The sequence below is a fragment of the Nyctibius grandis genome, chromosome 13 (assembly GCF_013368605.1).
Source record: "Nyctibius grandis isolate bNycGra1 chromosome 13, bNycGra1.pri, whole genome shotgun sequence".
Lineage (NCBI taxonomy): Eukaryota > Metazoa > Chordata > Aves > Nyctibiiformes > Nyctibiidae > Nyctibius > Nyctibius grandis.
Genome location: NC_090670.1, coordinates 106312 through 235929, shown reverse-complemented (window position 1 = coordinate 235929; position 129618 = coordinate 106312). Strand labels below are relative to the sequence as shown.

General features: G+C 48.0%; 4 protein-coding genes across 5 annotated transcripts; 1 reads left to right on the top strand and 3 right to left on the bottom strand.

Annotated features, from left to right (window-relative positions):
* Positions 1–11824: 11824 nt before the first annotated feature.
* LOC137669698 (rho GTPase-activating protein 20-like) lies at positions 11825–40009 on the top strand. Of its 2 annotated transcripts, XM_068411953.1 has the most exons (16): positions 11827–11908; positions 15112–15209; positions 24282–24364; positions 26468–26638; positions 27224–27373; positions 28907–28948; positions 29695–29779; positions 30668–30745; positions 31233–31299; positions 32857–33045; positions 33504–33679; positions 34213–34374; positions 35545–35654; positions 36587–36776; positions 37400–37517; positions 38100–40009. In XM_068411953.1, the coding sequence occupies exons 3-16, from the start codon at positions 24285–24287 to the stop codon at positions 39836–39838; spliced, it is 3357 nt and encodes a 1118-aa protein (XP_068268054.1). In that variant the 5' UTR covers positions 11827–11908; positions 15112–15209; positions 24282–24284; the 3' UTR covers positions 39839–40009. The 2 variants fall into 2 exon arrangements, with proteins under 2 accessions (XP_068268055.1, XP_068268054.1); XM_068411954.1 differs by lacking the exon at positions 15112–15209 and having other exon boundaries at positions 11825–11908.
* Positions 40010–44836: 4827 nt separating this feature from the next.
* LOC137669726 (adrenodoxin-like) lies at positions 44837–49732 on the bottom strand. Its single transcript, XM_068412001.1, has 4 exons — positions 49519–49732; positions 46339–46463; positions 45764–45893; positions 44837–45515 (listed from the first exon to the last, which is right to left on the bottom strand). Exons 1-4 carry the CDS (start codon positions 49695–49697, stop codon positions 45395–45397), a joined length of 555 nt encoding a protein of 184 aa, XP_068268102.1. The 5' UTR covers positions 49698–49732; the 3' UTR covers positions 44837–45394.
* A 10659-nt stretch (positions 49733–60391) lies between these two features.
* MSN (moesin) lies at positions 60392–100441 on the bottom strand. Its single transcript, XM_068411820.1, has 13 exons — positions 100311–100441; positions 77460–77543; positions 68041–68136; positions 67240–67514; positions 66700–66783; positions 66205–66351; positions 65624–65720; positions 64408–64571; positions 63822–63952; positions 62987–63147; positions 62412–62504; positions 61759–61992; positions 60392–60718 (listed from the first exon to the last, which is right to left on the bottom strand). Exons 1-13 carry the CDS (start codon positions 100320–100322, stop codon positions 60554–60556), a joined length of 1743 nt encoding a protein of 580 aa, XP_068267921.1. The 5' UTR covers positions 100323–100441; the 3' UTR covers positions 60392–60553.
* A 21976-nt stretch (positions 100442–122417) lies between these two features.
* LOC137669756 (voltage-gated potassium channel KCNC1-like) lies at positions 122418–127201 on the bottom strand. The gene is made up of 3 exons (XM_068412047.1): positions 127140–127201; positions 124807–125337; positions 122418–124190 (listed from the first exon to the last, which is right to left on the bottom strand). The coding sequence occupies exons 2-3, from the start codon at positions 125296–125298 to the stop codon at positions 123387–123389; spliced, it is 1296 nt and encodes a 431-aa protein (XP_068268148.1). The 5' UTR covers positions 125299–125337; positions 127140–127201; the 3' UTR covers positions 122418–123386.
* Positions 127202–129618: the final 2417 nt, after the last annotated feature.

The window sequence follows — 129618 nt, the reverse complement described above, 5'->3', positions numbered from 1 at the left end:
AGTGCTGTGATCTGCAAATGAAAAGTGCTATTTAATTTGGAAAATCAAATACTATTTGCATGTATGTAAATAAAATGCAAAAATGCTGTTTCTGGGAAAATAATTTTAAGATTTAAAACACCACTAGGGAAGTCTGTTGCCTTTTGTTCCCTCACCAAACACGGTGGGAACAGTGAAGGGGATTATTCAGTTCCACTCAGGGCTGCTGCTGCTGTGCCTGGTGACGGGTGCTAAAATACCGTACGGTGAAGTAGATGAATCTGCCTGATGTGGGCAGTTTTTACATCTTCTGAGAATAAATTTGATCTTCTCCCAAATTCTTCATGTCTGGCATCCCCTTCCATGGGCAGTTTGCAGGAAGGAGCAAACGGGAGTAGAGCAGGAGTCCTGGGACTGGGGTTCAGGGCAGCCCTGGCACCCAAATGTTCGGTGCGTGAGAAGGGACAAACAAGCCCAAGGCTGCAGCCAAGAACATGCACATTGAGCCTGTTTAACACTTTCTGTGCCCTCCTTCCTGATTTGTTTAGTCTAATACATCTTTATTTGAGTACAGGAGAATCTGAGGCTTCCCCAGTAGGATCCATGTCACTTCAGTAGAAGCTTATAAACATTTTGACAGTTCTCATACAATTAAGGTCGGTTTAATATTCATATAGTGAACCACACTTGTATGGACTTTCAAGTGCTAAAGATTTATTTATTCTCCTTTGCACAGTAATGCAGTAGCAAGTCCTATTCCGGCCAGGTTGCTTTTTTTTATTTTTTAATAGCTTCATTTCAACCTAAGGTTAATTTGGAAAAAAAAATAGAAACACGCAATAGGTTTGTTTGTTTTTAACTGTAAACAAACCAGAAGAAAAAGAAGTTTGGTTTGGTTTGGTTTGGTGTTATTTCGTTTTGTTTCATTTCTGAAATGATTTGGCCTTGGTGCAAAAAAGTAAGAAAACAGAAACAAATATGTTATTGTTTTTGTAAATCTGTCATGGGAGCCACAAAAATCCGTTGCTGAGATTGTTCTGTTCCTAACTAATGTCTGTTAACTCTACAGTGTCCCACAATGATCCCATAAAATCCTTGGTGATACGGGCAGCAGAAGAGCTGCTCCTTCTGTCCAAAAGCCGGTGCGATGAGGAGGGGTGTCAGCACGACCGTCCTGTGCAAACGCGTCAGCCCTGACGCTCTTACCTGTCTGACGGGCGCGCTCTGTGCCTCACGGCGCCCCGGGACTTGCACAGGGACGGACTTTCATTTCCTAATGGTGCAATGGGCCTCGCTGGTCAAGGAGGGATGATGGCAATCTTTCATACGTGGTCATTAAACCTGAGCTCCTTTGCAGAAATCTTCTGGGGATTTCTGGCTTCCTGGAGAGCTCCCGAAGCTGCTCCACCTTTGGAAGCGCACAGGAGGGTGAGATTGAAATCTGGGAACTCTTCCCTGCTCTGTTACAGAGTGAGTGAGGTCGCAGGCAAATCAGCAGGTTGGTGGAAGGAGATCAGGACTGTTTCTAAGCATCTATCATTTTCCCACGAGGAGTTTTTACCACCCCAATAAGCGACTGTCCAAGGCAGGAGCCTGTTGAGGGAAACACTTTGATCACACTTTGGCCGATCCAGTCCCCAGTGATGCTTCTCAGGGTTAGACAGCTTTGCAAACCTCCTCCACCCAGCTCAAAGCACTGTGAGTAACTCTCCTGCACAGAGCCCATTTCCTCCGAGCAGCAATCACAGGCTGCAGGCAGCAGACCAACCTCCGACAGGAGACCGCTCATGCCTGAGTGATGTCCTCCACACAACCGGTTCAGTGCAGCATGGCAGAGGGAGCGTTAACATGGGTGTGATACCGTGCCGAGGAATTCCAGTGTCACTGAGTAATTATTTGTAATAACTCAGAGTAACTATTTCCATATGTAGGACCCAAAAACAAGAAGTACAAGTCGGGAGATGCCTTCTCCAGCTTGTTAGATGACAGCAGGATTTCCATCTCCTCTAAAATAAGATCTATCCTGTTTTCTATTCTGGTCTCCATCACCCCACCAGAATAAAATCAGCTGAAGACAGATACGTCAGTGAGCAGAGCTGGCATTTTTGCTAGAGGTTTGGCGTGGGGAGAGGTTGGCATGGACTGAACTCTCAACACCACGACCATGTTTTACTGATCAAGGAGCCTGAAGAGATGCACCTTTCACTTCCAGTTTGGATGAAAACCTTGGCTGTCACCTCCAGGATGGCGAGTTTCACTTGGTGAGACTGGGAAGACCCTGGGACGAGCCTCCCGTATCGTTTCAGAGTGTGGAAATTCAGAAGCAGAGTGAAATGGGGGGGCGGACACCCGCTAAGCAAGTGGGACTGAGGGCTCACTGAGAGCTTCCATCCAAAGCAGTCTGTGTGCTGCCCTGCGCGCAGGAACGGGCCCTTCCCTTGCCTGGCCCTCAGAGAGCTCCTTTGTCCAGCTGGGCAGAAAAAGCCAGGAAGGCAAGGGTTAATGCCAGCGAGGTTATTGAGCTGAATGGTGCCTTTTTTCCTCCTCCATCCCCCATTTCCACACACACACAGTCTCACGCACACACACATCCTGAAGCAAGAGGGAAGGAATTCCCTGCGCAGCCGGGCCAGGACATGGGCCAGGCCCTGCAGTGGCACCACTGCTGTGTCCTCCCACCGTGCCCCACGCCAGCAGCACCTCCAGCCCTCCCCAGCCACTCCAGCCAGGTCACTGGGACCAGGGACACCAGGGCTGGGTCACTGGGACCAGAGATGCTCACAGATGTTCTCCTGTTCCTCGGCCCACAGCATCATCCTGGCTGCGGCGGGCACAAACCCCTTGGCTCCCAGACACGCCAAGGGGGGTTTTCCCCCTCTCTCTGCCAAAGCAAATTGACTCCTGACACCTTCGCGTAACGAATGTCTTCTAGTCCAAAATGGTCATGTAGGCTGCACCTTACCATAATATAGAAACGCTCTGTGCCTCCAAATTTCCTTTTCAAAGGAAGAGATGGTTTATATTGGCAGTGTCTTGCTTATGATCTTATTTCTGACTTTTTTGTCATCTAGGCCCCCCAAAGATTTGCTTTTTGGGGTCAGTTCCTTGGCTTGCACAAGCTGGCGTTACTTCTTTTTCTGCCTGTGACCCGTGTAAGATAAGCTGGTGGTCTCAGATGGTCTCCCCCACCACTGGTCCTCTCCAGCCCTTTTGCCATCACCCTCAACATGGACATCAAGTGCTTTGCCACCCATGATGACTCTCCCACATGGGTCATTGTTGACGCTGCCTGTGCCAGATTTGTCCCGGCAAAGAAGAGAGGGCCTTTGCAGTCCTTGAGCAGCAAAGGACATCATCTCACCACCACATCTCCCAAGCCTGAGCATGCCTCTTCCTCTGGGTGCACGGGCAGGAAGCAGTAGTCTACAAGTAGGAGCACTTTTGGGCGAAGCCTTGGCTCTCCTGCGCTGTCTGTGTGGCTGCTCTCAGCAGGACAACTTCCACCCCAAATGTGTTATTGCGGTGAATAAGCGGGAGCTGGGTGGGGTTGCAGGGGCCGTATGGACAATGAGAGGAAATGCCTCTGCTCTGCATATGCTCTGGGGAGGGAGCGCGTCTGTGTGCCGGGCAGAGGGGATGGTGTGTGAGATGGGGTACGGAGGGGAGGCGTCTGCGTGAAAACCAGCGGAGAAGGAGGTGAGAGAGGGTGGGTGGGTGGGTGGTGGCAAGGGAGTGGGAACAGGACGAAAGAGGGGGTGTGTGGCTGTAAAGAGAGGGTCTGCTTGAAAAGGACTGTGAGCAGAGGGGGCGTGTGGGAGGATTGCAACGGGGAGATGTGAGGCAGCGTGTCTGTGGGTGGCACAGAGACGGATGCAGCGGCTGCACCACGCTGCCAAACAGGACACCCCGTCCCGGATGCTCTGACGGCCTTTTCCAGTCCCGTGGGCTACACCATTATTTTACCCTGTTAACACTCCATATCCAGTACCCTTTCCCAAAGCAGAAAAATTGTGGTGTTACAGCCTGGGGAGGGTGCCAAGATTCAGCAAGAGCTGTCCATCCCTTCAAACAAATAAACATTGCATCTTTTCAAAGCTCCCTTGAGTGAACAGAGAGACTTCAGAGTGCTGTAGTGCTGGTGGTTTGAGGATCATTATGGAACAACCCCTCCAGAAACGTTTCTCCTGATTTTTGAGTCAATGAGCCATCTTCTTCTTAGCAAATGTATTCACATGTACCAGTATTACCACAGGGAAAACAAAAGCTTCCTCCTTCATTGCAGTAGCCTTCCAACCACACTCTTCCGTATGACTTCGACACTTTGCAGTTCAAAGCTTTGTTTCTTCTGGTTTAAAAAAAAAATGGCTTGGGTTGGAGATTGCTTCAGCCCACATGGATTGGACCAGGATGCAACTGACCGCCAACACCCTGGGGTGATAACACCTGATGCTGAAGATCAAACCCCTCTCTAAGCCAGGTTCCTGAGCAACAGTTGGCATGTGCCAAGTACATTAATAAATAAAATTAGCTCGTTTGAAGTCAAAATAGATTAAAAAATCAAGCTTGTTCATCACTATCCTGCAGAGTGAAAACATAAAAATAGTGACCTAGTAGGAGGCTGTACTCACAATTCCAGAGGATCATGGTAAGCTGATACTTACACTGACTTCATGAGTTTGGAGTCCTTCTGAAAAATCAAATCAGAGCAACACACGCTTTGTCTTAGCCCCTGCACGCAATCTCCGTGCCTAGCTGTTATGGCTCTGGTTTGCAAAGGGTTTCTGTTTGTTCCCTTGGTAGATTCTAATTGCCCTGGATCAGCTTCAAATCAGAGGGAAAATGTTAAAACAACACAAAGGGAGTCTTCAAAGGTCCTGAACACTATGCCTAGGTGGTGATCTCATGGCAGCAATGACCTCAGAGGTGTGTTTGGCTTGGTTCAAATTCACACAACTGCCTCTTGCCAAAGATATTTTAAGTGGGCCAAAACCATCTGTAAACACACGCGTCCAAAAACACACGCTGCAGTCGCAAACACACATCATGTGTCGCACGTAGACTCACATACGCTCCTCACAGACCCCCTCACTGTGGGGTCTGCAGTCGCAGTCAACCCGTCGTCGCTACTTATCCCACAGCTCAGGTGCCCCAGCGCACACGCAGATGAGCTCAGAGTGCACAAGCTCATCGTCTGTAGCCCGTGCTGTGCAGCACGGCTGTCTCCTGTGCCGTTCACGGTCCTGGATCCCAGGTGGGGGACTATTCCCAGTTTTTATTTCTCTTATTTCAGGGTAAAGTCAGCTCTGGGTAAGCCATCTGAACTTCGCTGTGCTCCTCACAATTAATCCACTTCCAACGAGAAGCTGAATTTGCCATTCAAGATGTTGAAAAAGTTGTCCTGGAAATGAACATGTTTAGTATCAGCAGCAACAACTGCTTAATAGGCATCCTTCATATCTCCCAATAACCGGTGTTTTTTTTCCAGCTGGGAAAGGTCACACTGCTGGTGGGTGATTCTCAGCATACAGCTGCAATAGCCCAGTGTACTCTTGTGCTGCTGAAATATTAATTTTTGAGTCATTTCTCACTCAGGTAAAACACTTATTTCCTGCACACGTGTGTGAGCACACACGGGATGCGCCGATCGCCCCCTCTTTTCCAAGGGCTAAATCCCGTACACGGGGCCAAGGCTGGAAGCTGGCAAGAGGAGCAGCCCTGCCTGCGTGGGCAGTGCTGCCGTGGCAAAAGCTCTGACTCTCAAAAGCACATATTTTCCCATAAATGGCCAGTCACTAGGAACCAGTCACCACGAACTGGTACGGGCACAGGGAGGAGCTCTAATGTCCATTGATGACGGGGGAGCCGCTCCGGGACGTGTGTGCACCCCAGGATAAGATCGTAGGTGGCTTCGCAGCCGCGGAGGTGCCCGCAGACAGCGCTCGGGGCTCTGCAGCCAGCACGCGGGGCCCGAGGCTTCACCTGCCCCGTGTCCCTCGGAGGACACGGAGCAACCGAGGCACAGCCAGCCCTGCTCACCGAGCCAGCGTGCGCTTGGGTTTGGGCCTCGCCAGCGCCTGTGAGACCAGAGGAGGGTCAACCACCCCAGCAGGGACGTGGGGCAAGCACAGCCTGGGAAGGTGCCAGGGAGGGATTCAGCCCAGAGACCCCTGTTAGCACAGGTAGGCTCTGGATGGCCGGGCCGAGCAGCGCACGCCGCTGACTGCAGCCTCTCCTGGGCACTGGCAGCGTGTGACAGCAGCCCCCGAATTAAACAAACCACCCTTAAGTGGATAGAACATACCAGCATACTCTGACAACCATAGCGACTCCCTCCTAAGCTATTTTAGAAATTGCATAGCTTTAATCGCCTCTTTAAACCATTTTTCAAAGCCCTGGCGCACAGTGAGTGTTGAAAAGGCTCCCTCGGCGTCTAACGTTCAGCGCGTTTTCTCTCAGTGACTGTGACGTGTATTTCAGTGTGTTGTTGTGGCAGATACCAGCCACCACCAAGGTACGGCTGCACAACATCCACTGTCACCCTAAGTTTGCTTAGGACACTTCCATTGAGTATTTGACCTCACATTTCCCATGCTTGGTCTCTCTTAAGAGAGGTTGTTTTCTTTTGAAACTGGGAACAAAATCCCAGTAGGTATTTTCAAGTTCAAGGAAAGTGAAGAGAAACAAACCCAACCCCCCAGTGTGAATCTGCCCCTCTGTAAAAACACTGAGGCTGCACAGGCCTCCAGCGAGGAGAGATGAAAGGCAGCGCTCAGGACCAGCTCTGGAAACAGGACTTAATCCAAGGCCACTAAATCTCTGTCTGTGATGTATCTTACATTACACTGAGACAGGAGGAGGGTGGAACCTGAAGTGAAATTATTACCAGCGCTTGAAAATTCCCCCTGAGTGTGCTTTGGGCATCTGTTAGAGTTTTGTAATGGACCTTAGCAAAGCTCTCCCCAGGCTTACGGGCCAAGTCATCGCGGCCTCAGGGTTTCTGCTGGGATAGTTTGCATGAAGAAGACTTCAACGTCAGCTTCACAAAGCAGAATCCTCAGAAGACCTGTCCTTTGTTCAGGAATCAAAGGCAGGCACAGGTCTCCCAGCATCTGGGGAACTCCTGCATTTCAGCCGCACTCAACACGAAACCGTGTGTGAGAACAGAGCGCTGCAGAGATGCTCGTTTCGGTCGGGAGTCGAGCCCTGAGTTTTCAGCTGTTATTCTACCTGAGATAAAGCGGTCACACTGTAAACACACATCTTCCTGCCCTTCAAACCAGCTTTGTGCCAAGCTATTTCCAAACCGGCAACAACAAGAACAGGCATGGGAAGGGAACCTTCCTCGTGCCATCACTACTGAAGACCTAAAGACCTGTTCTCCAGCTCATTTTTCTTTCCGGTCTCTTCCACATCTGTGCAAAACTGTTCAGAAAACACAGCTTTTCTAACCTGGAGGCTTTCTCCTCTGAGTCTGCAGGACTCTAAGTATGAAATATAAGCAAGGCAAAACCTAATTAATCACATTGCTTAAAATCATGGCCCAGATCTCAATGGGTTTACTCATGTGATTTTTCCATTGAAACAGAGGAACAGGCAGCACCTGATGAGTTATCCCACTGATTTCAGTGGGTTGTGGATTTTTGCATGGGTATTTCCAGCTACTCTTACAGCTAAATGAAGGTTTAACTACACTGGAACTGGCTAGTCTGGTGTGCATGGAAATGCAAAAGATGGGATTCCAAAAGCAACACCACCTTGGCCGAATAGCACGAGTGAGGTGTTTTCTAATCCTGTTCGCTTGATTAACAGCGTGGCAAGTCACACTGCGTGTTTGTATTGCAAACAGGAGCACAACTCCACGTTAGAGGTGGTTTTAAAAGATCTTTATATTGTCTGATTGTGTCCACACTAGGAAGGGGGGGGTACCTGTGGGAGAACATTACGTATGCTGTAGACATTTTTCTCCTGGCCTAGCAGCAGAACTATGTGACCCCCCACTCTAATGAATACGAGCCAAGCAGTAAAGGAACCTGTTGCCAATCGGGCAAAAAACCTTTCACAAAGCAGCAAGTCAGTCATGAGAGGTCAGGCTCGTCAGGCAGAGGGTAAGAAAAGGCAAGGACTGAAAACTGCATGGGAAATGCATACCTGAAGTGGTGGTGAAGAGGACTGTGGCAAGAAGGGCTGTTGTAAAATTGACTTCTTGCCCTGAGGAAGGAAAGAAAAAGGAGTATCTGCCATTTGGAAACATACTCCTTTTAGTAGCCTTCGTGCTCTTCAGACACGCCAAATCATTGTACAGACATCCTTATGGTATTTTCAGCCCTGAATGAAGCTACAGCAGACAAAGGAACCAGGCAAACAGGATGCCAGCGAGCCCTGCTCAAGGAAACACGATGTAAATCAGGGAGAGGAGTACACAATGCCTATGGGATGTATCCTTTCTATAGCAGGGGCCAGCTCAGCCTTTGGCTTAAGAACAAGATCCAGCCTGGGCAGCATGTTAAATGACATTGTGTAGGGAGGATGCGATGGGCGAGCCTTCAGCATCAAAGGTTATCATCAAAATTCAGGGCACAGGAACACAGACCTCTGTACGGACAGGATCCACGCCCCAGCTAGCCCAATGTCCTGCCCTCAGCCACAGCCTACGACTTAATGCTTGAAGGGCAGGAGGAACTTCACAGGGTTTCAGCTCACTGACAGTGCAGTGGGACATGGAAAAGTTTCTTAGCAGATGCCTGCATTTGTTCAGCAAACATCTAATTGGGACCGCTGGACATCAGCGCGTTACACACACACGTAGCAATGTCAGCAGCACGGCAAAGGCTGTCGTGAGTCACGTAGCATTTCTGCAGCACGGTGGTATGGAAAGCAAGCCCAGGAGCATGGTGAACATATTTATTGATCCTGTGTGCTGGCAGACTCTTTCAAACAGTTTCTCTGCACTATCGAATAACAACTCCAAAAAAATTAAAACAAAATATTCCTATCTGTTGAGAAATTTACAGCACTGGCCTGTCTCTGCTTGAGTTGCTCATGTCAGAGAGAGACCTCATCGCTGCTGCTCGTGCAACAGGGTCAAGGAGATCAGGCAGCAGCAAAGCTTTCAGCCGTGTCCCATAAAGAAGGGAAGTATTCCAAGCTCTTTCCTGCCTGCGCAGGAGGATGAGGACTGGACTACACTATGTTTTGAAACAAATCCATAACCAGCAAAGGAAACAACTGCATTGGAGCGGAATCCCTTGGCTAATTCGTTATTTTCTAATGTAGATGGGGCCAGAGGTGTGGAATTGGGTCCGTCTGAGATGCCTCCCATGCAATGACGTGCAGTTTGCATCTTCCCAAAGCACAATGATTTGGAGTAACAGTTACCAAGGAATTTGTCTTGAACGTCCTTTTGAAAATGAATTCCCAGCTGTTGGGGTTTTATTTTTGGGGGGGTGTTGGGTTCCTTTTTTTTAAGGAGTCTTTAAAAACTTACTCTAAGGGCTACAGGTGGAACAACTTGGGTTTGTTCTTTTTGCAAATGGGCTTCCCTGCTAGAAAAGGCTGTTTCAGTGGAGCACTGACATTCAGCGCCCCTTTGAAAGACAGCAGGGACCTAAAGACCATCGATACTGTCAGATTTCCAAGACTGAATTCCTCCCTATAATATCCAGGCTTGCAGCCAATTTGGCTGGCTTGGAGCAGTTGTATCTTCAAAAAATGCTTGATGTGTATTCGCATTTCAAAAAGGAAAAAAAAAAAACAACATTGCAGAGGGATTCGGAAAGATCGGTACATGATGGAGCGGAGCAACAAAGTCACAAGTGAGGACAACCCAAGCAGAGATGACCTTCCTAAATTCCGTATCACTAATTCTGCTCCTTGGAGAGTGCCTCAGCATTCGTACCTTAGCACGATACAACTGTTTCCTTTCTCCATATCTGATCCTCTGCATGGCTGCTGTGATACCATAAAACAAACTAGCTTTTTTGACAAAACAGCAGGCTATTTCTGTGCTCTGTCTTACGAAGATGAGCTGCTCTTCAGAAAATGATCATTCATGGATGTTTCTCGGGCAGGAGGCAAAGCGAAGGGAAGAGACAGTCTGTGATTGAGACATGGTGCGCTGTTCTGTTAAACACTTCAGTTTATTGAGTGCTTTAAGTACTGTTTGCAGGACTGAACCTATAACGTGAAAGAGATCAAAACATCTTAGCGTACATTAGAGTACGTTCTCCCCATGTAATGTATTCTTTTCAGCACATCTCCAGGGAAGATTTTATAGCACAGATATTTCTCAAAGTGACGGAACTGCGAAAGTATCCGCTCTTGGTACGTGTTTACCTTGGAATAGTCTCTCTAGTGGCTTCTTTCTCAACACAAATAGACTTCCCCACAGAGACAAAGTTTCCTTGCCATGCAGATAGAAAACTTTCTAAAGAAAACTTCCTACACAACAACAATTTAAAAAAAAAGCAAAGGGAGGGGGAGCAGGGAGGGAATACACTTGGCCCCTGTCGCTTTTCCTGTCTTCTCAGTGATGAATGGTCCCAGATACTTCAGCCCGTGCGACAGCCACCCAGGCAGACCCCACTTTAAGCAGCTCCAGTGAAGCAGGACGGCAAGGAGTCTGGGCTAGTCTCTGAGGGCATTTACATACCTCCCAACTCTGTTTATGATGGTAAAACATTCCCACGAGAGGAGCTTTAAAAATCTTGGAGTGAGAACTCAACAGAGCGCCTACGGCTTTAGCTGCCCAGTTACTCCTAATTTTCCGTGAGACTTAAGCCCCAGCTTAGGGGGCTCTTTCAAAAACTTCCAGCCCTGTACGTTATAGTAACACTAACAAATAACTGCCTGATAAAACTTATTAGCACAATGCTATTAACTGGCTTCCTTGCAGAAAGATCAAGGCAGAGGTCAAACAAATACAGCAAGGACTGGAAGCAAGCCTGCCCCAAAAGGAGACAGCGACTCCCTCCTGGGGTCAGGCATTAAAGAGGGATGATACGGGAGAGGCCCACGTATGCGACCTGCATGGTGGGTGCACTGCAAGTCCCGCTTGCCAGGCCGTCTGTCTGCTACCTGCCATGATGCGGGAAGAGCTGCTTAAAATTAATAAATAAATAAATAAGAGATTAAGGTTAAAAACTCGTAGTAAATAAGTGACAAAATGTTCAAAGCAGTTATTTAATAAGAGAAGGTGGATACAAAGGGGAACATACAGGCTTTGCCAGGGCACACAAAAAGAGCTGAAAGATCTAGCGAAGCTGGTGATAAACGATGGCTTCCCACAAATACCCCTCTCATCTAATTAGAAAGGAAAAAGCAATCGGCTCATCCGGAAATCTCTCCAAAACAAGGATCGGCATCGCTAAACGCCTTTCCTCTTTCACCCCCTTTCGACCCGCCCGCTGTCACGGCGCTGGGCACGGGGCACGCGGGTTCCCTTCACACGCAGGAGGGCGGCCGGTACCGAGAGCTCACCGAGAGGCACCGGCGAGCGGAAGGTCGGGTGACCGCCGCAGCGGGGGTTCGTGATCCCCCGGAATGCGCCGCCGTGGGCGGTGCTGTCCCGCCGGGACACCGGGACAGCCGGACACCGGGACAGCGAACACCGGGACACCGGGACACCGAACACGGGGACACCGGGACACCGAACACGGGGACACCGGGCCCGCCCCGCCCCGCGGGTCCCGCGCCATTGGTTGGATGCGGGGCTGGGACCGCCCCGCCCCGCCCGGCCCGGCCCCGCCCCTCCCGCCCCGCCGGGCCGCCGGCCCCGCGCCCCGCGCCGCGCCGGGACCACTCGCTGTCCGCCGCCGCCGCGCCGGGACCCAGCGCGCAGCCGCCGCCGCCGGTCATGGGCCGCGCCGCGCCGGGGCCGCGGGCATGACAAGGCGGCGCCCCCCGAGCTGCGCCGCGGGCTCCGCGGGGCCAGGCAAGTACCGCGGCGGCGCCGCTGCCCCTCCTGCGGGGAGGGGGCGTCCGCTGAGGGCTGCCCCGGGGGCCGCGCTGCGGGGAGGGCGGTTCCGCTGCGGGCTCCCCTCCGGGATCTGTCCCCCCGGACACCCCCTGCGTGTCGCGGGGTCCCGTGCGGGCTCCCCGAGGCGGCGGCGGGCGGCCGGTGGCGCCGGGGAAGCGGAGGGGGCAGTCTGCGGAGCCGGGTCCGGAGGCGCCGGGCGAGGGCTGGGGGAAGCGCTGCCGGCCGGGGGGCGGAGGCGTGCGGCGCCCTCAGCCCGGCGGGGAGGCGGGGGGCCGGCGGCGTGTGTGTGCGGGTGCGCGGAGCTGGGGACCCGCTCGGCTTTGCACCGGCTCGGGGAGGGGATAACCCGAGCATCGCCGCAGCGCGGGGTCCGGGAGCTGCCTCGCTCCAGGCGTACCCAGGGTCGCTTTCCAGGGTGGGGGCGCAACCGCCTTTGCCCCCAGCGTCCCCGCAGGAGAGCCGTCGGTGCGCGTTCCTGGGCGATCACACCGGGACGCGGTGGCAGACGGAGCAGCCCTTTGTCACTGCCCCGCGCTCCGGGACTGTCCCGAGAGCCCGCAGCCTCCTCTGGAGCTCGGTGCGGGGAGCACGGCGGGGGGAGAGGGGCTGGGGCTGCGCGGGGCGGCCGCTGCCCGGGGGGGTGTTTTAAATGCAACAGCGCAAACAATAGAATATCATATTAGCATGGGGTTAGCCTGAAATAATGGAAAATAAGAGGGAAAACTGTAAACATTATTCAAAATGCCAGTTTGAAATTCTCAGACAAATCATCCAAAACAAACAGTAGCTGAGTGGAACTGTTTTCTTTGCAGGGAGTTTCCACTGGAATAAATAGCAAGTTCTGTTTAAAAAAATCTGCAACTAGTTGTAATACTCATGGTGCTTGCCAGGGGCTGGAGGGTGCCCACAGCCGGAGAGATCCGTATGATCCAGAGTGGTGTATTATTGCAGCCAGTTCTTTAGAGACGCTCACAGTTTTTACCTGCGGGCCCTACCTAAGACAGAGGTGTCTGGTTTTGCCTTTTCCTTCCCATCTTCTTCTACATTTAGGACATTCCTTAACGTTCTTTTTCTGAACCAGACCCCTGTCTGCTGATGCCTCTGTGTCAGCCAGCCCAAACATTGCTGTGGTGTTGCTGCGGAGTCGGAAGATGAGGGCCTTTAACATGTGTTCTTTACCTCGGCACCACGGCCAGCTGCTAGCCCCCACGGCCAGCTGCTAGCCCCCACGGCCAGCTGCTAGCCCCCACGGCCAGCTGCTAGCCCCCACGGCCAGCTGCTAGCCCCCACAGCCAGCTGCTAGCCCACACAGCCAGAGCAGCGGGGCCATGGGCACCGGCTTCTGCAGGAACACGGGGCTCCTCCTGGGTCGTATTCCCTGGGGCGTGCAGAGCACCAGGCACTGCCCCTCAGCCTTCCCAGTGATTTCTTCAAGGACCTGGCTGTCAGTTTGTCCAGCATGACTTCAGGCTAATTAAGCCACTGGTCCGTGATGGGATGTGTATAAATGGTGGCGTTCCTGGTCATGGGATGGCTGCCCAGCGACTGGCTGAGACCTGGCACAGCTCATGCCCAGCTGTAGGGAAGTTCCTGGGTGCATTTCGTGGGCCCCCGGGCTGGTGCTCTCCAGGGCACGCCTAAAGAGAAGTAAAGCGTTTAGTTTGTGAGCCAGAAAGTGGTCAGGAGGCCGTTTCCATACGCATAGACCTTTTAAACCTTCCCCCCAAGGTTTGCGACTAGACGGTTTTCTCAGAGATGTCACTGCCTGCGCAGGCCGTTAGCCTGGCTGGGAAGCCTATTTATTTAACGCCCTCTAGTGATGTTTTAAAAATTAACATAGATGCCTTTCAAGAGGAAAACAAATATTAAGAGTTTATTGGTTTAAAAAGACTTACATTTTCTGAGAGTCAGCTGCTTCAGGGGATCCCTGTCAAACACAATACCACACTTTGCATAACCTGATTTTGGGTCGGCGTCTCTAGCCAGGGAGACATGGTGATCGTCTCTGCCCCCTCTGCAGACTCTCAGTGGTGCTCAGTGAAGGTCTTTCCACCAACAGCACTGGACACAGCTCCTTTCCCTTGACCTGCCTTTAAGTGCTGCTGCACTTTAGGTTTTGGTTGAACCCCCACGTAGATCGCTTAACGTGGCTCTGCTCTAGGTGAGCTTGGCATTTGCAGAAGGGACCGTTTATGCTTCCTGGTGCTTCACCTTTGTTCATTGTAATTCAGCTTGGCTGGCCCCAGAAATGGGAAGCGTGTGGCCTTGTCTTTGCAGAAGAGCTCGCTCCAGGGCTAGAACTCCTTTAGATGTAACCGGGGATGTGACCCAAGCATCCGTGTAGTCAGACTGGTTTTACTTCACAGGTGTGGGAGATGTTGAGGGATGTACCATTGATATGGTGTCTCTTCATCAGCCTGAAGGTGTAGTGGATGTTAGTTCTTCATGACTAGCCATGAGGGATCTCAGATCCTCTCCTGCTTGTAATGTGGAAGATTCCGATTCGCGGCTCTGATGCAGAGATCCTTCTAGTAGATCCTTCCCATGTCCCCCGTGGGCAGCATTACACCAGCACGCCGTACCCCACCTCCCTGCCTGCCGCAGGTTCCCCACCCCTCTGCAGTTCCACCCCGTCATGCCAGCACCCTCACAAGCACCCCAGACCCCTGTATTTGCTCTGTGCACCTTCATCCACATTACTCACTCCTCCACCCTCGCCAGTGCCACCGCCACAGCAAGTAGCACCCCAGCAAATCCAAACACACGCACCTCCCAAAACACGTCTGAGCTCCGTGGGTGGCTCAGCTGAGACAGGACTGCTGCCGTGCCAGCTCCCGCCTCTCCCTGTGCGTCTGGTTGGGGACCTGGCATCTCCTTGGGATATTCTCTTCGACTTGTCCGAGTGCTGACGCCCGGCAGAGCGAGCAGCAAGTCTGCTCAACAGCACCTGCTCCGTTTCAGCCAGAGGTTGGGACCGTGGCAGTCGCTGGGATTTAAAAAAAAACCCACCAAACCAAAAAGCAATAAACCCCACTTCTGTTCATCTTCCTCTTCTCCGCATTTTCTCCTGAGGGATCTCAGAGCTGTGGGGAGGACGACGGGCACAAGGATGGGTGCGATGGGTGCAGGGGATCACCCCTCTCTTCTTGTCTCCGCAGTGCTGCCCTCCTCCTGTTCCCCGGGAGCGCATGGCAGGGCAGATAAGGACGGGAACGTTTCCAAACCTGGCGCCCGTAGTTAGCCCCTCCGAAAACAGGTAGGGTGGAGTCCAGCTTGTGGCATGTGAGAGAGAAACTGAAGCAAAACAGGATGTTTTTGTGATTTAAAACTTATTTTTCATAATTTCTGTTGAAAGGCTTGTTTTGGTTTGGCTTTGAAGTTGCCTGCCATGTTTGTTGGGAAATTTATCAGCCAAAAAGCTTTGTGCGTGTATGTGTGTGTATGCAGATGTGTACGTGCACGTGTGCTTGCGTAGGGAGAGCAAAGGAAGAGGGTACTGTTCAGCCTCAGGACAATTTTCTACCTGAAAATTAATAAAGCCAATAGGGACTAACAGCTAAGTGATGGAAAATACAGATTCCACCTATGTAGCTCTTCTGTAAAACTTGCTGGACAATTGTTTTCTGCTCTGAACACCTCAAAATCGGAAAGACTCTTATCAAATTATAAAGTATTTATCAAAGACCCACAAAAATGCTCATGACTGGAGGTATTAGTTTACACATGAACATGTGTTAAACCCAAGTAAAGGGAAATGAGGCATAAGGGGCAGATTAGGAAGCTTTTGGGGTCGCCTGTACCTCATAATGTGTCTGATATTTGGCCTAGTTTCAGCTGATACAGTTTTCACACTAGTTCCTGTAGAGGTTAAGGCAAAAGTAAAAAAGAAATACTGGGAGAAATCAAGGCACAGAGTAATACATGAATCAGAATAATTGTCTTTAAATAGAATGTTTCCAGGAGTTTTCCCCTGCCTGCCCCTTCAGGCTGCACCAGATGTCGGGGCACGGACGGTGACATCTCCGAAAAGCCCCACGGCCGCTTGCTGCCGTGTCACCCCCTCCTTTCTGCCCCTCTCCCTGCCCCAGCCGGTGCCCTCGTGTGGGACACGAAGGGGCAGTGTGGGATCTGGCCTTTGTCCTGGAGGTGCTGTCCCCACTCGTAAATCCTGCCCTCTGCAGAGCACTGGCATTTTGTCATCGACTTCAGTGGAACGAGACATTTTCTGCCTTAATCATTTCTTCTCCTTGGCTCACCTCTGAGTTTCTGCAGGACCTCACAGCAGTTGCTCCCATGGAATAGTTATTACAGCCTCGTGTGAGGCACTTCATGTGAATAGTTTGATTCCACTGCTTATCTTTCTCCACCTCTCGTGCCATCAAAGAACTGGGATGTTCCTTAAGGCCACACGACTTGCTCTGGTTCATAGCAAGAGCTTTTTACTCTAAGAATGTGCATTTTTCTTTGTTAGCCTCACTTGGCAAACTGTCCTCTGGCCTCCAGGTTATCTGATCTCTGAGCATCTTCATCCTCCGTTGTTAGTTTCTCTCCTTCCCTTTCTCAGCCCACCGGCAGCTCTTCAGGCTGTGTTCAGGCCCCTCCTTCGCATCCTCTTTTTGACATGGGCTCAGCTCAGGTGATGCTGCTCCCGCCTGCCCTTCCATGCCTGACCCTTTCCCAGCTGCTCAGCAATGTCCCTCTCTTGGCCTCCGTCAACTGTTCAACCCTTAATATCTTCCTGCAACTCCAAAAACTGGCAAAAAAAGTGCAATTGTTTAAGCCAAAGTCTACTTTTTATTTGCCCAGCTCATGTAACTTGAGACTTGCAGCTCCAGTGAAATTCATGATGTTTGGATCCTCGTTGGAGGCTGGGATGCCTATTTTTCATTTCCATCAACTGCAAAATTCTGTGGCATTAAATCCTACAATTCAGCACAAACCTATACAAGTTTTGAGGAGGAGTTTGACAGTGACTGTTGCTACTAAGTGTGTTACCTGTCCTGATGCTGACAGGCAGATGAGCAAGCAACAGAAAGAGGAAAATGCCTTTCATGGTGTGCGTGCTAGCAGAGGTGCTGTTGATTAACCCATTTTTCAGCCAGCCAGCTCTGAGAATGCCATTTAAGAACCCCAAGTCTGTATAATGCTAACAGGATGCTTATAAGGCATAAAGGGATTAATGTTGGGCTCTAATGAAATCCAGATGCACAGAGCTGCCTCTTTTCAAGGTCTTTTCCATGGCCAAGCTGCAAATAAAATGATTTAATCGTTGTAAATAGATGAGAAACACCGGACACAATGTGCACTGGGTACTTAAACTCACAGGCCCCAAAGGCTGCTGGCGGTTACCTGGTGGAGAGGATGGGGTCACCCACTGACCCTCTGCCTGCGACAAGGTCATCCGTAAGGTGGGAACTTGGGACCTTTCTTGGGGAGCACAGTTCATGCACGTTTGCATTAGGGCTGGGGGACGCCGGCTTGGAAACCAGCCTGCTTCTGTGCCTCAGAGAAAGCCAGGGCAGGTACAAAGGTGTGAGTGTCTGATCGGTCTGTCAGGGGTGTCTTGGTGGACCGCTGGCACCGGCTGCGTGTCAAGGGAGAGGGGAGGGTTCGTACCACGGCACTGAGGTGGAGGTGCGCTGTCTGCTCAGCGGGCCTGAAGCCTTGCTGCCTCCTCAGCTGTTTGTAGTTTGTACTTTCTCTTCCTCGTGCAGTTCACATCTTCCCATATCGCACACCGAGTGCGGGTCCTGTGCGTGTCACGTTAACGTGGGCCCTAGCAGGGGCTGGACCAGCATCCTCCAGCTCAGAGGCCCTGCTTGGGGAAGGCTGAAGGAACTGTGGCTGTGCAGACCCAGCTGTCGGTGAGATTTTAGTTTTTAATACATCAGGAGGAGGAGTTTTGAACCAAGAGAGGAGAAGAGAAGGGAGTTATTTTAAAGACAGGAAGGAATGTGTTACATTCTTCTGTTCCTCAGGTTTGGCTGCTCTGCAGGTTTATCCTTTTCAGTGAACTATTTATTTGCATTTTTAAAGAACGAGCATGATTCCTAATTTACTTTGGCCTCAGTGATGAGTTTTTATGCTATGAAACCCAGCAAGTTCCCTTCCAATGTTATATATACATCCAACTTTACAGAAATTTTTACCTCGAAGTGCCAGCCTGAGTTAAATGGTTTAAAGGGCTTTATAAAAGTGTGCCCCCACTGATTTCCCATGAGCCTTATCAGTAGTCACCCCATAACTGTTTGATGCCATGCTCATAATCAGAGCATGCCGCAGCTTGAGAGACCGTATATGTGTGTAGAGCTAAGTAGAGGTTTTCTGTAGAGCTATAGAGGCAAGAATTCCTCGTGAGAGGTTCCTGGGGTAGCTTTCAGCATTGGTTCAAAGGAAGGAAAGCGATGAGGAAAGAGTCCTGCTATAAAGTTCCATCAAAACATATAGGGAGAATCTGTTGCAGCGGGTTTTCACCACAGGAATAAGCATTGCAGGAAAATCCCAACAGGCAGCAGCTGTTTGGTCTAACCCATTGTCAGCAAATGTTTCAAATTTGCTCAGCCCTGGACATCAGAATTGCAACCAAAGCCCCAGAACTTCCAAGAAAAGGTGAAGGAATTTTACAAAATGAGGTTTTACTTTTCCCACTGCTTTTGGCCTCCTTTGCTAGTGCTAGAAGGGGCAAGTGCTTCCACTGGCAGCTGTTAGTTTCTCTCCAGGCCAGCAGCGCGAATACAGAAGGATTTCTAAATCAACACCACTATTTATTGATCTCTTCAGTTTTCATCAATCAGCAATTTGCTGTGCCGTGCTGGCTACAGAGAAGAGACTTTGCGTTACTCAAAGTTTTTCAAATTTATATCAATACAAAAAAGGCTTTGTCCGAGTGCACCCTTCACAAGTGCGGAGCCTGATCCTGTTCAGGGTGATGGCTGATAGTCATCCTCACCAGCAGGAAGCGTTTTTCTTGCAGTGCTTTTTTTGTTGTTGTCCCAGAATGCATAGTCACCCCCCCTCCTGCTGAACCCTCAGGTTTGCAGAGAAAAGACCACCTGTGGATGTTCTCAGCAGCAGTTGCCCATAATTTTCACAGATTCTGTCCACCAACACTGTATCAGTGGGCTGAGGCTTGGAAATAGCAGGATACTTTTCTTTTTTATTCTTGTATTCATGGTTTTTCACCTCTCTGAGGCAGCACAGAGCTCCAGCTGTTCATAGGGGCACAGCTCATGGACGGAGCTGTGGCCTTGTCTTCCTGCTTAAAGCTTTTGGGCCCCTTTTTAGGTACCTGTCTTGCTGTCTGAGTGACAGTCGAGAGTCTCGCGTTGTTTTAGGACCCTGGGCAGTGCTGTGCCACGGGACCAGTCCCTCGTGCTCATCCCCGGGCATGGATGCTCGTGGTGGAGGACGGTGCCGCGCAGGCACGGCTGCGTTCAGCAGCCAGAAGCACAGACCCAAGCCTTGGCAAATTCCCGGTGTCCTGATTCGGGGTCCAGCCCAGTGTCATTTAGGAACACGGACCATTACAGCAGCTGTTCAGAAAGACCCGCCTCAGTCGGGCAGCCCCTGGTGCTCCACCAGACCGCAGTCCCCTCCGCGCTCTGCGGGACGTCCTCTCGCTGCCGTCCGCTCTCGGGGTTGTTCCAGACTCCGAGGAAGGCAGGTCCTGCAGGCACAAGCAATCCATGAGAGCAGGGAAAAAACGTGGCGTGGAACAGATTAGTGTGAGTCAAACTAATCCCCAGCCACCTCGGGTGGAAAACCCGCTCGGCCTTTGGCAGCCGAGAAGTGCTTCTCCCCATCCCCCTTATATGGGACGTTTTAAAATAAATCAGCAGGGCTCCATTTCTTGGAAGGAAAAGGAAACGTTTCAAAGCGTGTCCTTGCAAGCTGATTTACTGCCATCAGGCTCTGCGTATTTTAAGAAATGTTTGAGTTTGGTTGGAGCCGCGTTTTAGCAGTAAGGGAGAGGGAAACAATTAGTGATACAACACGGGAAGACGAACTTGTGTCAAACGGCTCAGATAAATATTTACACCCAAGTCTCTTAGCTCTGAGTTCACATCAAACCCTGCCCTGTCCTTCTGAAGGGACTCGCATCCACAAATAAAATACTGGGCTGTGGCCACCCAACATTATTTTACACTTCCTCCCCTGAATAATTAGGCTAATTATGGATCTTAAGGAATTCAAAAGGTTAAAGTGGTGGCAGGAGAGTTAAAGATTCTCCCTGGCATTTGCAAGGAAATGTTAATGCTTTACCATATGCCTGTGCTGGCAAAATTCACCCCAAAGAGCTTGTAAAAACAGCTGCCCTTTTTTCCTCTCTTCTGAGCACTGGATTTTCACCCTACGCAAGGCGAAGTGGTGTGAACTATCCAGATATAAACAGACAGACTCGGTGTCCTTACCTAACATGCAGCAATATGGAAAAATGGGGCTGGGTGGATCGGAACAGCGTTGCCCATCAGGTCATGCTGGCCGGCCTGCCTGGCAGCGAGCTGGAAGGAGGCTGGTTAACGATGCCTAATCACGATCACCGTTGCGACAACAGATCTCTGCTACATACAGCATCTTCCCCTGGCTGGGAGCTGGCGAAGGCGGGGAAACTAGCATGGGAACCCAGTCACAGCCCAGGTGTTTATCTTGGTCCTAGAACTCCAAACACCTTTTAAGGGACACTTGGAGGAGAACTGGAGAGGTTTTTATCTTATTCTGGGTGGCAAGCTGGGCAGGGAATCAAGGCTGAGAAGAAAACAAGTCGTCTTCCAAGGAGCTGGTGGCATGGTGTAGGAAGGAGCGTAGCTTTTCGAGCCAGCATCACCCCAGATGAGGCTGGCAGGGTGGCCAGCACACCTGGACGAGGTGCAGGGCAGGCGTGCGGCTCGGGCTGCCTCCGGGCGAGGTGACACCGAGGGACCTGCAATGGGTTTCCCTGTTTGGGGGCGAGAGGGAATGGCTGCAAGGCAACAGCTTCTGGAGCCCCTGCTAAAACTGCTCCTGGGGTCACAATCAAGTTTGTGCAGTTCCTCAAGTGTCAGATGAAGTCTGGGAACAAGGGGAGAAGGGGACGGCAGCCGTGCAAGTGCGCTTTTCCCGGAACCCATTTTAAGTGCAAATCAGCATAAAATGGCAAGCCCAGTTGTTTTCTGTCCATGTAACCTAACGCCTGATTTCCTTCTATGCAGGGAGCAATTTCCCCTTCTCTTTCCTTGTCTCTGTTTGGGTTCTCTGACTAGCAATGCGGCTGCAGTCTTGTACAGGCACTTTGTAAGAGCATCCTGCGCCCGCATGAACGGGAGACATAACGGAGCGGGAGGCAGAAGCGTCTCAGTTCTCATTGTGGTACTGCTGTAGGAATGCCGCCGCGAACATAAACTCATTATTGGGTGGAAGAGCAGCAGCAGTTGTTTTCACAAGGATGGATCCAAGCCCAAACGATCAGTTAATGGTTTCTGTGCTCTTAACTGGATTCTTAAGTATTTTTTTGAATGTTGCCTGAGAGCTGGATAACCATGGGCTACATTTATACAGTAACTTTTTCAGTAAACCACTGAAAAATGTGCCTTTCCTGGGTTCAGTTGATGAATAGCAGTGATCAGCTATCTGCTGACACAACGTACCGATACTGCGATGAGAGTATTCAGAGGGAGAAGGTGTTTCACGAGATCATAATATTGGTGTAATTGGCTCTGAACAATCTGTGATGCTCCAAATAACCAAAGAGATTGTGGCCCGTGTTTCACTCTCTCTGACTGTGCCTTTAGCAGCATAAGCCTCCCTAAGCGATCTGAATGTCAGCGTGGAATTGATTCAGAGTCCACATTTATAATTTTTTTCTTTTTAAAGATTGTATGATGCCCTTTCACCATCTTCACAGCTAGAAAGTGGACTGTTTGTGTGGCGTGGGGAGAGTGACACTGACAGCCAAATGTTCCACATAAAGGAGTGACAGATGCTGGGGTCAAAGAAAGCATGTGGTGGTTTTGAAGGCACAGTTTATCAATGTTTCTGAAACAAATATTTCAATTTACGTTTTGCAGAAAAATTGCACTATTAAAAAAATTTTGTTTTCATTTCTGGATGTGAACTAAACCAAATAGCAGCATTGCCACAGACATTGCAAGCTTTGACCAGCTGTTGACAGAAGGAAAACCCACCCTGCACCAAGCAGGTGTCATCATTTTTCAGCTCCGTCCCACCTTAACTATCTGAAGAATAACATTCAAGCGCAGAGGTCAGCGGGGGGAAGAAATCCCACTCATGCGGGCCAGCAGAGCCGATAGCGCAGGCCATACATGGGTCTGGAATGAGGGGCATTAGCCTCACGACCGCCCCAGTGCCAAGAAATACAGCTAAAATTGGCAGCTCGGGGATGAGTAATGCACAAACACGGCCTGGAGTGCTGCAAGTGCTCGAGCACTCTCAGAGTATGTTGGGTAAACGAGTCTCCGTTTCCATGGCACCGAAACGGTACAGAGATTACACCGTGTCCCCTTGGCCCCCGTGCCCGGCTGGTGTGAGCAGAGCAAAGCGTTTCCCGGCTCTAACAGAGGGGCGCGGTGAAGGACCCTTCCTCCGCAGGCCATGCTTGTGGGGAGAGGCACAGCGAAGGCCCCTTCCTCCATGGGTGATGCTCTCGGGGAGAGGCGCGGCGAAGGCCCCTTCCTCCGCAGGCCATGCTCGCGGGGAGAGGCACAGCGAAGGCCCCTTCCTCTGCAGGCCATGCTCGCGGGGAGAGGCGCGGCGAAGGCCCCTTCCTCCGCGGGCCATGCTCTCGAGGAGAGGCCGCATGACACTGCTGGCGCCCGGCGAGCCCCACGCTGTGGCCACCAGCCGCCCCTCCGAGCGCTGCCAGCCCCGCTCAGGCGCAGCCGTGGGGCACGGGGGGCTGTGGCCACTCCGGAGAGCTCCTGCGTGAGACAGAGGCCTCGTGGTGTTTCTTCCGATGGCCCCGCGTGCCTGCTGTACTTGTCCACGTGCCCTTTGCAGCTGACAGCCTGACGGGGTTTCCACCAGGCCACCACACCCCTCCTTTCTGCCTGCCCTGAGATACTGCATGACCGATGCTTTGCTGTACCATGTTTTGTAGGAACATTTTATCCTATTAAGGCACCTCTGAAAGCCAGATGTTCCGTTTTAGTAGGGACTCTTTTTTTTTTAAAAACAAACATTTTTGAGCTGATGTTATTTTTATTTAGCTCTCTCTGTGAAACTTCCGAAGTCAGATCTTTGCTTGGCAAGGTCGTATCAGGGAGTGTGAGAGAAGTTGCCATCCATCTGTCACTGCCTAGGTATATACACGTACACAAAAAATCTGCTTAGAGAGCACTACTGATGTTGCAAAGCTGATTATTCATACATTAGGAAACTACTTTATTAAATTGCACTTGCAATCCCACACCAACTTTGAGTTACATGATCATACGCTCTTTTCATGAGGTCGTCTGTGCTTGGGAGAGCTCTGCCGGACCCGATCAGCCAAGGATCAGCCTGGGCTGTAGGAAGCTGTTGCCTGTAGAATGCTGAAAGGAGAAATGAGCCGTGGGACAGATATTCCCACGCTTACCAAGCAAGAGCCGTTGATGTAAGGATTTCTTTCCCAGGCTGAAAATCTGTCATCTTTCTCCAGCACAAAATTCATTTAGCAATGAATGGAGACCTATGACCTTCGTGAGTATGTGTTGACTTGGATGGCTCTCACGTCTAACTCACAAGTCTCACCACTACAGTCACCTCGTTTCTGTCTTGTACAAGACTTGGTGGCTGTTAAAAAAGATACAAGTGTCTTGAGGTTACACTGCCTGGAGAGGGATCTAATAACAGTCCTTTTGCTGAATCTGTAAATTGTGGGAAGTGAAGACAGAGAAAAATCTACTAAGTGACCTCGTCCATTCCTTCAGCCCATAAACTATGGCTCCCTACAGTATTATATGCTGTTCGTAGCTTTGTCCAGTCCAGTGTTAAATCGGATTTCTACACCTTTCCTTAACAAACTATTCCATGGCACAAGTGTTAGGAAGTTTTTCCTGACCTTCAGCCTGTGGGGTTTTTCTCTGCTTAATTTTATGTCACTGCTTTGAATTTTGGCTGTGAAAACTGGAAGCATTTCAAGTTAGGAAAGCTTTAAGTGTCCCACATAAATGTGAGAGTTGACAAGTGTTTTAATGATAAGGCAGGGGAGGGAGGTGTCTGAAAGCACAGATCATGGCTCTCCGTGCTGAGGTTTCATGAGTGTTAACTGGATTAAAAGAGAGCTTGTAGAGTGCAATGAGCAGATCTCCTTCCAAGGTGGCCAGGCTAACTGGAGTGTCTTTTTGTCTTGCAGAAGATGAAGCCCATAGTCCAAAGAAGACGATCTACTCCCTCTGCCATTACCAAAGCTCTCGGCAAGTCAAAGTACCACTCCAGGTAGAGGAAATACCTTTCTGACTCCTTTTTCCACCTTTCTGCCTGTACAGACTGAAATCAAACTGGTTTTCAAATCCATTTAGTGGTGCCGAAGCCAATTTGTGTGTGGACAGATATGGAAGAGTGTCTTTTTTGCTGGAATGGCGTTGTGCTCAGCAGTAAAAGCTGAGGGAAAGGAGGAGGAAGGGGGAACGTTCACGTTCTGGTGTTTGTCTTCCCAAGGAACCGCTGGGCGTGCCGAGGCCCTGCTTCCCAGGCAGAGGCTGGACGTCTGCCCACCGATGGGCAGTAGTACATGAATTCCTCTTTTTTTCCATCTTATTTTCTCCCCCTGTGCTGTTGGGAGGGAGTGAGAGAGTGGCTGGGTGGGGGTCTGGCAGCCAGCTCAGGTCGACCTGCAGGTGTAAAGCACCAGGAGGGTCAGCAGATGATGGAGTCAGGCACAAACATGCCCGACACGCAAATCTTCTGCTGAGATGCCAAGCACCAGCCATGGGCCGAGCTCCTTGGTCCTTCAGTAGGAGCGGAGCTCTCTTCGACGCCATCCCCTCTTCCTCCTGCAGCACTGTGTAACTACTGGGCACAGATAAGGGGATGCCACGTTCCTTTCTGCCTTGCTCTGATAACAATCTTATAAATAACATTTCCTGAGGGATTTGTTTAGTTTGATTTCTTTTTTCTTTGTAAGAAAGAGATAATAAAGCTGAACTGACTGACATTTTGATCCGGACCAGCCCTCCTGAAGAATACCCCTTTTATATCACAAGAGTACCCCTTTTATATCACACCATAGGTAACTGATGCATAGTGCATGCTGCTTTTCTGAAACAAGTGTTTGGGGTCAGTCTCGTAGGATCATTTAAACTAAAGGGCAGGACTGATTTTCATTCGGTTGTCTTCTGCCCAAGTTATGTGGCTTCTTTGTCATTCCCCCCACCCCCTTCTAAATTGTGCTAAAAAAAAATAAAGAGGAGAAACAAATTCTTGACTTTATTTGGCTGGAGAATATCCTCATGAGGGAGGGAAGCTTTAAATGTTTCTCGTGATGGATCGCTATGGAGGGAGCTGGTACAATGCCATCTTTGCTTAGGCCACCGGGGTATTGGTGGGATTTTTTTGCTATCCTACTGTTGTGTTTACAAAGCTGTGAAACTCGTCCAGGTTTAGGAAATCCACTGCTGAGACTGTGAGATGGTGTGGCTCCCACTGCTCAATTGACGCACACAGAAAGCTTTTAATATCAAGTTTAAAGGTGATTTAGCTTCTCACTTGTAGAGTCAACAGAAGCATAAGCCAAGAATTCACTTGTTGGTGGCTGTGGAGTGGTGAGGAGGAGAGAGAAATGACTGTGGGCCCTGTGGAGCTGCCAGCAGTGACGCCCAGAGCCAGGAGCAGCGCCGAGAAGGTGCTCTGGGAGGGTGCTGAGAGGCAAGTGGGGAGATGAGAGCTTGGCGGAGCTCTTCCAGCTGCGCAGAGCATAGAGGAAGGATCTGGTTCGACCCCGACGATGGCTTGTTGACTGCAGTCAACACGCAAAAACCATCGGGGTTTATTTTGGAAGCGGACAGCATCTGTATCAGTCCTGGTAGAAACAAGGTGCTGGAGTGCGGCCAGGCCAGCCAGAGTCGGATGGCTGGGACTAGATGAGAACATGCAGTTCATTCTCTGTGCGCCGCAGCCCCTGCACTGCCGAGCAGTTCGGTACGGATGGAAGACACGGCAGACATGGCAGTCCCTCCCCGCGCCGGGCTGGGCAGTGCCACGAGCCACGGGTTCTCCGTGTTCTTGTCAAGGCATAGCTCACACACGTGTGCAGGAAATAAGTGCTTTACCTGAGTGAGAAATGACTCGAAAATTAATATTTCAGCAGCTTAACCTCCCCAGATTTGGTGTGGGCATTTAGGCAGTTTTCCGTCTGTCTGAGGCTGGTAGAGTTAATTGGGCACAGGCCGGCAAACGCGGTTCATAATTGAGAGCACCAGGAACAGTGCTGGGAGAAGCACGGGGCTATCAGGCTGTTCCAAAACAGTCGCCTGTGTCCAATCACGAACCCTCGTGAGAAAAGCTTCTGACAAGGTCTTATGATTTTTCTTCCTCCTCCAGGGAAACTCCCCTTTCCCCTTCGCATGCAGACAATGGGCTGCCAAGCGGGGTGTTCAGCAGCCCAGGCTCCACCTTCGTCCTGGACGAGCGAGTACAGCTGACCGTGGGCCTGCAGACCCAGGAAAGACATTTGATCCTGTTCAGTGATGTGCTGGTCATCGCCAAGTCCAAGTAAGAGGAATTCACACTCACTCCTCCTCCCCGGTGCATGCTGTTGAAGCTGGGCCCTGGGCTATTTGTGGAGCAGGCATCAAAACAACTCTTCTTTACAAATGTGGATCTAAAATGTGGCATCTCCCCCTTCCACTGCCAGATACTCTTCTTGATATTAATGTTTCACTCCGTCTTCCTGGAGGAAAAGGTTGTCCAGTGGTTTTGCCCTTTCCCTTATGTGGCTTCTTGAAGAAATAGGATGAGGGCAGGGGCAGTAGGGACAAAAACTGACTCCTGGTCTGACTACTTCTGCCACACATAAATTAAGAGCTTAGGTGACTTCAGTTATTAGCATAGACAGTAATTAGCCTAAATCATCATCTGTCTGCAGGTGGCTCTAGTGAATCACACTGCCCTATGCAGCCACCAACCCCAAAACCCACTTGCAAAACTTTCTTGTAGAGCCTCTACATGCCCAGACATTTTGTTCTGGGGGGGACTTGTTGCTTTCACTACATCTGCATGACTGGAAGGTGGCATGACCAGGCTCTGGAGGTCTAGATGTTAGGATCCAGCCTAAAAAATACATCATTTGAATTTCAGATCCTCCTCCAGCCTGAAGCTGAAAAAGCAGGTGCATCTGAGTGAAGTATGGACTGGCACCTGTCTCAGTGAAGTGACAGAGAAAAAGATGGACCCTGAGAATTCGTTTGTCATCGGCTGGCCTACCACCAACTATGTTGTCACCTTCAGGTATCCCATCAGACACCAGACCTCCCTCTGCAGCCTGGCAGCTGCCCAAGTCTCCCATGTGTCAAGTGAAACAATGACTGAGGCTACAGGGCCCTGAACTCTGCTACAACCCTTCTCCCCATTGAGTAGAGGATTTCCACTCACGTTAGGCAGTGTGGTAAAAACTTAGATGTTGGGAGACAGTCATCTTAGAAAGGTAGCTGCACGTTGGTCCCTGAGAGCCTTTTAGAGGACCAGCCCTTGCAAGTGTTGTTATAGCAAGGACTAACCCTGCTGCAGAGCATCCTGGACCATCACAACCAAATCTGCCACAGGAAACCCCCTTGTGCCATCATATAACCTACAAGCATGTTGTTTCAGCACCTGCCAGCGGCCGTTTCTGTAGGCCATTAGCCCTAGTTTGAGAATTTTTTATTATAAAGGACAGGTTAGCTATGTCAATGGAAAATGCCAGGTGGCCTTGTGCCAGGATTAAACCCTTTATCCAGCCCTAGAGTGGCATGGGCAGCTCCTGGGCAAACATTCCTTCTGCAGTCGTCTGCCAGAGTGTCCCAAGCCCACAGCAACAGACTATAAAATGGAAAGGTTCTTCAGGGTGGGACTGCACAAGCAGCACAGTCCAGAGCTTGCTTAGCCCTTGCGAACCCCAAAAACAGAAATGCGGGGGAGCGTGGAGCAGCCTAGAGAGCAGCCCATTCACGTCCAAATGCCATCTCAAAGGCCATCCGAATGTTGTGTCTGAGCTAATAAGGCTTTTTATTACCTGGAGCTCAGTCTGGCCTGGCTAAATCGAATCTGGAGCTGGTATATCCACAGGGAGCTCAGGCATCTGCTTCATACTGTCTTTTCAGCAGCCTTCAAGGGTCGCCCAGTCCTCAGGGGTTCTGCTGGCACAGCTGGGAAGGGCTGATCTGGCCTCATGCTTTTCCTTCTGTGGGGCTGCTGCCTTGGTGGAAAAAGGAGTGGGAACCACGCCATGGTTTCGTACAGGCTGTCTCATGATTGCCGAGGGTCAGGGTGGTCTCTGCCGGGGGATGCATTCCTGATTAGGATTCATGCTGACATGAAAGCTGCAGTTCGTGTCTTAGTCCAAACTCAACAGCAGTTCCATTTCCTTCACATCACTGAGATCTGGGTAACCCGTGTTGGCAGCAGAAGCTTCTAGGAACAGCAGACCTTGGGAAGGAAATAATAGGAGAAAGAAAATAGCAATTAAAGGTCACTGCAAAAATAATAAGGGCCCACAAGATGAGTTAGCTCCAGCATCACAGAAAGGTGTTTGTCCCTTATCTGAACACTCGCCAGCCTGGGCAGGAAACATAGTCCCGTTTGTTGCTGGGATTTTTTTGTTAATAATATTTTTGTTATTTGTTAAAATAGGACAGAAGCAGGAAAGGACTGTGCTTTTGTTCCAGGGCTTTGCAGGAAGGAACTTTGGCTTACAGCTATATATAAATGAAACTGAGTAGAGTTTCCAAAGGCTGTTACCCACTCAGCACTTGTTTGATGATCTGCCTCCCTTTCTATCTTCAGCTCAGCTGACGTGAAGGAACGGTGGCTGTCAGCATTACTGTGGTGAGTGACCCTCCTTTCATCCTCATCCTGGGTGGTTCCTCTGCAGTCCTCAGAGGTGTTTGTCATGCTGGGTGTCACAGTGCCCTCTGGTTTTCAGCACATTAAGTGTCTAGCTACTGTTTGAAAAATCCACCTTTGAAACCTGAATGTAGAAGCCCCTGGGTGAAAGCAGAATTGGTGTTAACAGTGCAGAAGAGATGAAATCCACTAGAAGATAACATCGTTGGAGCACCTTTTTTCCTTTGGAGCTGGAGGCTGACTTTGCTAATCACTATGGAAATGTCACAAGTGTTACTGATTCTTCGGATGTTTTTTGATTCGAACTAAAGTTTGTATTTCGTGGCATCTAGACGCTACAGCTCTTTCTTTTTCATGTTATGTTTTCATACGTTGCTTCCACTAACATCCAGGCAGAAGTGTTTATATAGGAACAGAGAGAGGAAGAGGTCTCTTGATTTGTGGAGAACAGTAATGACCCTAAGGATGCTGGAAGGTGTTATGCCAGACACTTCTGTCTGCATTAAAGTACTGCCATGTGGGGTTGTGCTAGTCTGGGGCCTCAAGAAGGATAAAGAAGCCAGTAAGAGCATGTGACTACACTATGAACGTTGCATGTTATTGTTACTGTCGTAATTAATCTGTATTTATTATAGTGCCAAGGAGCAGGTCTCTTGGATCTGGATCTTAGGGTCCTTCTTAAGTTTGGTTGGGAAATTATATTCCCTCCCCTTTTCTTTGACTTTCAGGCATATCAATGAGGTAAAACAGAATGAATATGTGAAGAATCTAAACCTTCAGATCTTTGTGCTGGATGCTGACAACTGTTCTTCCGTAAGTAACGCTGAGAACCTTCTCATCAGACCAACGCTACACGGAGGTCTGTGGGGTGGGGTGGGAAGGCAGGGCTGTCATGCTGCTGCTGCTATCCCTGTTTAAAATTTGAGTCCTGCCTGGAAAGGTTTTACAGGGTGTGCATCTGGGCAGCTCCATCCTTCCCACAGGAAGCCCACTCAGAGAGTTTTGGTTTGGGAAATCAGGAGGTAGCCAGACCCTTACCAAAGAGCAGCTAATTCTTAAGATTATTCTTGGCCTCTGGCTTCTTTTCTCTTTTCCTTCTGCTTCACTTAATAACTGGTGGTTGAGTGCCCAGTCATTCCTATTTTCAGTGCAGTAAGTTGAGGATATTGATCATGAAGGAGTCACTGGTGTGTTCTCCTGAATTAATTTACTGGAATGTGTCCCAGTCTCTTCATATTAGTGGCATTCATTTCTAGGCTTCATGCCAAGCCTGGTGGGTCACATTTGCCTCCTGGGGACTCTTCCCTCAGAGGGCAACCCCAGACACTCGTGGTTTATTAGCGTTGTGCCATGTTCAGCAACAGTGGCACCACTGTCAGTCAAATACTGATGTGATCAAATACGGCATCTGCACAACCACCCGCTTCCTGTGTTTCTACTGGACGAAATCTTTGGATGGTATAATAAACCCATGACAGAAGAAGTAGCGGAGAACAGTTTTCACAGTGTATAGCCATCACCCTTAACAATGATTCAAGAGTAGTTCAAATTGGTACAACTCTCCTAACCACGAACATTTACTAAAGACAGTCAATAGACAGATGAGTGACATTTTCCCCATATTTTCAAGCTACAGGAAACTGCAACCAAACTTCACGCCCTCTTATAAGCTTCCTATATTTTCTCTGTTTTCCTTTCTAGACTACCTTAGTCAATGTGTCCAATGTGGAAACTGCAGAGAGTGTGATGCAGAAGACACTTCTACAGCTTGGACTTCCTGTAAGTGGCTGTTGCATAGTCTGCCAGATCTTCGCTAAGGAGGCTGGCAACATCTGGTTTACATGACAGTGCAGATGTGGAGAAGTCTAGATTTGCTGTAGCTAGCCAGTAAGACATAAATACTCTCTGGACTACAAGATGAAGCAATCTATTTGCGTGGGTGTCAAGGATTAGAAACACAGACATGCTGACATGCCTACATTAAAAAATGTAAAACCTTCAAACCTTGTGTAATGAAGTCTTTTCAATCTCAGAGGACTTCAATGCTTGCTATCCAGCATTAGGACTGAGCCAAGTTTGTTAAAGGATTATTAATATAGCCATGAAATACTGAACAAATCAGTGATGTTATCAGATGAGCCTTGCCCTTTGCAGTGGTCCAACCTTGCCCATTGCAGTGTTTAACAGGTAGCTTTGCAATGTTGTGGACCCTCACCCCGTCCCCCTTCACCTGATAGTTTTCTCTTCTCTGTTCCTTAACTGCCAGGGCAGGACAAGTGAACACCACCTCTGGGTGATCTCAGGAAAAGATGACCCTGCTTACCCTCTCATTGGTAAGAGCTCTACCATTTCCCCTCAATGCTACTACCACAGGATAAAAGATAGCAGTGTGTGTGGCAGAGAAACATCTCAAACCTTGCACTCTTCACTTAAAAAAGCAATGGTAGGGGGGCTGTTGCTGATGTGAGATGTGACATCAAGCTGATGTGAGATGTCACTTGGCTTTTATGGTGTCAAGATCCACATTTAATCAACACATGGTGACATCTTTGAAGATCTTCACACTTACCTCGCTTTTCCAAGCAAATCTGTGCATTTCTGGATGGGAGCCCCTGACACTTTTCAGCAGGTGCTCCAAAGAAATGGGAGATTTTTAGGCTGGCCTAAGAAGTTCTTTCTATGCAGCAGATGTGGTGGAAGGGTAGGACGTGCCTCAAAGCCTAATCCCATCCCCATGGCTGCTAGTATGAGCTTGCAGGGCTACGTGCTTGGAGGCTGGTCATCCTCTCCTGCTCAGCCTTGCAGGCTTCTTGCAGGTAGAAACTTGCCTTTTTAACAATTTGTGTTTAGAAACTCCTGAGGCTTGAGGGAAAGTAGGTGTGTATGTAGAGGGATTTGAGGACAGTCACAATAGAGGAGAGTGCTGGAGATCTGTAGGAGACGATTTCAGAAATATAAGAAACATTTTAAAATAAACCACTGAATTTTGTCTGTTAAGTGCTAAGCATTCATCGTGGAGATCACCAAAGCTGGAATTTGCCAATTATAATAATAATAACAACAATAATAGTTTTTATTTGGATTGTTGGCAAAAACAAGACAGCAAAAAATATAAGATTAAATGTACAATCTGCCAGAGAGGAAGCAAGGAAATACGCTGATTTACCCAGCATCTAAACCGAAGCTGCTGGAAGCATTTAAACTGCTGGTTGCCTCTCTGTCAGGTGTATCGATGGTGCAGCCGTTGCTCAGGCTGGTTTGCCCTATAGCATACGGCTCAGTTATGCCGAACGAGTACTCTCTGCATTAGCTCTGCGTTGTGTTTTCAGTGATAACCCAATAAATACATCCCCAGGCTCTCCGAGGGAGTTTATGCATGTTGGTTTATTAAAGAGATCTTACTCCAAAGAACATGTTGTCGTCGTAAGACTATTATTCTGGGGCTCTTCAGGCTGCACATGTTTATTTGTGGGTTTCCAAGTCGTCGTGGCATGTGCTCACTTTTTGTATTCGTCCAATACATACTAGACTGTCGTGGTAAGCTAACTCCTACGCAGAGCAGTGCTTACAGTATTTTGTTGGTGCCGTGGGGCCCATAACCCTGTTAATACAGGCTTAAGCCCAGTTAATAGTGCTCTGTTGCATAATGTTCTGGAGAGCTGCTAGTGAAGAGTGGCCGGCCAGGTTTAGCTGGATGAACTGACTTGTAAAGCAATGATCATGTGTATGCATAGATGTGCCCTGGCCTCTCAGTCCACAGGTGGAGGTTTTGAGCAGCGTTGCTTAGGGGCCCAGCTGCAGCGTGGCTGCTTCCTCCTGCCCAGATCTGGAGCTGTTTTCACGTAGCTCTGTGTCTTTGCTTGCTCTTCACACAACTCTCTGCTCAACAGGGCACGAGTATCCTTTCAGCATCGCATTGAACTGTCTCCGGGACTCTGCTGACCAGCAACAAGGAACCAACAATAACACCCTCCTGGCTGATGGGACAGAGGCTTCCTTCCTTGATCAGCTCCCGAAGGAAAAACAGTGTCAGTTTGTCCTGAAACCCAGGCTCCACGCTCCAGTGCAGCTGAGGAGAGGTAGGGGCTGCAGGAGTGCGCTGAACAGGCAGAGGCTTTGCTGCTTTCCATGGCGGTGCCACACTCTTCCCAGCATCATACACATATCCCAGAGTTGCTCTCATACCTGGGTGTACGCAAAGACGAAGAGATTGCAGAAGGACTACATTTGTCCATGCAGATGTTCAGAATTAGCTTTCAGGCCTTGGTTAGCTGTCAGTTGCAAGCCATTCTTACAATGCACAGACAGCAAGGTTCCCTGAAGAACAGTGGTTGGCTGTTTTGCTGGTGGGTGAGAGATAAACAAGTGGTTTCACTGCTGTATGTTATCTGTACCATCCCCATTAACAGTGTAGTGATTAAACACACGATGGTAGAAAGTCCTTGCTTTGCTGGGCACTCTGCCTCTGCTGCGGATCGCTCGCTGGCCAGCAGGAAGGACAGACGGGTGTGTAACGAAGGTCTGTGTTTTCTTTCAGAGTCACTGCAGAAACACACCAAGAGGAAGAAGTCTTTGATTGACTGGGCCCTGCGCCGCAGCACCAGCACCCCCACGGGCAGCCCTCCTTCGCAGTCGCCTACCACCCCGCGGAAGCTCTTCGGCCTGTCTCTGTCCTCTGTCTGTCCTGATGGGATCCTTCCCAAGCCAATCATGGTAGGGAGCAGCCTGGACTGTTCGTCCTGACATAAACTCAATGTGTTTAGCCCAGAATCTAAAGGCACTTGTGGTATTTATGAGGATTGTGTGGGGAAGAAGACCATCATTTGCCTGTGATTCAGATCTAGCTCAGTAACAAGGGTGAGAGCATCCCTCTCCTGTGTAACCCATATCATTTCATGCACAGATGGCCATCCTGTTTCAACGGGCATCTCCAACCAGGTCATCACAAACTGACAAGGGGCAATGTCAGTGGGCTATGCCACACGACATAGCCTAGACCTCATTCGCTACAAGAGCCCACTGGACTCGTACTTGCCACAGGATAAGCATACCCGCATGAACTGTACCTGCAACTTAGCCAGCAGGCTCTTGCCCCTGGTTAAATCGTGATAAATCTCTTGTATGTCTGTCCTTTTCCCAGTACTGACTAGGCCTTACGCTAATTACATTATAATATGTGAGATATAATATACACAAACGACAGGGTAAAGTGTTAGGCTCTTAAGTACAACTGGGCTTTCTCTTAGGACATGCTGCTCCTGCTGTACCACGAAGGTCCCTCTACTAGGGGCATTTTCAGACGTTCTGCCAATGCCAAGACTTGCAAGGAGCTGAAAGAGAAGCTGAACTCTGGAGATGATGTCCAGGTGGATGGAGAGTCAGTCTTTGTGGCTGCAGCTGTCATCACGGTATGTTTGGCCACGTTACCCACCTGTCTGGGCTAATGATACCTTCCTTCTTTAAGGAAGCAACACGAGTCTTTATGGATAGGGAAGATTTGGGAGGGAACACAAAGTATTTTCCAGCAAGGCACATTCTCACCTTATGGCTTGATCCATCAATGTGCACAGAGGCATCGTCTGCCTGACGCAGTGGCGCTTGTTTTCACATGCAGATATGGGCAGTGGCCCTCAGGCCAGTGTTTCATTTTGCACCTCCCTGTACAAAACAGCCTCCAGCAGGTGATACAGTAATGTCTGCGTCCAGGGTAACCATGGTATTGATGCAGAAGTTATCATCTCACAGTGCCAAATAACATGCCAGAGTCTGAACTCAGCAGTTGAGATGCTGCAGTGACGTAGGCATGAAGCTCTCTGGTGGCAGCAGCACAGATGCTCTTTGTCCTTTCTGGACTCACAGAAGAGACTGCAGGGGGATAGGGGAGGACTCGTGCCATTTAAGTGCAACCGCTCTGCATCTCCCCAAACAGAGAGGCCATGCTCAAAGGAGCTGGCCTGTACGATCTAGACCCTAAGCCTTCACCCTCTAACCAGCCAGCAAGCAAGAGGGAAAACAGCTGCCAGCTCCAAGCAGAGAGGTTGTGGTGGGTGGGGGATTAAGTTTGCAGCAAGACCCAACTTTTAGTAAGAAAAAGTTGTCATCTTTTGCACTGGCAGTTAAATCTGGTCAGAATAATTCAGGCACCTGAAATATCAAAAAATATCCCTGCCTCTTGCTCTTGTTGGCCTAATACAAAAAGCTGTTGACTGGGAGGATAACCAGGCACTTTCCAATGCAAGACATATAAGCTGTTAAATAGTCCCCCCTGGAAGAAAACCCAGCAATCCTCATAGCTGACGAGTGCTTCAGACAGAACGGTGCACAGCCTTAGGTGTGAGTGCTTTGCCCGCTGCAGCAGAGCTCAGCCCTGCTCTGGAGAAGGGGCAGGGCGCGAGGGCTGGCTGTTCGGCCTGAGGAGGACAGCTTGGTGGAAGTGGGAGGGGAGGAGAAATGTATTTCTGTCATGTCTTGTTTTATCTTGTGCTTAATATGAATAAACAATGACTATATGCATCGCGAAACCACAACAAGGAATTCAAAACTGACCAGACTGCTCTACATATATATATTTAATTCAGGATTTTCTCCGAAATATACCTGACAGTGTTCTATCCTCAGACATGCACGGACTGTGGATGGAAGCTGTGGACACGGAAAATCGGGCACATAAGATTGAAGCTATCAAAAGGTTTGTAAAAGCCTTTGTAAAAGCTTCTTTTGGTGGGAGAGGGGGAAGCACACAGCCCTGAGCGCAGACTTCAGCTTCTGGGAGACGCCTGGCACTGCTCCAGGCCACAGCAGAGCTGCTGCTGATTGCCCGTGTCAGTGGTCAGAACGTTTTCCTTTCAATGGTCTCTTATGAACATTGTTAACATTTCTGACCCCCAAAAAAGTCATTAGAGAATTCTTTTGTGGTGACCAGATCAAATTACCAGAACAAGCAAACTGAAAAAGCACGATAATTCAGCCACCAGGAGTACATCAAATGTTAGTGGAATTAGATCCTTAACAGTGGTAACTCTTTTCTTATGTGCACAAAATGAAGCTGATCATTGTATTGGCAGTTAGAAGAAATAGCCCTGCCAAGATGGTGACTGGGCCCTTGAAAATGGCTTTACTGCCTTGAAACTGCTGCCCTGAGCAAGAATAATCTATGAGCATCACATGGGATACGCAGTACAGCAAACCTTGTCCGTGGCTCAGCTCAGTTTTTGAACCTCAGCCGTGGGCCTGGGCCTCCTTCCTCCATTGTCTCTCCAGCATGGGACACAGGCAATGGCATTGCCTCATGTGCTGCTGCCCTGAGCTGTACGCATCTCCTTTGGGCAGTCAGTGTTGTGTTAAGGCATTATGGACCTCTGCCACGTGTTCTGGATGTCAACCAGTCCCTTGGTTCCTCAGACTCTGTGACCAGAGCGGGCAGGGAATAGGGATGTAAAGCTGTGGCTCTCGCATGAGTTGGTGGAGGGGAGTGACACAGTCTTACTTTATTATCAAATGTGAATGTCTGAAACTGGTTGCAAAAGCACAGAGTGGGGCAAAAGCTTTGGGAAGCAACTTCTGGTATTTGAAGAGCAGATTTTTTATGACCAGCACTGTTTTCCTTTGTTCCCTGAACAGTCTAGTCAACCAGCTCCCAGAGGCCAACCTCATCTTACTCAGACACCTCTTTGGAGTGCTCCATCACATTGAGCAGAATTCGGGCGTGAATCAGATGAACGCCTTTAACCTGGCGCTCTGCATAGCACCCAATATGCTGTGGCTACCAAGCCCCACTGGGCCGGAAGAGGAGAGCAGGTCTACAAAGAAGGTAACCTTTCATGGGTTTGCCCTCATGCTTGTCATCTCCTTTTCCTGCTTTTTGTGGTCACTGTATTTTGTAGACTAGAGGAAGGCAGTGCTGGCTGAGTGGCATCTGGGCTTCATCCTTCCCCCTGTGCAGCTATGTCTGCGCTGGTAGGGGAATTTGGCCGCTCAGTTTATCCAGGGTGGAAAGGGAAGCTGTGGTTGCTCTATCAGATGAACTTCCTGTATGGCCAAGCAAGCACAAGAAAGATGGAGCAGCTGAAGGTAGACTCTGCCACTTCAGCTGGGTCTAAAGCCACCTTGCAGAGACAGAGTAAGCAATGAACATGACAGTGCATCAGAGGGGAGGAATGCTTGCTCGTAGCTTATGAGGTGTTACCAATAGTAAGGAAGATCACAGAATGTGCTGTACCTGGCTCACTGTACCAGCTCATGTAGCTCATATTCTTGCCCCAGGTGTAGTTAATACAGATGCATTGCCATGTTCTTAACAGCTTCTTGAGCAAAAGGTTCTGTAGGAAATTACGTCTTTGTGACAGGAATGGGAACATTCTGGACTGATTTGACTTGCTTTATATACTGGCTGTATTTTCATGAAATGTCTCTGTAAAATTGTTTCTTTGCCAGGTGGCCTTGTTAGTGCAGTTCCTGATTGAAAATTCAGGAGAGATTTTTGGAGGTGACATTGCCTCCCTGTTTCAAAGACCAGACAAAAAGAAGTCCAAAAACTCAGATGAATCTCTGGGTAAGTTGGTGGTACTGTATCCTCCAGAAATGTTTCAAATCTGTTGATAGGTAAACTCCTCATGCAGAAGAGTTTATTTTCCCTTCATGTCTCTTCCAAGGAAAAGCATTGAAACACGGTTGGTTTTAATTTCCCTTTGCCTGCCAGGCACAGGCAGGAAGCGAGGGAAAGCAGAGGGCTGAGGTGCACCACTTCGAATGTGTCCCTGAGCGTGGTGGCCTTTCTCTGTGGCTGCCGTTCAACCTGTTCCAGCCATCCCTAGAATTTAGTGTAGCCGTAGCAACGCCACGTCCCAGCAGTCTTTCCTCCCAGATTGGCTCTGTAAAGCTAAACCAAATGGTTGAGTGGAAAGAGATCGAGTTGTCTCTCTTAACTGTCCTATGAATACAGGCCAGTGGTGAAAGCTCAGGTCATCAAGCCAGAGTTCTTTATACCATTCCCAGTCCTGATCTGGTCCCTGTGAAAATCATGGATCATCTTTGCTTTTGCATGGACTTGATAATATTTCCCTGCCTTGGTTGTAAGGTACTGTATGGGGTTAGGGGACATAGGCAACAAATTAATTTGTGTTCTCTGCCCCAGGCATAGGCTTGGCTCAGCATGATGATTCCTCTGATGAGCTGGAATTTTCTGCTTGTGACCCAGAAGGACCAAAGCACCCCCGGGTACCTGAAACAGATGCCTTTTTTGAACCATCCAGCAGCTTGTTACTCGGTGAGGATCAGGAAGACTGGGACTTGTTCAGTGAGATCACAGCCTGCTACCAAAGCAAAGCCCAGGAGAACGCCAGTGCAGACAGCTATGACCTCCTGGAGGAGGAGGGCTCCTTCTGCTCCATTGGCTCCATACGCTCCCTCAGCCCGGCCAGGGACCGGTGCTCGTCGGAGCCCAGCGTCTGCCTCAGCTCCCAGCTTCCTGCTCAGAGCCACGAGCCAGTGGCCCGCCAGTCCAGCTGCGATGCCACCATCATGCACAGCCACACAGACTACATCCACAGGCTCAAGCAGCTGCATGTGGAGAGCCAGAAGCTGATTGATGAAGGCCTAAGCCCTGGGGTTAGTAAGACCAGGCAGAACTTGTGGCAGTCGCCGCAGACCAGCTCTAGGGTGAAGCAGCTCAGCCTTCAGAAGTCCAGCCTGTCCAACAGGTCCAGCTTCTCTAGCCTATCCTCTACCACCACCTCCCCGTCTGCCTCCTCACTCAGCTCCTTAGACAGTGCTTTCTCCTACTGCTCAGAGTCATCAGCCATTAGTCCCACAGATGTCTCGTCCCTGCCGTTCATGTTCGGCACGTCTACCAGGCTTCATGCTGTGTCCCCCAAGATTGCCAAGAGTTCCTGGAAAGAGTGGCACAAGTCCTTCACGTCTCCTGGGTCTTTACATCCGTGTGACCTGGACAGTTTCCATGAGTATGAACCCAAGGCTGTAGAGAGCAGTCATTGCTTTGGAGAGAGGAAAAGTTTTCCGTCTGTCAGCGGAGCTGCTGTAGAAAGCCCAGTAACTGACATCGACTGGGAAGAAGAGGAGAGACAGCTGAGCTGTGCAGAGGGCCCTGGCCCAGGGCTCAGGAGCCAGGATTATACCAAAGAGTTCGAACAAACCCCTGAGCTCCCAGCTGCCAGCCCAGCCAGTGAGAAACCCCCACAGCTCTGCCACCAACAGCACAGGGAGAAGGCAGTGAAGAACATAGAAATCAAAAGCGCTGATGATTGCCCTCCAAGCCAGGAAAGCCTGAAGCGCACCAAGATAACTTTTTACGTGGGTCCAAATAAAGAAAGCTCTTGGGGGTCTCCAGTGGAAGAGGAAGAGGAGAGATCCATGGCAAACACCAGCAGCAGCGACTCGCCCAGCAGCAGTGAGCAAAGCCTGTCCAAGAGCTTGCGGACTGTGAGAGTCCATATCCCCCAGACAGTCTTCTATGGGCAGAACACCCCCCTTGTCCTGCAGTCCATCTCCAGGCGCCACCACCGCGAACCAACGATCCCGTCCCCACAGGCAGAGCCCAAAGAAAGCCCCCAAAGTGCCCCCACTCCTGAGGAGCTGGGGAGCAAGCCAGTGGAAATGGCGCAGGCGCCAACCCAGAGCAAGGGCTTCAGCACGTTCAGCCACACCATCCGCATCATCCTCCCCGCCTCCATCCGGAACACCGTCAGGGAGTATTTCAAGCACGATGAAACCAAGCCCTGTCCCACGGCTGATGCGGAAGCGGTGGAGAATGAACTCCTCCGGAGCAGGGTGGAGTGGCTCAGGGGCCAGCCCCTGGCAGGGGTGGCCACGGAGGAGCGTGATACAGTGGCGTTCGCAGAAGAGACGTTTGTCTAGCGAGATGGATGTGGGAGAACTGAATATTTTTTTTGTGTATGTGCAGCAGAAAATATTCTGTAAGATATGACAGGGTGTGAAGAATCTAGCAGGCTGCATGGGGCAGTAAGTGTAAAGTGACACTAATGTGTATGTAATGTTGGGGTGTAACATTCATTTTGGCTGGGGCAGGAGCCGGCGGGGGGGGGGGGGGGGGTTCTTGTTTTTTACTTTACACCCTTTTTCTACAGAAGAGACTTCACTGGCTGGGTGTCTAGTGAGCTGAGCGCCACCGCATTCTGTCCGTGAATTAGCTGACCTGTACAGGGTCTGACTCCGTTTCTTTTTAAAGTGGGAAAGAAGAAACTCTGCTTTATCTTCTCCAGTCAGCTGCTGATGTGTGTGGGTGGCTGGAGAACTGGGACAGCTAATGCTCCATCAGGATTAGTTAAAAATCTTTATGCTTGCACAGAATCCTTCATTATTCACTGTTCATCACCACCATTCATCCACAGGAGGACCCTTCCCCTCATCCCAGAAATCACTGCTGCTTCTCTCTGCTCATCTTTTTTCCCCCAGTGCTCCAGCTCAGAGCCTGTGTTCATTACTGTTTGAGGCTGGGTTCCAGGAACACCAGCTGGAGCCCACAGCCCAGCTTTCACTGACAGATGGCATATGTTACATTTTAACCCCAAGATTGCTTTTTTCCCCTATTACTTGTGCATTGCTTCTCTCTTCCCATACCTCCCCCAAAGCCAGCATTTGACAGAGCCACAGCTACTACAAAGGATTTTAGCACTGTCACTTTGGCAGGGCCATGGACATTGGTCTTCTTCAGTGTCCTCTGGGAGCAGCTGGTCCTTTTAGTCCTACTAAAAGGTGATGTTGTATTTCTGTAAGTGATGGTGACCTTTCAGAAGGCCCTTTCCAGCAGCAGTGTGGATGGGGCAGCTAATCAAATTCCTAGTCACGCTGAGAGGGACTTAAGCAGGATTTGGCTTTAGCATGAGGTCAAGGAGTTGTGGAAGTTGTCAAGAATGTTGCTGAGTGGCTGCTGAAGCAAAGCCCCATCTGGCCAGAAAGTTGTCAGACAGTCCATAAGCTGAGACTATCCAGGTTTCAACAGCACTGACGCTGTCTCAGAGGTGCAGTGAGTTCCCACTCAGCAAAGCACATGGCCCAGCGTGCTCCAGCAGAGCTAAGTTCGGAGAAGTGCCAGGCAGGGATGCGGTAAGCGGGCTGCTTGTGCTGCACCACTAAAGAAATGCAGCAGTGGACTCGGAGCATCCCCAAGCTCACAAGCGCCGTAGCCGTAACGGGACTTGCTTAGAGGGTTGTGATGCTGCCAGCTGAGCTCCTAAAAGAAGCCGAGAGCACCATGTTAGTTTGACAGGCGTTAAGAAAAGGTTGGGGAAAGTGTTAAAGGTTAAAAGGTTCAGGATGTTTCATTTGAAAGTTATGTGAGAGTTTTCTAAGGTGGTTTCTCTCAGAATGACGCTCCTTTTACCCAATTAACAGTGAATGGATGAAGGACAAGAGAAATACATGAATCCTAATGACTGAGAGAGGCCTTGTGGAATAAGTGCCCCCTGCAAGTTGCTGGGTGGCTGCAAATAGCCATACCTGGAGCTGCTCAACCCGTGCCACGGCTCAGTCCTCGCACAGAGGGGGAAGCTATCTCTGGAAAATGGTCTAGTAGGTGTCAGGTGCCTGTGACAGTGCCTGGAAGCTGGCCCAGCACTCCCAATTCACCCCATCGAATGCTGGGGCAGGGGAGGGAAGGCCAGAGCCCACTTCCCAAGGTGTATAGAGCTCGATTTGTTACATGCAGGGTGCTTAACTCTCAGATGTGGCCTCTCTGTCCCAGATCACCTTGGTGGCCCTTGTATGATGAAAGGTGTATATAATCGTAACACAAACCACCCCGCCGTCATTTCCCTCACACGTGAACACTGACAAGGCATTCACGGTCTTTTTCCAGAGCTACAGTTGTAACTATTTCAATAAAAGACACACAAGTTTGTTTGTCATCGTGGTGCGGTGGACGCCTTTCGTTCCCTCGCTCCGACTTCCCTCTCTTCTGCGCTTGGGGGGATGTTTGCAAAGCACCAAAGTGTGCTGTGAAACGCGTGCCCCCGCGCGAGCCTGGCCATGCTGACGAGGAGCCCTCTGCCAGCAGATCAGCTCAGGCATTGCTCTTATGTGTGTCTTTTCACAGAGGTGAAACAGCACTAAATATTATGAGAAAAGTCTGTCTCTACTTGGAAGAGAGATGATTCTGTATTCTAAACACACTAATGGATTGTAAACTGGCTCAGGGGCTGGGCTGGCCTCCTTCAAACACAGGGGACCTGGACCAAATGCAGAGCAAGAGCTCGTGATTTGCGTCACCTAAAAGAATTACGAGCAAGTTAGAAAGAGAAGAGTTTATAGAAACATGGGGAGAGGCAGGGCAAAAACGCACATTTTCCTTTTCTCATCTTAGGCTGCCTAATATGGGCGCATTTCCCTGAACAGTTGCTCTAACCCAGCTCTCTATTAGTAATTTTTCTTCATTTAGAAAAAAAAAAAATCCTCCACAGTTTATCAGAAAAGACAGCGCGAACCACTGGTCCCTGTGGGAGCATGTGGCCGCACGGCACAGAGGCAGGGGGCTGCCCAAGGCAGAGGGGGACTTTGCCTCCCCCCGGGCACAAGGACCTTGCTCACCTGCTGCCTCTGGGCCTGGGCACGGAAATCTGCAGCACCCCTTTCCCACGTGCCCAGTCCAGCTTGCTGGAGACCAAGATGCTCCCCGCATCTTGGCACCCAGTCCTACACCCCCTAAGTTAGCAGAAGTGTTCCACTTTCGTCCAGGCCATCAAAACACATGTAGCAAATTACCACATCCGTGGTCCCAGACAGGGCTGGGACCCTGCACAAACCCCACCCTGCTGCCTTCGCCTCCTGCAGCAAGCGGTTCTGGCCACACCAGAAGATGCCCACAGTAGATAGAGCCTTCTGTCAGCTTCCCTGGATAAAGTTTTATACTGATTTTTGCATGACGCACCAGAGGGGAAGCCAAAGCCTATCGTGGGGGAGTTACAGGGCGTCCCTCTTCACCCCTGCCGAGAGCCCCACACCGATGCTGGAGCACCCTGAGCAGGGCAGGCCCGTGGCAGCATCGCCGCTGCCCTAAAGGAGGGCACGGAGGTACCGCTGAGAGCAGACGGCAGCGCCGAGCTTCCCGAGAGCCGGCCACGCACCAGAGTGCAAGAGATGAGGAGGGAGGAATGGAGACAGAGCAGAGCCGCCTCCTCCTCGCTGCCGGCTGCGTGTGTGCGAGGAGCTGCTGGCGCGCTGCGAGCTCCTCCTCGCGTCCCCGAGGCCTCAGGGGCCACCGGCCCTCGGCCCGGCCGCGCAGCCACAAACACCGCCTAGGGCTGGCGACTAAAGATCTGCGAGCAAAATGAGATCCTGTTCTCGTTGTGCTGAGCTTCTCCAGGCAGATCCTGGCCTGCAAACCCCACACGGACACGGGCCCAAGCCCAGCGCATAAGGGGGCAAACTCCAGAAGGAGGCAAAGTTACAAGGTGTTCCCTAACCAAATCATTTAATGCACTTGAAGAGAATGTAGCCTTTCGAAGATCCTTTCCACTCACTTTGCACCAGGATGCTTAAACTCGGAGTTTCCAGCTCTTATTTCACATCTAAAGAAGGACGGGTATGTCTGGAAGTGTTCACCCTCCTCTCCCCCAGCTACAGCATTTGGTCTAATGACAGATATCACCTCTCTCTCTGTACAAAATTTGGTTTTCACCCATCTAATCAGGGACTATTGTCACAGGCTGAAACACTTCAACTTGTGGAATTTTACTTAATTTAATTTACTGTCAATTAGCATAAACTTTTTATTACTGATTCAGGTATGGGGTGGGGGGTGAGATGACAAACAATTACAGGGACACACTTTTCCTCATCCTTCTGCAAGATCAACTTCAGCCAAACCCAGCTCTCCCCCACCCCACCTCATTGTCTCAAGGTCCCTTGTTTTCACCAGTCCCTTCAGTGAGGGAAGAGGTGGCACAGAAGGTCAGAGTACGTGCATAACCATTTCTTTCTGCCAGTCCTGGCTTCTTACTCATTTACTTCCCGTGCTCCTGGTTTCTTAATTGTTACCTCTGCTCAAGTGCTGATCCTCCATGGGCTGCAGTCCCCCAGGGGTGTCCCTGCCCTGGCGTGGGTCATCCATGGGCTGCAGTCCCTTCTCCCTGGGACAGAGCACCTCCTCCCATGACTGGGTCACCAACACTGTCCCCTTCCACCCACCTCCTCCACTCCCTCCTCCCACATCAACTCCTGTGTCCCCTTTTGTGCATATTCCTTGTGGCTTCACTCCTCCTTAACTATACCCGAGCACCAGTACCACACACTCCTCTGTCTGGCTGAACATTTGGTGTGCGGAGGGGTTTTTACACTGGTTTCAGAGCCAGCTGGAAGGGGCTGTGATGGGTAAGAGCAGTTCCTGGCCTCCCACACAGGGCAGTCCCATCCCCACCCCCTGATCAAAACTGTAATTTATGCCAAATTAAACTGTGAATGCTCTAATATGAGATAAGCATTTTTTTTAATGTATACATCATTTATGGGGTTGATACCTTGCCTGAGAACAGTAACTTGTTGGTTTAAATTAGTTGCTAAACACAGCCTGGGTTTTAACTAAATCCATAGGAAAGGTTTCTCTGCAGAATTCTGTTTGGAAAACTCGGTTACAGATCGTGGGTTCTCTATGACATTTAGATGGCAAGTTTGACACATTCACTCAAACACAAGGCAAAAATCCAGTCAAGTAAACTGGGGCAACAGGATATTATGCCTAAATTTCCATCAAACTCATTCTGTTCCAACCAGGTTCATGTTACTAGAGAAGTGCATCTCATAGGTCTAAAATCCTGAATATTAGAATTTTATTTGACGTATGTGGTAGTACAGCAATGGGAAAATTTAATAGTTGGAGAAAGTAGCAGATCATGGCACACAATTCAGTGACATGTATCATCTGAAATTCACAGAAAGTGGTTCCCTCTTGCAGGAAATGTCAGCACGCAAGCAATTGTCAGTATGTTCACGCTAACCAAACTCAGCCTGTAGCATCAAGCCCATCAGCACACCATCCTGTACTTGGAACAGCTGTCTCTTCTTACGCTTCCCAAACTGGGAAAAGTCTGCTCTACAGTTAAAAAGCCAAGCCTTGTAAAACTCCCAGCATTTACTTAGAATAGCAGAATTCCCTAAATTTCAAAGGAGAGGGTGTCACATACAGCACAGATGTTTACTGTCACCCGCCCACGGAAATGTAAAACCACGTGCTTTAGTCCAGTTGCATTCAGCAGAGCACTTAAGCACTTAACTTGGAACATGCACCAAAGACCCTCACATCAAGCTTTGTTGAAACAAGAGGTTTGCCAAACAGGCACTTACACTGAATCAGACCTCTGTGGTCTGATGCCAGCCACAAAAAGCCACAGTGACAACCAAAAGCAAAGTACCCTGCCACACCTAAAATGAGGACATGAGTTGTGCAGGAGTCGTTTCCAGTCACTGTTTGCTTTGCTTTCCAACCTCCAGCTGCCTCCTGACGTCGGATACATCCACGGGGACCCGCACCGTCAGACCATCCATCGACTTCTTAACGCACACCTGGCAGCCAAGGCGAGACCTGAGAAGAAAACATTAAGTGAGGCTCATCTGTTCCCACAGTAAAGGAAGAAATTCCCCACCGACACTGGGATGTCTGGTCCAGGCTGGGTTTTCACACAGTTCCTGTTAAAGGTCTCCTGTGGCCCAAAAGAAAGCAGCTCTAGAGGCACAACTGTCATACAGAATAAGTCCTGTCCCCTTGGGAACAGGTGCTGAGAATCTGCCTCAGAGCCTTGAGACCCGTCTGCGATCAGCAGGGAGGCTTACGTCTCGGTGAGTCCGTACGCCAAGTCCAGCATGTCCAGCTCGTCATCTGAGACGGCATCCAGCTTTTGGAAGGTGTCCTTCTCAAAGATGAGGTGACAGGTGGAGCAGGCTAGTGTCCCTTCACATGCACCTGGTGGAGAAACGAGGCAGTGACAGCAAATCAGAAAAAACAAGGGGGTGAGAGAGATCATCTTTGGGCACAGTGTGAGAAAAGGTCCTTTAACAGATCTGGAGCATGTCAAAAGAGCTGCCAGAAAACACAACAGATGGATGCAGATTTCAGCCTGCCTCTTCTCTGGGATGATCCCAGTCAGCTTTCAAATTTGTACATCAACTCTAACCAGCCACACACATTGCCACAGGCCGCTGCAGTCCCCGTGGTGATGGTGTGGAAGTCACACTGCCATCCCAGTGCCATCAGCCAGCCCAGCAAGCAGCTGTCTGGGAAGAAAAGCTTGCTTCATGGCCTCACCAGAACACAGTGGCATCTGCACAGTTGCACTGTTCCCAGGTCCCCACTGGTCACAGCACAGACACATAAATCCTAAGAGCACACACCCTTGTGCAACACCTACCAAATCCATCGATGGCCAAGTTCTGATTGACCACCACTTCCAGCAAACTCTCCCCTTCTTTGGCTGCGGCCGTAAGTCGCTCTCCATCCCGATTTATGAAATGCACCGTCACCTGGTCTGCAGAACTGTTAAGACAAGTTTGCAAACATCAGAGGAGCCCACCCTTTCCTCCACGCCCACTGTTGAGGTCTTCTGGCTGAGCACCAGAGACATGGCACTTGGAGGGAAATGTGCACACACACACTTTCCAGGAGGATTACACCACGCACATCAGAAAATATTCAGATTATCAGTTCTCAGTGGCAGGCAAAGCTGAGTTGACCCAAAATATTTCCCACTCTATCAAACGTCCCTCAGAATGATCTGATCTAATCCCCTTTACCTGCTGACAAATCATTGCAGCACATGTCTAAGTGATTAAGGATGCTGTTTCTTAAAGTGTTGTCACATGGACTTCATCAGCAAGACTTCAGGTACAGAAAATGCCAAACAATTATCTCTTTGGAAAGCAAATCCCCATATTCCATCACAAATTGGAAGTGGAGAAAAGAGATGAAACAATATTTTTTTCCTTCTCTGCTCTCCTGTTTTCAGTTGTGTCTCGATACAGCTCGCAGGAGCGGAGCACAGCGGCCGCTGTCCCTTCATCTGAGGAGCCCGGCTTCCTGTTTTTCAGAAAGCTTCAGCAGAAAACAATGCCTGGGCCATTAGTCTACAACAGGGTCCCCTGGTTATGAAAACAGCTGTGAGGTTAGCACCGAGACCGTGCTGCAGAGGGAAGAGTCTCCCACATGCACAATGGAAAGATCACATTGCAGTCACGCACAGCCAAGCAGGACCACCCCACTTCCCAAAGCAAACAGCCAAAGAGCTATTTAAGACTCTTCAGTCTCCTTCATAGAGGCACCTACAGACATTTCTTTGTAAATAAGCAATTTGAAGACTAGCTCTCAAAAGTCAAAAGAAAACAAAACAACCCTCTCTATTTCTTGATGGATTAGACCCATTTATTCCATTTTTATGGTAAATAGGCAGGTTTCCTGGCAATGTTGGTTTTACAGTTATGGGTGAAATAATTTGTTACACAATAGAAATGCTAAAGTCATAGGACTTCACTTAATGCTGCCACTCAGTGCATTCTTCAACAGGGTAACACGAGCTGGCTGCCTGCAAGCAGAGTGCTGGATCCAACAACCCCCAAAGCTGCACGCATGCTTACTGACAGAAACCCTCATTCGTGTTCTCTTTGAGGCACCCAGAGCTTCAGCCCCAGGAGGATCCCCGCACCAGGCTCCCACGGGTGCAAGGGGGGTTTGTTCCCTGCAGTTCCTCCGGGACGCAGCCCTGCTTCGGCGCTTGCCGCCTGTCCAACGCGCCCCGAGAGGGCAGCGCTGCAGCCAGGGACAGCACACGGGGTATCCGGGCAGGTGTAAGGCAGTACAGATGCTGTCGCCACAGAGCCCTGCGGGGCTTCGGACGGGCCCGGGTGCAGCAGCTCACCCTTCTCGAGAGCGGGGATGATGCCAAGCACCTGTGAGCAGCTGCTCCCTCCTCGCTGCCTCTAGGGGAAGTTTCAGCTGTCTGTCTGTGTTCTTAGCACAGGTACCTCTGTGGGGGACACAAACCCAGCCTGGTCACTCCCTGTTTTCACTGTTCAGTTTAGTCATCTCCCACAGACCCACTCACGTACTGGCCTAGTTGTCTTCATATCCCCCGAATCAGTCCCCGGCTCAAGCCTCCTCTGGGAAGCACCTGCTTTGGGTACCCAAGGCTTCAGCAGAGCCTGGAAAGAAAATCTGTAGCTTTTATTTTCTATTATTTGTTTATCAGCATTTTGAAACTATGAAAAAATTCCTTTCACATTTTGTCAATAAAATAATTTTGAACCAGGATTTTAAAAACAACTCAAAATCAATTAGATTAAATTTTGCTTCATTAGGCTGACCTATTTTACAATGGCGTTACTGTCACAGGACAGACGGTCAGAGCTTTGGAAAGATCTTATCAGGATGTGACAAACTCAGCACTGCAAGTTCAACGCATGCCAACTGATTATTCCCTTTAAAAAAAAAAAATCTCAAACTTTGTGACACAGGGAACTAGTGAAGGGGGTTTCACAAAGGTTCTTCTCCCTGCCAGTGTTTTTCCCTAAAAAATACTTTCCAAGGCCATACAAACCAGCAAGATGCCTACAAGTACTGCCAGAGACAACTTCATAAGCAATAAACCAATTAGAAAGAAAACCCATTGATAACAAGTCTTCATAAATCCCATTAAGCAGGGTTATCAGTATAGCTTCTCTCTAAGGTCAGATAGCAAAATGGTTTATTGTATTTTCTGTGACGTCGGTTGGGCCTTTTTCTCAGTGTCTAGCGGGTTACAGTCTGACCTGGGTCGCACTGGTCTATGAGACCCACAAATTCCCTTTACTTTGCCCAGAGAAATGCAATCTACTGCTTAATTATCCTTCAGGGACAGGCAGAGGGAAGCCCTTGCAAAGCCCAGCAGAAGCCACTGCCCTCCGGTGCCTGGCAGGACACCCGTGCTGTGGACTTGGGCGGCCCCTCGCGCCTGCGGCCCCGTCGGGGTGGCCGAGCCCAGGGGCAGCTCCTCCGCCCCCCTGCCAAGGGCAGCGTGCCGGCAGGGCCCGAGAGCTCGCGGCGTGGCTCCCGGAGCCTGCCGAGCGCACTTCGCTCCCCGGGGCTGCAGACATCAGCTCCCCACGCTGCCTTTACAGCAGCAGGGACAAGAACCCAAGGGAACCTGCAAGTCCCAGAGCAACGCAGCGGTCACCCCAGCCTGCCCCAACACAGCAGGCCCGTGGGCCTGGCTGTCCAACACACCGTGCCCACCATCCCACTCCTCACAGGCTGGTGGCTGGGCCCTGGCGGTCCATGGGCTCTCGTGCCACGCTGTCACCGTCACACCCTGGGTGCAGGCCTCTCGCTGCGGCCCCCACAGCCCCACAAGCAGGCGCAGCACCTCTCAGACCGGCCCCCTGCACCACCCTGCTCCCATCAGCACCTGCTCGGCCTGCACGTCCCCGTCCACCACCTCCCGCACACCACGTTCCCCACTGGCCTCTCTCCTCCCTTCTGCGGAGCGAGGCAGAGCTACGTGCGTGTCCCTGCCGAAAAGGCCCTTCCCAACGTCCAGGGCAGGGTTCAGCACTTCACTCACCTCGATTCCCCAGGGGCATCCTGGAGCTTGTGCGTGGAGCTGAAGCCTCTTTTGGGCCCTTGCTTAGCTGCTGCGTGATGCTGCTCGGTGACCCCACAGAGATAAACAGAGTGAATTTTGCTCACGTTCAGTCCTCTTAGCAAGGGCCGCATGAGCCCCGAGATGCCTTGAGCGATCATGCTGCTTGGGGTCCTGCTCCGTGTCTCCTGGCCTGTTGTCTGTTGCAAGGCCAACTAGATTAAGAGATATAAATCAGCTGAGAGGGGGGAAAAGAAAGGGGAAAAAAAAAGAAAAAACTAGGACAGCCTCCCTGGGGGTGGAGGGAGAGAGGAGGGAGGGGAAGGAGGAGGGAAGGATGGTCAGAGGGATCGTGCTTGGATCTTGCTGCAGTCCAGCCCATCAGGGCATGGGAACTGGGTGAAGCACGGTAACACGAGCATCATCGCCACACACAGTCCCCAAGCAGTGCTCACCTTGTTTTGCCTTACAGACTTCCCTATTAAGAACCAGACCTAAATCCAGTTTCAGGAGCAAGAGTCATTGCAGTATCTCATCATACAAGGGGTTGCAAGCTGAGGGTTGGAAGAGCAGACTGGCAGGAGCACTGATGGCTGCTGCCTCAGGAAGAGGCAATGGGGTGAGAGTAGGACTTACGGCTTCTGCTCTTGACATGGATGTTGTCCAGCCACATCATTGCCTTCCCCAACACTGCAGGCTCCCAGCTCTAAAATGTGAATATTCACTTACTTCACAGGACGGTGGTGAGAGGCAGCCACGCTTTGCTCAAAAAGTGCTCAAAAGTGCCATAAAGCCATGGATATGTGTCATTCATTTCACCCTAACTGATACTCCATGCTAGTGAGACTTCCGTAGAAGAAAACTCTTAACTTATTCCCAGAAACACTGTCACTAGTTTAGTCTACTCTCCTCTCCAGGGTAAATCAATTTGCCCCTGAGGATAAGAGTGATCTGAGATAACTTGGGGTCGTATTTGCAGGGCATCACTGACCAAAGTCTCCTCGCTCCTCTTGCTGAGCATGGGTGACACTTCCCAGCTTGAGAAGTGGGATGCCAAGTGCCAAGCCAGTGATGGGCCTGGCAACCAGCAAGCACAGCCTTGCAGCACCCTCGTGCCCCCCCCTTGCTCATCCCACAAATGCACTTTTTTTTCTGCTGCAGGATTCACCCCTCAGGTTTTGTTCAGGCCAACAGCTCTGCGGGCGCAGGGAGGGTGGGACGAACCGCTGAGCATCATCAGGGTTTTACTCCAGAGTGAGCACTGCCCTCAAGCCCAGAGTCAGTGAGAGCTGCCGTCTGCCGAGGCACCCGTGGCACATCCCTGGAACAGAGGGCAGGGGTACGGTGCTGAAGCAGGGATGCCATGGGGCAGGCATGGGTGCACATCAGACTGCCCAGCCATGCCCAGGATCACTGGGACTTCTCTGTAATTCCACCCCTCGACCCCAGTTAATGTGAAAATTCCTCATTTCAAATCGTTTGTAGAATACCCTTGGAAGGCTTCCCTCCCCATCCCCGCTTGTATCACAGAGGGGAGCGGGCAGTGAGGCGAGCGGTTTGTTTTAGCTGAAGGCAGCTCTGGCCAGTGCTCCTGCACTGCGGCTCCTCACTCAGGGCAGCTGTTCCAGGTGGTTTGCGCTCTCCTGCAAGCTGCCCTGAATACTTCAGCCTTCAAATGCAAATTCTTGGGCTGCAGCTCATCCCTGACTTTAAAATTGCTCTGTGCAGCCTCTGCAGCTGAGGGACTCTGCCCAGTCCTGCCTTCGCTCTTCAGGCACTACCGAGGTGCAGGAGGCAGCCCCGTTCTGTCATTTCTGTAGAAGGAAAGCAAGGCTTGCCGTGAGAGACGCAAGGGAAGGGGCCACAGCACATCCAAACAAACCACAAAGCATCTTATCTCTCCAGCAAACCTTGAATGGAGAGATAACTGATGCACATATATCTAGTGTTTCACAGCAAGGACGTTTGTGTGTTTGCCTGGCGCTGACCTCTCTCCTTGCCGGGAACTCGGAGCACAGCAAGTGCCAGGTCAATGCCACCCGCTGGGAGAGAGGGAAGTCGGGTCTGAGATCATCCTACCCAGTCCTGTGGGGAGGCGAGAGGCAGTAAAGGGGACAACTGTCCTCTGGTGAAAGCAGGAACAACTCTGCTGGGGTGGGAGAGAAGCATGTCCTATATGAGTTCAAATACTCTGTTTTAAGGTCTTTGAAGCAGGGGAAAAAGGGCAGAAGTTAGTTCTCCTTTTCCCTCCTCTCCCTCACTCCGTCTAGCAGCAAGCCTAGAAGTAAACGCAGCCTCTCCTGAGTGAACCAGTGTTCGTTTAGCCCAGGACACAGAAATAGAAAGCTTTGCAAACAACCACTCCTCCCACAAAAAACAAACCAGCCGACAGAAAAACAACAACTAAGCACAAATATCCTTGCTTTGAAAAAAACCCCTCAAAGTGTTGCTTTGGAGGTCAGCACATGCTCTATGGGCAGGACAGACACAGCTCTAGCTCTGTTTCACAGAAGGCTGGCAGAAGCCAGGTCTCCAGCAGCGTGCACCCAGGCACACCCCGCCTTGCCTGACAGTGGGTCGCACTCCGTCAGCGCGGTGGCTGCGCCTGCACCTCCAGCGATGTGTTAGCACAGGCTGGGAAGGAAGTGGTTTTCTAGCTTGAAATACATTGTCCAATTTCTTGTGCACCACACAGAGGGCAACCTTCCCCCTCCGCCCAGCCTAGGGACTCCCATGCAAATGTCCGGAACAGCTCTGAGGTGCCATTAAGTCCACCTCGCTCCTGACTTCTGCACAAGTAGTAAACAGATTGAAGTCAGCACTGCACTGACCACCGTGAGAGTTTCAGTCCTCCCACGGGCTGGCTCAGCAAACACGCAGGCACAGCAGCACAAGGCAGACTTGCATCGGTTCCTCTGGGTGGAAGACACTCTGTGCAAACAGCTCTGACCAGCATATCTCTTCTGTAAACTTTGTGGCTTCCAAGAGACCCTAGGTGGAAGGTTTACAGTTACCATGCTAGTCTGCTGCCTCTCCGAAAGCAGATGAAAATCATTGTGTAATCCTGTAGTTATTAATATACACATTAATATAGTTTTAGTGATGCTGCAGTTCTGGGCTTGCGAGACTAACTCCACTACCATTTGCATCAAGATTTGATACATTTGATAGATCAAGGGAGGAAGAAGTTCCTCTGCAGAGGAGCAGGAGCAGACGAATCAGAAGGAGCAGGATGAATCAGGAGAGGCAGCCTGTCCTGCAGCAGAGCAGCCACAAGAGCAGGAGAGGGAAGGGACAGAAATCAGACAAGTCAGAAACCACCTGGGCTCTGTCCACCAGCAAGCTGCAGCGTATGCAGAAGGATTACAGGTGTCATCCAGGCAAGCAAATTAACACCCGTTTGCTCCAATACTGGAGGATTTTATCAAATCAGTATTTGATAGAGTCCCAGGTGCTCAACAGTGGAACTCCCGAAGGAAGAGAGTCCAGAGGGGAGGGAGGGACTGAGCAAGCAGTTCCACAAGTCACAGTGAAGCTGAAGGCCAGCACTGTGCCCTGGTACAGAAGCCATCGCTCCTTCACTGTTTGGATCGAGCAGGACCGGCCCACGCCCTCGGCCGGGTCGGTGGGAAGGCGCCGTCCGGGCACATGAAGGGCGCAGAGCTGCAAGTCCAAGCCGAGTTCTGTGAAATGGGCCACTGGGTTCAGCCACAACTCTTCTGCCTTGGAAGAAACACATCATCCTCTGTGCCTTGTTTTACCTCTCAAGGAAATGGGGAAAAGGATTCTTGGTTGGCCTCTGAGGAGAGGGAATGAGGGATGATGGACAAAGCACGCACCTGAGACAGCAGTGCTCTTGCCAGAGCTGCACCGGCTCAGTCGCCAAGAGGCAGCCACAGGCAAGCCCGTGCTGTTCGCATGGGTGAAGTCTCAGGGACTGTAGTCAGAGCAGCAGGCACACAGACCCACGAATAATGGAGGTTTCCAGAACACAGCCTTCGTTCTTAGCTTGGGCAGCAAGAACAGCTTACCCCTCACCTCCTACCAAGCCCACCACCCCACAAGTACTCCTGTACGGAAGCAGATACAGGCTGCTGACATACACAGAACTAAAGCCCCTGAACAGAACTAGAATCCCCCTTCCCCATGGTCACTATGAAAACCCACCAACCCCCTTTCCTGTTCCAGAATAAGCTGCTAATAAAAGCAAGCAGGAAACCTGTGCTTGTTCTGCTTTCTCCAAGCCCATAGGAGCAGGTACAGAGCGCTGCCCCAGAGCAGATGCCCTGAACAGACACCTGCAGACAAAGCGCTGACCATCAAGTCTCAGACACTGCCTCGTAGAGGCTGGAGGCTTGGGCTGAAGACTGTAAACGTGCCTCATTTCTACATCTCTCAAACAAGACTGTCTGCCTGCTTCAACCTTCCTCCAGATGTTCAGCAACGTTCACTACAAACAAAAGGAGCAAGGGCCGAATTTTCACCACTGGAAGCAAGAGGGCAGCAATGCAATCATCAGAGATGGGCTTAACGCTGCAACAAGGAAACAAAATGAACTCACAACAGGGCTTCTTGACAGCAGCCACCTCTGGCAATGCAGCTGCTGCCTGGCTGGGTGAAGGCCACTAAGAAGTTACCATGACCCAGCCAAGGCCTTCACTTGCAGATGCTTCTCCTTCAGTCAGTCAAGGATGCTTCAAAGATGGATGGGAGGGCAGTACTGCTGCATGTGGGGTATAGACAGCCTTCACCGTAACCTCCCAGCTCAAAAGCAGTATATTCCACATCCCCTTGACCCTTCAGTCAATCTTGATGATTGAAGATCAGCCCTGGCTTATATTTCTTTAAAAGATGATGCACAATCAGAGGCAATAGCAATCATGGGTGCTTGTAATTTTCCAACTAGCTCTGCTCACCAGAAAGCTGTATCAATGGTATTAACACCTGCTCAGAGCAAGTGCATTCTCAACAGAAGTTGAAGGTACAGTCCCTTCCGGGAGCTCCCAATATTCCTTTTTGCAGTCTCAGCACTACTCTTTCCTTAATGTCTCCTCCTCATTCTTTCCTCCACTTCTCCCTATACTCACTTCCTCCTGCCATCTATCCTGAGAAAGTCCATCTTAAGATTACTAGTAACTTTCAGAGACGCATCACTTAGTGCTAGATGTTCGTTTAGGCATTGTTCAGTCAGAAGGACCTGAACCCTTGTCCACAAACTGCACTTAAATTAGAGCTACAGACCTGCAAGACAAAGCCAGCAACATTCGATGCATTAAGGCTCAGATCCTTTTTCTTACAGATAAGTTAATTTTTCTGCAAGGGAGACATTAACATCACATGTGGAGTCAACTTGCGTAAGGGTATGCAGCAGTTACAGGTTGACATCAGTCACAGATGATTTACACTGTTCTCTGCCAGTTGTCACGTGCTCTGATTATACACTGGTGTAAGATAATTAGACTGAATGCCCAACACTGAGTTACGTATAGCTGCCAAGCTGGCACAGAACAGCCACACTGATCGTACAGGGCGCACAAGCCACACCTCAGCCATTCTCTGCTTTCTCACTGGGAGGTAGTCCACCTTCGTAGATATTCAAGCAGCTGCCATAAAACCGTGTACAATTATCACACCTTACCCTGTACATTGCATTATCAAGCTTTGCAAGATGATGGAAAACAGCTGTTAGCAGCTACTTAATGGAGAACTACTGCAGCACGATGCACCAAGTCTGAAGCCAGGTTACAGACAGAAGCAGCAGCTTCTAGGACCAGCTAACATGAGAAAGCAGGGAACAAACCTTGTTTGGTATCTCAGAGACTGTCTACTGGTTCCACAACCCAAAACAGATTTCAAGAGGATAGCGCTGTCAAAAGGCAGACTCCTACCCTGATAAGCAGAGAGCAAAATCTAATCTAGTTCCCTTACTAAGTTGCCATAGTTACTAACAATATCCTACACAAATTGACCTGAATTGATAAACGTGGCATCAGAGGGTGTTCATATTCTGTTGTTGTTCATCACAGGAAAAAAAAAGAAGTGGCCAGAAGGCTACCGAGCCTGCTCATCTGTCCACTGAGGACCTCACACCAGGTCACTTAAACAGTAAAAATGCCCATGCTTCCCTCCAAATGCATTAGCCTGAGCAAGCAGCCAATAAGCTTGTCATCTACCTAGAGGAGTCCCTACAGGACCTGTCTACATCAAACCAAACCAGAACTTGGAGACCAACCCCTTGCAATTCCCTGCCTGAGAAAGTGAAAACGAGAAGCAAAAAGCAGTCCCAGCCTTGTTTCTACCGTTGCACCAACTCCGAGCAGGAGGACAAAGCATCCTAGGCCAAATGCAGTAGTCCACCAGACAGATTTATCTCAGTGAAAACTTGACTCTACAGTTACTTTGGCCTTTCTTTAGAGTTCTTAGTAAGCTGCACTGCTTAATGAAGCCACATTCCAGAACCTGCAAAAAAACCAACATTTTTGGTCCCTGGCTCTTCTGAGCGCCTTTTAATGCTCCAGGCTGTCCCTGTCCCACAGACAAAAGCATCTGGGCCCCGAACACTTGTAGATGTAGCCTAAACTGGATCTGAAATGTATCACAGACAGCATAGCAAATCCAGCAGCAGCTTTCTACACAAACTAGAGGTTAGATACAAATTTCTGATTCTAAACTACAAAATGCCTTCCAGCAGATCTGAAGAATCAAGTGTTTTGAATTTTTTTTACTACATGGTCCTGCACAGGAGCAGCCTTCAGCCATTAATGCTTTGCACTTCCATTTCATCAAATACAAACTGAATACAGGTATACGTAACTGCAGTATTACCAAGCCTCTTAAGTCTCCGCAGATACAGGCAAGGGAATGCCATGAAAGCCAGGCCACTCATGCAGAAGAGTAATCTGACTGCAAGCACAGTGTCCTCAGAGACTCCAGAAATTTAAGCACAAGCTGAGAGGTATTGTCCATCGAGAAGCAAGGGCAATAAGAGCAGCAAGAACCCCATTTGTGACAGCAACCTTGCCAGACCAGTGCAACCTTCACTTGAAGGCTGCAGTAGCATTGAAGGAAACATGCAATTCCTCCCGTGGTGTTCAGGTTTTGGGAATCCTGGAAGGAAGGAACAAGAAAGACTCACCTATGGAAACTGGATCCATGCCAAGCCTGGTGGGGATTGCAGAAGTCTCCATTGCTCCACACTTCACGTTTTGTTTGTAGGTAAGTTCAGGTTTCTCCCCTAGCACCAGTTCTCTGAGCACTAACACGTTCTGATGAGATCTCTGCCTCATTCTGCAGTGCAGCAACTGTGAGGCACTGTTCTGCAAAGCCTCTCTTCACAACCACAAGGAAAGCATCTACAAACAAAGACCACACAGCTCATTAGCAGAAAGGCGGCAGTAGCCATGCTCATCCGTCACCGGACCCCGTCCTGAGACCCCATGAAACCCAGGCAGAGACAGCCATGGCAAGGCGGCCGCAAAACAAACCGGCTGAAATCCCCGGTACAGGGTCAGGGCAGGACAGACCCAGCAGGACGCCGGGGGCAAGCAGCAGCATCGAGGCCTGGCCACGCTCTGCACGCTAACCTGGTCGTGGATGCACACGGGCCGGGGCACGGCACAGCTGGGGCTCACCAGTGGCAAGTTCCAACAGCAGCTCCTCCTCCTCCTCCTCCGTTTGACCAGTCCATTTGCAGGCTAAACACGATATAAATTTACACTCAGTGTCTCCACAAAGACACGTGGATTCCAGTACCAGCTCCAATCAAACAGCCTGGAGGGCTGGGGAGGGGAGAGGGATGTTACTCAAGCAGGTGCTTTCCAGGACGCAGCAAGATCTCCTTACTTGCGAGCGCGCTGCAGGGCTGACCTCTCGGGAAGCACACGGCAGACCTGTTTAGCTCGGAGACACAGCACGAGACTCAAAGCAAGCCTTAAGTAACCAGCCAGACAACATCTGCTAAATTTCTCTGAACTTTATTGGCACTTTAGGAAGAACAGGGTATGGATTTTAACAACTCCTCCAAACAGGGGAAAAAAAAAAAAAGCCTCAATATCAAGGTTTTCTCTGCAGATTAGCACATGGACCCATGAATTACTCCACAACCTTAAGGAACTGATGTTTTATTATAATCCAGAAAAAGACTGGTCAAAAAACCTCAACATAATTTACAGCAACAAAAAAAAAAATAAAACAAAAAAAGCCCGGCAAAACATTTGTACTTCCCTCCCCGGACCCCCAAGAGGAGTAGTTATCCAATTAAACTGGAACATGGAGAGGAAGAACAATTCACTGTATTCTAACAAATAAAAAACGTGTCTACAAATCTCACCGTAATACTGAAAGCTTCTTACATTAGTTTTCTTGCAAAATATCATTTCTTTACAATACAGTATACATTTCCAAGGGAAGGAGGACCATAAACATATCATCCATCCCATTACTAATATTTTCTAATTGTGCATAGCTAGAAGTATTGAAATCAAATATCGTTAGATACCACTGGAATATAATACTGGTTAAGAAGGCGGCAGGGCTGAAACAACTACAAAGAGTTAGGTGGACTCACTGGCACAAGACGTTCTATTCCTATATTGGACCATGTGGAATTAGAACGATTTAAAAAACCCTATAACCAGAAGTCATGCCAGCATCATAATGCATGAGCTCAGCAGTGTTGTGTGACCCATCAAAGCAGAAAGGGTTTACTGGTTTATTATTTGAACACATATTCCAGGCACCATACATCAGCTTGTTAGGAAATTGTTAAAACGTAATAAAGGCTTTTCTCCTGCCAAATTGCATCAATGGTTGCCATGGACAGAGCAGAAGTGCTGAGAACCAGCTTTAAAGCACCAAAACAGAAGTGTAAAGGTTGTCTGTTCCCCCAGCAATGAGACACGCGTAGAGCCAGTGCCGATAACCCTTGCGCACAGAAACACGCAAACCAGTTCTGACAAATTTAACTGCAATCTTTCCTTTGTGACTTTCAAAGTCCTGAGGCACGTGGTTTTGGCCAACCAAAAGCTCACCACGTCGTGTCCCCTCTAAAAGCACGCTGTGTCCAGGGCAGAGAGGGGGCTCACGCGTGACTTATCTGGATGTTTAGAAGCAACACGCTAAGCCATGCTCCTAACAGAGGTTGGTTGGTATTTGTGTGGATCTCCAGACTTGTATTGCTTCCAAAAATAAAATAATACAGCACTGATAAGGTTGTTTCCAGCAGCCCAAGGAATTCTTGGGGAAATACTGCAGTTTACTAACACTATCATGAACATTTCTTTTTGGCACAATCCCCCTTTACCTTTCCTACAGAGCAGGGAGCTGAAAATGCTCTAGCATTCAGATGTTCCCCTTCTGTCACCACTAGCAGTGATACCATACAAAGGGGGAATCCACAAAACTGAGAAAGTCACAAGATTTAGGATCCTGATAGGCAACAAAATAAATTGCAGGCTAGCCTGATGACTTCCTATAGGGACAGGCTAATCCAAGGAGGGCAAAGCAAATCAGGACTCCATCGTAGGTGTAATCCATTTTTAAGAGGCCTCTTCTGAAGGTTAACATCTCCTTCTGTGAAGGATCAAGGCAAAATCCAATTCAACCCTGAGCATACATGGCTGTTTCCTCCCCAGAAGTGGCAGGAAGGATTCTGGGTAGCTACAGCAGGGATAGCTTGGAAGACAGGAGGTGATGGGTATTAAAAGAGCTGGTACAAATTGCTCTCAGGACCAGTCTCACAGCCAGTAGTGTCCCATTTCTAAGAGACAGAGCCTTCTGTTCTGAAAGCTAAAGGGCCAAAGCATCCTTCTGGGGAAGGAAAAGCACCGAGCCAGGGATCTGGCAGAATGCTAGTGAGGATTAAGGCAGCAATTGGACAAGTATCTCGGGATCCTCTCCCCTCAAATGCTGCTTGAAGCCAGGAAGACAGATGCAATCTTGTACGTGACCCAGATACAAGAGTAGTTTTTGGTCCCCAGTTGCTGATCACTTTTTATGATTGCATCTACTTTAAACCAAAGACATCTGAGCTACAGTAGATCTATACATAGTCATAAGGCACCAATGACTCTGTGCTAAAAAGGCCTCTTAGGGAAAAACCTGAAATCCTGTTCACACGACTAGAAATGTCCTGGTTCAGCAAGGGAAAAATACAGCTACAGGAATTTTTAATCTTTTACGTTTCTACCTGCCCCTTTAGGTTTCCATTGCCCAACCCAAAAAGGAAAGCAGTGTTCTTTAGCTCTCTCTGCCTCACTGGTTACATTCAAGTCAGACAAACGACAGTGAACAAAGCCATTTACCAGAGACAAAACTTCTGGAAGGCAGGGAAGTCGAGGCTCCAAACCACACTGCATCAGTGGGAATATTCCAAAGGCCTCCTTGCGATTAGGAATTTTGAAGTTCCATCATTAAACCACAAAAGGCAACACCAGCAGGAACGCCACAGAATCTGTTTGGTCTGCTTACGTTTGAAGGACAAAAGCTTTGGTCTTTTAGAAAGAAAGTCCACATTCTACCTCCAGCCCTTCCTCCTAAGCTCCAGCCTCCCCTTCTCAACTACGTAATTTAGACCCTGTATTAAGTGAGGAATTCAGACCCTGGCTACTAAGCTTAATACTGAAGCTTGTGCAAGTTAGTAGGAAGGCACAGTGTCAAACTGTTAGCACTTTATGGCAGGTAATTCAGTAAAAGTATCTGCTGGCCTCCCCACCCAACAGGAGAGGACAGCATCACAGCCACTTCAGTAAGCAATACAACACTAAATGCAGCGAGACTTTACCCAAAGCCAATTGATTTCAGATTTGCCCCAATACGTGTTTGCTTTCCCAAGCCACCCCAGGAAGATGTAAATACTATTCTTCTGTTGCTTAACTACAGCATTTGCCCAAGACTCGATAAATAAGGCCATGGTCACTCTTCTGTAGTGGTTCCAGCGTAGCACGATTACGAGTGAATGATGGGAGAGGATGGGAAAGAGGGGAGAAGAGAGTGCAGGGCAGCAGGTGCAGGGGAGAGTTTACATGGACTCAAACTCATCAATGCGCTGCTTGGTGTTGCCCTGCCGAATCTGACGGAGGGTCTTGTACTTGTCTCGGCCTAGGCGCATGTTCTCAGCGTGGATCATATCGTTGGCTGTCTTCTTGGTTTCATCCCGAGCATTTGCCAGCTCTGAGGAAAGAGCCTTTGGAGAAGGGGAAACAGATAGCCATAGGTTAGCACGTGCCGGAGACTCAAAGCTGGACAAGGAGGTTCCTGGCTCATCCTCCTAAAGATTCAATATCCGTGGAGACAGGAGACAGAGAAGCCCGAATCTTTACAGTTCTGGGCAATCTGCTCTAGCTGACCCTGCTTGAGCAAGGAAGTGGGACTAGATGATCTTAAGAGGTCCCTTCCAATGTAAACAATTCTGTGATTCTGTGGAAGTTGTTATATTTTTCCCTAACACTTGAAGGTAGAAAACATGAGGCAGTCTGTCACCTTATTTATCTTTGTCTCGCACAGTAAGACAGACCATCTCCAGTGTACTTCAGAAGAAGAATCAAGTGGAGGGATCTCTAAAGACAACAGGAGCATCTTGCAGAATTTGAGCAATTACTAGCCTTCTACCACAAAAGAAACTTGCTGCAGAAGACACAGTGCACCTCTGACACTCTGCCTGTGCGTAACCACCGCAGCACGATGCAGAACAAGCAAAGCCTGATGCACGTCAGGCAGCTGGCAGGCGGCGCCACGAAATGCTTGGAAGGAGTTAACACCAGAACACTGGAGTTCCTTATGAGAAGGTGGTGCAGCACTGCTCCCCCCACGCTGAGCCCTAGCAGCTGCGCTCAGGGTTCCGCAATGCAGCTCAGTCAGACAAGACGGTTACAGACAGCTGCTTGATAGGGACTGGACCAAGCTCTCCGGTTCATGGCAACCAGGGCTATGAACAGCTGTCAGATGGCTGGCAAGACTCACACAAGCACACTACATCTGACAGATGCTGCTTTTTGGCACTGCTTGAAAATACTTCACTACTTCCAGCGAAATGGAATTCAAGTGCCAGGAGACTAGATCTGCCTCTCTGCTCAATGGTTAAGCAGCTACCTGGCAAGATCATGCTCAGCCCTCTTGCCCCCCCACTTTTTTTTAAGTATCAGTATTACCTCTCAGTTGCAATTAATGGTGAGAAGAATAGAAGCAGCACCCAGACACACACCCTCTCTGCTGCCAACTTCTTACCTTCAAGTGTTTCTGGACCCGTTCGTTCTTCTCTGCTTCAGTGGTGCGCTCCTCCTCACTGCGGTCCTTGATGGTGGCCTCCGACCGTAGCTCAGCACTGGCTTCTGCCGCATTCTCATCCTGCTCATCATCATGCTCATTCTCAGAGTGCATGGGCTCAGTGACGTGAGGTGTGCTCATGGCAGTCTTCAGTTCCTCTTTGGTCTTTTCTAGGTCCTCCTGCACCATCTGTGCCTGCAGTAGGGCACGCACAGTGAGTTAGTCCATATAATCCTGAGCACGTGAGACTTCTCGCAGAAGCACTACTCAGGGCTTATTACAGGAAACCTTGCACCTCTTGCACACTGAAGTGGTATGTTCCAAAGCTACTCAGCCACAGTCATTTGCAAAACTTTCTGCTGGCTGATAATTCAGAGATTTGAAGAATGGTTATAATTCATGGAAAATGGGCTATAGGCCTAATTAGTAAAATTATTTCTACATGGAGTTAGAATAAGGCACTCACTCCACCAAGAAAAGCAAACTGGGTATTTACAGTGGCCTCAAGCTTGCAGACAGTCTAGTGTGGTATCTAGTGCAGTAGTTTAGGTCACAACACAGAATGAAGAGCAACTCCACAAAAAGCACTGCTGTTTGCTCAGATTCTGCTTTACCTTCTGTTGCCACTCCTGGGCCTCGCTCTCTTTCTTCTGCCTGGCCAGCTCCAGCTGCGTGATCCTGGCTGTGAGTTCTGCCATCTCAGCAGCCTGCAGAAGAAAGGCTTTTAGTGGGGACAAAACCAAAGTACTTGCTAAGTGAAGCATTTATTCCAAGTCCTGAATAAAAACAGTATCTCTAACATCTTTCCAGTAAGGAGAAAGTCCCACCAATATCTCCATGATGCAAGGGAAAAGGAAGCGAAAAGAGTTTTGGGTTTTGTGTGGTTTTGCTTTTTTCTTCTTCTCCAGAGCTTCAGAACTCAATTCTTTGAATCCAAACCTGAGAAAGCAATTAGTGAGCTCTATCACTCTGTTCCCAGCTTCACATACAAAAAAAGGGAAAAAGCACAACAATCCAGATCTTCTGTACAAAACCACTTGCATTTAGGTGTAAGTTCATCTGTTTGACACTAAAAATTAAAGAATCAAAGTATGCCTCCTCACTATACTCATAGCCTGGTTTGCTTCAAGAGCTTAGATGCCTACCCTGTCACTATTTTCCCTACCCGATTTTCAGCTCATCCACTTACCAGCTGTTCCTGGGTCTTTTGCTGATCATGGGATGCTTTCAATAGGGCCTCCTTTGCCTCTTCTGCTTCTCTACGTTCTTTAGCCAGTTTCTCTGCTTCCTCCTGAGCTCGTTTTCTCTCCTGTTCCAGCTCCATAGCTCTGCGGGTCTGTTCTTCCAGTTCTGAAAGAACAGGGGAGCGCATTTGAAGAGAGATCAAGTGAAGATTGGCAGTAGAAGAGGAAGGTGCCCTTACACCTATGTTCTGGATGAGGGTTTGCCTTCAGAGGGACAGGTAAAGGAGAGATACAAGCAACTGTCACCTTTCCTCACCTTCACATTGTAACCGGAGCTAGAAGACTAAGAGCCAGGCCTGTTCCAAGCCAACAGATTACTTGCCCAGTTGATTTGTGGGGAAGTACCCATCCCAAAATGACATCCTTAAAGGCAGAGAAGCATACAGCATTTTGCTTGGGCAACACCACATGGTAACACTGGCCAAGCAATTAGATAATAATCAAACCAGAGTACTGGCTGGTGTGACCCCTGCTACACTTTTTGACTCCTTCCTCTACAGATGTGCTGGGATAAAGCTTCTAGCCAGCACAGGAACAACTGCAAGGTACTCTCCCTGGCAGAGGCATCTTGGCTGCCATCCATCTCTAAGGCAAGTCCTATTTCAGCAGTTGCATATGGAGAGCTTACACTCAGCTTCAGGAGGCTGAACCAGGGCCCTAACACCAGTTAGCACACACTACTGGAGAGCCAAATGGCTCAGAGATGCCGATGGCTTTACTACTTGAACCCTTCTCACTCAGACTATGCATCTAAGGAAATACTGGAACATTTCATATTACCTTGCTGAGCTTTCTTGGTTTGCTCCTCAATTTGCTTGAGTCTCTCCATTAGCTCCTCCTTCTCACGCTCAATCTTCTCCTTCTCCTTTTCTGCCAACTCCCTCTTCTTCTTCTCATTCTCCAGCAGGGCTCTGATGAGGGGGAAGTCATCAGGCAATTTCAAATTAACAGCTACTCAGACTGGACTGCTTCCTAGTGAAGCCATGAGCACACAAGAGATGTGCACTACAGCACTGAACCGATGACTTTTACACCAGACATGCCCCTTTATAGAAGTGCAGAAAGAAAAAGCTCTGCTGGCATTCATCTCAATGGCAAGTTCATAACAGCAATGTTGTAAGGGAAATCTCCTTATATCAAGATCCATTATTAGTCCTGTCAAATAGACTGGCAAATCTAAGATGGTGACAGTGGCTCACGTTTGTGATGAGTGCTATTTACATCATCCCATTAGATCTACTGAAGCAGAAAGCAATCTGCTCTGGTTTTGGCTCAAGCAGATTAAGGTGCTGCCAGCACTTTATCTAGCACACAATGCTATTGTGCAGTGACCGACCAAGTCCAGGTTACTCAGAACCCTACCAACCTCTCCATCTGCTTCTGATGCTTCTCTTCCCGAGCCTGTGCTTTCATCTGCTGCACCTCAATGGTATCTGGTTTACGTCTGCGCATGTAGAGCTCATGGTTCCCCATGCAAAGTGCCAAGATTCGTTTGTTAATCCGTAACCGAGGGGCATAGAATACAAAGTCCTGGGACAAGAAAAAGGCAGCATTAGACCTGTTCTTTCAGCATAAGAAGCCCCCTGTGTATGCAAATACGCTCCAAGACACTAAGCTTTCTAGAGTTGATAGCCAGCTTTTCTTAAGTGTCTCAGTCAGCAGTGGTGGTAGTTAGACACCTATCTTTCAGGAATGAAATTCAACCTGACAAATACACACAGGGCAGAAGTGCCCAACTTGTTGTTACAGTGTGCTGGGTTTCACTGCAAAGCATCCCTAGCACAGAGTGCACAGCAGCTTCGCTGTTTCATTACAAACACCATCGGGGCTGGTTTAGCAGGCACACAGACTGACTTCTCCCACCTCTCTTCCCTCTTAGTTATTTAATGCAACAGTCCGGACAGCCACATCAAGTGTAGTCTTTTGTCTTATGCCAAAGGGTGCTAAACATTATGTCCAATGGATAAATAACTTTTTTCTGCCAAAAAGGATCAACAGCAGCAGGAAAATGCTTCCAAGCAGCAATGCAACAAGAATGACCAGAAGAACAGAAGGTATCAGCTGACACAGGAAATTAATGAGCCTTAAAGATGAAAACAATTATGTTCATTATAAATTCGCAAGAAAAAGAATCCTCCCATCATAGCCTACAAAACTACCTGAAGCTTTAGCTTCAAGTAAGGTGAAAAACTGCAAAAGACCATCCCACACAGTACTAAAGCCAACAGGCTGCAAAGGAAGCATTCACAGTTCACATAGGTGCCTCAGATCCCTAATCTGTGTTACCAGAGAGTCTGAACAGTCTCAGGAAAAACCCTAAGCAAAGAGCTTCTCCCTGCCACTGACTCTGAACAGCTTAAGGTTATACTGAATACATTTCTACCCTCCTAGCCAGAAACAAATCCCAACTACCACCTTACTGCCATTAGACCCATTCTGTGCATACTGCCCTGAACAGACCAGGGAGTAGAGCACTGCTTAAGTCAGCGTTGACACTATTGATGAAAAGATTGTGTGCCATAAAAAAAACCAAGATCATTCTACTAAGAAGCCAAAAGTTTAACTTGAATATTGCTTCTTACTGGTGCTTTCTTGTCAATAGGCTTGATAACAAATTTCTTGTCATTGAATGAGATATTTCTGATCTCACTCCAAGGGAATCCAATTTTCGGTGTTAGCCTGCAGAAATGGAAAGCAAAAGGAAATAAAAGAGCCCCAAGTCATTCCAAATTCTTGACTTACAATATAAAGCTCAAAGTTCTACCAAGTCTGCCCTCATATTTCACTACTCTTATGTTGACTGGAATCAGCAAACAAAATTAGTCATGCAAATGAACTACGAACATAAGCAGCAGTTTTTCAATCCTCGTTTTTTTTAATGGAAAACAGAACTAGAGGACACATCTGTGGCAGGAAGACTAAGGATACAAGTAACACTAGCTTAATAAGATTTGCTAATAAGCAAATAAGATAATTTCTTGTATTTTTTGGTCCAAAGCAGCACATTTTATGGATCATTCTGGCAGTGTCAAAAAACACAGCCAAGAATGATACAGAAATTGTAGAGTTTAGTTAAAGACTTGAATTCCAGAACAGATTCATTTTGAACGCCTTTATATTGGAAGGGAGCTGAAGGCAATGACAAGGAGAGGGGGTTTATTACCTGTCACTCTGCTCATAAATGTTGAGTCCAAGAGCATCTACACCCAGCCAGAGTTCAGAGCCCTTCTTGTTCTTAATGCTGAAGTAGTTCACACCGTACATTTCCAGATCCTGTGCAATTTTCAGGTACTCCAAGACAGCATCTTCTCTGCAGCGCGCAAAAAGAAAGCAGATATTCCTTTTTGAGTCTATAAGCCATCAGAACAAGAAGGTGCTGTCTTCCTACATGGGCAGAGCACCCACAAGCTGGCAAAGGTTCCAAGCGTCACCCATAGATAATAAAGTCTGCAAAGTCAGTTTTGGTTTACTAAGAACAGCCAGCTGATGTGGCCTAGCAAGGGCAGAGGCATGTGAACCTAGTTACCCCGAGCAGAATAACCTGAAGAACGCTAACTCGTCCTGAAGCAAGCCACAGATTTTTGTATGCATTCATACATTGCACACTAGCATACACCACACTACTTTAAATGCATCAGTTTCACACTGCATCCATTACCTAATCATTCCTCGATGTTCCTCGTGCCACACCTGGATCCGCTCCTCCCACTGGTCCTTGTTAAGCTTGTGCTGCTCCAGAACTCTAGGAAGGGTACATGAGATGTTTGAGACCAGCCACTGCATTTATGCACAGTCACATCACTCTTGAAAAATGCTTCATTAAATACTCCATTGGTATCACAGTTCCCCCATAAAAAATATACCAGGAAATACAGTTTTATTATAAGGCTAGCTAGAGACACACTGGTCAGTACTCAGATTTCTGACAAATGACAAGCTGTATTCAGTTGCTCTTTTCCTTGTATTTTTGTTTTGGAGCTTCTCTCACTACTTCTGATTAGAGTTTCTTCAGTAGCAATAGGATGTTTAAGATTAAAGCTCTTAATTAAATGAATACCCATCCCAGTCCTGAGAGAGGCACCAGGCTATATTTTATTCTGAACATTCCAATCAAGACACCTCTCCCCACCCCCCAAAAAAAAATAAATCCCAAACCCTTTAAGGCAAAGAAGCTCTAAGACTACTCAGGTTCACTTACCGCTGTGGGAGCAGTTTGTCACTAGCAAGGTAGCCAGACTTGTGCACCTCTTTGTTGAAGTCCCCGTATTTTGACTGGACGGCGTAAGAAGCCAGCAGGACAGCTGTTTCCGGAGGGCAATAAATGTCATCATTCAGAATTGCCTCCTTCACTTGGAGGAAGAAAAGGCGCTGCGTGATGTCCTGGATCAGCTCTTCTGCCACATCCTCCGGGTAGAACTTGGCACGGAATTTGAAAAGCAGGGGGCTTTCTTTGCGTACATCCTGGGCCGTTACCTGGAACGGAGTCATCAGATTTTATAGCCCACTTACCAAGTGAAGGGGAGCAGGTTTATGAACAGGAAGACAGGCACGCATCAGAAAAAAAATCTCTTTTCCAGTGCAGAGTGAGTGGGCAGAAAAGCAAGGATTTGCAACTCCTTACTGCTAAATACCCCATCACCTCTCCCCACAGGACTTATGACAGGTGACTAGTTATGATCTGTGCTAGGTAAGTCACTTTACAGGTTTCTCTCCAAACAAGATGCTCACATGAGCCCCAGATTAGCGTGTTACCAGGAAGGGTAACGGATCTGCCTGGGTAACAAACAGGACTAGATGCAGGAGGACCAGGTCAGACACCAGGACTCCTTGTACCATGGGGAAGGGGCATGTGGGCTGAAGGAAGGCAACACCTACTCACTAATCTTGCAGTACTCCAGGTGCATGGAGAGGCAAGAACAGATCCCTGACAGAAGTACAGAGACTGAATTTGCCCCTGCTCTCCAAGAGGAGGACAAGTGAAAGCTTGGAGCAAACATACCTTTTTGTTCAACTTCAGCCATGTTGAGAAGCCCTTGGTGTCCTGATACTGAAGTCCAAAAAACCAGACCTCTCTTAGACCAATTGTCTTGACGACCTGGAAGAAAGATGATTAGCAAGAGCCCCAGTCAGATGGGCTGATCTCACTGCTGGCAGAGAACGTGTTAGAGGTAAGTTCAGATGAACGCGAGCACGACCAGTGCCCTAGCCTTCTGCCTCCGCTGCTACGGTGCACATACACAGATGACAGGGCATCTGAGGGGCCTTACGTGGGAGGTGTATTATATTCTTCCCTCTCCCTCATCTCTCTAAGGCTTGTTGCTATTTATAAACAACAGCTGGGACACTAGTTTCTTCAGCTACTTATCAGCCAACACGTACAACCAAAACACGATGCAACAGGTCTGACAGGTGTAACAGCTGCCAGGAATCAACAGCGCAGCTCCATTTTCAGGTACACCCCTCACTTATCATGCAAATGCAGAACCCCTGGGCAAGCCAGGAATCACCCTGCTAGGCTGTGTCCTACCAGGCTGTGCTATTTTAGTATTTGTATTCTACTCCACCAACAGCTGTGGACAGGCCTTTCACGCAGCCCTTCACTGAGTGGCACCACGAAGAGGTACTGCAGCAGGTTAATCGATATGCTACCCCTTGTGCCAGGACAAAGAGCCACCACAGAAATTAACTACACCGCTATGTAAGCCCTCTCCTTAGTCATCTCTCTAGCACACCATGGGTGCTGTGTAAATAAGAGTTAAGGAGGCTTTACAGACATACTGTAACAAGGGACAAGAGCCTCACGGGGGGGCAAGACTACTGCAGTACAATGCTGCTGCTGGTGGAAAGGAGGGGGAGGTTCCTTGGTAAAGCCTGTCCACTAGCAGAGGCCACAGCTTTGTGCCCTGGCAAGTCTGGGACATGCCACAGGGTGCAGCAAGTCCTGGAACTGAAGCTCCCCCACATCTCTGCTGAACCCCAGGAGTTGTTCTCATACTGGCAAACAAGGCACCTACCTGTCACCTCCATTACCAGAAAAGGAGGAGGGAGAAGACCCTTGTCTGTAGGTCAACACTGTACTTAAAGGATGACACTGTAAGCTGCTTTTACACACCACCCACCCCTGGGGCTTGCCCACAGCTTCTCTCCTTCAGAGGGACCCAACAACTGGATGCAGGGGATGAGCCTCGCCTGGGAAAGCCAGCTGCCTGACCACGGTGTCCCCCAGCCAGGCAACCTGAGGTAACTCTGTACTGCCTTGTCCCGTGTGTTATGATTTCTCCCTAAATGCCTCCTTCCTTTTAGATTACTTCCTTGATGAACCCTGAGGATGCACTCTGTTCCCTTCTGATCCAGTCTCTAGCTTTGGCAACACACAACGCCAAGGATGTAGGTTCCCCACAAACACATTACTAGTCAGACTCTTCAGGGCTTGGGTCAGACATTTCTTCTGGCCATACAAGAGCAGCACTAGGACCCTAGTTCCCTTCAGGCCCCCAAACCAAAGGCAGCTTTCAGCAGAGGCATGCTATTAGTTGCACACAGAGACAAAACCTACGCAAGGTCACGTAGTCTATAAACATCATCCCACTGGAGTCCATGAAATTATCCTTGCTTGGATATGAACTGGAGAACTGGGCTAAAGCCCACTGTAAACACAGGGGAACGTGGGGCAGATAAACCTTCATTTGTGCATATCTCATAGTAGAACGCACACAGCTAAGGAGGCTTTCGGAGAAGCATCAGAGTTTGCTGTGTACATGGAAAGCCCGTGGTACCTTCAGAGGAGGAAGAAAGGCTGTCCCAGAGCAGAGCTCTGCTCCCGGCAGCACCAACACGTGGATGGGTGGGAGCTCCCTCCCTGCCGCACGTGTCTGCTCTCCTCGCGTCCATCCGTCAGCAGCAACGCCTGGGAACCCAGCGAGCTGGACGGCCCGCGAGGAACCGAGAGGCATCGCACTGAGGCCCTGCACAAAAGGGCCTTTATTCCACAGCAGAGGTCTGCACAGCAATAGCAGTGACAACAACGGACTGGACAGAAGAGAGGGGAGACAGCACAGCACACAACATCACACCCCCAAAGTGCTCCTGACCAAACCAGAACGCGGCACAGTCCCTGCGGCAGGAACCACACAAGCTGTAAATCAAGGCGTGTTGTGGCTCGTCAGCCTGCGCACAGATCTGGCCCGTTTCGCCTTCATCATGAAGCTGCTTTCCAAGCAAATGCACGTGACAGCAACCTCTGTCAAACAGGGGGGAGAAGACAGTCCTCCCTCTTTCCCACCTCAGCTTTAGCAGGTTATTTAGTTCCATTTAGCAAGGGAAAAAAGCATGAAGAAGAAACAGCTTTCCGCAGCTGCAAGGAGTCTGGCTGGCAGTCAGCAGCTCAATTACGTTTGGAGCTGTGCAGCATTCAGAGCCCTGAGGAACTGTGAGATGTTCCAAAAAGCAAACGGTCACTGGCAGCAGCTGAGGGTGGAGAAGGGCTGGCACGCAGGGCAGAAGAATAGAGTACTGTCTAACACAGACCACTATACTTAAATAACTAAAGTTTACACTCTCAGCTTGAGTGACATCTTTTCTTCGTGCCAGGGAGAACATTAAGTCAGTCCCTGGGTACTGTTTAGCCTGCAGTACTAGGCTTAGTCTACAACTGGCAACAGACCACAGGCAGCCTTAAAATCCAGCGGTCCCACAGTACCCTGACGTTTCTGGTGACTCTCACTTCACCTTCCAGCAACAGCCTAAGCACACCGTAGTACTATATTTATACTTATGTTCAGAGAAGAAACACGAGGTCTTCCAGGTAACCTTTTCTCTCACTTCTCCTTCCTCCACGTTTTCCAGGTCTGCGTGACGACTCCTGTTCTTCCCCTGAGCACTCACCCGTCTCCCTCCAAACTATGTTCTTGCCTTTGAATGCTGCCCCACAGCAGCAGAAGAGCCATAAGCAGCCTCTTAAATGTAGATTTTAGTATCAAGATGACTGAAGACTGCTCTCATTCTCAGCCCAGGAAATACATCACCACACTGGCAAACAAGTGCAGATCCTGCAGAAAAGCACTATCTACACAAGGGCAAGACTAAAGCATGAAAGCAGAGAAGACATTCCACTCAGACCAAGCTCCTGCGCCAAAGGCCAAAGCATCCCAGGCTACACCGCAGCACAAACCTGTCTTGAATCTCACCTGCTGTCCCAGTCAAAGATGAAGCAGGCCTCTCTCCCTTCCTATGACAGGCATGTCAAGTACTTCTGAGAGAAGACTGCTAGCAAACCTTATTGCTGGAGGAGCTCTGAACTCGTGCCACACCTGAAGTGTCATATGCCACAGTCAAAACCAACTCAGAACATGGTCTTGGAGATATGCTACCTTAACAGCAGCCATGAACATTCAACTGCTCCCTTTCCGTTTGGCTGATTCTTCCAGAATATGGATATACTTCTAGCTTTCCCTTTCGAAGTGCTAAAATGCCAACGTGCTAGACGACAGGATCTTCTTTGAGCTTTCAAGCTTATCACAGCTCGTCATTGATCACCTTAGCAACAAGCAGTCCATTTTTGGTTGGACTACTGCTTTTATAAAAGTCAATAAGTTTCTACATGTTCCTGTGAAATCTGAGACACATTTCCACGGCACTCAACCACAAGCCTTCATTACACAAACTTCTGGTGTTTGCTGGAGGAACCAGCCACTGCCTGAGACTTGCTGCTTTCTACCATGAAACTGCCATAGGAAGTTTTTGGTTCAGTGCTTTCATCTACTGGATCAAGTGCTCCAGACCAGGCTCCAGACCAGTTTCCTACATATTGAAACGCTACTAGGTAGGACCTTGCCAAGGCTAAAGGCTTCTCAGTCTCCCTCCTCACAAAGCTCAGTTTACAGGCCATGAGAGACCAGCCACATTTATTCCAAACACAGCTCAACCCAGCTGGCATTACTCAAAAGTCGAGAGAGATTTGGTCAGCCTGTAAGCTTGAGCAACCACAAAAGAAGAGACTGACAGACTGGTACTCTTCAAAACCATTACATTCACTGCAGCGGATAAGCAAGCCAGGGGAGGGCACATGAACTCAGAATCTTAGGTGCTCTGGCTCTTAATGAAATGTGTAGGATCCATAAGAATTAAAAAACAAAAAAAAACACACCAAAAACAATCCCAGACTCCACTACATATTAGGCTCAATGCTGACATTAAATACAGCATCAGTGACTAGGTTTTGAGTGAGCAGAGATGCTTATTGTTACAATTTTAGCCCATAGCTGAGTGCACTTTTCTATTACAAGCTTAGTTTTGACCCCAAAAGCTCACAAAACTGAGGAAAAGCCTCCTAGGAAGGTTAACCACATGCTTTCAAACTCTGAAGTGACAGATACTGAAGTTTTTCTAATGTCACATTTCTCCTTAACCTGTGATTTGGCTTCATGGCTCTTAATTGGACAGAGATCACCTTTAATGACACTGGGTGCTTTTGGTTACTCTAAAGGCTCACTCCCACCATCTCCTGGACTTTGCAATGTCCAAAAGCTAGCATTGGAAGGACTGAAGTTTACATGGTCAACTGTAGGCTCAGAAAGCACCAAGCACATTGCTGAGAAGCAAATCTGTTCCCAAGCTGGAGAAACAGAGTTCATTTTAGGTTGGGGAAGGAAACACTGACTGAACAGTTTAGTAACCACAACTCATCGTTAAAAAGATCCTGATGTAAGGCCTATCAAATGGGTGAGATCCCCACCCATCCATTGCATTCACCACCCACCAGACCCAGTACAGCAGACAGCTAAGATCCTCTACCAGGGACTAGAAGGAACACGGAGCTCTGAAAGGGAATGAAAGAACAAGGCACCAGCAGGATCCAAGGTCAGAAGCAATCAGAAACAAAGCATCTGAGAAGTTGCCTTATACATCACGTGGGAGACGTGGAAGAAGGGAGGATGTTTTCACACTGCAGAAGCTGTCAAAGCGGTTGAGGGTTTTGTGACTGGTCCATACGCAGCGTGCCTGAGTAGCCTGTAAGAGACAGTGTCCGCTAAACCAGGGCACTGCTGCGGAAGCTTCCCAGCCAGCCAGCAGCGGAGCACTGAGGCAAGAGTTAGTCACCTCTGCCTGTCCAAGGTACATGCTAGCTCCCTCGCCCCTCAACAGGCAAAAGTCTCACAAATTCAAGCTAGAATCAATTTACCAAAACAAACAAACAAAAAAAAAAAAGCAGCTTGAGAGGAAAAAAGACTGGAGGGACACAACCTCAAAGCTATCCACAGCAACAAGTAGCTAAGCAGTTTTACCAGAGAAACTGTTAATCTTCCATGTGTAGGAGATACCCAAGGCAAAGCAATGCTTTGCTTTACACACTGGTCTCCAGTCCAACTGCACTTCAGTCTGATGCAGAAAAGGGTCAAAGAAGGAAAACAAGCAGCTATCGCTGTTGCAGTGCCTGTGCCCTGCACCTCCAGGAAAGCAGTATTTCAAGGTACTTGTGAAGTGATCCAACAAGCAGCACCCCTGACAGGCATAGCCCATCCTCAAGCTCTTCTTTTATTCCATCACTAGCAGCTGAGGAATGGGAGCAGAGCTACTGGTTTTGCTGGTGAGTCGGTAAGCATCAGCTGCTGAACTCCAGCGCTACGAGGTACAGAAGCAAAGACGCACATAAGCAAAGCTGCAGAAGAAAGACAGTACAATCCTCCTGTCTCAATGAATCCAGGTTTGTCTGCGCACGCTAGCTTAAGCTATTTAAGCTAAAGCTGTACAGTTACAAGCCTAGGGGATGGGTTTTATAGGAAGATCTCTAGTATAAATCATGATGTTACTGCACTGTATATCAGCTCAATGATATTTCTCCAGCCAGCTACTGTGGGGCAGAAGACATTTTTCAACAAAGCAGTGAAGCATCAGCATTGTTCTATCACTACAAAAGTTTACTTCGGAATTTAACCAAGCAGCAAAGAGGCAGACAGGAACGTTTCTGCCTCAAGCCCATTCACCTATTATTACTACGGAACTTTAGACTCAAACTGTTCCTCTTCATGAAGCTACTACCCAGATACAAGCTTTCCAGAAGTCTTCTGAATCCTATTCAGAGTAGATCAGAATTATGGGTGGCATAAAGAATATATTAGTCTACCTTTAGACACAACAGGTGGAAACAAATACTGCCTGAACAAAGCCAGTGGCACGCACCAAGGTAGCTGTGCAGCTAGAAACCTTGGTAGTACTTGGCAGCTTCCTTTTTGCTGAACTCAGCACTGACAGCTCAAAGTGAAAGGGCACTCTAGGGCAAAAACATGCAGAATATCTTAAAATTTCTCTGTGAAAGAGTCAAAAATCAGGTTTCACATCAGGTCAATGTGCTACAACAGCAAAATCCTAAGTTTGCTTTGTAGAGAAACTCTCCCTTCCTTGAAAAGCGCATTTATGAAACCAGCTCCTGTTTCAGAGCCAGCGTCAGGCAGAAAATACTAGGTTAGCAATTGCAGGAGCACAACATAGTCTAAGGGAGCTACAAAATGAACAGCCATAACTTTGTTCTTACACACCCCATCATGGGAGCGAAGACCACGTCAGTGCGCAGATCACCAGTCAGACAGCAGTCACCGCTTAGTCCCCGTGAGCAGGGAGAACAGCTCTGGACTAGCCCTGTACAGGACTAACCTACACAAACAGCTCAGCCATTTGAAACAGCTGGATATACGCCAGCTGACAATACATTCAAAGCCCCATCCCATACTAAAGGGAGCAAGTTCAGTATTTACTGTCAGCTCACCAGAGGCTCTCCAGTTCTGGTTTGATACTCTGTTAGCTCTTTATGCAAACATCAATAATCTGTCTGAGCATGCCCCTATACTTTCTTTTACATGCAAGTCTGACTATAAAGTCTCTTTTGCAATAGAAAGGAGCCTTGAATTTTCCATAAAAAAAAAAGATGGACAGACAACAGCCTGTTGTGTATCGGCATTCAGAGACCAAGATGAAACGTCTCCCACTGCGGCAGGAGCTGACTAGCTACCTCCTTTGCAATTAGTTTCCTTAATTGTAAAGGGCCAATGATTAGATTGCAGGGCAGTAACCGAAGCTGGGATTAGGCTCCTCAACCACTCACATAGCAGTAGCCTCACAAACTCCTTATTCAGGATAGAGGTGGAAGACTTTTGACATCTCCCCACATCTCCTGTCAAGTCCCCACCTCACTGCTCACAACGTTCTCAAGCCCTGGCACAGCGTTAGTCTCTCTACCACCATCACTGTGGTGGTGGTACCACACCAACACCACCTAGCACTCTCGTGCTAGGTCTTTGACTAATCATCTAGTCAAAGCCTGGACATCTGCCACTGATGAGGCCCTAGGACATTCGTTTCAGTATCAGCCCTATCAAGAACCAACATCACTACCTCCACAAGGAAATCTTGTGTGCTGGGCAGTGGAAAACAGTTTAATTCTTATTCCAGTGAGTGCAATATATGGACAGTACAAAGAGGTGGTGCCCACCAGACCTTTTAAAATAGCAAATGTTTAACACCTAGATTCAGACACTTTTTTCCCCACTGTATTTCCTCTTTCAACTCCACCTACAATCCGATTTAGCTGAAATAACACTGCCTCATTTACATTAGCAACTTGAAAACTTAGTTCTGCAACAGTATTTGTTTTCTCCCTTCAAAAAGTGTTTACTATGGAAAAAACAAAATAAAACTTCCGTTTAGACAGGTGCTGTGTTAAACACACTGCAGGGAGCAGGATGTACAGCTGTTCGAGAACATGACACAAAGGAGTGAAATCAATTACTAAGACATGAAGAGTTTCCATACTGGAAACACGATCAGATGCTCCTCAGACAGAAGTTGCTGAAGCCCCAGTTTGCCACCACAATGTCAGTTTACAGCAAAAGCTGCAGATGGTCTAGAGCTGACTGAAAAAAATCACATGCAGATTAAAAATACTACTGACTTCAGTAGTATCACTTCTTAACACCTGGTGCTTTGCTTGGATAATGTCAGAAACCAGACATTGAAAAATAATCATGGGAAGCATCCATGTGAAGAACACCCCCTCCAAAAAAACAGTCCACATTTTGATGAACTTGGGGGTATGTCACCTCAGCTTCATTGGCATGTGCTTCCATGAACTAACTGTGGTGGAGTTCCATGTTGCACACAGGGATTCTAGTCAGAATCTAGCTCTCACTTCTATCAATCAAAAACTGTCAGATTTTGAGACCACACAGGGCTAAAATATGTAGGGGCTACACCATGTAGTAACACACAGACAGCTGAGAACTACACTGCAACTCAGAACTTTCCTGAAAGCCTTTCTGCTTTTCCCAGTATGAAAGGATGCTCTTTTAGTAAAGCCTAGGATCTCACTCTATTCCCTCCGTTTCAGGGCTGGGCTGCAAACAGCAATATAGTATCTAGTGTTGAATCATCCAGCTGAGTATGAGAGAAAGTAGTAGTTGGTGGTTAAACATCTAAAAAAAATTTAATTAGGTTTTCTGGCCTCAAATGAAACAGCTGACTTCTATGGGTGGGTCAGCCCTTAAGTTTCTCTCTTCAGTAAGATAGGTACTATGTAGAGCTGGCCCCAGAACACTTAGCACTACTGAACCGCACCCATGTCTGACATATCTGGTCTGGCAGTTCCTTCATCTTGTCATTAATCCAAGACTCATTTTACTTTTCTTTAAGCTATGAACTTACTGTTCAGATTTGCCACCAAGCAGCGAATCCATGGCCTTCAGGATTACAGCAGAGAAACACAGTGGAGCCTGTCAACGTTTCAACCACTGCAACTGATAATGTCTGTCTTCAGCTGCTCCAACTTTGTGCTGCGCACACCTCCCTGCTGCTGTTTGGACCGAAGCAGGAGGAAATTTGCCTAGCCAGTGAACTCAGAGGAAGGCTGAAGCACCCACATGAAGACAGCCTGATACAGTACAGTACATAACTTAAGATTTCCCTCAAGGCCTGATGGGAGTATAGAATATCACTTCACCTGCACTTAAGGGTTGCAGCAACATTTGAAATCCAGCTCAGCCTCTTCTCTTTTAGAGACCAACTACTCTTTGAAATCAATTACACGATACTTGCAAGTAAGCCAACCAAAGATAGCTTACTACCTCCCTCACAAGACTTATCTTATGAATTATGACTGCAGACATATACTGCTTTCCAATTATTATTATTAGCTATAGCACCGATTCAGTTCATTAGAGGTAAGAATAACTCCTAACACATTCTTGAAGATTAAAAAAAATGTAGTCGTTTTGGAAAAAATGTATAACAACTTCAAGAGAACTCAGCATAGTAAGAAATTATACACACTGTCACTTAATCTTTGAGGTCCTTCAGAAATTGTTTGCTGTTGCCTTAATCGAATCACAACATCTGTATCAACTTTAGATCTTCTGCAGCTCCATCACTTACCTGGTCAAAGAGTTGCTTCCCTGTAGTGTTGGGCTGGATGGCAAACTCCAGCTCAGCATCCATGGTGGTAACACGCACACTGATCTGGAAGACAGAAAATGCATCATTACAACACATGCTCTAAGTAACGCTGCCCAATAGTGGAAACCAACATCTGCCTACAGCAGTTGCCTTAAGTTCTCTTGCTACATCTTCCCAAAATTATTCTCCTCAGATCCGAGATGCTGACAGCTGGCTAATTTCACAGTGCTTTGGTGAATCAGGTATCCAGTCGCTTGCTGGAAGGGCTGAACGCTCCCAAAAAGAGCTTTGCTACTTATACTTGGAAACAGCCTCTTCTACCAGGGAGAGTGCTGGCTTGTAAGCCTGACTTGCCCAGCACACCCACCAGTGAGAGCAAAGGTGCCCACAGGCCACATCTGAGCATAAGAGGGGTTACTTTACACAGGCCATTAAGCAACAGGTTCCTTTTTTCTTGTTTTAAAGTCTTTCCTAACACACTAATGTACCCACTACCATGAAAGAAAAACAGTCTTTTTGCTCCACTGTTTATGGATAAACACAGTAGCTACTCTTACCTGGTATCATCTGCTTAGGTGATTGAACGCTGAAGTATCTGAGTGCAGAGCAAGCACCAGAAAACAGAACTGAAATGTCTGTGGCAGCTCTTGGCAACCTGTGCCAGAATAGCTTTTAAGCTATTCAGAGCAGATCGGCCCTTAAAATTTAAAATAAAGCTGCTTCAGTAAGTATCTGCATAATTCATGCGGAATACCTATTTGTAAGACTCACATCTTTGTTAGCACAGTAAAAAAGGTCCCATGCTGGAGCCAGCAAACCTCCTTCACTGTCACTCACTCAAACACACCTGAGCTATCCGAGCAGCCACCACCCTTCCGTCAGCACATTCAATACCAGGAGATACACTTTTTTCCCTTAGCAGATGCCCCCGTGCTCAGGATGAGTAGCAACCCAAGGTTTAGGATCAGCAAAGCCCTGAATGAGGTCTGGCGCTTGCAACTTCAGCCTGTGCTATTTTAGAAGACAGCATGAGCTAAGACACCACAGGAAACGGGCTGGGAGCACCACACCCCGCACCGCCGGCCTCGGCCCAGCAGAGTTAACGCGTTCGGCAGCGGGCGGCCAGACACCGCGCAGGGAGAGCGCGGCCTGGGCTGTACCCGGGATGTTTCAACCACTAGTTTCATAGTGATTTAATACTTGGCTGAGAAGTTAGTTTGCTGTAACACTGAGCTTTGTTAAGCCTCACTGGTGTGGAAACAACGTACAAAGAATTTTTTTCCCATGTGGTACCAAGCCAGGTTTTTTTGAGCCACTCGTTGTGAACGGGAACAACAAAGTGGGGTTTCTGCCATGTCAGGTGGTGGGAGGCACTGCTCTCCGTTCCCATCAGCAGATAAGAGGCCTGACAGCACTTCAGAGCAGATGCAGCTTTACCGAGTGTTGTGTTTCATTTCAAGAGCCCGTGTACCGGGACAGAAATACAAACTGGTTCTCCTAGCGTGTAAAAAGGCTGAAAAACCGAGCACCAAGGGAGCTTCACTCTGAAAGACACCCAGGGGCCACCTCACTACTGGCAAGTCTGATCTTAATGTGCTCTGCCTGCAGCTCAGGCCAACAAGGAGACCTACAGACTGCTGTAATCTCCACCTGACAATGAAGTGCCAGGCACTGCACGTTTGCCCTCATGCTCCTCATTCATTTGAAGTCTTACTTTTAGTAAAATCACTTTACTGAGGCATTCACAGCCAAGTACTGCCCAACACAGTTGTTACACAAGGGTTACACAATGAAAGTGCTATACCAGAAGAAAGACAGCGTGATCCAGTCCCACCATAATTTAGACTCTTCTGTTTGCCTTGTCCCTTGAGAATTACCCTGCCGAAGCACTTGTAAACCATTTATCTAGCTTACCATCAATGCTTATTCTAAGAAAAGCCTCAAGATTCATCAGCATTAAGCTTTTATACTTTGTATTTCTACACTATCTAATGAGGTTTTCCTAGGTTTGAAGGCTGGCATAACCATCAGCATGCTTACCATTTGGGTTGCAAACAGAATAAAATGCTCCTCAGTGAGACAACCAACCTGGACTGCTGAGCACATACAAATCTAGCTCTGTCAGTGCAGGCAGGCAAGGTGCACACTGCTGAGGTGTAAGGAATAGGAGTAAACACAGTGAGAAAAGGACATTGCCCACCAGCGATCAGATCACAAGGTCCACAGTGGCAGCACTCAGCCCCAAGGACACTTCACCCTTTTTCCAAAATTTATTGTTCGTAAACTTCTGTCTTGAACTTTCAACACTCAGAAGGTGTTTTTAGAGGACTCGCTGGATTTCATTGTCAACAGATTTACCAAAAATACTATCCCAATGCAGTAACTGATACTCAAATTCTATTTAAACCAACTCATTGAATTTTTTCATCATAGCATTTATAATACACCCACTGCTGTATCCAAGTGTCTGCAACCCACTAAATTCTGCTTAGATCTTACACTAGCAGAAGTTTTACCCCAGTAGGTGGCCTCTAAACAACCTTCATCTTTCCATCACCTAATAGAATATTTTGCATACAAACAGCTATCAACATTATATGATAAGCTTCCAGAGGAGATCATCATGCACATTACAAGAAAACTCAAGCATTACACTTCAACAAGCAAATTTACAGTCACCAAGCTAAAAAATACTCAAGAAAAAAACCATATTTAACTGATTCATTTCATAACCGCTACAGGAAAGAGCTAGAAACCCAGCATCTCTTCCTCTTCTCTGTTTGAGGAATTACCATTGTTCTACCAGTCTAAGCAGAGCTGAAGACTGTCACTACCAGAGCATATTAAGAGTTTCCTGCTGCCAAGGACAGGGTTGTGGTGAGGGCAAGACCTCCTGCACACAGAGCCTCTTGCATGGAAGAGACACTGTTCCAGCCCCTAGATCAGCTGCAGCCAAAGAAAGCTCCTTCTGATAGGCAAAAGCTTTCACAAGCTACAGGACACCACCACCCTCCTCCCATAGTGTTCAGCAGACTACAGGAGACAGACAGTGGTACCAGGCACCCATCTGCAACATCTTTTCAGAAATTTTAATGTTGCCCATATACCTTCAGGTCTCACTTTCTGCCTCACTGAGATTCCCAGTAAGTTTTATTAGCAGCAACGACTATCAGTTATCTTCCAGGTGTCTGAGTGAGCCCTAGTAACCTGCTATAACTACTTCCTAAGATGAAAATTTGTAGCTGCATACGGCAGCACAAACAGGAAAGACTGACACCGTCACACCAAGCAACGGATGTGTTACTTGCACTAACGCCCCAGCACGTTGAGCAGTGCAAGAGGTAGAACAGACAATGCTGTTTGTCATGAGCTGAGACAGGAACAGAGTACTAGGAAATTCATGTCAGAATAATAGGTAAAGTCAGCACAAGAGACTATGAACCTCTACAAAACCCTGACCCTGACCTAAAGCTTCTTTCCTCCCTGGATTTCCTGAATGCAAGGAAGCTGTTATACCCTGCTGCTCTGTAGACTTCAAGCTTCAGATCATCACGCTTCCCAGGTTCGAGCCACCAAGTGCACTATTTCCAGAGAAAGTCACATAGGAAAGAGTCATACTTTATTACTCATTTGACTGTTATGGAACAGAAGTTGAGTTAAAAAGAAATTCCAGGCCATCCTTTATAGACCCTCTATGCTCTACGGCACCAGTTCACCCAGCAGTTACTGCAGTTAAAGATACAGACTAACACCATGCATCAGTTCCAACAGCTCTGATCAGAGAAGCACATCAAATCCAGCTGGAGTTGCACGAACTCTGAACTCAAGATCCCATAAGGCACCCTAATAATCTAAAAACCTTCCCAGTTTTGGCTTTCAGCAAGATTAGCAACAGCACAGTAAGCACAATGAGAATTGTTCCTCTGTCCCTCAAAACACACAAGTGTTTTCTGGAGGACAAACGCTCCCCAGGGCCGTACTTCGCTTCCCACCAGCGGGCCAGCCGACACGGGCCCTGCTACAAGGACAGGAGCCACGGCAGCCCACAGAGCGTGCAGGGCATCGTGCTTTGCATGGCCCCGGAAGAGCAGAGGCAATGCCCCACCTGCAGCACCAGCAATACTCACAGACATCTGGCTCCTTCCCGAGTGCCAGCGCTCTGCCGAAACAGCCCTGTGTCCTCTGCGCCTGGGCCTGGGTGAGGCTGGACTCGGGTCATGTGAAAGCGCTTGCAACTTCTAAAGGGATTACACTTAATTAAACCAAGCCCCCTTCCAGTAGTCTTAAAGGGCCTTTTCATACCCCTAAGCTCATCAGGGAGCAGCAGGCACACCCCAGGCACCAGCCCTGGCCCTGCCCCACTGCAGCCCCCCAAGAGCATTAACCCTCTCAATGACTCCCTGGAGCTTCCAGCCCTCTCCACCGCCCTCCTCCCCACTCAGCTGGGGACACGGGGCTCCTCACTTGACCAGAGCCACAGGGAGGCCACTAAGGCCAAGGAAGGCGTCCCATTCCACTCCACTGTGAGGGTTTGAATAAAGTCACCATATGAGAGTGGAGGAGGAAGCTTGCCCACCTTTGATGCACTCTGTACCAACAAGCCAGAAGTACCTGCGTGCTACAGAGTACGTGTTATAACATCACCCTTACAGTCACTGATCGTGTCTTGGCTTTGTTTTGGTACCCGACTACAGCCTGTAGCAGGAACTCACCCTTTGAAGAATCCCTTAGGATTTTAGTGCAGAACCTGAATGCAAAGAGCTGATGCTATAGAAACATTGAGCTTCTTGACACGTGCATCTTTCGGTCATGTTCAGCTAAAACTAAAAATGGACACAAGCAAAGATCATTACCTGAAAACGTTTTACCAGATATACGATACCCACATGATTGTTTTAAGAGAAAAAAATTGCACTTTCCCCACCTATCCCATTCCCTTTGCACCTTTGACAGCACAGCATCTAAGCTCGTTTTGCAGAAGTAGTTGTCAGTTATTCAGCTGGAGCTATTTTTAATGTCATTTCCGACAAAGCCAGACAGATTCGGCACTCACGGTACCTTTCAGCAATACACTAGTTATAAACTCATCCCAGCTGTCTGCCCCTGCTGTAGGGTCAGACACAGCACAGGGCAGTCAGCTATAGATTGTGGGTTGAATTTCTGAAGGTACTGACTGCCTAATGATCTTGCAGCTTACTGCCTTTCTTATGCACCCACCCACCTTATGCACCCACCCACCATTTAAAACTAGCTCAGTATTACAAGCTTCAGACTGCTTTACACGAGCAAGACACACTAGGCTGTCATTAAAGCACAAAGAATGCCAACTGTAACAGTCAAACTCAGCAAGAAATGGCAGGCTTATGTGAAGCTTACAGTAACATTTCATCCACTGTTATGCCAAATTTCACAGCTCAGTGTCATCGACTAAGGGAAATTTCAGTTCATACCTAGAAGAAAACTAAATTAAAAGCCACCTGCAGAGGGAGGACAGGCTTCTCTAAGTAGCCAGTGACAAAAGGAACACGGGATTGGGCAGTCCAATCTCAATTAATGAGCTCAACCACTGTTTGAGTTCAGCTTGGCAGAGACATCAAGAATTGTAGTCTGGAAGCACAGAAAGAAGCTCCACTTACCAGCTTCAGTAACAAGTATTTTTTCTGGCATGCTCCCTTATCCCCACCACCACCCCCTTTGCAGAAGGATGGAGGAGATCACACATCCAGTGTGCAATGAAACACACGCAGCTGGGCTCTAGACCAAAAGCGTGAGGAACTTGCAGCATCCTCCAGATTCCACTGGAAAGTGCGTACTGCTGCCAAGCGACCTCAAGATCACAAATGTGATCAGAGTCCTCAAGGAAAGTCCATAACTACTGGATTTATGTGCAGAACCCTGTTGCCACATATGCAATATATCACTTTACCCTAAATATACCACACGTATTGATAAGTTCACTTAAAAACCAAACACACAAACTTCCTTCATTTAAAATCAAGCGGCAGATAAGGCTGAGCAGCACCTCATCAGCAAAATCTCATACTTAGGTCAGCATTGAACTAAAAGTGATAAAAGAGCAAATCACTTGAATTGCAGCATGAGCAATCCGTCTGAATGCTAAACTGAGAAGAGCTGGGAGAAGGCACCACCAGCTGACATCCCAGAAAGACAGCTGTCAGCTCTGGTGCCCTCTGAAGCCGGGGAAGGGGCTGAGCTGGGCCCCGCTCTGGTTCACCCATGGAAGGTGCTGAGTCAGGCCCTGACCCAGCACAGCCAGGGAAGGGGCTGAGCTGTGGAAGGTGCTGGCTGGGCCCTGCCCCAGCACGGCGCAAGCTGGTCTGCAGGCAGGGAAGGGGCAGCTGCTGCAGCACAGCCTCGCTGCGCAGCCCTGTTCTCGCAGAAGCACCAGCAAGCCCCACCAGGGAAGCAATAGGGCTAAATCTGACTAGATTTGCTCTCATGTGGTCTCACTCCTTCCCTGTGAAGCAGCCCAGCAGCAAGCCAGCTCAGATTCACAAACCACCGCGGAGCCACACCGTACCAAAGCCACCTTATAGCCGTGTCCCCTCTGCACCCCCACGGGCTGCTCTCAGTGCCCAGCAAGGCCAGGCGGCCTACGAGGGCACCGGGCCGCAGCCTTCACACGGCTCCAGGAGCCATGCTGCCGAGGACAGCAAGAGGCAAAAGCCACCCCGGGACACGAGCAAGAGTGAGGACGGTCACGGCTCTGAGAGCGCCTGCAGAAACCCAGCAGAGAGGGCGGAGGAGGCAGCGGCGGAGCCACAGGAAGCCAGATGTGCCTCATGACACTGGCGTGCGCTGACACATCTCACTCCAGAGACACCCGGGGTGCTGCCAGTGCAGGAAGCGCTCTGCCCCAGCTTCCAGCAAAACTCACCTTATAGCACTGACTTACTAACACGGGCCGGTGGGACGCTGGCTACAGCACACTGGCCATTGAACAGCTACGCTGCAGGTTACCCACTCTTCTAGCACCTGGTGACTAACGTGGAAGTGTTTAGAAGTACCTCTGACCCATGCGGAGCTTGGAGGAGCAGAGAATTTCTGCTTTATCTAACAAAGGTGCTCAAAATAAGCTGATTCTGTGTCCACTCCAGCAGCATTTTCTGCACAAGTTCTCCGACAGGGTTTATAGCAGGCATCACATCCAGCAGCTGAAAGAGCCAGCCCCTGTTCTTGAAACGGGCAAGGAGAAGAGACTGAGGTGGCTCAAAAATCTGGTACAAAATATAATGCTAAAGCAGACAGTTTCAAAAAGAAACCAAGTGATTTATCCTAATATACACCCTGGCATACTGTAGTGTCAGAGCCCCAAATATGTATCTGTTTGGCTGTTAACACAGAGACTATTTTGAGATTAATTTGTACTGCTCATCTCCCAGTGATAAGGAAAATAAAATCCTTCCATACAGCCAGTGGTAAACAGGAATGTTCCCAGGAAAAAAAAATCAGTTTCCTTGAAGACACTTGCTGCCATCGAAAAGGCCATGCCTACAGAGCCGAGCAACACAGCAGTACTTTGTTGCTTTTCTGGTTCTCAAGACCAAGTGTGAGAAGCCACAACTATCTTTGTGCTGAATACCCTCTTCGCAAGTGATCAATACCTGGTGTTCCACGGGGCAGGAGTACGGGGTAGCCAAGTGGAGCCTGAGGACATGTCCATCAGTCCAGACATCAGTTACTCATATCTAGTCAGGGAGTCTACTTCAGGCATCCTCATATAAACTAGGCCTTTTTTTTTTCCTCAAGTGGTAGAGAATCAGATTTATTACCCCCAAGGACAGTCTCTCTCAGAAAATGAGGTCTCCGTCAAACCACTCACAGAGCTCACAAAAGGGCTTCAAAAAAGCCTATTCCTTATGCAAAGGGCTGATGTTTGCAGTTGCCTTACTTTAGAGGCCTTCACTCAGCCACCCTGCCCAAAGTTTTCAGTTTGCTCATAATCAACATTTCCAAGGTCCAGAGCTGTCGTCTTCCATCAGTACTAGCCAGCACACACCAGCAATGCAAGAACGCAGGGCCACGCAAAGCTGGGGCTACACCAATGCTTCTTAATAGGTTGGAGAACTCAGCATTTTAGAACTCTGAAGGCATCATTTACCCAATTTAATCAGTGATTTGGGCAGGCAACTTTTTCAGTGAAGAGTTCTACTTTATAAGAAGATTACTACAAAGTTATTCATTCAAAAGAATAAAAAAAAGTTCAGGGAATTCCCCTACCCCCTCCACAGCATGGCTTCCGAAATCACCAATGACATGTTTCCAAGTTAAAGCTACTTGAATATTAATTCCTTCCTTTTCAACCAAGCAGATAGCAAGTAGTCTCATCCTACCAGCGGTGTTTCAACACCATGGCTGCTAGCAGCTTGCACCCTGTCCAAAGGGCAAACAAGTTTCAGTTTGACAAGAGGAGTTGCAAGATGAGAGTACTGAGCCAGTAATAGCAGCCATGAGTGAATGGCACATTTACAGTCAAGCCCAGATACTTGTATGCCACTTATTACACAACTCACAACCTTGTGCAATGGATCAATTCCTCTATTTTTGCCATTTCCTTTCTCATAAATAGACTCCCCGTGCACCTCCCTTTGCTTTCCTGTAGCTGTTCCAAGCCATTAACATTGCCGTTTGCTAGTTCTTTAGAGCTAGTCAAAGAGGCCCTTAGAATAACTATTTTTGTACCTGTTGTTTGAGCTACTGAGAGAGAACATCCTTTGCTAGTCAAAACCCAGAAGCAGATTACAAAACCATGGGGAAAAACCCTGACCCCTTTTCTACAACGTCTCTATCAAGAAGCAAAACTCAGAGCAAAATCTAGCCTTGTGCAGTTGCCCTCATTCAGCTTCCACACCCCGGGTACCTTTGGGTTTTGTCTCATAAACGCCCGTTTGTTCTGTGCCTGTTAGAAGGTGCTATTCTCTGGAGAAACAGTATATGCCTATTATGGCCTCCGCACACTAACAGCAGGGTTGGCAGTTGCACTTCACATGTCTGAGCTTAACCACATCCCCGGCTAAAGCTCTTCAACTCAAAGGCAGTCAGGAGGGCGGTGGGCGTTTGAAATGCCAGTAGCGGTACAGGTGACATTCCTCACAGCCATTGCGTGCCCCTCGTAGGCAATCCCAGTCCCAGGTTACAAACACTTATTTTGTGCCCCCCTCCCTGCCCCTAACTGTACACTACACACCGGTGTTATGGTCCTGGCTGCTACTGCAGTAACTTAACCAGCAAAACGGTTCCAGCACGCCCCACCACCACTGGAAGCGTTTCAGATTTTCTGAGAAGACTCTTAGAGGGCAGCTCTTTCCCCCACCCCTAAACTCACGTTACTCTAGTTCTTCCCTTCCAAGCTTCATTCCAAAGGCAGGGGATTCCCCCGTACCGTTAACAGCTGCAAAGACCCAGTTCAAGGGGTTAAGCAGACCAGCCTGGTAGCCAAGATGCATTTCCAGCCAGCCAATAAGCTTTCCAAACCTAGCACCCAGTGGATGTCTGCCAAAGTTACACGCAGCTATTTTGCTGGAAGGAGCTCAAAACAGGATGCTAACAAGACAAACGTGTGCTGCGCCGAGGCACCACATGTACAGTAAGTGCTTGAGGTTCGTGAGCTAACAGACTAAATACTCATTCCCTGTGTACAGGTCTCTAAATTCACCTGTGGTTAAGAAGTGTTTTAGAGGTAACTTGGAATTGAGGGCAAACAAAAAAAACCTATGCTTAGGCACTCTGCTTGTCATTCAAGAGACTTTCCACAGGAAAGACAGCATGAGGATCACTGCTGTGACCGAGCTCTTCCTTCCAAAGGATTCTCCTGTCTGCATGAACAAGCCAGCAGCGTGCTTATCTGTTTCACGTGCTTCTCTGTTCCTCAGCCAGGAGACACGCAGCATTTCAGCTCGCTGGTAAGGCGAGCGGCAGCTGCACACAGGGCTGCCTGTTTCAGACATCCCCAGCGCTGCCTGGGTGTGGCACGGCAAGTTCTTGGCCAGCTCACCACGGAGTGTCTGAACAATGGCCAGACTTCTAGGAGCTAGAACACAGCCTTACTGTGTGACCTGACTGCCCAGACTATGAGCCATCCCTCCAAATTTAACTGCAGGCACAGTCAAGGGCGAGATAAAGCTGTTTCATCATCCTGTGATTTTCAGTTTTACCATTTCCAGTGAGCTAGACAAATCCTGCAGCTTCCTTTCGGTACAGCGTCTCATTTAGACTGGCTGCCTTCTCGTATCTATTTAGGTCACAGTTCCATAAAATGCAGGATTTCCCCGAAACGGCTCAATTCTAGACTTCTCTTTAATACTCAGTTTCCCCACCCACATTTGCTTCCCTCCCCACCAACCTATTTTAGGTTTTAAATAGCTCTGTTGGGACTGTGCATAGTTTATAAGAGACCAGCTTGTGATTGCTGAAGTACCTTTTGTTATTTTAAGCTCCATCTAGTTCAAGCACTTGAGCTTTCCTAATATAGAGGGGAGTAGCTACAACACCAGGACACACAGAACCCCGTGTCCCCAAAGGCCCCCGAACGGGCGCAGAGCAGCTCGGGGAGCCACAGCCAGCGGTGCCAGCACACGCAGGGTGCGGTCCCACCACCACGGCAAACCCTCCCGGCCGCCTCCACCCTCCCGCTTCTGCGGCCTTGGGTTGCTGTTAGCACTCCATGGCTACGCCACAAGCAGGAGCAGAGCATCATTCAGGCTGAGAATAACTCTTCCATTATTTTTTCCAGCAGAACCGTTTCGTTGGTCCCATCACAACATTTAGACTTCCAGTGACTGATGCAGAGTCAAGCTATTCCGAAACAGCGCTACGAGCATTGCTGAGAAGCAAGTACCAAATGCATTGGTAACGTACTGCCTCAGGACTCACAGCTTAACATCACCTCCTGGCCTATGCCAGCTTCGTGTGGGAAAGTTTTTAGAATACTGCCTGGACATAACCAGAGACACCCTGCATAGATCAACTTACCAGCAAACAACAGATAAGATAGCTGTACTCAAAGTAACTGGGCTTATATTAAGTGTTCCTTAAAAAAGGGTTTGCTTTTGATAGCTTTTAACCATTACACTTGACTAGCTCTTTTACCTTCTCCATGCCACTGCACTCCAGAAGATAAGGTTAAGAACTTCCAGGCACCTGCACAATACTTAGCAAGTTCCAGTACTTTCCAAGTAATCTTTGTCAAGAACTATTGTTCCAGAGTAACAAAAACAAGACCCTGAACAACCCCATCTAACTTAGAAAATGATCCAACTTTGAAGCTGGCCTTGCTCTGGGCATGGGGTTGGACCAGATGACTTCGAGGGTTCTCTCAGCTTAACTTTTTCAATAATTCTACAAGACCGCAGATGCGGCTGGGGAGCTACCCTGCATTAGCTTAAACATTTATAATGCTCATGGCAGAAACTGACTTCTTGTATCAAGCAGGCAGGAGCTGTCTCCTCACACAGTTTGCAGTTTCAGTATTTAGATCCTTTAAACCTCCTCTACAGACAGAGATATCACGGACTATCTTTATGCAGCCAAACATACAGATAAGCCAAAGTGTTAGTGGTCTTCCTGAAGCTGGAGGTCAAAACTGAGAAACAACTTGGTAGAAAGAGAAATAGCCAGATGCTGAGTACATCTCCTGTGTAAGTCAACGTACATGCAAATATAACTTACAAAAGGAAACAGCAAAACTTACTAGACTAACCAGAGGCAGGGAGTCTGCAAAGCAACCTTCTGCAAGCAGCATTCATAACTAAACTTGAGAGCTCAGCTCTTACTCAGACCTGCTGCGTAAGGTTGCTTTTTTTAATGTTTTCACGTTTTTTCCATATGCTAAGGAACAGCAGCATAGGATTTGCAGGCATTAATTCAACTTGGATCAAAGCCTGGGGTTCCTTCAAGGTTCCTGCATGCAGATACCTCACCCCCAACTGCACACCTCCAGAACAGCTGCAGCACTGAGAGCAGCTAACTACTCTTGCTCAGGCTTCTTGTGAAAACAGATCCACGTTAATGCACCCAGTGACCCATCTTTCTCTAAGGGAATGGCAGACCAACAAAATCACTTTGTTTCCAAGAATGTCTGAATCCCCTCAGATCCAACGTATTTTCAAATCCTTCCAAACACTGCCAAATCAAAGCTGTCAGTAAAACACTGTAAAAGCATTTTGCTGGAGAGTCCTTTATGCCAAACTTTTCTGAGACCAAAGCATTTGCACAGTCATTTGCAAAGAGATAAGGGAAAACTTGAAAGGACAGAGTAACGCAGCACACAGTCCCAAGACAAAGAGTCACAGAACGTGCACCCATCCTCCACACTGAGGAACCAGCTTACTGAGAAACAAGCTATGATGTGGTGAATCTTAAACTTGAAATACCATATAGGAATTTGAGAGGTTCTATGTCAAAAGAAGAGACACCCACCAACCAGCTTTTTTTCAGTGTAAATTGAAAGACTTCAAAGCTTCGCCATGGGAGAAGTGGCTGGTCACCTCCTCTAAGCTACATTTGGTGCTTAGTGGCAGAAGAGACTTCGCACAGAGGTGCACCAAGTACAGAGTCAGCAACAAAGCCAATATATTAAATTTGTCAGAACTGAAGCAGCAACGGAGAAGCAGGACAGCCTTCTGTCAGATTTCTACGTGACTATTGAGCATTTGTCAGAACAAACACTAAGATAGCATTGTTATTTCCTGTGCATGATGCCGAAGCAAGTACTGTTCAGGACATCTCATCTTCAGTTGATTGCTCTGATCTTTCGGCAATGTGGAAGTTACTTAGTCCTTCTATTTGCTCTATCTTTTGATAGAGATTCAAGACAGACACTACAGCGATATATTCTTACAGCTGAAGACGCTGACATGTATCCTCATTCGAAAAAGGTCTCTACCCTATTGTTGGGTGTGCAAAGGGCTATTCAAACTGAGCATAACACGTTGCATCGCAGCTCGCAGTCAGCCTTCAACTTGAGATGTTAGTAACAAACCACAGAGCAAGATAAAGCAAAAACAAACCACACAGCAGCATAGGGGGTTTTTGAGCTTTAACTCTCTTCCGCATGCATGGCTGTCACCACAACACTCTTGGTACACATTGTGCCCATCAGTGCAGAAAACTGGCGTCCATAGATTTCACAGAGCCTAAAACACAGCAAGTCATTAGAAGAAGAGCAAGAAAATTCCGAGTCTTCAGGAACTTACTAGAACTTGCTAGAACTTACTGCTTCCTTACTATTCTGGGTTAGAATACCATCAGTTTGAGGTGCAGTTTAGTATTTTAAGCAAAAAAAAAAAAAATATTACATCAGCAGGCAATAAACACCCTTGGATCTTTTGAACACCAAATTCAGGTAACAGAGGCTCCTTGCTTGCTTTGGGGAGCAAACAACGTTACAGCAGCAAGGAAAGTGCGTCATCTCAGTCCAGCTCCCGCAATGGAGCTGCAGGCTGGAGGACTAAGACACATTGCTTATTCAAGTATTTTCTTGGTTTAGTGACAAGTGTGTTATGGTGATGACTGAGAACGTGCTCAAAGCCTACCAAGTTCCCAACCATGGACTCAGAGCTTTCAGGTATTATAAGTACCAGTAGCCTTTTCTGACCCCATTACTCAAGCTACTAGGAACCTTGCAGTTTTTGAGGCAGCTCACAAAATGAGCAGTCAAGTGTAACAGTTCATTCATGCAGCAGCTTCTGGTTCTCTAGGAGATAGTGGATATTGCCTAGAACATAATCATTTTACTGCTTTCTGCTTCCTGTATTTCACCAATGCAAACAAATTCACGCGTTGAGTGCTCCTTGGTGAAAAACAACAAAAACCTCATTGCTCGCACAGCACGTTTTCAGAAGCAGAAGAAATGTTTCTCAGCTCGAGGTAAGCTCAGGTCCTGATTTTCTCACTGAGGATAACTGTAGCCACAGAGCACCGAATACAGCCAGACACTGGATTCGATACATCTCAGCTGAAGTTCTCATTATCTACCCAATAAAGCAAATGAAGTGAACCACTCCACTTCCAAAAAAGTGATTTTAAGTTTCCTTAATATATAGATATATGTAGGGGAAAATGAAATAACCAGATGTTGGCAAAGTAGTTATTGATGCTTAAGCTTTTGATCTCGTCTAACAGAGCACAGAGTTACCGTAACAGTTGGTATGTAACATAGTGTAGTCACAAATGGTAAACTAGAAAAGCAACGCCTTCCTTATGCGTGCTGTGCAGTGTCTCCATTAATGAATGCTGTCAAACAAAACTTAGTGAACATATGAATATAATGAGTAATACAATGTACTATCATCCCTAAAGGACAACTTTGTTTTTTAAAAAAAATACAAAACACCACCACCACACACACACACAAACCACACACACCAAACCAAACTGTGTCACGATTTTGCACGTTGTTATAGCTTAGACACTGAATATTCTATTGTCTCAGCTGCACTACAAACAAGTTTCTTTCAAGCCATCCAGCTTTCCAGGCAATTTTGCTTTCTTGACATATAGTTACTAAAAGATTTGTTTTAGTAGTCAGACATTAACTAGATTAACCAAGTAACTGGGTGCTACTGAAAGGCATCTAAAGGACATGCAATCATCAGGCACAGTCAGCATGTGTTCACAAAGGGAAAGTCCTAACTAATTTGATGTCCTTCTACAATAAGGTCACCCACCTAACCGACGAAGGGAAGGCAGTGGATGTAGTCTTTCTGGATTTTAGTAAGGCTTTTGATACTGTCCCTCACAGCATCCTTCTAGACCAGTTGTGCAGCTGTGAGATGAACAGGTTCACAGTGTGCTGGGTGAAGAACTGGCTGAAGGGCAGGGCTCAAAGGGCTCCAGTGAATAGGGCTACCCCTGGCTAGCAACCGCTCACCAGCGGTGTTCCTCAGGGTCACTCCTAAGGCCAGTTCTGTTCAATATTTTTATCAATGATCTGGATGCAGGAGTTCAATGCACCATTAGCAAGTTTGCTGATGATACCAAACCGGGATACGATCCTGCACGCAGGGAGGAAGCATTTCTAAGTATGCCTATATGAAGACTTCTATGCCATATGCCTCTTGCTAACTTGCATATGAACAGGTCAACCATTCATTGAAGTCTCTACTTAATGGATGAGTAATTAAACCCTTACTTTTAATACATATGTTCAAATCCCTCCTTCTCTATTATTTCTAACTGGAACTCCAAGGTTGCCAGTGAGCTGTCATACTAATAGGATTGTTTTCACATAAGAGGATGTAACGGACCACAAAGTATTGTGTGGGTTTTGTATCACCACTTTTTTATTGGGCAACTTGATATTGCTTGAATTTGTCAGCAGTGGAACCGCCTTACTTCCTTACAGAGTGCCTGCAGAACCCTTTGCTGCCGTTCTGCAAATCCTGTGGATTACGGTCATTGCAGGATGATACCAAGGTCTGGATTTTAACACAGAAAAAAAAAAACGCAACCAGAACCCTCTTGTCCGTCCAGCAGCCTGCCTGAAAAGACATTTAGTGTATTGATGAAATAGATTTTTTTTTTTAATTCACTATTCCAGAACAGCATATTCAGAGGGTGAAAAAATTATACCTCATTATTCTTAGAGACATTATGAACCCCCAACTCCAGAGGGTGGGGGTTGTTGATAGCCCTGACACTTCCCCCTAATCCTTTGTCTGGCAGGTCTTTTTTTTTGCACTGTAAGCAAGCACAGAATTAATACCAGAGAGTCAAGTGCAGTACAGTTTAAAAGCTATGGCAAGGAAAGATTTAGCCCAGAATTCCATGCTTTATTAGCCCGTGTTACATAAAACCAAATATATTTATTAAATGGTGTGACGAAGTGATTGATCAGACTGTGATAGCAGATTTTTTCCAGTACTTAGTCACTTCCCCACCATAACTAGGTCTCCCAATCCAGAGAGAAAGGCGGCTGAGTCATAAGGGCTTACTAAGAAGAGGACAAACTACTGATATAGAGACGGACAAGAATGGCTCATGGCTGCAGGAAGTCATCAGTTTTGCTTTAAAAAGAAAAAACCTGGAGAACATAGGAAGGCACACAATCACAGAACAGCAGTTCTCCAACATGCTGCACCCAAGATTCTCTGACATCAACTTAACTCCCTCCCCCTCAAAAAAAGGTACCAAGGTTTTAGAGTATCCACACTCCAGTACCGTGAAGCCTGTTCTGCTGAGTAGCCTTCCTCTACAAAACAAACAGGTTGACCAATAGTGCTAGAAACTTGCACGAGAGCATAGATCAGTCTGGACCATGCACACCGTGCTGTTCTTATTCACCACTTCAGCTATCCTTTCTGATCTCTTCTGAGATCGCGTTTTTCTCTGCACAGAATCGCTGCTGGCAGAAAACGGAGTCTGTCTCTTCCCCCTCCTAGTCTGTCATCTCATTCTTGCCTAATTGCATGTTTCTCTACAGGGCGGATCAGGTTCAGAGCTTCTTCATTCATTCCTCCTTTAGGGGCACCCCTGTGCTGTTCTCTGTAGCTATTGGTCAACCACCCAGTACGCCATAGGAGGATCACACATTCATACAAGCGAAGAAGTCCTTTCAGAGCTGCATAGGAAGGAGCAGCACTAGATCACCTACCTAGGTATCCACCGTCGCTGCAGCCATAATTGTCTCCTGTCAATACAAGGCCCAAACCTCTGCAATTTCACATTTGAAACCTCCAAACAGTCGCAGCTGATCCTGTGGTTTCATAACCACCAAGTCTGCCAGTGACTGTCTCTTCCTACATCCCTGCCAAGTATTTGCTGCACAATCTTTTGCGCATCACAGTAAGAGTCAGTGTTAGCTACGGGAGTCAGGAGGGTGGAAGTTTATGCCCACAACTTCCAAAACACTTGAATGTTCCTCCTAGAAACAGCCACAGAAGTGTTGCAACAAGGTTTGCCCAAACGAGTAGCCTTCCGTGAATCTGGAGACTTCAGCCTGCTATGGAAGTTTCAGATGGGATAAAACCAAACTCCTTTGATGCAGTATTATTGGCTGCACTACGCAAATTCCTGCTGTTCCCAAATACCCCTAGGGAAAAGCAAGCAATTAACTAGCTGCTTACTAGTGCTCTTAATTTACATCAGTTAATTGCCCTGGATTATTCCTGGGCAGGGAGGGATTTCCTCATTTCCAGTAGTGTGTCTGCAACAGCTGAGACTCCTCACAGGGTGATGGTGATTTCTAGTGTAATCATTCAGCAGCCAAACAAGGCACCGGGACACAAACACCATACACCCGAGGAGTGGGCGTGGAGCTCTTGGAACTCTCTTTCAAGCAGACCCCATTGTAGTCCCCAGAGCAGCGATTAAACACAGATAACAGCTTTATTGTGCAAATCCAGGGAGGCCCTCTCGCTGCACAGAAGGGGAAAAAAAAAAAGAAAAAAAAAAAAGCAGGCAGCCAAATAAGGCTGTCTGAGCTGCACCGAGGCAGGAAGGGTCCAGGAGATGACGTCGCCAGAGGAAGCTTTTACTCAGTTTCCTCCACAGCCTGGATCGGGGCCAGGGCCACCCCTTCCAGAGGGGTTCCTCTGCGATTTCTCTCTCTCCTCGGTTGATCAGCAAGGGCGTGCAGAGCCCAGCAGCTGGGGAGGGGTCCTGCTCCCCGGCACCCCCAGCCTCGCGAGAGGCAAGGGCAGAGGGTGTCCGAGTCGCTGGGTTCCAGCTCATCGCTGTGGCTCACGAAGCTGCCTAGGGACCGCAGCGAGCTCCACGCAGGAGGATTTCACTTCAGACCAGACATTATACACAAAAGAACTGAAACTAGTTTCCTCTAGAGGCAGTGATGCCATTTCCTGTCAAAAAAGGAGTCCATATTAAGACATCTTATGAACCATCCTCCCGAGAAAAGTAAGAATTGTAATTAACCTTCAGGGGTGATTAATCAGACGAGGTAGAGTCACCCCAAGGAAAGTGCTGCAGCCCCTTGCAGGTCCAAAAGAGGTATTGCCTGTGAACGTTAAGAGGACAGGATGTTTGCAAGGAGTGATGACCAGCCCCTGTTATTAGGCACTCTTTTCCCCACAGGATTCTTACTGCAGAAGTGGATCTGAAGCTTTCCTCGGGCTCCTTTTATTATGTGCACCTCACCAACCTGCTTCTTGCTCATCTGCCTCAAGCAACAAGTCAAGAGGTCAAAAATGAAAGAAAGAACTTGACCAACACACTTAATCTGCTCGAACCTCTGGTATAAGCACTTAGGCCTAACACTGTCATGTTGAAGTTTTAAGAACTGGATCATGACTACCAACGCAGATCAGGCACTCGCAATAGTTCGTGCTCACTACAGTCCGAAGCCGCTGTAGCTGATGTTTTCTGCACAACACTGCCAGCGCAGTGCAAGGCTGCCCATAAGAAGGGGAAGCAAGATTTTACCAGTATGTAAAAACAAAGTGAATGCTGAGTTTATCAATGGTATTCTTTACAACTCCCTGTTTAACTTTAACAAAGGCCCAGAAGTACCAAACAGAAGCTTTTGCTCACTATCAGGCTTAACTGTTTCATCTGCACAAGAGGTAAGACCTTGCTATTCTTGCAGAATCTAGGAACCAAGCTGATGAATTCAATACAAGCTCGGGTGTAAAGGCCTTTCCTGGTTTGTGAAATCCCACAGTAGGTATAAAGCTACAGATAATTCCTCATATACCAGTCCAGTAGTTTACTGGGTTCCACTGTACACTGCGCACGTTTTAGCTATTGTTGCTTCTGAAGTACAAAGTAGTGTGAAATTTAGCAATGGGGCAACACAGACTTCTGTGTACGGCAAGATCTTTGGGAGCTCTTAACCTTTTACAGCCACTCCATGTATCTGAGAGTGTCAGAAGAAAGGTACAATGGATTGAGTTTGCCTAACACCAATGTCACACCAAAGCCTGTGTAACTTGGAGCAGTGCTGCTGAGCTTCCCAAGTTATACTGAGGGAGGGAAAGAAGGAGATACAACACCAAAAGGTTGGTCCTCAGAGAAGGCAGAAGGCATCTGGAATGCTTCTAGTGTTCCTTCATAAAACAACAGGATCCAAACACAGGGCATCAAAAGTAAAGTGTCCATCCATTACAAGTCATGGTTTCCATCACTGTCCACCCTTCCCTCCAGCTTTCAAAACCTCTTGAAAATTCCACAAAGGAAAAAAGAAGTATCACCCAAACAACTGTAGTGCTCCGCTCGTAGCTGCCATCTTGTTGCAGCATTTGGCAGTGAGTGCTACACACCAAGAAACTAATTATCCAGAGGACTGTCCTGATACCTACCCCAGTCTCTCAGTTACTTTTCTTCTAACCAGACCCATGCAGTTCCAAAGAACAACGGGAGATATGTTCAGGGACCTTTGGAGTCCAACTGGGAATTAGGACCATCAGTTCAAGCTACAGAGAGGGTCCCTGAAGGGCCCAATGGCTATTGCTACACTGAGTTTTTAGAAAGTATTAAGGGAAAAGGCAACAGCAGAAAAGACTTTTTAAAAAAAAAAAATCTTACAGCATCATAGAGCTGATACCTGTGAATCTCACTGTTCTTTTGTGCTGAAGACTTCATGCTTGTCCAAGTTGATTTTCTCTGCAGTAACACTTTGCCCTAGAAACCTGGAGACTTATGTTCTGAACATCGAGAGAAGCTAATATAATAAGAGGAGTCCAAACTTTATTATACCTTAGTTTGGAGCTTTCTGTATTCACAAGAGTAGCTCTGATTAAACCCATTTCTCTACAACAAGTAGAGACGTTACCTAAAACGGGACTGCTCGAGTCCCAGTGACAGTACATTGAATGCATGCCTCATACACGACAGAGGCCCACACTGCAAGTTCTCAGTGGCCTCTCCATTCTTATAGCCCCAAAGTAAGTACATTCATAGGCAAAATAGTTAATGAATCCTGATACAGAAACATTGTTTTTTTTAATAGCTAAAAATACAGTAAAGTATCAGCCCGTTAAACGGACGGCACTGGTACAAAGAGTTCACTTTCCCTCCCACTCCTCCAACTAAGACGAGTTTTGTAATACTACAGTTCAAGTGATTAACTGTGGGGCTTGGAGTAGCCGTCAACATGACGGCTCGTTCACTTCTGTCAGGATTTGGAACGGAGTGTGACTTCCAGCTCTGCCCAGCCTGAAGTGACTCAGTGAGAGACCAGGGCACTAGTCAGTAAGCATGAGATCAGAGCCTACTCATGGCTTCTCACAATTGGGGGAGAGACTGCAGAGCTCAACAACGGCTTGCAAGAAGCATTCTAGCGCTCCACTGCTTCCACCCCTCTGCGACACAAAGTGTTGGGGGGAATTATGCCCTCTTCAGTGTGTGCTTTAACTGTTCACATCTTCCAAACTTTTCAGAACAAAAGAAATTATAAACCAGAGTTGGCTGCTTAACTACAAGATGACTCTAGATAAAACAGTGAAGCTTTCCTGTGGAGAGCACGGCAGGATCAGCAGGCCGATCCGTGATGGACTTTCCACACGGCCTACAACGCCTCCAGCAACCAAACCCCACGGTGATGCAGACACTACACTTCACAACAGCAAATCATGTGCCACTAGTTCAAAGGTTACCAGAGTTAATCTTGGATTCCTATTAATAGTGCACCAAAGCATAGTGACACTTGTAGCAAACCTCATGTAACGAAATGGCAATCCCTAGCTAGATGTGTTAACATTTAGCCTAACTTAAGGAGGAGCAGGGACTCAGAACTCAACAGGTTTTGCTGCTCAAGCCACGCAGCAGCATGTTCTGTAGGCTGAGTGAGATGAATGATAACAGCTACCAAACACTTCAGACACAAATGTTTTTCCTGCCCAGCCAGAACTGTTCCCTGGAACATTTCCTCCATCTGTCTTCTTCACAATGGATTTATTTTTGTGATGAAGCTCACATATAGCTACATGCAACTGCTCAAGTTTCACCCACATTTGACCTTGATTGAGGAAAGTCACTTGCATGTTACTGTTTTGTTAATTAAGTAGCTATTAACAAATCTTAAGCTAGCACACTAGTAGTCGTGTTTCTTTCACATGAAGAACTGATTAGAGTTATGCCAGCATATCCTGTTCCTGCAAACCATAGCTCAAGAAATAATGTTTGAAGTATTATTTCAGTTGGGTCTGCAACTATGGCAGATGGGCAGGAAACCGAAGGCTGATACAGCAGGAGGCCGGCAGCTCTGTGCCTCCGCAGGCGCACACATCCGAGCCGCGTTCTGCGGAATCTGCGGTGTGCAACACGCAGCGTCACAGCAGAGCACTCGCAGTTCTTCATCTCTTCCAGTTTTTAAAAGCTCCGAAAGCAGAACTGCTCCGTCAGAACCAGAAAGCAGCAGCCTGAGAACGTGAACCCAGCCCAGGGTGTGTCTGCAGATACAGAGGCTGCAGTGAGCACCCTGTAGCGAGTGCGGTGCTGTAGGTTTGGGGTCGGGCTGTTAGTGGGAACCCTGCCCCAAACGCGTCTGCAACGTGTTCGAGATTTCTTGCCTGATTCACGCTGAAAGAAGTCACTCATCACAACTGTGATCTCAGGCTAAAAGGTCTCAACTGCATTTTACACAGAAGTCCCCTAACCTGAGCTACTTCTGTTAATCTTACTGAACTTGTTGCCTGTATTTTTTTTTTTTTAGGAAGTAACTTTTCACTAATCATTGTTGATGTTTGAAGAAAGGCCTTTCCAAAGCTTTAGAAAATACTGTCTTAACCTTTAAGTGGCTTGAGTTTGATATCCTTTAAGATGTTGATTTAAAAAAAAAAAATAATCCAGCTATTGTCTCAGAGAGCTGGCGTTTAAGGCAGCAGGAAAAGCAGAAGTCAGTCAAACAGGCATTTAATATCTATTTTAAAGTAATAAAATTAAACTATCTGTAAAAAAAAATAATCAGGGTGTATTCCATTTCAACTTCCACTTGCACAGGGGTGGTTTTTTGTTTAGGGTTTTTTTTTTCCCTTTCCTTTATGTAAACCACAGACTCTTAGCTTAAACATTAGATGTTCTTCGGCCCTTTCAGATCACTCCCAGTGAGGAAACATCCAGAGCCTTCCAGCCTGCTCCTTCCTGTTTTATCAATGAAGGGCTAGGACCAATTCTGCTCCAACCAGGAGAAATTAAATGGAAAAACCCCGCGCTCCTCATTAGTCACCGAACTCCTGCTGCGAGGAGAGTCAAGTACGGGCTTGACCAGACTTTCTGAAGTACCAAGATCTCTCCAGCCAAGAAATACCTCGAGTCAAGCCGGGACAAGGCTCCCTTAGCAACTCACGCTGACTAATTACGAGTTGTGAAAAACCCAACTTCTCCCCTCCGCGGAGCACACCAGGGGCGGCCACCGCGCTACCTCCGTCCCGCCAGGCTCCGGAGAGCCCCCCCGCCGCAGCCCCGGGCGCACACGCGTGCAGGCGCGGAGGGCGGCAGCCCCGCTCCGCCGGCACTTCCGAGGGGGGCGGCCCCGCGGGGCGCTGCCCGCCGCGGCCCAGGCGGGGCCCGGCCCGGCCCCTCGGGCGGGCAGCACAAGATGGAGGGGCGGGCGGCCCCGCTCCCCCCCCCGCCCGCCGCGCTCCCCAGGGCTCCCGCCTTCCCCCGCTCCTCTCGCCCTCCGAGGCGGCCGCCGGCGCCTCCCGGTCCCCGCCGCCGGCCGCAGCCGCTCCCGGGCGGGGCGCGGGCGAGCCCAGGCGGGAAGAGCTCCGCGGGCAGCCGGGGCGCCGCCGCCCTCTCCCGCCGCGAGGCCCGGGCCCGCCGCACCCGCCCGGCCGCCAACCCCGCTCCGCTCGGCCGCCGCCGAGAGCCGCCCCCGCGGCGGGGCCCCCCGCGCCGCTCTGCGCCGGCAGCACCCACCGTTTTCGGCATCTTCCCGGCGGGCTGGGCACGGCGGGTGGCTCCTCCTGCGCCGCTGGGGCTCTCGGCGGGCTCCGCGCTGCTTCTAACGGGACTCCGCGCCGCGCCCCGCCGCTCGCCCGCCCAGCCACAAGCCCCGCCTGGGCCCGCCCCCGGCCCGGCCCAGCCCCGCCCCGCCCCCGCTCCCGGTCGCCGTTCTTCGGGGCTGGCGCTGCGACGCCCCTGCCCCGGCCGCCTCAGCGGGGCGCGGCCCGGCCCAGCCCGGCACAGCCATGCGGCGCATGGAGCCGGGCCTAGTGTCGCCCCGAGGCCCCGGGAGGCCCCGCCGCGGCGCAGGGCGAGGCGCTTGTGCCCCCGTCGGAGCGGTCCCCGGCGGGGCGGCCTGGGGGAGCGGCCCCGGAGGCAGCGGCCCAGTCCCACCGGGGCAAAGGCCGGGGGCTCCCCGCGCCCCACACTGGGCGCCGCGAAAGCCCTGAACGCTGGAGGTTGTGTGCATGTCAGGTGTCACTGGGACTTCTGGTCCGTGCTACAAGCATTACTTAAAAAAACAACGCTGTTTTATGGGCGATGGCACTGTCCGAAGCAAGACCGCGGCGCTGACGTGTGGTGGATCCTTTTGTCTCTCGTTCAGCGCGTCGTGCCCGCTCGGGGTGCGGCCCAGGGACGGTGCTCGGTCAACAGCCTCCTCAGCGCTCGGCGCATTCATGCACAAGGTTTCCATAGCTGTCTAATGAAGAGCACACATCCAGCTCCCGGTGCTTCAAACACACCAGGGGCTGTGGCTCCCTGAGGCTTGGCAGGCTCCTCTAGTCTCCAGGCCTTCTCAGAGGCCACCACCATCACCACATGGTACAAACGAGCAATCGAATTCATGGATGAAAATAGCTCGAGGACCAGCTGCAGACCGCTCGCCAAAGCTTCCCGTGCCATCTGTTTGGGAACCACTGGTGGAGGGAATCGAGGTCTGGCATTTTCATGGGGATTTAAGGAAGCCATCTCGTCTCATGTCATTCGGGACTTTGAACATAACTGTCAAACAGCGACCCAAGTCCTATTTTCTCCCACAAAAAAAAAAAAAAGGTAATTCTTTTTAAAGTTAACAACTTGGGTCCAGAAGAAGGAAATGAAATGTTCTCAACAAATTTAACATCTTATGTTTTAAGGAAAGTAGAAACCTGTCTTCCTATTTTTCTTGAATTCCTGTCTTCTTGTCAAATCTGGTAAACATTTTCAGTCTTTAAGCCATCTTGGTTGATGGAAAGACCATGCAGACTAGCTGTGCTTCATACCTACTTTTTTCGCAGCGTGTTGAATAAATGAAGACTGTGTTAATATGAGAGCACATAAATTCAGATATAAAATAAGAAGAGAGCAAGCCAAGCTCTACCAGGCAGTTCAGCACAGACTCCTGCTGAGTAAACTGTTTTCTTTAATTTGTTTACAGGATTCTGCTGGGATTAATATTAAACTGAGGTATGTTGGGAATTGACATCAGATTCATAATAACACGTTGTATGTCTTTAAAAATTGCAGTTCATTCAAAAGATCTTAAAGTGCCTTGTAAATACCCATAATTAAATCCTCAGGGTCTGCAGAAAGGAAGTTTCTCTTTTTTCCCCAAGGAATAATATTGTTGTAAATGTATATGTAATATAACACAAATAATTTTTGAACTAGAAGCTTATAAAATGTGTTGATTTGCTTTTCAATGTGATGTTTCCTCACCATGTTTCCACATCTCACTTATGTGAGAAAGAGAAAATCCAGAATACTTCTCACCCTATAAAAAAGAAAAATTAAGTTTGTAAGACACAAGGCCTTGCCTCACCCCAGAGTAAACTGAGAGTAATACTATAGAGAGTAATAAAACCATTCCTGTGCCCACCTGGCAGGAGATGGAAATGGGGTCCATAAGCTTTGTTTGTGTAATTGGACTGACGCAAATTGATGTAACTTTTCTACACAAAAAGTCACAAGGTCCCTAAGAGTCTATTTTGCAAAGTTTTCTTCCTTTTCTGACTCATTTTTACATTGAGACTTTCTTAGACTGGGTCAAACAAGACTGCTCCATGAAAGATTCCACTTGTTTCTTACAGAAATTTATATTGACGGAAGAGATCCGGAATAATAAAGGCACTTGCTTGTGATTTTTCCCAGGTTTGGATCCAGGAACGTTAGGTGTGAGCTTTCTCACTGAATTCAAGTGGCTTTGTGGAAACTTCTTCATTACCATGCTAACAACATCATACGTGATGGGGAGAGCCCGATCCTGCTTCTACTGAGACTTCTATTCCAACACTCCTTCATAGGACTTCAAGACTGAGGTAACTGTTTGGAGGGTTTAATAAATCTTTTCCACTAAGATGATAAAACTTCAGGTGATAAAAGTCTAGCTATTTCCTTGCCAAATGTAAGGAGCCATAGTTTAGCATGCAGGGAACTAAGGTTTTCTTCATAGCGCTGACAACAGGAGCCATGATGCAAACGAAGGCCCATGCCAGAGAAACAATCAGATCCAAAGCAACTGCATTCCCACCCACGGTGTGCCAGGCATTGGCCGTGTGCGCAGAAAGTCATAAACCGTGCGACAAACAGTCTACAGTCTGAAGGGGCGAGACAAAGCAAAGTGAGTTCTACAGCATGACAGACTTCTTTCTCACCCCAGCCACTTCTCTTGTCCTTCTTCTCTGTTACTCGTAGCAACAGCCAAACAAAACACGATTCAGGCCACTTTGAAAGACAAGAGTTCCCTGTGACAGGCACATGAGTCTCTACACTTTACTTCCTCTCCTGCTCCTTCCTCTCCTCTTCCCCTTCCCCGTCAAGGAGGAGGAGAAGACATCTGAAACACTGGAACCACATGGTGCTCCATCTCCGGTGTCATGAGGAATTCCTGCTGCAGAGGTGCCGCACCAAGATCTCACTCCCCCACGGACCTCTCGCCTGCCAGCTGCCGAGGAGGGATGGTGGTATCAAGCAGCTGGGTTGCTGAGCCCTCCCTGCCCGGCCCTGTGTGAGAACAAGCACACCAGTGGATTCCTTGAGAGCCGCAGGCAGGGGTTATCTCTCCTCCCCGACCACAGGGTGACATTCCAAGGGGTAAAAGTGTCAGCTGACTAAAGATCCTCCCTGTAGGAGGCTGTAGAGATGAGTAACATTACCCAGGGCCTCGAAAATGCTGTTATTTCCAGACTGCTCAGAGCCCAAATAATATTAAAGTATTTCAGAATTAGATTAGACCAGGATGACATTAAGCATTCTCCTGGGAGGAGGTCTGGTATTTCCCTGGGGATTTATTGTCTTGGTTTCATTTACATCAAACCTTTTGTAGTACCTTCTTTTAAGCAGAAAAAGCACGTAAATTATTTGGTCTGAAATACCAGAATTATTTAGTATAAGCACTTAAAAAAGGGGCCATTTCATCAGCATATAGTTTTTTTGGACTAATGCTGTGTAACTTGAACTGCCCTTCATGTAGCTTTGACAGAAGACAGAGGCATTATTCCATCCAGCTTGCTGCAATGTAATTAAAAAAAAATAAAATAAAATAAAATAAAAATAAAACAAAACAAAACAAAACAAAAACAAAAACAAAAACAAAGCAAAGGTGTTCCATACTAGAAGGTCTATTTCAGAGGGCTGAAAGAAATTTAGTTTGATTCACATAGGCAAAGGGAGATACAAATTGACATTGTTACCATAATATGAGAACTACACCTTCACCAGACAGTAGTCCTGGATTGTCCTCTATTTAAAATTAACCAGTCTGGTTATGAGCTGTTCTTTGAATAACAGATAAGTTTCTTTCTCCTGCTCTTACAGTTTCCTTCTGCTCAGACATTAATGCCTACAAGTTCACAGTGAGATGCCTTTGATGATGATCTTGGATCATTTTAGTGTTTGATAATGTTTAGAGGTAAAAAGCATCTTCTCTCCCAGACAAACACAACCACCCTTCCCAAACACCCTTGCCTCCGACACCTTTATGCCTTGAGCATCAGGGTAATCTTTTGCAGTGGTTCTCAAGCTGGGAGGATGGGAGTGGCAAAGGAAAGGGAGAGCGTACCACATCTAGGGAGGCAGGATTTGAGAAGGCTGAGAATAAGTCCATTCCCACTCAGCTGCCAGGACAGGGCAGAAGCTGATGGGGCCATTGGATGTGTCACCCCATTTATCTGCCCCCGTTTCCACCTCAAGGAGTAGAGCTCATTACAGTGTATGATCCCAGGTCCTGGCTTGTCCATTCCCCAGGGCAGAAATAGCTGGAACTGCCTGGAAATCCCAGGGATCTGAGTCTGCCAGACGCTCTGTAAAGCCCTAGTTCCCTCTACCATAGAAGTCCCCCACTGCCAATGAGGCCCCTGCGAGGAGCAAGGGAGAAGGCAGGATTAGGGACAGTGACTCACGGTATGGCCCACACCACTCACCTCACCCTGTGTGTCTGGGGATACGCTGTCTTTGTGCAAGAGGAGGCTAAAGAGGAGACTTTCAAACAAGACAAAGGGTGTGCAAAGTACGCAGTGACCATAAGGAAAAAAGAACCACCCATCTGCTGGAAGTGTCTCTTCTTCAGTTGTTCTTTCTAGGTACCATACAGGAGCAAATGCGCGTATGTTGCTTGCTTTCTACACCTTGTACTGCTTGCAGCAATGTGGGGAACAGAGGGAAACCTAATGGATGTTCTGGGACCTCACTCCAAATATTTACAGCCCAAATAACAGATAACACAACAAGCAAGGACAAAACAATGAACGGGAATAGATTTACTGGTTTGGGTGAAAGGTACTAACGTAGAATTGCTCTGAAATCTGTGCAGAATTGGAGCAACGTGAGCTTTGGAGACTGACACTGGCGCCTTCTCCTCAGAGCAAGGAGGTGAGGTAGGTCCTGCTGGTCTGCTCCATCTCAAACTAGTGCAGAGAAATTATTCCTGTGGGCGATGGGAGGAACCAAGCTAGGGCTCTCAGTTTTAGAAAAGATATCTAATCTGAAAAGTAGCTCCAGGGGTATTTATTCTGATAGGTTTCATGGTGTGATGCCTATCCAAAAAGGAAACATGCTTACTCTTAAGTATTTCTCAGAGGCCATTAAGTATTTACAGTAATCACGGTCAACTAAAAACAAACTGGAAGCAGGGAGCTAGAGGTAAAATACTACATTACCTGCTGCATCTTACCCCCTGAGGCAGTCCACAGAGCCTGTGGGACACCCACCAGAGCTGTCTAGACCAGCAGAGCCTCACTGTAAACAAACCATGACAGAAAGAACACTTAAAGCTCCAAAATCTAACAAAACCTGTCGCTCTGTTCTTCATCCACCTTACTTTGTTAACGGGACAATCCAAAGCTTTGTAGACATAAAATCTAGCAAATATTTTATTCGATAGGGCTCGGACCAGCAGGAGCTTACACACAACACTAACAGGCTTTGCTGCAGAGAGGGAGGCGACTTGGAGTCTTCAGGGAAGATCCTCACAGTTTCAGTGCCCCAAAGAAACAGGCTCTCTGGGAGTTTTCTCCTCTCTCCCCCCTCTCTCCTGCTCTGCCTCCTTCTCAGATGGCTGGTGTGGAGCCAAGATGATGGTACTGGTGTGATGACCATGTAGGGCCACTGCCTTTCTGACTCAGAGGTGGGGAACTCGGAGACTGTAATGAAGGCCACCAGGCGTTTCCTTCCATGCCTGCCAGGGAATGTGAGTGCCCAGTCCAACCTCCGGGGCTGAGTACCAGGCTCCAGATGGCTCTGATACAGGTGACCGCTGGACAGGAGTCTCTCGGGAATGCATTTACTTACACTGGGGATTTCTGAAGGCTGCAACATGTAATAATCAGGAGTAATTGTATACAGAGTCAGTCTGAGATGGTGAAAAGGGGCCATAGAAGGACCAAACGGAATGTTACCGAACAGGAATCAGGGAGAAGCCAGTTCTGAGAGGGATTTTCAGGTCAATATGGTTTGGCTATTTAAAATTAAACCCCTGCCAAAGGCATGTGGATCACCAACACCCGCCGAGGCATCACGGCAGGAGTCTCTGGCTGCAAAGGGAGCCCAGTCGTGACAGGAGATAGCAGCAGCAGGCCAGTGGTGCAGTGACACATTGGGCAGACGTGGTGATTTTTACTGTTCACCCACAAAGGTTTTAGGCCATGCCAAACTGTGGACACTGGCAGGGCTCTTTGTGTTTCGTTCATGGAGTGACAAAGGAGGAGCTCTGCAATCAGGGAGGAAGGAGACCTTTGCAAAATATATTCATCCTATATCCTGTATCTCCAGTGGAATCAACAGAATTGTATCAGGGCTGAATTTAACCCACTGAGAATAATGAAGTGACAGCAAATTATTTTGGCAACTAGTTGCAAATTTATTAGAAATACCAGTTCTTTGCACAAGTGCCAGTAGTTTGCCAGCCCTGGTTCAGGTGAAGAAGCTTAATGATTATAACCAGAGACTGATAGTCTTTGTTAAGCTTTCATTAGGTGCGCAACAATTTCTGTTACAAAATGTCAATGATCTTTGTAGCTGTAACCAATTCATTACTTGTCATCCAGGGAAGCTGTCACAGGTATTTGTTCACCCTTTATCCCGCCATTCTGCTGATCTACAAAGATAATTCTCACAAAAAAAAAAAAAAAAGAAAAAAAAAAGGCAAGTCTGTTTAACTCCAAATTTGTCATCATCAACTGAGGGATCTCAAAGCAGCAGTATCTACTGAAGTATTTAATTCTCCCCACATCTATCCTGTCCCCTCCAGTTCTTCATTCCCCAGGCTTTATCTTCTGGGTGATCATTCAGAACATATTCTTGGGCTGCTGCTTTTGCAGCCTTCAGCCTTCACAACAGCAGTCTAGTCCTCCAGAGCTGTACGGCTTGCCTGCTCATGAACAGGATTGGATAGAATAGAATAGTTCAGCTGGAAGGGACCTACAATCATCATCTTGTCCAACCGCCTGACCACTCAGGGCTGACCAAAAGTTAAAGCATGTTATTAAGGGCATTGTCCAAATGCCTCTCAAACGCTGACAGCCATGGGGCATCAACCACCTCCCCAGGAAGCCTGTTCCAGGGTTTGACCACCCTTGGGGTAAATAAATGTTTCCTCATGTCAAGCCCGAACGTCCCCTGATGCAGCTTTGAGCCATTCCCAGGCATTCCTGTCCCTGGATCCCAGGGAGAAGAGCTCAGCACCTCCCTCTCCATGTCCCCTCCTCAGGAAGCTGCAGAGCCATGAGGTCTCCCCTCAGCCTCCTTCTCTGCAAACTAGACAAACCCAGAGTGCTCAGCCTCTCCTCAGAGGACGTGCAGACCAGGACCAGATCTTCAACAAGTGGTTATCAATTTCTTAATTTGTTCAAGGGCTTGAGGAAATCCTGCATTAATTTGCCTTTTAGTGATGGGTGAAACAATGACCTGTCATTTCTGTTGGTTACAAGGGCTGTAAACTTAGATTTAGAGAAACCTTTGGAAAGACATCTCACATTTTTCTTCACCTTTTATAAATTCCTCTTTTTGCCTATCATCTCTTCACAGATACACACATACATGTGCACTTCTTGCTATACAGAGGAATTTATGAGACTAAACGGGATCTAGCTTTAACACCAGTCAGGGACCTGATACACAGAGATGAGTGAATCACTAAGTGTTTTCCTCACAAATGGCTCCTGGAGAGTTAAAAAGGTTCTAACTGAACTCAAGTGCCCAGTCGTGTACATGCCACATTTGGTACTGGCACAAGGAAAAAGATCTATTGACTCACATGGTTCAGACTCTCGCTTTCACTGTTTTGGCTACAGAGTGGTGATTAAAAGTTACTTGAAATTGACTTTGAAGCAAGGAGGCTGTTACCATTCAGTTAGGTAGCAAAGTAGCTGTGCTGAGATGGCAGCAAAATGGACTCTGCCTAGGGGTTGATGTCTGTTCCAGAAGTATGTTACAAAAGAAGAGCCCATATAAGCTGTTCATCCCTATCCCTCTATTTTTTCCAGTCAAATAATCTTCTGGATTCTGGTGTTCTCCTAAAGCTCATTAACCAGCACCCATGAAAATATCTTCAAAAAACATTCCAAGGAGAATCTCTGACCAGTAAGTCATTCTGTGTTGCCGTAGAAAGCAAAGGAGGAAAGAATGGGTGGAAGAGGAAATGAAGAGCCTGTTTTATGGGGGTAGAAAGCAGTGAACAGGAAAATGAGAGCTCCACAGGGACAGTAATAACAAACCTCATTTCTTCGGAAGCCCTGAGACTGCCGTCAACACAGGACCTGCCTACACTGTTCAAACATCACAGCTTTCTTCTTACAAAAAATGCCTGATCAATTTGCCTCTCCATGAGCAAAGTAAAAGTAGCTGAGGCACTGAAAATCCACAACCCTTAGCCTAAGGAAAATTAGGCTGTTAAAATACTGTCCTATAGATCAGGGACAGAGACTAGAAGATAGCTCTCCTTAGTCCTACAAGCTGTGCCAGCGGGTGACTGGATGATTTTGTATTCTTTTTGATTAGCCCAGCTATAAAAGTAATATGATAATATGGGCTATCTTGGAGGGGGCTGACAAAGTTGTCATCTTAAGGTTTCAGGCAACAGTGCAAATTCTATACTTTGTGTTTATTATTTATAAATAACTCTTCCTATATATTGTCTAAATTCATAATTTAAAATACTAGTTTCCTGGATATTTTTGAAGCTGTCAGTGCGAAGAGTTTATTTTTGAATAACCTTTTGAGGTTTTACAGCTCAAGCACTTCAGAGCACTGCTAACAGCAAGAACCAGAGGCAGATGGCAGGACAAGAACAGCAGCTGTTTTCCTTGTCCGGGCTCTGTGATACATAAAAAGGGAAAAACTGCACAAGAGTCTGATCCAAATCCCACCAACTGCAAATCTGCACAGCAGGTGCAGGTGATTACGGAGTCTCACTCTCCACATCTCAGTACTTTGTATTGTCATGCACAGTCAAGGTCTAAAATATGCCCTTTTACTTGGGAAGTGTCTCTGTGCTCACGTTGCAGTAACCTCCACGGAAGACTGTCTCAAATGCAGCCAGAGTAGCACCTTCAGCCTCAGGCCAGCTGAGCCACCCCTGGGAGCCAGGCTCACCCACGGGTGCACTGAGCACCAAACTGCAGTTCTGAAGTTGGCTCCTAAATTATTCTTCTCCCCTCTGCAAAATGCCATAGGCTCACCCATGGACTCAGGCTTCACTGATGGACATCAAATTCCTCCTGGAGCATAAGTGTGCACCTGCCCAGAGGTTTTACCCTCCAGTTAGCCCCTGCTCCCACTCATCTCTCCCTGACCACCTCTCTCACCTGCCATTGTGATTCAAGAACCTTCTCTCCCTCGCACACAGAGAGCTGCTTATAATCTAACGTCCCTCTGCTTCTCCAGGGCTCCCAGACTGACTCAGTGCTCCGGGCATCCCAGCTCCTACAGAGCAGAAGCAGAGCAGGGAGGGAGCTCTCAGACTCGCCACCAACATTAAGTCAGTTCTCCCCACTGTACTGAAACGTGGTCAAGTGAATCAATGCGCTGGAACATGGGGCTCAGCCAGCCATAAAGGGGGAAGAGAAAACTGTCCCGCGTTTCCAGGTAGTGGCGTATAATGTGGAAGATGATCTCAGCACTAACCGTTTCAGACAAACGACCCTTTACCAGTTCTTTCCATCTAAGTCTTGGCTCCATTCATTTTGCCTGAAACTTAGATCTATTTTTGGAAACCTTAAAAATATACAGGCAGTTGCCAGCCGTTTTTATTCCAATGCAGGAACATTACATACTGAAGACATTACTCCTGGCTCCTGCTCAGATTGCAGTTTTTTTCCAGGTGAACACCAAACCCTGACCCATGACAGTGTTGTCTAGGTAAGTATTGCAGCTGTTTCTGGGACGGAACATGAAGTAGATGTTCAAAAAAACCCAGAACATTGTTGTGCGGGAGATGCCTAGAGCAGGAGTCCAATCTGGGAGTGTTCATGCTACCTCTCCCACCCAGCTGATTCACTCACAAGTGAAGGGAATTCCCTCCCACCCTGTTAACACTACACGGTGTGATCCGCAGTCAGGGCTGCATGACTGTGAGAGACACGCACGAAGCTGCTCCGTCCACCACAAATGGCCACAAAGAACTTTTTCCTCAGGCTTTTTCCTCCTTTCTATGAAGATGCAGATGATTCTGAATTAATTGAAACTATATGCTGGAGGGAGCACCCAGAGCTTCCTGTGCCACACGATACATCACATATCTTGCCTTATTAACATTAAAATGTAGCAGACATCCCCTTCTCTTCCCCCCAAAACCTACACAGACTAACCTACTCTATTAGTCCTACAACCACAGCCTGCCATGCTTGTTCAGCCCTGCCCCAGGCCTCTGCGCAACCACAGCAGGACAAAACACAAATACACCAATAAACTACAAAGCTTAAAAAGCCAACACCTTCCCTGGGCTTCTCTCAGGTTACTTCATGAGGTCCATTCCTTGGGCACTGACATTAATTTTATATCTGTCCACTTGTCACATGAATCTTGTCTATTGACTTCAGGGCACCTAAAAAAGGCCAAGTGTGAGGACAGAATATATGTTCAAATGACCCGAATCATTTCCCACTCTCTCCTGAAAAGGTCCTCGGTCGGGCGTATTGATCTTACGTTAGCTCACTGCTGGAGTTTTGCTGCCCGCTTGCACCCACACACCCAGACCCAGCGTGCCCCGGGGGCTCAGGCAGTCACACTTGTATGAACGTGCCTACCCAGAGAAAGCTGCTGTCTGTACAGCCACCCCGTACAGTGTCCAAAGGCTCTCTTCTTACACCGGTATCAAGGGACTCTTTTTTTCACTGTCTCTGATACCTTTCAATGACCTTCACTAAGAACAACATACAGAGAAGGTTTCCTGGTTGCTGCTAAAAAATGTGAAAAAGAAAGACTCAGAAACCCAGCCTAGTGGACTCTTTTAGTGAATATACAGTAGAGAGGTATAAAATTATAGCACAGCCTTAGGCAGGATGATTTTCTCCGTTTAAGTTAACGGATGATAGATGATGGAACAGCTTGGGAATCTTTTGTAGTTCCCTATTGCAGCCTTTAATAAGGTCAAACCAGCTTTAACAACGTTGTCTGGAGACGTGCAACCCAAGCAATCTTGGCTAGCTTCTTAAACGCAGTCTAAGTCCTCTGGTTTGAGTGACATTCAGTCAAATGGATTTTTGGTCATCGTTTTCAGAGCCATATTCCCGTTCTTCATTGTTAGCTACGAGGCCCTCCCTGAATGGTAGCGTATTCCAGGCACGGAGCATCGCTCTGGGTATTGATCCAAACTCTGCCCCAGTCAGAAGAAGCCATCTGTCCTTTCTGTGTCTCAGTCACTACATCTGCAACACTGGGGTAACATCTTTTACCAGGAGCCTTAAATCTTCGGGCAAAAAAGTACATTAAATACTATCTAGTACTTTCTGGTTTGCCAAACCCTGTGTGTGAAGTGCATCAGTTTCCCTCCTGTTGCATTTTCTTGCAGTATTTAGAGGAAGCAGACCAACAAAACACAAATAAGGGATTCATTTCTTTTTAGAGAATTTCCTTTCACACAGGCTGTGTGCCTGTGAACACTGATACTGGGTCCACACAGTTCTGGATTGCTGACAGTAAACTTTTCATCTGGAGCAGGCAAGGACACACCTGTCTGATTAGCTACGTCCTTTTGAGTTTTGCTGACATGAAGCTTTAATGCTAGCGCACTTCAGCAGAGATGAGATTTGATCTGGCATAAATTTATAGGGGCATGGACAGGTGAGGTTTTATCCATCTTCCTGGGACAAACAAGTACAGCAATGTTTTTTTTAATACGTTTGAACCAGAAGAAAGAGCCACCTCTGGACTGGCTCCTTGTATCACCAGGACAATGTGTTTGTGGTCTGATACTTGGAGTCTTAAACCTGGATTTACTGCCCTGATGAATGACTGCTCTTCCAAATTCTCTTCCACTTTGTTTTTGCCTAGCTTTCCACAATAAATGGAGTCAAACTTTCCAGGATGATTCACCCTGGCTATAAGCAGAGATAATCTTGTACAAATCAGTGGGAATCAAGTACACTTTGCTGCTCTCCCAAGCTTGTCATCATAACCTAAACTGCTATCATTTCTACTCTGTCATCTTTACTAATCTTTTCTCTACACCACTTCGTATTTGTCATAAGGGATGAAGTATTCTCACAAATCCCAGTCATACTACAGCACAGTACTGTGCCATTTTTATCTTTGTCACACCCAGGAAACACGGCATCACATCATGCCATAAAACCAAACTGGGAATTGTTTAGCATCAAAGGCTGTGTCAGAAACCGTGTGACACCAACCCACCCTGCAGAGGACTGAAGCAGCCTGCAGTGTGTAAGCACAAGCAAAGACCCGTCTTGTGTAGGCAAGTCATTGCTGCCGTGGGAATGAAATGGGAGAGACTCAGCACGTGACCCAGACTTTCTCCTGCACAAACAAGGATCGATATCCTAGAAACACACAAGACAGCACCTTAGGTGAACATGCACACCACACAAAACTCCACAACTACTCCCCCCACAGAACTGCAATCACCCCGCTGTCGCCAGGTGCTCAGCCCTGCTGCTGGCTCCCCGTCATTTAGCACGCCACGGGTTTTCATATGACTCGGCAAAAATCCCAGAGACAGGATAGCTGCACACCAGATCTGCCAAATTCCATGCTTAGGAGAAGGAACTCCCCTTCACCCCCCATTGCTAAGCCCACCTGATGTCCTCGGCAGTCTGATGAGATCCTGTACTGGTTTTGTGGGGATAAAATTTATAGTTTATAAAACTTTTCTGTTCCATGTTGTTTCAGTGTGTGCCCAGCTGTGGGCTGGTGATCGAGGCCATCAGCAGTTAAACCCAGGGCAGCTGCCCCAGGCTGGCCCACAGGTGTGTTCTGTAACGTTAACCTCAGGGTCACTATAAATGGGAAAGCTGCTGGGGAGGGGGGCTCTTTGCTCTGCTCTCCTGTGACTCCTTCTTCTCTCAGTGGTTACTATGCCTGAAGGGACTTGCCACCACTCTATGAGCTAAGTATAATTTTGTGTCTTTTGTATTTGCATCAATACTGTTTTCCTTATTTTATTGAATCTGTTTAAATTTCATCCCATGAGTCTCCTTCTTTTTCCCAGTTCCCTTTCTCAGCTGGGGAGGGGAGGTTGGGTGATAGAACAACCGGTTATTGTTCAGCCCTGGGTGCGGGTGAACAAAGGCAGATACAGAATAATAGAAGTTAACTCAAGGCCTTGACACCCCACAGCTATCACAGGGGCATCTGAGCAATTTGCTCTCCTGGTGCCCTGCTCATGGCAGAGCTGGGCATAAGTATGCAGGTTCCTGATGCTGTCATCAGAACTAGCCCTTGGTTTCATTGGGTGCAGGGTCCTGACATAGTTGTGCATAAATTTAAGTTCACTTCAGTTCCCAGTGCTGCACTCTGCAGCATGGAAATGAAGAGCAAACTACGTAATGAGTGATAATCATCTTGTATATACAGCTTTGGAAAGAGTTCAGCACGGTGAAGAATTGAACGGATTCATTCTCCTGTCCAAAAATAGCTCATGGGGAGCAACCCACTTTTGTATTCCAGTAAGTCCAAGTGAGACTAATAACATTAAAACGTATACATGGTTGTTATTTTTTGTCCAGTAAACTGCAAGACTGTTCTGTTTCTTTTCAATGTCAATCCCAAGCGTGCTTTATTTACTAGACTTGCCTGTATCATTCTTCTCTAGGCTGACTTTCTTCAGACTTTTCAAGTTTACTTTATAGTAAGATAAATCTAATTTTCTGATACTCTTTGGAGGTATAGGATTGGTTTAAGCCCACATTAAGAGAATACATTCTCTTCTGTAATGTAGTGGTTCATTTAATCTCAGTGCCTCTGTTTCCTTACATATAACATGAATACACTAATTTCTTCTGTTTCAAGAACAAAAAGTTACACTATAATTACTGCTGTTTGCCAAGCAGTTGGCAGGTGTGCGAGGGAGGGTATGAGTCCACATTATTACAAATGCAGCACTGTATGTATGAAGTCTGTTACCTTGCTTAGGAAAAAACAGATTTTGCAGGTATCCCACTGTGGTCTATCTGAAGGGCTGCGCACAGAGATCATAGCTGAAGGGTGTGGTGTGGCATCAGCCTAGTTATTATCCCTCTCAGAAAAGTTATGAGAGCCCATCTCTGTGAACCTGATTCTGTTCCCGCTTACAGTGGTGCAGAGTGAGTGCAGTGGTTCAGAATTAACTGTAACCAAGACACAAATCTGACCCGCTGGGTCAAATTCCAGGATGGTTTGTGTATCCAGGCTCAGAAGAGCTTGGCTCTTCACTTTCCGGGTAAATGTGTCTATTGATTTAATGCTCAGGAAAGGAGGAAGAACATTCCACTGGCAGCCTCTGCTATATTGAGGGCTAGCTTCACCTTTCAAAATTATCAAATGAATTCTGTTTTGGACTGTTCTATATAATCCACAGCTTTTGATTTAACTATCTTCTTTGTAGAGTGATTTGGAAAAAAAGTGGGTACTATACAAAAGGGGATGCCTGGGAATGATGAGCTGATGTGATTTTGGTGAGGGGCTCCCCTGTGCTTGTCCTCAGCTAAGAGCAGTTCCTGTGTTTCAGCTCTGCTTCTGAAGTAACCATGCTTCAAGGCATCAATATTTCATGAGGCATAAACGGTTCCCCTTTAGGAAAAGTAAAAGCAGTTTTTCCTGTTTGTGAAATTTCCACGTTGCCAAGAACAAGAAAGCTTTCGAAACTCTCTCTTTGCTGCTTGCAGAGCTTTGCTGCCTTATAGGGTCTGAATCCCCTGGATTGACACTGGGGGCGGGCTGGGAACGCTGGCTTTTCCTCCTTCTGGGTGATTCTGGGAGGCCCGCAAATGATGTCATGGTACATTTTAGGCTACAATAACAGGAAATCATCAAGTGTTTACACTGGCAGGCTGGGCTGTGATGTGATTTTCCTCCTCTTCCTCTCCACCCCCCCACCCACCTCACCCCTGCCATTGACTTCCTTGATATATCTGCTTCCTCCGATTAAAATACTACAAGGTGACAACACTGAAGGAGGAAAAAGGGAAGCGGGGGAGGGAGACAAAGTTGTATTTTAAAGGGATGATTCCCCTCGTACTGCTCACACAGAGCACAATCCCCCGGCCGGCCCCACACACGCTGTGCTGGTGCAGCAGCCCGGACACAAGCCAGGAACCTGGCCTGCTGCAGCACGAGAGGATGTACCTCCATCTGCAGAAATGAAACTGTCCCCTCCCCGTCACAGACGAGATCTCCCTGGCAAAGTTTTGCTTCTGAACTTCCCCGTGGCTGGGAAAACTGTGCCGCACAGGCACATCTGAGAATATATGACATAGGCTGATGGGCCCCAAGGAGGAGGAGGGCACACTTTCAGGGCTTGGGCAGAGGAGGGATGCAAGTGAACTTTACCCAGAGACTGCCACAACTTCAGGCCAACATCAGGTTTCAGTCAGAGGTGAGTGAAGGTGCTGGGTTTGGGATGGGTTTCAGGCACCGCTTGGACCAGGAATACACGGCATGAATGTCAGATATTCTGTCCTTTCTAGCTTGCTAATGTGGAGGGAAGGAGGAGGAAGATGTTGGGAAGTATCCAGAAGACATGGGATTCCAATGAGGAAAACCAGGAGCACTGCTAGACTAATTGGCTTTGGGGCAGCTCTTGTTCCCCTGAAGGACACAGCAGGACTGTCCTTCCAGCTCATTGCTGCTGCACGGGGCTAGCAGAGTGCACACAAGCAGCTCAGAGCGGGGGCATGCCAAGGCGTAGCGAGGGGTAACTCTAGAGCAGATACCAGGATTGCTGGAGCTGAAGGAGGGTGCATGAAGAGACAGGTCATTTACAGCAATGTGGAAGAAAGTCTGAGATGAGAAAGATGGCAAATACTAGAGAAGCTTTCTGTAAACGAAGATGTGTAAAAGCATCACACCTCAAGATAAGCTGGGGACTCCTTTCTACACTCTGTCACAAGACAAGGTATCCAATGAAAGTGAAAAGGCAATTAACTTTAGGGTTTTTTTTTTAGCCTAGTATGTGCTTAACCTGACATAGGATGTCACTGAGACCACAGAATTTCTGCCTGTTCAGGAGAGAATTGGACTTTTTATCTGTAAAAAGGTCCATAGTGTATAACATACAGAAACAAACACTGGAGCAGTCTTTGAGTGGCTTTCTGCTCTAAAAATCCTTCTTTTCTGTGTATGCTTTTTTAGTGTGTGTTGGCCATGAGCTCTGTTCAGCGCATTTAGAAACTGCAGATCTCCAGCTCGTGAAGCTCGAGCAGAAAGGCAGGAGAACTTTGTAGAAAAAAAAAAAAACAGGGGCACTTATACCCTGCATCTATGCTGCAAATGTAAAGTGCAATTTACAGCAGGTAGCACAAGGAACAGGAACCATGAAGATGTGACTTCACCACTTTAGGTTGCTCAAATACTTCCCTGTGGTCAGTGACAAGCTGATACAAACTGCATCAAAGCTGCTGGTGCTACGACCTCGATGTTATTACCTGAGGCAGCTAATCAGGGCTGTGAGGGAAAGACAATCTCAGCAAAGCTCACACATTCATTACCCTCCAGCATGGGTCTGTCCTGGTCCAGAATAAATAGGAAGCTTTTGCCCCAAGCAGGTAGCTGGGATCTTAAGCCCGCTTAGACATGTGCTTTGCTCCCAGTCATGCTTAAAATGAACACAACCTCAAATGCTTTGCTGAACGAGGGTTTGAGGCTTTCCTCTCTTTTTACTAACCCCAAAGACAAATTGTAAGGGTTTACCCACTGGTAAGTTGCATGGACTAATTAGCTCATCTTTAGGAAGCACTTTAAAGATGAAGAGTCCTGTGCCCTCTAATTATTATTATTAAATATACCTCCGAGGCAGCAATGCGAAAGGAGAGAATTGTGCACTCTGGCACAAGCTTTTTTACAGACAAAAAAAGCAATAGCCTAAAACTACAACCTGACCTACGCTATGAAACCATACTGGCTGCCAAGAACCCTGTGAATAGATACGGATATGATTCTTAATACTGTGGTTTGGCAGCCAGGAGGGAGGGTGGCTGCAATTAAGGCCTTTGGTGGGTAATTATGAGAGACAGTCACTCCCCACCAGTTTTCCTCCAGTGTTCCTCTGCAGGCAGGGGTAGGCTGAAAGAAGGATATTCAGAGTGTTAGGAAGGATTTAGCCTTACCACAAGCAGCTGTTTCTCCAGGCACAACCTTTAGGCTGAAAACAGGTTTGTTCAGCATGGAGTAGCATCAGAGTGGTTACAAACTGCCTCACCATGGCAAGTGGACAGCCCTCCCCATACACACACTCTCTCCCATCATTCTGTCCCCAAGGTTTCTCCATCACTTCTTTGCAAACTTTGTGGGATCTGAATGAAAACCTTTTCAGACAAGTACAACAACATCAAATCTAAATATGTCCAGGAGAGCAGTGCTACCATTGTGCAGAAACACAAAGGCAGACCTCTCTGGAAGGGGCACTGCTTGCACTTCAGTGATCAGAAGTTTAATAGCATGACCATCTGAGAGTCAGTGTATTGCTTGAGGGTGCTTGTTCTTGAGTCCTGAGAAACATCCAGATTTGGGAACTTGCATTCCCTTCCTGTGCATGCCAAATGCATTTGCTTTCTGTGAGTCACAGCCTGGGGCTTCACCAGGCTCTGACTTCACCATCTGCAACTGAATTTCCCTTTGCTGCTGAGTCACTCTGCCCCCGGACAGGCTGTGCAGATGCCCTCTGCCGATGCGGGTTGAGTGACTGTGGGAGTGTGCTGCACCAGACCCTAAATTTTCCATACCCCGAGTGCCCAGGAAAGTCACTGCCCTCACTGGCACAACAAGCTCTCACCAGTCGTGGCACTGGCAGTATTCCGTGTAGCCGGGAACACGGCTTGTTTCTCCGAAAGTGTCCTGAGCTGCATCAGCGGCCCCTCTCATCCATTTTGTGGGTACGGAAGTCTGACATCCTACCCCTCCTGTGAACAGTAGCTGTCTCTGAAATAGCCTGTGTAGGGGAAGAGTGAAACAGTGGATGGGGTTTGGCCCATCCTATACTGAAACACTTGACCAAGAGGTTTCTTGCAAGGGGCTTGTTGCTGCTTCATCCCAGCATTGGGCAGGTTGGCACCGTGTTCAAAGTGCAGGGAGCACAGAGTTGTCACAACCCCAAGCAGCACAGCAGCAAGCACATGCTTTGGAGTATTTGGGGATGCTATGGAGGTAATGTGGTTAAAGTAACTGGAAATTCAGCCCATTGAGTGTAGACAATATTAAGAAAACAGACTCTGAAGAGAGGGACAGGAGTATTGAACTTAACTGCTTTCAGGCTGTCACCGGCTGGGAAGCAAGTAGAAGTTAGTATTATGTAAGAGTGATGAATGGCCACTGTGAGCAGTGCTCTACCTCAGTCTGAGTCCTGCTCACATCACAAGCTCTCAGAGTGTGTCGTTGGAAGACATGAGATCAAATTGCATCAGCTAATTTGCTGCCACTCTGTGGCAAAAGGGGTAGGGAGATGGAGCATGAAATTGGCTGCAAATTAATGCAAGAAAAGAGGTGGGACACAGCACAGTTGGCTACCTTGGCCAGGCTCCCGCTTGCAGCAGCAAAGAACCTCACTTTGTGCAGTTACACCTCAAAATCGCGTTTGAGCAAAAAACCTGATAACCAGGATGGCTGATTTTGTCTTGCTGCAGAAGGCTTTATTCTTCCTCTCTCTGCTGCTCCTGATGAGTGGACAATGCCAGTCTGAAAGTGCTTGGCTGGGATGGGGAGCAGCCACAACACACACTTCTTTACAAACCTAGCTTGGAAACCAAGCTCACATGGAAGTGCCAAAGGCTGTGGGGGTCTAGCAGAGACCTCATGACCACGAATTTATTTATCATGCAGGGCATCAGAAACAGCTTGGTCCTTAACCCACTGTGGGACAATTTGTGTTAAATACTTTATTTTTAAGTGAAAGAGGAAAGAGTTTTGGAATAGGATAAGAAAACTAGCATTGGGGGTGAACGTAGCAACCTAGGAAGATAGTGACTTCTAAGCACAAAGTGCATGGCGTGGCTGGTTAAGGAAACCACCCACCTAAAAATCATGCCTGGGAGTCCAGTGGGGCCATAGGAGCAGGTCATAAGCGTGGATAAGCCTCAGTACCTTCCCTTGTTGGGCTGCGCTGGAGTCACCAGGGAACTGTCCCACCAACTGCTCGTATGGTGGACAACGCCAGCAGGCAGCAATGCTTTTCCCTTATTGCTCACTACAGCACAGCTCCTCGCAGTGCTCCTCTTGCTTGGGAAATCTGCAGCTAAGAGGCTCCACAGGGAGAGAAGTGTGGTCTAGAGATGTGAAGGGGCTCGTCTGCTTCGGCAAAGCCGTGTTGCCAGGAACAGGCCCCTTTACCCCATCACTTTTGCACGGTGTGAAGCTGTGTTGGTGTTTCCCAGTGCAACTCCTCATCCTTCCACACTGGGGGGCACTGGGAACGTGAAAGGAGGGAGCTGTCTCTGTTCCACGCTGATGCAGAGGGCAGCACGAGTTAGCAGCACTGGTCAGCATGCGCAAGGGAATTCTCTGCTGGGAAATCCTAAGCTGTCTTGCAGGAATGTGTTCTTATTACTGATATTTTCATGAAAGAAGTCAAAAGCGCTCTTTGTCGTGTGATTTAGTGTTAGGCAGTCCTGCAAGGAGCAGGGAGCTGGACTCGATCCTTATGGGTCCATTCCAACTTAAGATATTCTGTGATTTGATGAAAAGTGTGTGTGGTTTTACTTTCTGATCAATAAAGATGGAAGGATTTTGATGAGCTGAGAATGCCTCCTTACATCTTTCTTATTTTGGACATTACCTCTGAATTAATACATTATTGTGTTTGCATGTTAAACATACAGACATTTTCTCATTTTGCCTTTACTGCAATTAAGTGGTTTTACCAAATCAAAATGAGATGATTTGTTATTCTGAAAGTGATTGTTTCGCCCTGGACCTACCTGGTGACCACTGGACTGTGTGACCCTGGAAACTGTCACTGGACCTGATCCTGACCCTGGTCTGCAGATTCACTTCTTACCACCACAAATGTGCCCCATGATGAGGCTGAATCTGGCTGCAGCTCTGGGAGCGCCCTGTTCGCCTCACCTCTCTTGGTACTGTGTAGCTGGGTCCTGGCTGACAAGGGTCCTGCTCTGGTGGTTGCATTTTTGTGCTTGACACCTGGCTCCCCGACCTTCAGGAGCCGCTGGTCCCCACTGCATCCTGACAGTCTGATCCTTAAGAGAGATCCAGTGTTTGACTTTTTGTACTGATCCGAAAGAAAATCTCATTACCAACTGCTGGGATGGGAATCCTCACAAAGTCCACTTTCTCCATACATGAAAGACTCTCACCTGAATCCCATTTGGAGAGTTAATACTGTAGCGAGGAATGTCTTGCGAGGGCCGATGCTCTCGTGACTGGGAAGTGGAAGGTCTGGGTGGGGGCGATGCACTGAGGTACCATGCCACCAGTTTCTCTTGCTCTCTATTGTGAATCCCGGCCTCCCCAATACCGAAATCTGCTACCGTCTTTCTCAGTGTCTGCTGCCAAAGCTCGTACCCTCTCCCCTTTTTTCAGGAAGAGCCTGCCATGCCCTCGGTAAGGGTTGTGTGTCCATGGCACAGCAGTCAGGCTAATGTGAACCGCCTGTGCGGGGAAAGCCTCTCCTCCGTGGTTTCTGGCTCCAGGACTGTTCTCTAAGTTAAGTATATTTTTTTAAGTAATTGTTTTCCTTATATATATATATAGCACTTTGCCAGAAAATGAGACTCTTTCCCCAAGGATACCATAACATCTACATTACGAAGATCATGAGCAAGGCATTGAAATCCAACTAAAGCTTGGCAACAGTTCATAGATGATGATTTTCCATATACTGCTCTTTAACTGAACAACAGCTATTGACCTAACCAGTTCTGCTTGCCACCAGCCCCAAGCAGGTTTTTTGAGCTTAAAGCACATGTTCTTCCTCTGATAAACCCAGTGCTGAGCTCTCAGCAGGGTTAGATCCTTTGATGCAGAGGAACCACAGTTCCTCTCTCACATTGACATTGCCTTAATGTTGCTGCTGTAACGGCTGTTTTTATGACAAACAGGAGGGGACACTAACTGATGTGATGGGAACGTACATCTGGATCTAAAGGGAGTTGCGTAACAGAGCAGTGTAATACCCTGTTGTGATGGTCACGTCATGCTTTTGTGCAGAGAGGGGACTGCCACGTGCAGTTAGAGAGCACCCTTTTCTGGGGGCAGCAGTGACGGCTGCTCTCCTCAGTTGCAGAAACTCTGCCTCCTGTGACGCATCTGCTGAAAAATGGAGCTGGCTAAACACAGAAATAAGCATTGCAGCATTCTGAACCACCTCCTAACTTCGCAGCCAGTAAGATGTAACAGTTCCACTGGATTTGACTTGGATCCTTAAAATGGGGTCATGGCCTATGATTATATCATGGACCCTTTCCCAGACTGGGGAAAACTCGAGAACAGGCCTGGTAAATCTCTGTTAAACTGTCGCAGTTAATACGAATTTCCAAGAAGACTGTATGTGTCCACAGAAAACGTAGCGCCACTTGGATCTAGTTAAGAAAAATTCCTATGCACCAGCACACGTGGCCTTGCCCTGCTCACCCCCTCCGCTCTGTGCATAGCAAAGGTGGGTGCAGGAGAACACCCAGACCTTCCTTCCACTGCCAGGGTGTCTCCAGCTGCTCATGTGCTCTGGGCCTGAAATGTTTGCAGTACTTTTCTCTTTAGACAAAAACTAATTCATTGTAATTGCATTGGAATACAGAGAAGTTACCTGGTATTTCAATAAAAATAAAGCAGCCTTAAAATGCTGTCCTGAACAGAAAAATCATGGTGACAGACAAAACTTAATCGAAATCACAATTAAAGTACAGCCTTAAAGAGATTTAAATACATAAATGTTATCGTATACAGAAATTTCTTCTTACTAAACAAAACAATCTTAGCACATCATCCTGCTGTATAAACAATGGGATGTGGTTTTTTATTCATACCTCAGCAATAATTCTTATTTCAAAATTAAACATAGGTAACAATTAGGACTATCCAGTTAAAAGACAAATATTCCTGGTTTATATCTATGCCTTAAGAAAGTAAATGACATTAAAATTATATTGAATACTGTAGATTATGTTCTTCCTTTTGACCAGCAAAAACCATATAGGTACTTTGGCTAATGAAATGTGTTGATCCACTGGAAGCGCTCAATGACATTTCAGTCTCGCTGAGGTCAAGGAAAGGTTGCCATTGACTTGCAGCAGAGCCAAAAAGGATTTGCTGTCAGAGGGGTCCCTTGCTGCTACCCAAATGCCACAGCAATTCCCGTGAGCCCGCAAAGCAGGTTATCAAACAGTGCTACTCTCAGGACCAGAGACACTCAGCTCGGCCTGCTCCCTTTACGTCAGCGTGGGAGTGCGGGCGATTCGGGTGTACTGGCTTGTTCAGGTGCAAGGAGGAAACAACACTGTTAGAAAAGAAAACAAACCCATCCCTCCTCCTGGCTGTCAGAGCAAGACCGTGCACAGCTCTTCCTTCCCAGCACGCGAAATGAGACTGTGGTCTGTCAGGCGACGGAGGGCAGAGCTCGCTCATGGGTTGTGCGCCAGCTGAGGGAACGTGCTGTGGCCCCAGGTCATGGCACTGGGCTGTGGTGCACGTTCAGGCTGTGATGCAGCACCACAGCCTGCCTCCAAACAGCTAGATGAGAAACTGTGGCATGTTAGAGCGCATGGGATGAAGTACAATATGGGAAAGACCCACGCAATTCAACAGGTCTGATCAGTTGTGTATCAGGTACCGCAACCTGAGGCCTCACCAGTGGTCTGAAATATGCTAAGGCAGCAAGTAAATGCAGTAAGAGCTGTTTGCACTCCCTTCCCACCAAAGGGAGTAAACCGTGCTGAAGGCTTATGGCTAAAGGCAAAGGGGAGCAGAGGTTCTGAAGTGTTAATATTTCTTGCTCCTTTTCAGCTTCTGTTTGAAGATAGCAATGTCGTAATAGCTTTTAAATTTCACCAGGAAAATGGGTATTGGGATGATAATAGTTAACATGCCGAATACCGCAGCTAAGGCTGCCGTCACTTGGCCGGCTGTGGTGAAAGGGATAACATCTCCGTAGCCCACTGTAGTGAGTGTGATCAAAGCCCACCAGAAGCAAACAAGAATGTCGGTGAAGTGCAGCTCCCCTGTGTAGGAGGGATGGCTACCCAGCAACTCCCCATAGAAAAAGAGAGAGCCAAAGAAGAGGGTCTCAAAGGCCAAAATCATCATCAGGATGCAAATCTCTCTAAGGACAGACTTGAGGGTGTAGCACAGAACCCTGAGGATCAGTGGTGTTTCTATCAACTTGGATATCTTCAGGAGTTTGAGGAGATAGACAATGCGAACAAAGCCCAACCAAAGCCCCAGGCTTGGCATTCTCTGAATCTGCCCAGCAACAAAGAGTTCAATATAAACTGGGAAGAGGGAGAGGAAGTCAACCACGTTCAGGGGATTTTGGAAGAACAACTTCTTGTCTGGGCAGAAACAAAGTCGCACAGAGAACTCAAAAGTAAACCAGAGGACACAGACAAGCTCCAGATGAAGCAAGTAGGCAGCCTGGTGGTAATAGGCTTCATGGTCGTCGTGGGAGACCTCAGAAGAGCCGACAGAGGTGAAGTTAGCAGTAAAGAACTCAAACTGTGCCTTGGTCTCCTCACAGAATATGATGACAATTCCAACGATGAACAGCAGAGAAACAAAAGCCAAGCACTGCAGAGGGAGGAAAGGGCACACGTGCAGTTAGTCCAACACACAAGTATCGCATAACCTCGCTGCCCCACCGCAACCCCAGGATCCCCTCCACAGGCACAGTACAATCCCAGACTAATCTTTCTCAAGTCACCATTGGTTTGCTCACATGGAGTGCATTTTCTCCTTCCAGATTTGAAAAATAATAGAAAAGATTGGAGTCAAAGAAAAAACCATCTGAACTCCTACATCGGAGTTCGTAAGGAAGGGGAAATGTCTGACAGCCGGAGTACTGCGGACAGACTCACACCGACGGCCTCTTCAGCACTAAATGTTGGCTCCAGAAATACCAGCAGCACAGAAAAATATCCTCTGCAGTCTCTGACTTACGTTTGTTGTTCTGCATGCCTGACATTTTAAAGAGGCACGGGGCACACATTTTGTAGAGAGAACAGGGACAAGAGGAGGAGAGAAGAAGGAGGTGTCTGTTAATGGGAAGAGAGAATTTTATTTTCTTTTTTAATCTGGGACTCGAAGCATACTTATCAAATCTATGAACCCATTAGCATTTTTCATGGACCCGTTCCGGGGAAGCCCAAAGGACACAGGCTGTGTCCATCTCCACATATAGTATTACCTTAGCACTGAACGAGGAAAAGGGTTTTTCAAATATAGACCAAATCTTTGGCTGCCATCTGGTTCGCCAGCTGACATCCCTTCTTTCTGTCTGGACTATGAGGCACTGGTCATCAGTCTGTTCGTTCTCATCCCAAACGTGAAACTCCTCTGGCTGCACCTCTTTGTTATTCAGTTTCAGCCAGCAGCAGGGTGCTAGCTGTGTCTCATTTATTTCCCAGAAAGCCAGCTCTTCTTCTAAGACTGACCTACAGGTATCAATGGGGCAGTGGAAACATTTGGTCCTATAATAGTTCAACACGTAGCTGAAGATCTCAGCACTCCGATCAAAAAAGAACTCTTTGGTGGTGGGATCATAGTCGTAGGTGCTTGGGGCATGGGGCTCTGTTAGGCTGCACAGCTTGGTCCCTGGGAAGGTCCGGAGGGTGCTGCTGTATGTCTCATATCTGACTCCCCCAATATTCAGGATGATTTTTTCCTTGGAGCCTTCCATCTGTGAGGGAGGTGCAAGTCCTCATAGGCTCTTGTTTCTCTTCAGTCAGAAAGAGAAGAACACAAATTAAAAGAAGTAAAGAAACTTTTAGAGCAGGAAAGTTTTCCAGGGTACCTCATTCCAGTGCTTTTAAAGCACATTTTGTATCTGAAACCTGCATCTCCTGTAGGGAGGAAGGCACTTCTGCCATTCCCCATCATGTCTGGTGCCTGTTCCTAGACTCTGCTCCATGGCCGTATTGTCTGAGCACTTTTCAGGAGATGCATCAAACAAAATGACAAACATCTGGTTTGCATTGCTCTCTGAGCTTCTCCCCATGGGGACAGAGCACACAGCCCAGAGTCTGTTTCACCACAGTTGTTCATATACTGTAGCTAATCATTGCAATAAGCTCTTTTGAGGTAGAGTTCTCATTCCCAAGACATTCCTTCCACTATCTCTGCCCTCGTCTAGTTCTTCCATCTCTGCCCCCAATTTCTTTCTCCACAAGCAGTTTCTTGCAGAGACCTCCACATGCCAAAGAGGTAAAACAGTCATCAACAGCTTATTCTCAAACAAGCCTTTAAACATAATCTCCTGTGTTGAGCCTGGCATAACAAGTTTCACAAGAGACCCTGCTGCCTGGTGGGAACACTTAGGTTGTCTGAGTTACTCTTTTGCCTTGAGACTTCCCTGTACAGAGTCCTGCTGAGCCAAATCACCTTTCCCTCTGCAGGAAGCTGCCCCTTACCTGGAATCTATATACAGAATTCCTGAACTAGATAGAAATGCAGAACAGCATACTGCCTCCTCCTTCAGGGCTGGCTGACGTCTCAGAATAGCACCAGAACCTGCAGCCAAGGCCTCTGGCACTGGAAAGCATGTTCAGTTGCTTATTTCCTGTAATACATCCCCTGTTTTGCTCTTCAAAATCCAGCATACCTGGGAGAAACTCGAGCCCTGCTTTATGAACATTATTCTAAGAGGGGAGGGAAGCCAAGGATCTCTGTAGCCTCAGAAGCACGTAGCAGAGGTGCAGAATAGGGGCAGGATGTTCTTGAGAGTGACCAGGGCTGTCTTTCACCCACACGTATCCACTTCTGACTGTCCGTACCCCTCCATTTCCCCTCCTCCATTCCTACGCATTTCCATCCAGCCTTCTCTTATGCCCTACGGTTCTCGTTCTGGCCCTTCTTTTCTCATTACAGAGCAAGCCTGTCTACCTTTCCTGCTCAGACTCTCTTACCCAAAGGTGGCTGCTCAGTGTGCTGAGACCATGCACACAGAAATTCCAGTCGTCCCTCCTCCCTATTTTGCAGAAAGTGCTGAGCATGGGAGTCACAGGTCACTTCTGCAACAAACCTTTCCGTCCAGGATCAGCAGGGAAACAAGCCCTGTACCAGGGGAGACTCCCAGAAGTAAAGAACTACATACAGCACCTCATTCAGCTTTACCAGAAACATCTGGAAGCTGCAGCTTGGTCACACGCTCACGGCACAAGAGAATTACTGCCCGTCTGCTGTCCTTGACAATCCCAACACATGTGAGGCTTGACGCAGTGTCACCCTAAAACTTCCCCTAACTTGAACGAGAGCAGGATTGAGCATACGGACTAAAAGCGTGCAGGCATTGCTCAGGACTTGCTGCACAGGAATCCCCACAGCGTGATTCTAAGCAGGTCAGATTAACTCAGCACTCACCAGATCTGGAGTTACATTACTGGCCTCTGTTGCCTCGCTCTGTGATTTTTGAGATCCCAGCTAAACTCGCCTTTGTCTGCTCAGAATGCCCGATACCTCCTGCTCAAGCATAACAATCCCCACGTGAGAAATGAGCCAAGAAGTGCCATTTCATGTTCTTACCTTGGTGCTACTGCAGCAGCTCTGCAAGCAGAAGAAAGGAGAAGAGACTGGGAAGAACAGAGACAAACTCAGTGAAAACAGGATGTTCGATGGCGAGTCTCCAAAGCTCAAGGCTCACAGACGCCAGAAAACAAACCCAGCCAATAGCACTGAAAAGATGCGGAGGCCCCTCTCCCTTGTCCTCTGCCCTATCAGCAGTCGCTCTCCCTACTCCAGGGAGTAACTCAAACAATAAGGCAACAACTGCCAGGCCAAACTGCTCTGCCACCCACTGCTCTGCTAACAATCTCAAAGGGCCATGGCGTTTGGGAAATACCTGGAGCTCAAATGTCTTAGGACCAAGTAAAGATTAAACTGTCAAGCCACAGAAAGGCAGACAGAGCATGGTTCTTTCTTGGCCGTGCCTTATTCAAGTTTGAGTTAAAAAAATATAGAAAACAACAGGAGCAAACAAACAAACCACCTGACCTCCCATCTTCTCGTCACACTCTTTTTTTTTTTGTTTAAAGGGCTTTTTCTTAATTTCTGGATGACCCAAACCTTAATCTTTTGCACCCACTGATTTTAAATACATTTTTTGTCATTGATTACTCCAGGAAGAAGGTTGGCACATAGTTGTTAATCCCAGTCAAGAAAGGCATGCTGCCTGTGAAATTTCCATTCAGCCAACATTCCAAGGCTGTTTCTAGGTATCACCTCTGCTTACTTCAAACTCTCTGGAAAGAAAGTAGGAAAAGGAATTTCCTTATTCCCAACGAGAGCAAGACTATTCAGGAAGGCTCTGGGGGCTCCCTTTTCGGTTATACAAACGAAAAGCAGATTCACATCTCTCTCAAAGAAGTATTATCACAGTTCACCTGCTGGATTTTTCACTTTAATCCACTACCTACGTTACCTTGACACACTGAATTATTTTTTCTTTTAAAAAATAGGTTTTGCATTTAGGCTTTTTACCTAGATAGCGGTCTGGTTCTTTGCTCCTCATTGGCACTTCACCTGCAGGTGCAAGGAACCTCACTCTCCCTAACCATCCAGATTCCCAAACTACTCCAGGGACACCACAGACGACCCTGGCCTCTTCTCTCAGTCAACACCACAACAAGGCTGAGGAAACTAGAATGGCAAATTGCTGCCAATCTTGTGTGGGACATTCTGGGCAACAGCCCATCTTTGCCCATTACCTCCCAGCTCTGTGCTGAGCAACGTCATAGCCAGACATCACAAGCAGTGCAACGGCACGAGTGTAATTCCCCATAGGTCCAGACTCTGAAAGCGCATGAAGCATGTGAAATCTACGTTGGTTTAGTCCTTGCTCCCTTCCATCTCTGTAACAGACACCAAACTCTTGACATCTTCCTCCCTCTCCACAGAGAATAAGAATGAAAAATACTCCTTTTAATTTAATTTCTGGCATGTCTCTGAGGTTCCAGAAGCAGGTGATCTGACCAAGTTTGATGTATCCTATCTGTTCCACAGCACTGCAGAATTTGCCTTTTACAACCTTTTACAACCTTTGCACTGCAGTTCATTTCTGAAACCCAGAAATAATCTGGCAAGCAAACGGACACATGGTGTTCCTATGCTCTGAATAAGACCCTTTGATTGCAGTAAACAGAGCATTTTTTAAGCAGATGAAAAGTGCAACTCCATTTCCAGAGAACAAGGCCTTATTCCAAGTTTTCTCCCTGTCTCCGTCTTCTGAGAATTCACTTTCACTGCACGAGGCACTGCAGGAGTTTGGCAATGAACGTCAAATCTGTTCCCTCAACTTCCCTCGCTTCTTTTGAGTAATGAAACTCTTGTTTCAATTTGGCTTACGTTTATTAACACTGAAGAACAAGGCAGGCTTCTTTGGGAGGAGGCAGGGGGGAGGAGATTGAAGCTATAATGAACTGAGGCATTTTTCAAACATGGTATTTTAACAGAGCTCATTCAGCATTTCTTTCCCATAATCTTTGGTATTTCGTATTTGTAGAGGGCAGTTCTATAATTTTTTGCCGTTCACTCATACTCAGATGCATGTGGTCTCAGCTATGCACTCAGGCATATTCATGTTAGTCTAAATCAGGGGGGCTTTGTTAACTGCATTTGTACTAGAATACAAGAAGATGTTTAGCTTCCCGGTATAAGCATTTATTCAGATAACGTTCATAAAATCTGGCGAGGATGATTAACAGTTTTGCAATGAAAATCTTGCTTTGGAATATTGAACAAAAAAGCTTAAGCTATCCTGAAGTCCTGACAGCCTTGGGGAAAAACCAAGCTACTCTTTAGGTGCTGGAGATAGCACCAGAACCTACAGGCCTAGGTTCTTCTACTGGCAAAACCAGTGTAAGCAGCTGCTTCGGGCTTCCACCTGCGGTGCTCTCTTCCCGTCCCGTATTTCAGTTCTCTCTCCCCTCTGACCGCTAACACAAGCGTATTCCTGGGATTATGCAAACAGATCAGTGAAAAGATTTAAAGAAATGACGCCTCCAAA

Excerpts from the sequence above, each read along its gene's own strand:
- LOC137669698 (XM_068411954.1), top strand. The coding sequence starts at position 24,285 with ATGAAGCCCATAGTCCAAAGAAGACGATCTACTCCCTCTGCCATTACC. Across the intron at positions 29,780-30,667 it reads ATGCTGACAACTGTTCTTCC|ACTACCTTAGTCAATGTGTC; the intron begins GTAAGTAACGCT and ends TTTCCTTTCTAG. Across the intron at positions 30,746-31,232 it reads TTCTACAGCTTGGACTTCCT|GGCAGGACAAGTGAACACCA; the intron begins GTAAGTGGCTGT and ends CTTAACTGCCAG.
- LOC137669726 (XM_068412001.1), bottom strand. The coding sequence starts at position 49,697 with ATGATCGCTCAAGGCATCTCGGGGCTCATGCGGCCCTTGCTAAGAGGA. Across the intron at positions 46,464-49,518 it reads GATGCCCCTGGGGAATCGAG|TTCTGCAGACCAGGTGACGG; the intron begins GTGAGTGAAGTG and ends TTGTCTTAACAG. Across the intron at positions 45,894-46,338 it reads CTTGGCCATCGATGGATTTG|GTGCATGTGAAGGGACACTA; the intron begins GTAGGTGTTGCA and ends TTTCTCCACCAG.
- MSN (XM_068411820.1), bottom strand. Across the intron at positions 63,953-64,407 it reads CATCAGAAGCAGATGGAGAG|AGCCCTGCTGGAGAATGAGA; the intron begins GTTGGTAGGGTT and ends CCCCCTCATCAG. Across the intron at positions 62,505-62,986 it reads AAAAGACCCAGGAACAGCTG|GCTGCTGAGATGGCAGAACT; the intron begins GTAAGTGGATGA and ends TTTCTTCTGCAG.
- LOC137669756 (XM_068412047.1), bottom strand. The coding sequence starts at position 125,298 with ATGGAAGGCTCCAAGGAAAAAATCATCCTGAATATTGGGGGAGTCAGA. Across the intron at positions 124,191-124,806 it reads TTTCCTCGTTCAGTGCTAAG|TGCTTGGCTTTTGTTTCTCT; the intron begins GTAATACTATAT and ends CTCCCTCTGCAG.